This window comes from Uranotaenia lowii, chromosome 1, assembly GCF_029784155.1.
Source record: "Uranotaenia lowii strain MFRU-FL chromosome 1, ASM2978415v1, whole genome shotgun sequence".
In the NCBI taxonomy this organism is placed as follows: domain Eukaryota; kingdom Metazoa; phylum Arthropoda; class Insecta; order Diptera; family Culicidae; genus Uranotaenia; species Uranotaenia lowii.
Genome location: NC_073691.1, coordinates 5,737,278 through 5,843,276, shown reverse-complemented (window position 1 = coordinate 5,843,276; position 105,999 = coordinate 5,737,278). Strand labels below are relative to the sequence as shown.

At 36.2% G+C, this 105,999-nt stretch overlaps 5 protein-coding genes across 10 annotated transcripts; 2 read left to right on the top strand and 3 right to left on the bottom strand.

The window, feature by feature from the left end:
- Window positions 1-12,527: 12,527 nt before the first annotated feature.
- LOC129741389 (uncharacterized) lies at window positions 12,528-88,621 on the bottom strand. 5 transcript variants are annotated; one of them, XM_055733269.1, is made up of 7 exons: window positions 88,425-88,621; window positions 85,284-85,699; window positions 34,784-34,929; window positions 14,948-15,493; window positions 14,747-14,876; window positions 14,499-14,642; window positions 12,528-13,319 (listed from the first exon to the last, which is right to left on the bottom strand). In XM_055733269.1, exons 2-7 carry the CDS (start codon window positions 85,339-85,341, stop codon window positions 12,952-12,954), a joined length of 1,392 nt encoding a protein of 463 aa, XP_055589244.1. In that variant the 5' UTR covers window positions 85,342-85,699; window positions 88,425-88,621; the 3' UTR covers window positions 12,528-12,951. The 5 variants fall into 5 exon arrangements, with proteins under 5 accessions (XP_055589244.1, XP_055589180.1, XP_055589300.1 ...); XM_055733205.1 differs by lacking the exon at window positions 88,425-88,621 and adding an exon at window positions 85,891-86,566; XM_055733325.1 differs by lacking the exon at window positions 88,425-88,621 and adding an exon at window positions 86,354-86,566.
- Window positions 88,622-91,737: 3,116 nt separating this feature from the next.
- Window positions 91,738-92,852, top strand: LOC129738741 (uncharacterized). The gene is made up of 2 exons (XM_055730001.1): window positions 91,738-92,390; window positions 92,459-92,852. Exons 1-2 carry the CDS (start codon window positions 91,863-91,865, stop codon window positions 92,687-92,689), a joined length of 759 nt encoding a protein of 252 aa, XP_055585976.1. The 5' UTR covers window positions 91,738-91,862; the 3' UTR covers window positions 92,690-92,852.
- Window positions 92,853-93,015: 163 nt separating this feature from the next.
- LOC129738739 (protein LST8 homolog) lies at window positions 93,016-94,430 on the bottom strand. Its single transcript, XM_055729998.1, has 4 exons — window positions 94,262-94,430; window positions 94,035-94,205; window positions 93,267-93,975; window positions 93,016-93,207 (listed from the first exon to the last, which is right to left on the bottom strand). Exons 1-4 carry the CDS (start codon window positions 94,268-94,270, stop codon window positions 93,086-93,088), a joined length of 1,011 nt encoding a protein of 336 aa, XP_055585973.1. The 5' UTR covers window positions 94,271-94,430; the 3' UTR covers window positions 93,016-93,085.
- A 1,301-nt stretch (window positions 94,431-95,731) lies between these two features.
- On the top strand, window positions 95,732-97,106 carry LOC129738742 (type-1 angiotensin II receptor-associated protein-like). 2 transcript variants are annotated; one of them, XM_055730003.1, is made up of 4 exons: window positions 95,732-96,053; window positions 96,163-96,222; window positions 96,291-96,437; window positions 96,651-97,106. In XM_055730003.1, exons 2-4 carry the CDS (start codon window positions 96,178-96,180, stop codon window positions 96,915-96,917), a joined length of 459 nt encoding a protein of 152 aa, XP_055585978.1. In that variant the 5' UTR covers window positions 95,732-96,053; window positions 96,163-96,177; the 3' UTR covers window positions 96,918-97,106. The 2 variants fall into 2 exon arrangements, with proteins under 2 accessions (XP_055585978.1, XP_055585977.1); XM_055730002.1 differs by having other exon boundaries at window positions 95,733-96,053; window positions 96,110-96,222.
- A 2,468-nt stretch (window positions 97,107-99,574) lies between these two features.
- On the bottom strand, window positions 99,575-105,150 carry LOC129738733 (gametogenetin-binding protein 2-like). The gene is made up of 4 exons (XM_055729979.1): window positions 104,751-105,150; window positions 103,915-104,666; window positions 100,147-101,116; window positions 99,575-100,084 (listed from the first exon to the last, which is right to left on the bottom strand). The coding sequence occupies exons 1-4, from the start codon at window positions 104,844-104,846 to the stop codon at window positions 99,830-99,832; spliced, it is 2,073 nt and encodes a 690-aa protein (XP_055585954.1). The 5' UTR covers window positions 104,847-105,150; the 3' UTR covers window positions 99,575-99,829.
- Between the last annotated feature and the right edge of the window lie 849 nt (window positions 105,151-105,999).

Here is a 105,999-nt window from a genome sequence, read left to right as displayed (position 1 = left end):
TTTTTAATTTAGTCACAATTTAGTGAAGTTATTAGTTGATTTTTTTTCGTTTTTGCTACTGATAATTCCCATTGTAGAGATACACGCATGTTGTCATATCTATGGTTTTTTTTTCAACAACACGCTGCATTTCATAATTCATTTTTATCTTCGACTAGCTGATCCCGTACGAACTTCGTTTCGCTTTAAATCATTGGTACGTCAAAATGAGTTTAGAAAATGAATTCAAAACATTCTTTCGACAATTTTGGGGAAAAAATTCAACAGTGTTTAAAGTCGCTACTATTACTATTACTTGAAATTCAAATATAACTGTTGATTGGCTGTTTATTAAAATTCATGTGAGAGTGTTTTCTTCTCGATCGGTTGCAAAATCTAGACATTATGGCAGAAACATGTACTATTTGTTTGTGTGCACGACTCTTTTGCTTGACCTTCACACTTAAATTGGTATCAATTAACTGCCTCCAACAAAATTATTGCACAAAACACTGAACTTTTAATGAAACCCTCTTTTTCTGTCCCATGGCCCGAAATTCGATAATTGAAACCAATTTTACGTTCCTCAAAACTCCCTTGTGCCATTTTTTCTTTTCAAATTATATGTAAAATTACGTCAGGAACTTGAAAACAGTGATCAGTGAATATAGACGCCCCTTTCGCCGACCCTTGACACGGAACATGCTACCTGGAGTCAATTGCTCATAGTTTATAACCCTCTTCTGAACATTTTCATCTCAATCCGATGCATGATCACGACAATATCGCGAAAATAGTGAGCAACTAACATGGACGGCCTTTTTTTTGACCACGATTCAAAACTTGACACCTGAAATCGATTATCTTTTCTGTTAAACTCCCACATGCCAATTTTCATTACAATTCTATGCTCAATCAAGAGAATATAGTAAAAACATTGAACAGATAATAACCCCTTTTGCCGACCCCTGAGTCAAGATTTGAAACCTGAAAGCAAAAGAGCGTCCCTCAAAACCCCTATGCGGAAATTTTAATCTCAATCCAATGTAGAATAACGTTAAAATCGCAAAAACATTAAAGTTGGGTATGGACGACTCCTTCAGCCGACTTCTGATCTGCAATTCGAAACTTGAAATCGGTTGCTCGTCTTTCAAAACACGTATGTCCAATTTTCATCACAATCCAGTGTATAATAACACCAATATCGCAAAACATTAATCAGTGAATATGGACGACCCCTTTGGCCGACGCCTGACCCGAAATTTGATAACTGTAATCGATTGCTCGTCTCTCAAAACACTCATGTGCAAATTTTCATCACAATCCAATGTAAAATAAAGCCAATATCGCAAAAACATTAATCAGTGGATATGGACGACCCCTTTTGCCGACCTCAAACCCTAAATTTGATAACTGTAATCGATTGCTCGTCTCTCAAAACACTCATGTGCAAATTTTCATCACAATCCGATGTATAATAACGCCAATATCGCAAAAACATTAATCAGTGAATATGGACGACCCCTTTGGCCGACCTCAAACCCTTAATTTGATAACTGTAATCGATTGCTCGTCTCTCAAAACACTCATGTGCAAATTTTCATCACAATCCAATGTAAAATAACGCCAATATCGCAAAACCATTAATCAGTGAATATGGACGACCCCTTTTGCCGACCTCAAACCCTAAATTTGATAACTGTAATCGATTGCTCGTCTCTCAAAACACTCATGTGCAAATTTTCATCACAATCCAATGTAAAATAAAGCCAATATCGCAAAAACATTAATCAGTGAATATGGACGACCCCTTTTGCCGACCTCAAACCCTAAATTTGGTAACTGTAATCGATTGCTCGTCTCTCAAAACACTCATGTGCAAATTTTCATCACAATCCGATGTATAATAACGCCAATATCGCAAAAACATTAATCAGAGAATATGGACGACCCCTTTGGCCGACGCCTGACCCTAAATTTGATAACTCTAATCGATTGTTTGTCTCTCAAAACACTCATGTGCCAATTTTCATCACAATCCGATGTATAATAACGCCAATATCGCAAAAACATTAATCAGTGAATATGGACGACCCCTTTTGCCGACCCCTATCCCTAAATTTGACAACTGTAATCGATTGCTCGTCTCTCAAAACACTCATGTGCAAATTTTCATCACAATCCAATGTAAAATAAAGCCAATATCGCAAAAACATTAATCAGCTGATATGGACGACCCCTTTGGCCGACCCCTGACCCTAAATTTGATAACTGTAATCGATTGCTCGTCTCTCAAAACACTCATGTGCAAATTTTCATCACAATTCGACGGAAAATAACGTCAATAACGTGAAAACAATATTTGTCTTGTATGGACGACCCCCTTCAGAAGGGGTCGTCCAAAAATCTAAAAACATTTTTCATCATTCCTGGTCCTAATGAGCATCCATGCCAAATTTCAGATCTCTAGCTCTTAAGACGGCTGAGTCTATAGAGGACAAACAAACAAACAAACAAACAAACAAACATACAGATAATTGCTTTTTATATATATAGATAAATTTATCTACTTATACAATCATAGGCGGCTGATTTTTTTTACTATTTTTAGTTTATTAGATTTCATTTCCTATGTAGCAGTCGAAAGTAGATTTTTTTTCCTTCTAGTATTTCCAGTAAGTTTTCCCACTTTTCCAAACACCTAGCACACTTTGCTTACTTTTATTTATTTATTTATTTTTTTTTTTTTCATAAAGTAGCAACAGAAACTGAATTGATTTGTTTCGATCTTTTTCCTAATCCGATCACGTTTTCTCTTTTTTTTTTTCTTAATCTCAACTTTTGATTTTTTTTTTAGATACCGATCATTTTCCATCGAAGCAACCAGATTCCTCTTTTCCTACGCCCCCAGCGAGTAACTGGATGATAGTACTAGTTTTTGTTTAGTTATACAACGTCCTCTAAATCCTTTTTCTTTCTTTCTAAATGCATTTTCTGAGCTGGAAATTTACCACAATACGAGTAATATGAATATTCAATTCTCTTTCTTTCTTCCTATCCTTCTGCCTTACAAAACAGTCCTACGACAGTCGTCATTTTACCTCAAAATTTGTGTACGATTTTTAGTTTTTTACTTTTTTTCAGTATGATTCATTGTAAGGTTGAGGCTTTGCTTCATTATTGAACCTTTTCTATTTTGATATGATTGGGAAAATACTGATTTATCTGTGTTGTTTTTATTTTGTATGTTTGATTTTTCTTCTTCTTGGATTATTGCAACAATATACTTGATTCGCCCTCCCTCGTGCTTCTTCTATTCAATTACAATAAATCGGTGAGTTTTGTTCGGTTCTGGTGATGGTTTGTTTGTTTTTCACATTTTTTCATGGCCTCCTTGGTTTTGATGATGTGTTTTAGGTTACTGTTTATAGGGATTAGGTTTTTGGCTCAAGTTAAAAGTTCCGTTTGAATAAGCGTGTTTGAATCGATTTTTTTTTCTGTCTTCAGATGGGCTCGGATTTTGAGAAAGATGGGGACAATTTTGATGTTTTTTTTCTACATCACAAAAATACTCTACACTAAGCTTTTTTTCAATGACTTCGAATGGGATAGCTTCCATTCCGAAACTGTAGTGTTCAACTACTCTAACGCTAACTGCATTTGAATACCGTCCGACTAGATTTATCTAGGGTCTCACTTTTTAATATAAAAAGTGAATCTACGCTTTCGATATTGTTTGTTTTTCCACTACGGAAATTGTTAGCTCACTCAGATGTGGTTTTCATTATTATGCATATTTTGTCGAAGGCTTCTGATTAAGTTTATTTTTTCATTTCAAATAACATACAATTATTACGTTATTACATATATTGTTATAAGCACCCAATAATATTTTGTTCGATAGTTGATAAGCTTAAAAAATAAAAACAATTTAAGATTGTATTTACATTTCGGATTGTAGCGCGGCGTTTGAACTGATTGTCAACTAAATGAACAGAACAAAACCAAAGTTATATTTCGATTATCGTTAATACTTGATTACTGTTCAACTAAGCTCAAAGTAGAAAGTCAAAGCTGTTTATTCTTATATCACCAGAGATGTGACTACCTAGTTTAATGCAAATAGTAGTAAAGTTACAGTTACAGTTTCACAACATTTTTGAAGCCGCCTTTTTAAACGATTTCAGTCCGAGATTACACATGATTACTAATTTACTAACTTTTAACGCACCAGCATTGGAGTTTGCTTATAGTTAAAGTAAAGTAAAAACATAATTCAAAAAACGAATCTAATACTTTCCTTTGATCAGTGACATAAGAAACATCCCCGAAACTATTTAGCATAAAAAAAAGAATATTGTAAACAATGAAATTTTCCTCAAAGTGTACAATGCAGTAGGCTTTTATCTATTCTACCCGTGAATCGCTTCGAAACTTAGACCAGGAAACAAACCTAATTCGGACCAATTCAGTGCCCTGGTGACAACGAGTCAGTTTTACGACCAAAATCGGCCTGGTTTTGGACAAAAATTTGATTTTATTTAGAACTGAAATGGGACAGTTGATGAATTTCAAATTTAGATTTGCTGCCATAAAATGATAAAAGAAAACTTGAAACGGAACACCATTCATAACAGTTGGAAAACCAGCATGGAAAGTCGACCAAATTACTATAACACACGTGATAAAATCCTCGGATTCTTCAAAAAATCCTCCCGTTCCAGCATCCTACAGGTTAGAGCAGATGACCTGAAATGATCGATTGATTCTTTTAAATACAGTTAAAATACTTCCTTTGAAAGAAGATTGACCTAAAAAGGTTTTCAAATGAAAGCCGCTTTCCGAATGTGGGGTCCAGCTTGAAAAAAAAAAGAAGTGACATAACAAACCCAGGTTGCTATGATTCAAACCCTTATTGAAAAATCAGACAAAATCGCGCAGAAGTTGGTTCGTTCAATCGGGTGCAACGGTTCGTGTGTTTGTGTCGTCGTATGGCTTCCAAACAGTGCTTTCCGACGAGGCGGACCAGACCACAGAAAATCGAGGTAGTACAAGCTGTCAACGATTTTTCCGTAGCAAAAACCTCCCCAGAATACTCGAACCGAAATTGGTTTCCCAGAAAAAAACACCTTTTTCCTGTTCGGTGCTGAACTTCTAGTAGGGAATTCGGTTTCGCGCAATCGGTAGAACGGTCAAAGCCGTGATTTTCACATGATTGTAGTCGTTGGAAATCGCAGAGATTAGCACGTGCACCTTTTCATCCGCCGGAATGTTCGCACCCATGCGCTCCTATTCCCGAAATAATTGAGTCAACGATCTGATGTTACTCCGGTGTTTAAGGTCATGGAGCCTGTCACGCATCGTTATCCAGTAATATTTTCCGATGCGCTGGTATGTCCTGACCAAGATTTTCATGGCCTTCTTCGTATATCGTACTCCAAGAATGCGGTCAGGACGATGTTATTAATGGCCATCACGATTTTGTCCAGTGCTTCGGAGTCCTCGTTCTTACGATTCAGGAAGGCTACCAGGCACCGTTCTTACTCTGCAGGTTCCTTCATTGGAATAGCGCAATCATTCACACCATGGTGAGGATGAGGTTTTTAGCCACTAATCGGCGCTCAATTCTCCACTTCCATGCTGCGAAGGCCTCCTTCTGGCCTGGCATGCTACCCGCAGCGTGACTAGTGACGGCATCGAGAGTAGCCCTCTCGGAGGATGGCCCTTCCAGGGCTGGGCAACTGGAGAAGTCGAGAGTAACCCTTTCGGACACCGACCATTCCCGGGCTCGTCCCTTGGGTGCTGAGTCCTTCAGATTCCTGGAAGACCTCGCTTCCTTCTTGAGGACCTGTACTTGGGACATTTTGGCTGGCCACCTCGGACCTCGGCTGATTCCTGGATGACCTCTTCGGACCTTGGCTGACCTTCTCGGACCTCTGGCTGAACGGAATGCTCTTGGAACCGGAAACCGGAACCGGAACGCTAACTGCAAGTGATTCGAACAATTTCTTGAGAGTACCCCTCTCACGCTATCTCTTAATCATCACCAGACGTGTCTGGGCCCATAACCTGTTGATTCAATGGTTTAGCAACGAGGTATTTTGGTTTGGAAATAAGATACCGTTTATTCATTTCAGTTTGTCAAGTTCTTGTTTGCTAACTTAGAGCTCTAGCGATTCCAATCTCGTCGCTTATTCTAAGTGAATCTCAACTCTGAATCATCCCTTGAATACTTTCGGTATCGGGATTAGTCACCCAGAATAAACTGTGAACACTGCGCAGGGAAACTCATAACCACAAGCTGTGTTGGCTGAGTTGAGCGTGTATGATGGCATCATTTGTATTGTTGTAAACGATCATCATCAACTGTCAACCCCTATTGTTCTCGATTAGAGAATTGACGAATAGAAAACGGAAGCAAAACAATCTGTGTTGATATTGCAGAACGTGGCCGCGAAAGATTGGGTTGTCCAACGTCCGGCAATTACCGTGAGTATCAACAAAACCAAACAACGATAATTTTTTAGACCGGCCAGGAAAAACTAACCGTACATTCTAACCAAATTTTAGATTTGAACTGACAGATTTAAATTTGACCACAAATCGGTCCAATTGACAGAAGCTCTCCGATCCGGGTTGTTTATCGAAACCACAACGATATCATGTTACAAAGTGTAGAGTCGTCCCTGAGTTCGGATCAAGACGGCTTCTAAACGATCGACGGTGTCCACCAAGAGTCGAACGTCCAGCTGAAGGGAAAATCCGTGGTGGAACTCCGATCTTACACGACATCGCCTATCAACTATGGAATGCTCCAAAAAGTTTCAACACAAATCGTTCTGAAGATCGAAAGTGCCGTTTGAGATGCTTAGAGAACGAAATTGAAAATCTAAACGATCTACTTTATAGTGAACATGTTTCACAACTCCAACAAAATTTTAAACACGATCTTTCTGAAAATATTTAGAAAATAGAAAACAAGACGCATCAATTCCCGTTGATTTGACTTTTAATGGTACCATTGCTTCTAACCCGACGGAATCGTAAAATATGTTTGCAGACTCCTTCCAGGGCGTTTATTGTTCAGCTGTCACATACAGCATCAAGTTTCCCTTATGGGTCGTCGACCCTCAATGACCGACGACAGTGCCTTCACGAAAGTCATTAGCGTTTGCCATCCCGTCAGGTGTACCTCAAGGAAGCCATCTAGGACCTCTTCTCTTCATAATCTTCTTGAACCACCTTTGTGCAGCTCTTCAATCCTATACGCTAAAGATTTGCTGCAATCGGGTTTTTGCACCGGAACAATGAATGTTTCGACGGCGTTTACGCACTGAAAGCCATTTATTGTTTGTCAGTTTGTAGCATCCTGAAGTATGTCGTCCAGGTGTGGGCTCCTACTCAGAGCACACAATAGCACCTTCTAGAACGAGTCCAATGTAGCATCGTAAGATACGTTCTACGGCATGTCCCGTGGAATACTTCTAACGAATACTTCGAAGCATTGCCGTTCTTGACGTCACCTAACCTCAGCCGCATCTCACCAATTATGAAATCTTGGCAGCTTTTACAACGTGGTTGCACTCTTACTTGACGGAACGCCAAGCATTTGTGAACTTGAGAGGAGTAAGATCCCAGCCGTATGACGTTTCAGCCGGATTCCCCCACGGAAGTCACTTAGGCCCGACCATCTTTATACTGTTCGTAAATGACAAAGCATGGATTCTGAACTCTTCAAAGACATTCTCAAAATTTACCGTATCGTTGGATCGTTAGTGGACTGGTTTAGTCCCCATGGAATGATAGCTAACACGAGCAAGTGCAAATGCAAACGCTTACATCATGAAAACAGAAGAAATGGAAAGAGTTGTTACAATAATAGATTTGGGCATAGTATTTGATCTGAAATTGGCTTTTACGGAACACATTGCCGCCACCACTTCAAAAGCTTCTGCCATTTTTGGTTTTATCTGGAGCAACACCGTTGATTTTGAGGATATTCATTGCCTTAAAGGATTTTTTTTGTGCCTTGGTTCGTAGTGTACAAGAGTATGCCGAGATAGTCTGGACGCCTGGTCAGGATGTACAAATCAAAAGATGAAAGGGAAGTTTTTACGCTTCGCACTCCGTCAACTACTGTGGAATGACCCTGTTCGGTTGCCGCCATATGCGGAACGATGCACTCTATTATCCCTGGAAACCCTGCGCTGCAGACGGACGTACATTCAAAGAATGTTCGTTTCGCCGCACCGTGTCAGGGCGAAATAACCTCCTGAATAACTGCTGCCGAGTATTCGTATATGTCCTAACCCGCACCACTATTGTTTAACAGCAATGTCCGTGTAAGTGCCAAGCATTTCAGAGCTTTACGAAAACCACCAACTCAGGGCTCTTTTATTTAAAGTTGCATCGCGTTTTCTCATGATTTTATTTCGAGCCTTATCTCAGGGATCCCATTTTCAAAAGTGTAAATTCACAGAAAATCTCTCACAGAACATGCCACATGGGTTTAAATGTTTTTACCAATGCACGTTTTTTTTACGAATTTTAAAATATGTTTCTATGCCACTGAATTTCCAGGAAAAAAATGGATGGTAAGAAATTTAACTTAAAAAAGAAGTATCAAATTAAAAGCCAACTCAAAATACAATCCCCTTTTCGGAAATTTGTTATCCAGATAGCTCGCTTCGGTTTGTTTATTAAAACATAAACCCGGACTGCTACGATCAATTTTTTTTTCTCAAATATCTGCTTCCCACTTTCTTCCGAACCAAATGAAAGCTCAGCGATGGACTACTTATAAGCTCGCAAAAGCCTGCCACGATCTGGATTGTGAGTTTACTAGCAGCTATAAACTTGCCAAAATAATCGCACGCCATGTTGTGCGCGAATATTAAACGTACCTTCTTCTTCATTCCTGTAGCTGGTATCTAAACTGGCTTTCTGATATATTCGCGTATCGTTTTCGATTTTCGCAAAGTTTCTTACTCGCGCCTTTTTTCATTTTTTTTTTTAATTGAATTTTTCCACGCAAAACATCCATCTTGCAGTCTTGTTTTCTTCCCTTTATTTGCACATCCACCTCCTACTAAGTAACACAGCTTCTTTTACTGCTGCCCTACCACCTGTCTTACCACCACCATCTGATTCCATTCTGTGCTATTTTTAGGTTATGTTTCTTCCTTTTTCACAACACAAATTGTTTAGCGTGGCTCAGAAGCCGAAACTATACAAAAAAGGGAAAGATTTCTTTCAATCATATTGTTCTTATGTGTCAGTTACTACAGTCTTCCAAATTGATGATTAACAATTGATGCCGCCATTTTAGATGTGTTCTAAGTGTAAACAAGTGCATGGTTTTTTTTTTTTTTTTTTTTTTTTTTTTGATATCATAACTACAATCAACAACTGTGTTTAAGATTTTGTGTTTTAATTTTTTGGCTTGCTCGATTTTCTGCTGATTTTTTTTTCTCGGTATGGTGACATTTGTTTGTTTTCCTTTTTTTCTTTTTTTGTTTACAAAAGCTACATTTTTAACAGTGCAATTTATTCTTCAGGTTGTTGGCTGCTCCTAAGGTTTTGACAAATTGTAACCACTACTTCTTTTCCGCTATTATTGTACCAATCGATTTTAAACTGTGTGTTTGTGTGTTGCTTACTTTCTTCTAATACCCTAATCCGATTTATCACATTTCATTTCACGTATTCATTTTTTTTTTATCTTCTTTAATACAACGGTTAGACGAAAGCATTAATCAATACGTTTCTTGATTATTTATTTTGTTTACGTTTAGCGACTGGGAAAAAGCTTGTTTTTCATATTAGACTGACGGTAGGAGCTGAATAAATCAATCACAGCGTTTTTTTTTGTCGTGAAGTAATACAAAAAGTAGCTATAGTTTAGTTGGAAGATGTTCCACGTGGTGGCGCTCCAGCACGGATGCCAACACTACTGATGGGGGAACATTCTGATTATAATAATGCAATAGCAAAATACGGGGATTCACAACATCGATAATACGTCAAGCTTCTTTTTTTTCCAACGACGATTTCCCGAAGGATTGATATTGTTTTTGCTCAAGGAAAAATGCTCAAGGTGACCAAAAATCTAACTTAGGTTGACAAATGAAAAAAAAAATCTAAGAAAAAAGTAAGTTTAATTTTTTACCAATTAAAACAACCATAAAATTGGACCTTTTTGACAATTTTGAAAATTTTGACATTTTTGGCAATTTAACAGTTTTGACAATTTTTTTCAAAATTTTCAAAATTGTTCAAATTATCGAAATTGACAAAATTGTCAAAATTGTCAAAATTGTCAAAATTATCAAAATTATCAACAGTATCAAAATTGTCAAAATTGTCAAAATTGTCAAAATTGTCAAAATTGTCAAAATTGTCAAAATTGTCAAAATTGTCAAAATTGTCAAAATTGTCAAAATTGTCAAAATTGTCAAAATTGTCAAAATTGTCAAAATTGTCAAAATTGTCAAAATTGTCAAAATTGTCAAAATTGTCAAAATTGTCAAAATTGTCAAAATTGTCAAAATTGTCGAAATTGTCAAAATTGTCAAAATTGTCAAAATTGTCAAAATTGTCAAAATTGTCAAAATTGTCAAAATTGTCAAAATTGTAAAAATTGTCAAAATTGTCAAAATTGTCAAAATTGTCAAAATTGTCAAAATTCTCAAAATTGTCAAAATTGTCAAAATTGTCAAAATTGTCAAAATTGTCAAAATTGTCAAAATTGTCAAAATTGTCAAAATTGTCAAAATTGTCAAAATTGTCAAAATTGTCAAAATTGTCAAAATTGTCAAAATTGTCAAAATTGTCAAAATTGTCAAAACTGTCAAAATTTTCAAAATTTTCAAAATTGTCTAAATTGTCGAAATAGTCAAAATTGTCGAAATTGTCAAAATTGTCAAAATTGTCAAAATTGTCAAAATTGTCAAAATTGTCAAAATTGTCAAAATTGTCAAAATTGTCAAAATTGTCAAAATTGTCAAATTTGTCAAAATTGTCAAAATTTTCAAAATTTTCAAAATTGTCAAAATTGTCACAATTGTCAAAATTGTCAAAATTGTCAAAATTGTCAAAATTGTCAAAATTGTCAAAATTGTCAAAATTGTAAAAATTGTAAAAATTGTAAAAATTGTAAAAATTGTCAAAATTGACAAAATTGTCAAAATTGTCAAAATTGTCAAAATTGTCAAAATTGTCAAAATTGTCAAAATTGTCAAAATTGTCAAAATTGTCAAAATTGTCAAAATTGTCAAAATTGTCAAAATTGTCAAAATTGTCAAAATTGTCAAAATTGTCAAAATTGTCAAAATTGTCAAAATTGTCAAAATTGTCAAAATTGTCAAAATTGTCAAAATTGTCAAAATTGTCAAAATTGTCAAAATTGTCAAAATTGTCAAAATTGTCAAAATTGTCAAAATTGTCAAAATTGCCAAAATTGTCAAAATTGTCAAAATTGTCAAAATTGTCAAAATTGTCAAAATTGTCAAAATTGTCAAAATTGTCAAAATTGTCAAAATTGTCAAAATTGTCAAAATTGTCAAAATTGTCAAAATTGTCAAAATTGTCAAAATTGACAAAATTGTCAAAATTGTCAAAATTGTCAAAATTGTCACAATTGTCACAATTGTCAAAATTGTCGAAATTGTCAAAATTGTCAAATTTGTCAAAATTGTCAAAATGGTCAAAATGGTCAAAATTGTCAAAATTGTCAAAATTGTCAAAATTGTCAAAATTGTCAAAATTGTCAAAATTGTCAAAATTGTCAAAATTGTCAAAATTGTCAAAATTGTCAAAATTGTCAAAATTGTCAAAATTGTCAAAATTGTCAAAATTGTCAAAATTGTCAAAATTGTCAAAATTGTCAAAATTGTCAAAATTGTCAAAATTATCAAAATTGTCAAAAGTGTCAAAATTGTCAAAATTTTTAAAATTGTCAAAATTGGCAAAATTGTCAAAATTGTCAAAATCGACAAAATTGTCAAATTGTCAAAACTGCTAAAATTGTCAGAATTATCAAAATTGTCAAAATTGTCAAACTTATCAAAATTTTCAAAATTGTCAATATTGTAAAAGTTTTCAAATTATCATAATAATTAAATTTTAAAAATTGTGAATATTGGCAAAATAATCAAATTGGACGGAATTGAAAACATTTAAAAATGACTATATTGACACAATTTTTTAAATTGTCTTTAATAACAAGTATGCAAAATTGAAAAATTGTAAAACTTGTCAATATCGGCAAAATTAAAAAAAAAACATGAATTTGAGAAATTTGCCAAATTTACAAAACTCCAAATTTACGAAAATTCTGAAACATGAAAAAAAAAATTTAATTCGATACACAAATTCAAAATGTCAACGATTATGAAATTTCAGAAGTGTCTTAAATGTCAGTAACGCCAAAATTTTTAAAATTTTAAAATGTATTTTTTTTAATATTTTCAAAGCTCTCACGATTTCTCATAATTTTTCAATTAGTTGTAATGATTAAATTGTAAAAATTGTCAAACAATCAAAACTTTCGAAAGAAATTTTTTTGTAGTGAACCGAACTATTTTCTTCTTAACGTTTCGTATATTTAAGAATCTTCTCAAGAGCATTAAAATTATTTTTATCGGTTATTTTAGTCAAAAAAAAGGTAAAAATTAAACAATAATCAGTCACCTTAAGCGAGCTAAACCGAACTCCGTGTGCCTGTGTTTTGTTCTTATTCCGAAGTACTGTGTAGCACAGCCCAAAATTTGACACTTCCAAGAATGAGAAAGTGAAAACAAGTGGAAAAGCAAGGCTATTAAGTAGTAGGCTGTGTCATCACATCGAACGACGCACATTCTCATCAAAGCGAGAGAGAGAAAGAAAAAGAGAAAATCGCGCACACACTCACACAGGGAGAACGGTTTCCCCGCTCTAGTAGAATCTGACGGAATCCTCCGGGAAAATTTTTACTCAAATTCGCTTGATCGTGTTGCCGGTGAAGAAGATCGACATCCGCCGGCTGAAGGTCATCGGTTCCTCGTCGTAGTCGTCGTCATCGTCATCGTCGTCGTCGGCGCCGCCGCCATTCGGTGGTCCTCTTCCGTTTCCGTAGTGGTACCGGCCCGAGTTCGAGGACCGACTGTTGTAGGCATAGGATGGGTAGGCGCTGTTGCTGCGATTCCGCTGCGCTCCCGGTGGGCCTACCGGGAGGAAGGCGAGTGTTCGAGGAACCGGTGGAGAAAGGTGTTCTTGTCCACCCTGGTCATCGGAATCGCAGAAGCCTGGATTCAGGATGATGTTGGGCACCAGTTCCAGGCTGTCCAGTTCCTCCTCTTTTTCTGCGTTGATTTGAGTTGTTTTTTTTTCAGTGCAGATCCCACAGTTTCGAATCCGAATGATTTTTCAAGTCAAAGCATCAGGCGATTTTTTTTCAGTGTGTAGTGAGATAGAAATGTTGTTTTTTGCGAATTGAGCAGGCAGTCAAAACAGTGTTCGTATTTTCGTTTTGTCGTATTTTTTTTTGTTTGTTTTGATATCCGCAAGCGAGAGGCAGTAGAAAGAGAGCGCAACGATGCGGGTGTGTTTGTGTGAAGGAGGAATTTTAGGAAAAAATCAGTTAGAATTGGCAAAATTATTGTTTCAACACGTTTTAATGGCTGACAGATAAGAAAAGCTTCATATTTTTATACAACATCACTACGGTCGGTAAAGTTACACAAGTCAAAGCTAGACGATAATATACTCTCGCGGAAGGAGGTTTATAAATATGTGGAACAAATTTATTTTTGATAGTATCCAAAAGCTGGCATAAAATCCGGGTCGAAGGACCACTTCGTTGCTATAAACCTCCTCGCTACCAAACACAGTCACGGCAAACGGTTTACCGCTTTTATTGTCTTTCAGTATCAAACAACTTCAACTCACTAGCCATCATAACTCTACCATTTATACATTAACAATTACATTTAATTCTACATCGGAATGAACCGATTCGACCGATTTGGCACTTGTCAACCATGTGTAAAATAAGCCACTCGTGAGCGTGTTCTACTTTTGTGTCTGGTTCAGTTTGACTGTTTTTTTTTTTCTTTGGTACGTATGTTTGTGTGAGAGTTTGTGAAATTATTATTTTGACAAGCCACGGAAGCACCATTGGTAAGAAACTTTTGTACGAGTTGGTCAATGATGTGTGTAGTGTAACTATACGATAACTTAAGCGAAAATGCTTCCTAAGGTAATTTTTTCGTAAAAAAAGTGAACTATACTACTAAGAATCATTTCCAAATTATTTTCTACTTCTAGCAAAATTATTTCTAGATTAAGAACTACTCAAAAACTAAACCAAACTAGTCAAGTCGTATAGCAATATCATCTATTGTTTGAAGAAGGGCGCAGCTTCAAACTGCCAAATCTAGAACGGAAAAAGGATGCACTAAACTAATTAAAAACAAAACAAAACGAAACACACACTCATCAGAGCTCTATTTAGCAAGAAGAGTAAAATTGAAATCTAGTACCGATTGGTTCCCGGCACTCCTTGTACAGCACGATGCAGGTGCCGAGCGACAGAATGACCAGTGTTCCCATCACGACGCCGACGGCCGCGATCCACACTCGGGTGTCAAAGTTCTGCGCATCGATCATGATTCGACGGATCAGATCTAAGGTGGTAGTAGTAGGCCGAGTATTTTTTCGGAAACACACAATCAAAACAATAACAAATATGAATGAAGTTTACAGTGAAAAACGTGGTAAATTAGGGTACCTTTTTCCTCCATATCTGGAAGCGTTGTGGCCGTGATCGTCATGATGTCCCCGGCCCCCAGGGCATTGTTTGCCCAGATCCGAAACTCGTACGTAGTGTTCGGCACCAGGTGATAGATTTCCAGCTGTCGCTGCATTCGTTAAAACAATCACAATAAACAAACCTACACTCGCAAAAAAAATAAACGAGCTTTGAACTCACCGCATTGGGGCTGATGTGACGCGGATCGATCGTTTCCCAACGCTCTTCCGGTTCCTCTTCGGTCATCCGAAGGCGACGCATCTCTGCGGTGAAGTCCCGGATGGCGTAGCCCCCGGTCCGATTTGGCATCACTTCCCAGACGAGCACCGCTATGATGGTGGAGGCACGTACGAAGAAGTTAGAAACGGCTTGTGGTGCCGTTCGGATCTTAACGCGCACTCGCCGGATTTCAACGTACCGTTCGTTGACGTCGTCCTCTTCTTCGACGTCGTCCTGATCACCGGGAAATAGTAGCAGCGGCGTCGACGAAAGTATCACATCTGTCCCGGTGTCGTCGTCACTCGATCTACTACTACTGCTGCTACTGTCACTAGAAGTTGTGACATTTTGGGACGAGTCGTTGTGATGATGGTCCACCGAAGAACTGTCTGTTACGTTTTCGGACACTTCGAACTGGATTGTGGTTAGCGGAGGAATCAGCTCGGAGCAGGTGTACAGCCCGCCATCTTTCGCTGTGAGATTGGTGAGCTGCAGCGATCCGTCACTCTGAAATGAAACGATATTGAAAACTTAATACTGCGGTGAAACCGTGCACCTATAGTGAATAATCACTTTCATACATTCATCCCACAACTTTTTAAAATAAAAATTCATCTTCCAAAGAGGTTCTTTGGAAAAAAGTCGTTAACACTCAAAGGAAGCTATTTCCTGGTAAAGCCCAACTACGCAAAAATGAGGTGAATCCTGCACCCATGTTGTTATTATTTAAATATCGTAAACGACCTTGAATATTAAAACCGCAAACCGCAGTCAAACATTCATAAAAATAAATAATTTTCATTTTGCTCTTCTACCAGTCGCATTGACTAGTCGTAGATGCGTGAAGTTATTCTAACGTGAGATGGAAAAACTTGGCAATCGCTGATGCAAACGCTTCACCCATAAAGGCAAGGCTTGCTGTGAATGCAGAACAGACCAAGTTGTCGAAATTGTTAAAACTGATTGAGGCAAGTTTTGACAATTTTGACAATTTTGGAACCAATCACTGAAAACATTCAAAACAAGCAGTAAAATATATATTCAATGGCATGATTTTAACATTTTGACATATTAGATATTTTTTTCAATTTTGAATAATTTGAAAATTTTGACAATTGCCAATTTCGTCAAGGTTGATAAATTTTTCAAAACTGTAAAAATTTGAAAAAAAATGTGAAAATCAACGCAATTTACAATATCGAAAAATTAAATTTTCAACATCGTCAGAATTGCAAAATTTTCAAAATTGTCCAATTTCCAAATCATTTTTTAAATTGTCAATATTTTAACAATCTTGACATTTGCGGTTTGTTTACCTTTTCTATCTTTTCATTGATTGATTGTCAAAACAAATTCGACAAATTTGTCTGTTGCAAAAAAAAATCAAAATCGTAGAAGTTTTTAATTTTTTTTGAAATCAGTTTCAGGATATCAGTTTCGTTCTAAGTACCTTAATCTACCGCCGGAAATAAGCTCAACCACAACCGCTAGTGTGTAGCAGACACGAAAAATAGCATCAGAAAGTTCATTACCAGATTCTAGTGCCAGCAGTATGGAAATATCCGTAATCCACTTACAAGTGCCGCGTCAAACGCTACCTCTTGTACCTACCGTGTCAGTCATTTATCAACATCCAAAAGAGCAAAGCTCTTTCTCAGTTTTCCTCATCGAATCAGAATCGTAGTGTACCATGCCTGGATGGTTCTGTTTAGCTCTGGGCTAAAAGCCGCAAAACGTGTTTCCGTTTACGACGATTTCTGTGAACATAAACATAAGCAGGCTGGTTCCTGCATGTACATTTGTTCATATCCATAAATAGTAGGTACTGTGCCTACTTTGATGTCGCGGCCCCCGTCTTATGCCGGCAGCACATACCTACATATTGACACATGGTAGAGAAATGTTTGTTTTTCTGTTTTCCCGTTCGGCGTTTTATTCCGGCTGAAGAAAAAAAAAACTTTTTCGAAAGCACGGCTTCGAAGTTTACACAAGCGATTTCTGATAGAGTTTGAATATTTTATCATCAAAGCACTCCCAAAAAAAGCCTTCCCTACTACGTGTACGACTGGGGGGTCACACGGCTGCCTACCTTCCAGGCGCAGTCGAATCTCAACTGACGTTGGAATGGAATCAAGATGAAAATAAACAGAAACGAAAACGCTCAACAGCTTTCCCGCGTAGCATGGTGAAAATTGGGAACGTACATACATATGTGAGTATGTAGGTATGTTTACAGACATACTTGCATGTACCCCGAAATGAAACTCCGAGCTCATGAAAACTGAATTACGACCTGGGAAAATCGGCTCGGCATGAGGTTCCGGTCTTGTTATGCATCCACCCCCGTATGGAAATTGAATAATCTCTTGAGCAACCGATGGAACAAATGAAAAGTGTAGTTAAAAATGTGAATAATATGATAGAATTATATTTCGTTATTGTGGGTTGAGCTTATTGAATTCAATTAACTAAACGGAGTCAAACGTTGTTTGTGACTTTATTAGAGTAAGAGAAAAAACGGTTAAAATGAGTTGATAGAATTTTTCCGTGAATAACATGTAGTGTTTCGGCGATAATTCCTGATTTACTTTCTTATCCTTCGTTACATTCCTCTACATTGCGATTCATCTCTAATTTCTACTTATATCAGCCTTATACGATTTTTTCCTTATCAAATGTTTTTAAAAGATTAAAATTTTCAATTTATTTCAATTGAATTTAAACCAATTTTTCAAAATAAATTTTTTTACCGGGGCCGGAACTATCTCGAAAAAATAGAAGCAACAGTCCCACAGTGGTCCAAAATGCGAAAAACGTGATCGTTGCTTATAACTTTTTTAGGTCACATTTTAGCATATCGGTGTCTTCGGAGAAGTTTGTCAGTAAAATCAGTTCTATAATAAAAAACTATTATTTTTATGATTAATCCCCCTACAAGTGAGATAAAATTTCTAACTTCTCTGTTATAGGTTTTAGCTCTTTGATGTCTTCGACAAACTTGTTAAAAATCAAATTTACTACAATTTTGTCTCAGATGCCAAGTTTCTAAAATAATTATTATCCGAGATATCGGCCAAATAAGAAACTTAACCTCTAAAAATCAGTTTTTTAATAATAACTTTTTTCAGTAAATTTTAAGTTTAATAAAATGTTCCACAAAGTTGTTTGTTTTACTAAAATACACCACTTTGTTGAACATTTCAAGTTTTTAAAATGTGATACTGCAGAGCTATGTTAAAAAGATTACCGAAAATAGGGCTTTTTCACGCCTTATTTTACAAACACCGGGCAACATCGGGCAGCCCGCTTTAGATGCAAAATGAAGTCGAAGATTTCGTCTACAAGATGCAGGTAAAGTCGTCAGTATCCACTTGTATCCAAGCGAGATACATCAATTTTAATTTTCCATGTTTGCATTAAAAACAACGATTTCTATGAAAGCACATACTGCGTATTCTACTACGTGTGTTTTCTTCTAGTTTTTCCCTGCGCGATGTCAGAAGCAAAGGTTTGGAAGCACATTTGTATTATTAGCATCTCCAGCTTGTAGAGGATATCTATTTCAATTGAACACACAATAACCTGTACTAATAATACAAATGCGCTTCCAAACCTTTGCTTCTGACATCGCGCAGGGAAAAACTAGAAGAAAACACACGTAGTAGAATGCGCTGTATGTGCTTTCATAGAAATCGTTGTTTTTAATGCAAACATGGAAAAGTAAAATTGATGTATCTCGCTTGGATACAAGTGGATACTGACGACTTTACCTGCATCTTGTAGACGAAATCTTCGACTTCATTTTGCATCTAAAGCGGGCTGCCCGATGTTGCCCGGTGTTTGTAAAATAAGGCGTGAAAAAGCCCTATTTTCGGTAATCTTTTTAACATAGCTCTGCAGTATCACATTTTAAAAACTTGAAATGTTCAACAAAGTGGTGTATTTTAGTAAAACAAACAACTTTGTGGAACATTTTATTAAACTTAAAATTTACTGAAAAAAGTTATTATTAAAAAACTGATTTTTAGAGGTTAAGTTTCTTATTTGGCCGATATCTCGGATAATAATTATTTTAGAAACTTGGCATCTGAGACAAAGTTGTAGTAAATTTGATTTTTAACAAGTTTGTCGAAGACATCAAAGAGCTAAAACCTATAACAGAGAAGTTAGAAATTTTATCTCACTTGTAGGGGGATTAATCATAAAAATAATAGTTTTTTATTATAGAACTGATTTTAATGACAAACTTCTCCGAAGACACCGATATGCTAAAATGTGACCTAAAAAAGTTATAAGCAACGATCACGTTTTTCGCATTTTGGACCACTGTGAGTCCTTCGTATCTGTACTTAATCAGTCATTTCGTCTCATTCGCTGAAGTCGAAACAATTTAAAAACACTCTGTCTAGTTCCATCTATTTGATTCTAAATACCTTCAATTTTTCCATGCCCCAAAATTTAAAAGTAAACTTCTTTAGCTCTGTATTCAATTATCGATTGTGGCGGATTTTACCGACCAGTGCAAAAACTACCCCAGAGTTAACCCAAAAAAGGGTAGATATAATCAGCAGTAACAGCAGTGTTGTGGGTTTTCCCCACTCAGATTTGGATTCCCTATTGATTAAATCGGACAGCTAAACGAAAACCTTCCCTCCGGCTACTTGGATCCAATCCTTTTTTGCGATTGATGATTGCCGGCCGGGTTTCCTCGAAGATAACCTCCCCAATATGGAAACCCTTCCTTCCGTTAGACTGTCCGAATGTTGACGTTGTTGTTGTTGATGTTTGTTTTCGTAAACCTTTCTTCCTCGGCCTACTGAGGCGGTCAAGTTTATTGAGAAAACAGGTTGACAAATCCGGAAGATATTTTTAAACTAACCTGGTTTCCCACTATGTTCCTTCCTTTCATTGGAAAGAAGGACTCTTATCAATGGAGAAGGACGTTAGACCACGACGACTGGTTCAAGAGAGAGACACTTGAAAAAAAATTTGCGGTGACTGTTGATGATGGCATTTGTGGTCGATGGGAATTGACTCAGCCTTCTTCTAGCGTTGAGCTTATTTAGCTCAGTCTATCAACAAGCTATCGAAGGAAGAAAGGCAAAATTAGATAAAGTCCTCCTTTATACGTACAATGTATGGGAATTCCATATGGTGGTTAGGTGGTTACGAACTAATTGCTCTTTGATCAAATTAAAAGCCAAGGAAAGGATACATTTTGAGATCAATGATGTGGTCACTCCTTTGTTGCTGGATGATGAAAACTTAAAATCATTTTGATTTAAATTATGTTCCATGGTGGCTCCATAGAGTAATAAAGACACATTGAAAATGCTGATGTAGGGGTACAATGGAATAAACTCGTTGAAAAAAAATGTTTTCTACAAATTCCTATAATTTTTCATTACTCAAATTCATCTAGCAGCTTTATAAGCTTCATTTTTAACAACCTTATTTAGAGACGAACCAGCCAAAGGCTGAAAGTCGCTCTAATGAAGACACACAAAAAAATCTTTATCAAAGGCCAGAGAACTAAACTGTGTTGAAAATTCGCGCCAGTGTTTTTTCCATAACTGCCATAAATCCAAAAACAACAACAGACCGAAAACAAACCAAAAGTAAAAGACGTTTTAACTGAAAGGAAATGTCGAACTAGACTATTGAAAATTAAAAAAATATTTTTGGCAGTATTGACGCTCAAAAATGGGTTTTACACGTTTTATTCACTTTCAATTAAAATTGGCCGTTTTGAAAATTTAATAAATTTTGCTTTAAATTGGCGCGTTTTATCGAGCGCATGAAGCGTTTGAAGCGATTGTTTTGTGATGGTTCATTGATTCCGGAAAGTGCTTTTTGGGTTTTTCCACTGAGACGCAAGGAACTTGGCGCTCAACGAGAGGCCTCAAATCTCTCAACACAGTCGCACTGTTGCCAGTCAGTGTCAGTGTGGCTATTTCTTGGGTTTCACCACCAGGACGCACCTATCTGTGTTTACGGAGATCTCGGAGCCCTTCGACTCAGTCGCGTTGTTTCCTACCTACGTTTTCAGTCGCCCTGGCCCTGAGGCGAGAGGATTCTTCAGACGGCTCTCACAGGTAAGTACCCCTTTATGATGAGAACATCGCTCCGCGCATCCAGTTTCCGTCCTTTTTTTTAACTACAGATCAAACCCGTAAAATCATCCGGACTTCACAAAATCTATTGGGCCTCCAGTACTGGGACATAACGTATCAGATCTCGAGCCCCTTGACTCAGTCGCGCAGCTTCCTGCCAGCCTCTGCAGTCGTCCGGCCCTGAGTTCGATCGTGGCGACGAGGTTCTCCAGCCAGCATGGTCAGGCAAGTACTTCATCTTCATCTTCATCTAGAACATTATTTTTGTGTGACAAATTTCTGCCCAACAGAACATCATTCGATTGTAATCATCAAGCTGCGCTCACTAGTACTTCAGCTTGTTCTTCGTCGCACCCCAGAACATCACGACTTCAACCGTGGCCTCAAAATCATGTTGCAACACTTTGGGCCTTACTGAGACCCCTGTGCCTTTTGACTTTGTCGTGCTGATTCCTGCCAACATCACCAGTCGTTCCGGCCTTGAGTTCGTCTGTGGGGGTTCTCCAGCCTGTTGTACCAGGCAAGTATCCATCTTTCTTGGCTTTCTTCTTCGTGATGGATCTTCCCGTTCTAGTGTACAACGACCCACATCATCCTCTACTACCAGAACGTGGGCTTGCCACCTCTAGTTCCTGTTTCTGTACCTGGCATCGTTGTCTTTACCGAAACTTGGCTTAATGACAGGACCCATACCAGCCAATTTTTCAGCTCGGACTACACAGTGTGATTGAAATCGCTACAGCAGCACAAAATTTACTGTCTATCAGCCGTGTCCATCGACGACGTGACTTGGAAATGGTCTGGATTCGTATCGACCTAGACCAACAGAATCTTTACATTGGAGTTGTGTATTCTACCTCCCGATCGTGCTAAAAATGCGACTTTTACGGAATCTTTTATCCGAAGCCTTTCCAAACTATGTTCGATCACTAATCCTGGGGACGACCTTGTGTGGGTCAAGCTCAACATGATGAACCGGGTGCGAATATAAGATGACTTCTATATGCAACGGCGCGGTCATATGGATGCTGTATATCGCAGTAGCTTACCATAGTTGTTAGGCATCGCTGCTATAACAGGGCTCGCCTAAACCTAGCCATCGATGAGATGATAAGAATTCACTCTCGGGATGAATGATGCTTAAAATCCCTTGAGAAAAAAAAAATAAGAATTCACTCTGGCATTATGTGGTTTCCACAGACCTCATCATCATCGGAGACTTCAATCTGCCTGGTTAAAACTGGTGCTCCTGCCAACGCAGCTTTCTGTGTGCCGACCCAGAAAGATCCTCGTTTACGTTGCCCTTCAATATGATCGTCGACGCTCTAAGCGGCTCACAGCACTCACAGTCATTCACAACTCTGGCAAATCAATAACATTGTTAACGGTCGCACGTTCGATTTTTGTTTTGTAAACAATCGAACAATGCCATCAATCGAAAATTTTTCCGCTCTTTCGTTCGATATTTGCTGAGTAGTCGCCGTCATCGAAAAACCCACATCCTTCTTCCACGACTTTAAGAACGCAGATTTTTCTGCGATTATTCAAACTCTGGACGCCATCGACTGGAAATCTAAACCGGATCCTTTCGATCTAAACGCTGCTGCTGTTAAGTTCTCCGACAATGTCAACTACATTATCGATTGCCATGAGCCAAAACGCTCTGCAGCCTTAAATCTACGAGCACTTTGGGTCACAAAAGAGTTGCGGCAAATGAAAACGCTGAAGAATGAAGCTTTCCGCTATTACGTCAGGCACAAGTCTCTTCACTTGTTGCTCCCAGAGCTACCTGATCCAGATTCAGCGTGGTTTTAAAACCAAACCTAAATCGTTTTTGGGTGATAAGTCGGTGACATCGGGTCGTGAAATCTTTTTGCTGAGAAATTCCATAGTATTTTGACACTGGCTCAAAATCCTTAGAGAAGTTAAATGGTGCAAAAAGTAACGTCCCTCATCTGTGTACTTTATTTGATCATGTTCTAGTCGATGATGATAGCATCTTGTAGGCATCCGCGAAGCCGAAACATGATCATTTTGCAGGTTCGGGTGGTATACCAGCCACTTTCTTGAACCGCCTACATGTTTCCGGTGTACAATAAATACCACAGGAGGAATATCAACAACTATCGCGGCATTTCTGCGCGATTGGCAAATTCTTTGAGCTAGTTGTATTAATTAGACCCTATCTTCTCGTACTGCGAACCATATTTTTCCAAGGATCAACATGGCTTTAGGTCTAACAGCTCCTCTTCCACAAACCTGCTGGCGTTTACGTCTAATGTGCAAAACAGCTTTGCTGCAGGATTTCAAACCGACGCTTGTAACCATTCATTTAATGGTTACAATAAAAATTGTGATTTTTGGGCCAGTTTGGATGAAAACGTTGTAAATATTGTAAATTAAAAAAATATTGTTCGTAAATGTCTAAAATAAGGATAAGATATCTCATATGTTTGTGTGGTGTCTTGTTCTAATTTTAATAGCAATCGGCTGGTGTCACTTAGGGCTTTAGTTTTTGTTTATTTATTTATTCATTCGTTTATTTATTATTCTTTTTTGTTTATTTATTTAATTATTTATTTTCCCGTTTATTATTTAGTCATTTAGTTAGTTATTTGTTAGGAATTAGTTTTGTTAGTCTAGTATAATTTGTTCTGAAATGCACGCTATAAAAAGAGATGTTAGAAAATAAGACACCAGCCCTCTATATGTCAGTTCCTGTATTGTTCCTGTCATGTTGCTGTCATCGAAGGGGACGAGAACATCACCGACGGGAAATGGGAACAGGGCTAAAATGAGAGGCAGAAAGTGTATAAATAGGAGGAGCTCGCAAGACGCGAGGCTTTTTTATGCAAGTTCCGGTCCGAGGTAGAGCAGCAACTGCGCGGTCACTTACAAAACGTGACAATCGTTCGAATCCGCAATTGGGTGGCTCTGACCCCCTTCCCCCGTTATATTAGATCCAGTGGTGATCTGAATAGTTTTATTCAACGGCCAGTTGGAAGACTTCACGCCGTTTTTCCCCAGCTGGTCGGTCGAGGTGGCTTAGTGAAGGGAGCCCCAGAACAATAGTTTTCCCCCAGTGTCGCTAATCACCATCAGCCCTTTGGTAAAGTCCACCGGTGACCCGTGAGTGCATTAGGTCGTGCAAGTGACAGTGCCCCGACTACGTTACAACCCCCAAGGGGCACTTTAGGCTGTGGTGAGACCTGGTGGGAATTCCCTCTGGGAGTTCCAGTGCCGACCAACAGTTACAAGCCCCTCGATAGCCGTTAGACACTCGCGTGGTTTCTTAGTGCACGAACTATCTAGCTCCCCGGACCGCGTAGTGAACGACAGGCCTACGCCCAACAGGCCGAGTAGTTGCGCGGATTGCCCGAAGTGCAATTCGACCTGTTCCTGAAACTGCCCTGTTCCTGTTTTCATCCGGATCCCGTTACGTCGTTCCTGCATTAGTCCCCCAACGAGTCGACCACCGAGAAACGGCCGCAACGAGTTCATCGAGTTGAAAAATAAATGCGCAAGTACAAAATTAAAACCCAAAAATCTTACCATATTTGCTCTTCATTCATTAACCCCTAAAATTGAAGAACACGAAACACAAAAGAAACGTGAAAAGTTTTTTAAATAAAAGTTATGTATGGTCTTTCTTCATCCAAATTGTTGCGTCTTAATTTAAAGTGCATTCCCTAAAATTCAAAATTATTCTTTCTTGTTGTTTGTTTCTGTTAAGTTCAAATAGGTTTTAAAAGTCCGCCCAAGAATCATAGATTTACTAGTTGTTGTTGAATATTTCTCCGGTGATCACTTTAATTTCCCCTGTTGAGCTAGCGCAGGGAAGTAGGGTCAAAACGATTCTAACACGCTATCTACACCAACCTGTCAGCGACTTTTGAAAAAGGGCCACATCTGGAGTGCCTTAAGGGACCAATATTCCTGTTATTCCTGATTCATTTCAACGACGTGTTGTTGCTCCCCGATGGGCCAAAATAAGCTAATGCCGACTGCGTGAAATTATTTTATCCCATCACCGGCCCCGATGACGTTGATTTCCTGCAGGATCAGTTCAACCTCTTCGCCTCTTGGTGTGATGTCAATGAGCGATGGAATCGAAAACTTAATATTTCTCTCTTCAAGAAAAACCCGTAAGATCTGTCAAAAGTTGGGTGAAATTTTACTTGCATCCCACTTGCACTAGTGGAAAACCATCACCCAAATTCGACAGCGATTCCATCGCCTATTAGCAGCAGTTTATTTCCTTGGCGATGAGGCTATCGCTCGAGTTGAGCATGCAAAAGAATTTACTGTGATTCTTGATAAACGGCTAGATTTCAAGATTCTCACAGTTACATCGTTGATAAAGCTTCTAGAAGCCTGGATCTTCTATTCCGCATGACGAAAGACTTCAAAGATATCTACTGTTTGGAGAGTCTTTATTGTAGTTTGATTCTTTCTTTCCTTGAATACGCCTCTGCTGGCTGGTGCTTTTATGCTTATGCTGATGCTCATGATATATACACAGCCAGATCTGGCCAGCATCTTGGTGAGTATTAAAAGGCTGGGCCCATTGTTCAAAAAAAAATGCTGAGTCAGATAATGCTGGAACGTACAATATTTCTTTCAGCTAACTATTCTTGAAAATCTGAGAAAATCAAATGTATTGAAAATATGAAGATTTCCATGAGAAATTTTCAGAAAACATTCATTCTTTTAAATTTACGTATAATAATTATTATGGAACGAACTCACCAGATAATCTTTGGGCCCTATCGTTGTTCGATTCAACTTTCCAGTCAACTCTTGACAGATTCCCGCTCTACACAGCACCTAAGGAAAACGATGCTCAAAGACTTTGCTTTGCCAAGGGAGTCTTTTACTTTCCTGACGATCACTTTTAACGATTGACACATTTGGAAGTACAATATTTCAATATTTTTACAAGAATCTATTTAACCACTTAAATAGGAAAAATAATATTTTCCCCGACGGAGTGAAAATAAAGCGCGTCCGTTGCCAACAAATCATGGCCTCCTCCACATAGTAATATTGAAATTCAAACCAGTAAAAACAAAAACTTAAAGTTACACCTAATTCTGCAGAGGCAACAACAGCCTAAACAAAACGCCATAGCCAAATGGACTAAAACGATCGCCTCTGCTATCTGATGCCCTTATTACCAAAACGGCTCCGAGGGTATCGAGGCTATCCAACGGCGTTATTTGCGATAGATACGCCCTTCGACACTTTGATTGGCAAGACCCGTTCCGACTTCCCAGCTGCGAGAGCCGCTGTCGCTTAATCGACATCAAGACACTGCAAGCCCGCAGGACCGCAACAAGAGCCTCTATCGTCGCCGATTTGCTTTAATCGAGAACTGATTGTCCCGCACTGTTGGAAGCTCTTCAACTCAACGTATGACTTCGAGGTTTGAAAAATCGTAATTTTCAGCTTTTCGTCCCTCTCCGGCTTAATAATTACAGGGACAACACAGCACTTATTTGTGCTATCAAAACATTCAACCACTTCTCCGAACATTTTAATTTTGAAGTTTCGATGGATGTATTCCGAAAAAAAATCGTACTTGCCATAGCAATTCACAGCATTTTAAACAAATTGGTAGTATTATACAGACTTAAAATGTTATAGTGTCTTGAAAACACGAGTAGCGCGTTATATGAAAACACGAGTAGTATCATGGGGCGTTATATGAATTTTCCCCCATTATATGAACTTTTCATCTATGGAAAACCGAAAAAAATCGAATAAATGTACACTGACTAAAATGATTTTATCGTGTGGATCAACTTTCACCCTTTTGAACCAACCTCAGCAAGCCATGCCGTATTTTCCAAGCCTAACAATAAAAATTTTCCAAGCCTAACAATTTAGTTTTGCGTTTTTATCGTTTCCATTAGTTTTTAATATTTTTTAGAGCTTTCTCATCATAGTTTGTGAATGCATCTTCACAAAATTTTCTACTCTGTTCGACTTCCTTCATCGGCCGTTATGATTTCTCGCTTCCCATCGTTAAGTCCAATCTTGGAAGCGGTAAATAAACCTTTTCGATGCGGGTTTCCATTTTTATTGAAAGATATGTACCTTCCTAAATCCCGCCTGCCGGTGGCATTTCGGTCTCTGGGGTCCACTTTCGAAGAAGGAAAACAATAAAATGAGAATGCAAATCCTTCGGCAGGCGCCTCGAGGATTACGTCATGTTTTCCTACCGGTTGGTCGAGCAAATTTGCACTATCCTGCTTTCCTGGTACTAATCCAGATGATGTCAATCGATGGATGCATCTAACCGTAGTATCTAGTTGGAAAGGTGGAATCGTTAAATGAGTTTTTTTTTTTTCAAGAATCGTTTACATTTCAGCACAGAAAATCTTTGACAGTTAGTCCATCAAAAAAGTTGCTCAGAGGTAAATCGTTCCCGGATTTTTTTTTTCAAATAAATCAACCTCACCACTTGATGAATTTCGGTTCAATGAGCGATCCTGGCAAAAGAAGGGTCAACATTTGCGGGTGCACACATATTAGAAAATAGACGTGTCCTACATATACGTACTCGTGAAGCTTTGCGAGAGTAGATTGCATCAGCTAAAAACCGAGGGACCAGATCAACCAACTTTGGATTGGACCGAGTGAGCTTCCTCCTTTCGATTCTTTCCCGGTGATATCCTAGTTGATGTGACTTTTCGATGGACCGAAGCCAGCAGCGCCAAGGGGAAATTGATTTTTGCGGGTAAAACGCGCTCCGGTGGTAAAATAAATATTGGTACACTCGACTTGTTATTTGGGTCGGATCTTCATCATGTGACGTTTTTGATCCCTTAATGGAAAGTTGCTGATTTTTTTTTCGTTGCTTACATTTGTGTGTCTGAGTTGATAAAGATACTTTGCGAATGCGTTCATTTTCTAAAACTGCTGATTCAATTCTAAGCTGAGATTTTCCACGCCTCCTTCGGCCAATCAAATAATCCATAGATATTCTTCGGGAACTGTGCTTTTTTAATGATGGATTTGAAATTAGGCATATTGTTCAGTCACCGATCCTTTCTCAGTCAAGAATTATTGGTAAAAAAGACTAATTGTTCATCACTCTCTGGAGCCACCATTTTCTTTTTTTTTTAAACAAATCATCGTCTTTCCCAAGGAGCTGCATCATATTGCTGACCAAAATCATTATCGAGGCTGTTGTTGATGATCGGTCAATAAAAACAAGCCAAAATTGCTTGTTTGCAACGATAAAATTGCTGCTGCAGTGCTGATATGGTCAGACAAAAATAGCACACAACTCTCTGAAGTGGAAGGGGGTTAGATTTGGTGAGTTATGATACCGTACTTCCCACCTTAAGCATTTACCCGTTTTTTTTTTGGATTCTAAAAATATAAACATCTAGGTAACTAGCAGCCGCGAAGCGCCACTTTGAAGCTTTTCTGGCCCCCTTCCCGTGGATTTTCGTGAAGCTCTGGCCGTTCGTTCAGTCGGTGGTCCAACAAACCGGTAAACTTCTGATCCGATTTAATCATTAATCGTTGATTGATGATGCTGGTTGTGTTCGTAGTGGGGGAGGAAGTTGTAGATTCGTTAGAAAGATAAATTTGGACCAATTGATGAGATCTATAACTCTTTTCGGCTCAAAAACAGATCGGCTAATTTTAGAACGCTGAAGAAACATTTGATGCCAGAATCGAAAAAACGATGCCCGTTTTGATATGTTTCTTGAATTTGGAGGAACGAGTACACCTGACAGAATGTTTTTAGCTGGCACTTGAAAATTTTCGACAGAAGCTTCAAATTTTTGGAGATGATCTCGATTTTGTTTTTCCTAAATATAGAATTACTTTTCACTAAATATAGAAGAATGACCCGAATGACTAAATAGTTGAAAGTGGTTAAAGTGTATCTAGTAATAATAATCATAATGATAGAATGATTTGACAGCTACTCAAGTGAAAATTTTTACAATTATGCTTTGGCTGTGCATTCAAATTATATGTATGTCAAAACGGTCTACATCTGAAATAAGAGCGAGTTTACTCGTGTTGGGGGAAAGTGGTAGAAATTTTGACACTTGTAGCACATTTTGAAAATTTTACCATGCAAAATGTTTTCTAGATCTTTGGGCGTTGTATTTTTTTTATAGCACTGTTTCTACTCTATAATGCTATTTTCGCATCACAGCAGGCGAGAATACAACATGTGTTGTAAAAACTCTTGAAGGCCACAGATCTTGAAATGGTTTCGCATGGTTAAGTTTTCAAAATGTGCCATAAAAGTGTCAAAATTTCTACCACTTTCTCCCAACACCTGTGAACTTGCTCTAAATAAATTGCTTTTTAGGAGATTTGATCCGTCTTTTAAGAAGCATTTAAGTTCTAGGGACTTGTCGCTCGAAAACAGTTCTAAGTTGGCCTTGCTTAGATGCGGTCGCACTTTTTTTAGCGGTCACGTTTCTTTGTCACGTCTGCTTGGGCGACTTCTAGCTAGTGTTAAAATCTAACCTGACTGAATCGAAGAATTTAAAAAATCAGTTTGTGAAACAGGAAGATGATAACGAGGGAAAAGTGATGAAAGTGGCGTTACTTTTAGATTTCGGTGGTCATAAGAATCAAAGCGAAGCGTAGAACCACAGCAGTTTGTTTTGCCGTAGTGCTGAGTTTGCAGTTTTGAACTAAACTTTTAAATTTGTTTATTACCGCAAGCGAAGCTGTTTTTGGAAATAAGTGGTTCTTAGGAAAAAATGGGATATTTCTTCAAATACGAACTACAAGTGATTATTTTTCAAAAACAATAAAAAGAAAATGAAAACTGGGACACGGGAAAATTCGAATCGTCCGAACTTTTAGATCTGTGTGCAGTCCAGTGAGTTGCAAGGGTGGGTGGTTTTATTTTCATGGACTGCTGTGATTAAAAGTATAATCGTAGCCAGATTTAGATCACGGGTTAGAAACTTTACAATGGTGTTATGCACCAACTGGCGTTGCTGCTTTGCAGGCGAAAGAAGAGTTTTACAGTCAACTGAACAGCGTGGTTGAGAAAATTCTGAAGGGTGACATTCAAATCTATTTGGGTGACTTCAACCCAAAGATTGGCTCCGACAATCAGGACCTTGAGTGCATCATGAAGCGCCATGGCAACAAAGGAAGCGCAGACATTGCATCTCACCATCACCTCGTCCTTGGCGAAATACGACTGCGAGTTGCGCGTGTCCAACGGCGCGAGGAGAAAGTCGGGAGTCGATACGACGTCCGCCGGTTGGAGAATCCAGAGGTGAAAAGGGCATACGTTGAACAGCTTGAATCCCGAGCCTCGGAACTGCCGGACAGACAGAACAGTCGAAGAAGTAAAGCTCGTGGTAGAAGAAGTGAATGGATGTCGGATGAAACTTGGATGGCCGATGATCGGAGAAAGACGAAAGTCGGAATTTAGCAGGCATGTACCGGGTCAGCCAAAACAGCCGCCCGCTTACGATATACAGATTTGGAAATAGCAGTTAAACGAGCTTGTAGACGAGACAAGAGAGCCTGAACAAACTCCCTAGCCGAAGAGGGAGAAAGAGCCGCCGCTAATGAAGATATCCGATTACTTCATAACATTTCTCGCCGCCTTAGAGGTGCAAGGACTGTAACTATGAAAAGTCTACTGCCCAGCACTTTTAGGACTCCTCCAATTCTTGCCTCAGGGTCGGCTTTTCGAGTGAAAATACTACAAAGGAATGCGGGCTGGCTTAATTTCGAGCTATGCTCGCCTTACTTTATTCCCCTCAAAGGATCAGAAATGGATAGGCACTTGTCAACTAAATAACTGCCCTCGAAATATCAAATGTCTCCTACCTCACACAACTGCTTTTCGGGTCACTCGTCCTCGGTACAATCCGCCCTCTGGCGGCCCCGGGCATCCAACAGCTCACCGTACCTTGTAGATGTACTTGCACTGCGTGGGTGGGTTCAGTTGCGCGGTTTGTAATACGGTACGGTTCCCCTGTGGATGTGTGGATCTGCGGAGCTCACTTTGAGCTGTTGGCACGGTATGCTGAACTCGGGCCCTCGGCGTACCTGCTGACCTCGTTAGTGCTGGATGCACGATGTAGACACGTGGCTGCTGCGGATCGGCGAAATGCCTACTCCAGTATGCTGGGCAAATCAGGATATTCAGGGGATGGGAAATATGGAAATTCGGGCATACATGAATCTTTCGTCTTCAGAAATTCTCACCGGAAGTTCACAATAAAATCTCGGGGACCTGGTAGTTCTCTACACACACAATCGATTATTTGAGGCGCAATTCACCGTACTATTAGGGGTCTCTACGTACGGAATAATACTCAGGATTAAAGAATACGGATGTTAGTCCAATTGCGCGGTGACTTTTTGGCTACGTATAGTACTAGCTTGACGACTGAACATCCAACGACCGTTTTTTTACAATTTACCAATTCTCGTACCCGACCATTGACCTTTCCTACCCCTATATCCCTTTCGTCTTCTTTCCCTTCAGCAACCCAGTTTTCCCTGGCATTCGCTGTGTACAACCCTGACTTCAAGGATCATGTCAGGTGCTGTCATCTGTTGTTTTTTGCCAACATTCATCCTAACTTATGTTGACTGGCTGCGTCCGGGTTGTTTCCTTTATTTTGGGGTTTAAAAGTCGGTCCGTTTCACTCTCCGCTAAACCAACAGCACTCCTTCGACATTTAATCTGACGCGACGAATCCTAATAATGTTGACTAGTAAACTTCACATGGTTACAGGACTAATGCTAGAATGCCGCTAAAAAACTTAGCAGGTCAGTTATTGACGGATCGAACAGATCAGCTCAAACGATGGACTGAGCACTTCGAACAACTTTTCCGAGTCACGAATAGCGACGGCCAACAGAACCCGTAGCCCGAAGCGCCAACAGTAAGTTGCATAAATGTAAGACATGACAAGCAACATAACACCTGGGATCGATTGCATCACTGCTGAAATACTGTAAGCCGTTCCTGCCTTGTCAGCACAAAAGTTGCACCGTCTTTTCGCTGACATCTGGGATATTGCAACATTCCCGGCCGACTGTATGCAGGGTATCCTCGTAAAGGTCCCGAAGAAAGGAGACCTGACCGAGTGCGGTAACCGGCGAGGTATAACTTTGATCTGTACAACCCTCAAAGTACTCTGCAAAATGATCCTGAACTAGGGTTAATGAGAAATTCGACGCTATATTCCAACGGCATCAAACTAGATTCCAATCCGGACGATCATGTGTAGACCACATCACAACGCTACGAATCGTACTGCAACAAATCAACGAATTTCAGGACTCTGCTGGTGTTCGTTGATCTCGGAAAAGCATTCGACCGACTGACCCATGAAAACATCCAATTCAATCCCGGAAACTGCTGGAGTGAGACAGGGATGTATGTTATCACCGCTACTTTTTCTCATCGTAATGGATGAGATTCTAGCTGGATCAATCGACTGTGCATCGAACCGCGGATTGCCGTGGAATCCTTCAACAATGGAGCAACTAAACGACCATGACCTGGCAGACGATATTGTTTTGCTTACCCAAACACAATCGGGTATGCAGAGCAAACTCGACGACCTCACCGAAAGCTCCAAGGCAGCAGGTCTTAAAGTCAATGTCGGAAAGATCAAATAGATGGAGATCAACACAATTTCATGGTAGCTGGGCAACAAGTTGAGAAAGTGAAGTGCTTCACTTGAGCCAGATAACACCTGATGGTGGTACCAAGAAAAACATGGAAATCCGGATCAGAAAAGCCCGATTTGCATTTGCGAGCCTCCACAACATCTGGCGCTCACTTCAGATATCTCTACGAACGAAAATCCGAAACTTTAACTCAAACTATTGCTGTACGGGTGCGAACTTGGTGCAGATATGCGGTGACGACGGGCAAACTGTAAGCCTTTCTAAATCGCTGCCAGCGGAGTATCATCCGCGTTTGGTGGCATGGCAACTGGATCTCAAACGAGGAACTACATCCCCGGTGTCATCAAAGGGCGCTAGAAATCGAGATTCGGGAACTTAAGTGGAGATGAATTGGGCACACGCTGCGAAGAGATGAGAACGAGATTTGCAGAGAGGCGCTTAAATTGAAATCAGAGGGACATCGAAGGAGAGGGAGACTCTGAAACTCGTGGCGCCGAAATCCGAACTGTCGACGAGAATCTTGACTGGAACCAAGTGAAGACGCTGGCTCCGGATCGTTCACAGTGAAGTCTTTTACCACGGCCCTATGCACCGGAGGATTTCCGCGGGAATATTAAGTAAGTAAGTTGGTAAGTATAGAAACACAAATTCGGCAAAACCCTGCAAAATTCATGTTCCTTGAGTATGTATAAACCACTGCCCACTGTTATTAAACATCGGAAAGATGCGGAAAATTGGGATGCAGCTTTTGGCCACGTTGTGCGTTCAAGCAACTACCGTTTGGAGTGTTTTTAGAACCACATATATTTCAACGTATGATGATGGCCATTTTACTTGGTACTTTTTATCAATTGCTTGAGCATTTCTAATGTTGAAAGCTGTTTTACGGTCAGGGTAATTTTGCATTATTGAAAATTGTACAGAATTGTTACTGTTAATACAAAAACAATATTTTTCTGTTCATTTACTAATGGAAGTCGTATAAACATTTTTCCGTCTCAGATTGAAATGTTACAATGTGAAATTATTGCAAACATCTCACGATAATCTGGAATGCTATTTGTGCTGAGCACACACAATGATGTTCCGGCACGGAACCCAGCTTAAGTATTGTTGGCCAATGTCTCAAACTAAACCCGAGATTGTCTTCAGATCTGTCTGTTAAGCCATAAGCCTTTCAAAGCTTTCTCGAATTGTGTATAATTCCGGATTACGCAATCACGTGTACGGGGCATAAAATATCATCGCTACTAGTAGTAGTAACGAACACAATCCATTCCACCCTCCATATTGTATTCATTACCTCAGCCAGACGAGGAGGTCCCAGACCAGGCAGTGTGTTTCGTGCATATCATCGTTTGTTCGCTCCCATCCATGACTGGATGATAGGAGGCACATTTGTATTCCGGACGGCAGTTTTCCCTTCTTGTTGTTGCGAAAAGTTGCGGGCCAATGCTGAACAGTGCCAAATGCCTATCATTTATCATGATGGGCCAACCCAGAACCAGCTTCTTCTCGCCGCCCTAGGCTTCACTTCACATCTTCCTTCTCTGAAATATTGTAGTAGGCCATATTTTTATGTCTCCTACGACTACGGCGTGGTTGTGCTATAAAACTAATGTCTCATGCTCGAGGCGAATTTGCCGGGATAGGTACCTAAAATTGCCAAGGCCTGCTGTGTGACGATAGCACTTTTCCGGTACTGAGTGGTTTTGAGTACGTTTTTGCTTACGTCATCTTTTTAAATGGCATTTGTAACCCTGCTAGCCAACCTTTCACTAGTTAAAAATTGCTTAGCTTTGTGAAAATTGTTGGTCCTGCCCCGCTAGTTAGAACACACCAAATGACCAAATACCCAACGATAAGCAATCAAGATGGGACAGTTGATCCCGTTAAACTGCTAACATGGATCCCGTCTAAGTAAAAGGAAAAATTCGCACTAAAGACAAAAACAGCAGTCCGCGCACATCTCCCCCTCACCAACCATATTGACAGCATAAGTCTAGTAAAAGCGGGGTAGCTTACCTGAAACTGCTGGAAATCGTTGTCCCGGCGGCCTTCGTGAACCCACATCACCGGATGGGGCGACTTGCATAGTAGCGTCAGATTTTTGCCCTGGTCCACGACGTACTCGTCGTAAATCACACCGAACGAACGCGTCACGTAGAGCACTGTACGAAAGAGAAAAGAAAGAAAAAAAGGCAAATGATTACGTGATTTGAAGGGGAGAAAAAAAAAGTTGTAAACATTTCACTACCGACAGGTAGATTTTATATTTGGGTCAGGTGGAGTCGTTCTGCTTTTTTTTATTCTATGCTCTTGCCATTTCCTTCTTTCCTGTAGAATCTCAGTAGGCGAAAAAAACGTTGAATTTTTCGCTGAATGAAGTCGGCAGCCCTTCTATTTTCGTGCGGTCTCAGAAGGCGACGGGTTATGTCATCCCTGTGGCACGAAATTACTGTAAAACAGTAATTGTGACACATAAAAACAGACGGTTTGTTATCTTCGTCACCGTCAAACTTTGAGGCCCCAATATTCAACATTATAAATTATGCTAAATTTGTAGAGCCTTTAAGAAAAATAACATCAACAAACTTTTGCACGAAAAAACCACCTCTTTTTTGTTCTGATTCTCAGTCGGAGAGTTTTGATTTGAGCACGATGATTGATACTCAAATTAGAAAACTTTTTGGAGAAGAAGAACAGAAATTTTCAATGTCATTCCGGTGCCCGAATTTAACGGTCAGAAATTTCTTCTGGCTTTGGTTATACTGAAGTTTGTCGTTTGTGATTTCGATGCTGGTAGGCAGTGGTGTGCTATAAAAATGGAAAGAAGAAAGCTTAAAAAAAAACCACAAAATAAAAAAAAGGCGAAATGACAAAAAAAAATTAACATCAGAAGAAAAATCCCAGTGAAAAAAATTCACAGCAAATTCAAACGCAAATACAAATTCAAAATGCCGAAAATGACACACATGTAAAAATTTTCAAAAACCATAAAACAAGCAAAATTGACCAAATTGAAAAAAGTCAAACCTGTCAAAATTGTTAAAATCATCAAAATAGTCTAAATTGGCAAAATTGTCAAAACTGTCAAAATCGAAAGAATTGTCAAAATTGTCAAAACTGTCAAAATTGTCAAAATTATCAAAATTATCAAAATTGTCAAAATTGTCAAAATTGTCAAAATTGTCAAAATTGTCAAAATTGTCAAAATTGTCAAAATTGTCAAAATTGTCAAAATTGTCAAAATTGTCAAAATTTGTCAAAATAGTCTAAATTGGCTAAATTGTCAAAATTGTCAAAATCGAAAGAATTGTCAAAATTGTCAAAATTATCAAAACTGTCAAAATTGTCAAAATTGTCAAAATTGTCAAAATTGTCAAAATTGTCAAAATTGTCAAAATTGTCAAAATTGTCAAAATTGTCAAAATTGTCAAATTTGTCAAAATTGTCAAAATTGTCAAAATTGTCAAAATTGTCAAAATTGTCAAAATTGTCAAAATTGTCAAAATTGTCAAAATTGTCAAAATTGTCAAAATTGTCAAAATTGTCAAAATTGTCAAAATTGTCAAAATTGTCAAAATTGTCAAAATTGTCAAAATTGTCAAAATTGTCAAAATTGTCAAAATTGTCAAAATTGTCAAAATTGTCAAAATTGTCAAAATTGTCAAAATTGTCAAAATTGTCAAAATTGTCAAAATTGTCAAAATTGTCAAAATTGTCAAAATTGTCAAAATTGTCAAAATTGTCAAAATTGTCAAAATTGTCAAAATTGTCAAAATTGTCAAAATTGTCAAAATTGTCAAAATTGTCAAAATTGTCAAAATTGTCAAAATTGTCAAAATTGTCAAAATTGTCAAAATTGTCAAAATTGTCAAAATTGTCAAAATTGTCAAAATTGTCAAAATTGTCAAAATTGTCAAAATTGTCAAAATTGTTAAAATTGTCAAAATTGTCAAATTTGTCAAATTTGTCAAAGTTGCCAAAGTTGTCAAAGTTGTCAAAATTGTCGAAATTTTCAAAAAATTTGTTGAAAATTTCGTTGAAAATTTTCTCAATTTGACAGTCCAGACAGTTTTTTATTTTTCTAAAAATTCTACTGTTTGAGAATTTTATCAATTTGACAATTTCAGCAATGTAGACAATTTTGTGAATTTTGACAACATTGACAGTTTCGATAATCTTGCCATTTTCTTTATCTGCTACGAACACCTCTGTCAAATTTTGCTGGAAAAAAAAGCGTGAACGAAACAGCACTTTCCCACAATCGAAGGAAAAATTATCCGGCGAAAAGTTTTGCGTCGCCAACGATGAGGGAACGCCTTCCCGAAATCGTCGACTTCCGGAATAGTTTTTCCGAACCCTTGGAGGCTTATTTTCGGTTCGCTAGAATCGGACTTGAAAGTTTCTTTTCCTTTTTCCAGAATGATTGAACGTTTCGGTGGCACGCCGCCACCAAATTCGGTCTGAAGACGATTTGTCAACTGTCAGTTGACATGGGTTTTTCGTCATCACACCACACGAAACTGAAGTAAACAGATATACCTATACCTATACTCAAAGTAGGCTGGAAATAGCAGAAAACCGCCTTCACATCTATCTATTCACCGGAATTAGCGAAAGTAGATTTGCCGATGTGAGCTTACGGGTGAGTGATGAATGATGACTGTCACAGCTTACTTGAATGACAGCTTCGTGAATGCCATGATAGCGTATACGAGCTAAAGCTGCGGCGATTGTCTTTCTTCGTCATGACATGCTCTGATTGGAATTGGTTTCTGGATGTGGATATCTTAGCCGGTGATTTCCGCGCAATTATATTTTCATGACGTGTTGTACACTCTTAAAGTCAAATAGAAAATTTGAGGAAAAATTTAAAAAAAAATTACATAAATCAAGATTGAAGAAACCAACAACTCTTAGATACAGCTGAGCAATCCCTTCTTTCTTATGGAATTATCCATTGATGTAGGCCAAAGTACCAAGTCGGCTGGCATTAATCTTGGCTGTTAGACCTTCTGACTTTCCGAGCAAGCGAGAGTGAGTGGGCGGAGATAAATTGATTTATTAACCGATAATATCGTACACATTCCTGTACCAAGGCTAAGCTCTGGAATCGATTCCTTCTCTTGGAGTTTGGGGTAGAAGTTGGTGGTTGAGCTAAATTCCCTACTACTCGGGATGTTTGCCGTTTATGTGGGAGTACTACATACTTAAGGATGGAAGAGCTCGAGTATGAACGAACATTCTTCGGCAACGTACCCTGAACAAAAGATTCACTTATGAGGGTAGATAATGATATTGTTTGGGTCGATGCGAACGCATCGATGTGAATAAGCTATGTGGTTAGAGATAAGTACATAATAAAGATCGATGAAAACCTTTTTTTATTTCAACGGACGAAAAAAATGCAGAAACTTTCCTTTTCAAAATCTTGAAAAAACAAGACTCAACCAAGTTTTGAGTTCTTGTCCTGAAAAAATACCTTTTCTAAATAATTTTTTTTACCAGATTCCAAAAGATATCCGCTTTCTCAAAATGCGGCTTTTAGGCCATTCCACACTTTTTTAGCTGTCTGCGCGTGCTGCACCAAGCTGTAATTAAACATATGCTTGTCAGAGCTTTTTCCGATAATTCCTGGGATGGTTCTTACTCCGTAATCGCTTCCTCACAAATTACCAAGAGCTGGCCGTTTGACCCGCCTTGTCCAGTCATCCTCTTGCCGAAAACCGAATACTTTCAAAACAATGGCGACTTTTCCTTTTGCAAGCCATCTTTTATTAAATTTCATTCAAAATAATGGGGAATCGTCCTCTTGAAAGCCATCTTTGAATTAATTCTTACACAATAGAAACTTGTCCTATAGCAAGCCATCTTTATTTAATATCATTTAAAAAAATGGGGACGTGTCCTCTTGCAATTCATCTTTAATTTAATGTCATTCAAAAAACAATGAAGACTAGTCTTCTTGCAAGCCATGTTTTATTTCACTTCGTTCAAAACAATGGGTACTAGTCCCCTTGCAAGCCTTTTTGTATTTATTTTCACTCAAAAGCAATGGGGAATTATCCTCTTGCAAGCCATATTTATTTAATATCAGTCAAAAACAATGGGAACTTGTCTTCTTGTAAGCCATCTTTTATTTAACTCTAATACAGTAGGGACTTGTCCTCAAGCAAGCCATCTTCATTCTACGTCATTGTCCTCTTGCAAGACATCTTTTATTAAATTTCATTCAAAAAGAACGTGGACTTGTCCTTGCAAGCCATCTTTTATTTAATGTCATTCAGAAAACAAGAGGGACTTGTCCTCTTGCAAGCCATCTTTTATTTAATTTCACTCAAAAACAATGGTGACTTGTCCTCTTGCAAGCCATCTTTTATTTTATTCTAATAACATAGAGACTTGTCCTCTAGCAAGCCACCTTTATTAAATGTCATTCAAAACCAATGGAGATTTGTCCTCTTGAAAGCCATCTTTATAAAATTTCATTCAAAAACAACGATGATTTGTCCTCTAGAAACTCATCTTTTACATAATATCATTCAAAAAACAATGGGGACTTGTCCTATTGCAAGCTATCTTTTATATAATTGAACTCAAAAACAATGGGGACTTGTCCTCTTGCAAGACATCTTATATTTGATCCTAATACATAGAGACTTGTTCTCTAGCAAGTCATTTTTATTTAATGTCATTCAAAAACAATGAGGACTAGTCCTCTTGCAAGCCTTCTTTTATATTATTTTACTCAAAAACAACGGGGACTTGTCCTCTTGCAAGCCGTCTTTCATTTATTTCTAATACAATAGGGACTTGTCCTTTGGCAAGCCATTTTTTATTAAATGTTATACAAAAATAATGGGAACTTGTCCTCTTGCTATCCATGTTTTATTTGATTTCATTCAAAACAATGGGGACTAGTCCTCTTGCAAGCCATCTTTTATTTAATGTTATTCAAAACATTGGGGCTTGTCCTTAGCAAGCCATCTTTTAAATGAAACATGCATTTAAAATCAGGGAATAGTCCTCAGATAGCCGTCTTTAAATTAATATGATTCCATATCAATAGGGACTAATCCGGGGCAAGCCATCTACTAATACTAATACTAATTATTGTAGGGGACTTGTACTTAGCAAGTCATTTTTTAACTAAAATACTCATCATTCTAGGGGAACTTGTGCTTAGCAAGCCATCTTTTGATTTAATATATTCAATTAATCTATTTCAGATTCTCATAATTCAACAGGACTTGTCTTCAGCAAGTAAAATTTCACTATACGGTACACATGAATTTCACTCCAGTTGTCCCTGAATTTTAAAAGAATTCTCTTTTAGAGTGTAGGAAATGATCTTCAACAGAGTTACAAGAAATTTGGTTCGTTTTTATCCTTGAAACCTTTCACTTTAACCAAACAAATCTTAGGGAGTCGCTTTACATTTATTTGGGTAAAATACAATTTTACAGTTACAGTAAATTTAGCGATTGATGCATAATTGTGAGCTATGTTTCGAAAAATTTTAACCTGTAATAACAGCCTTTGTTAGCTGGAAGATTTCGTGTTTCTTAACTTGAATTCCTAATCTGAAAATCTACCGCTACCAATCTCTTGAACGGTGTCACATATGTTTATATGCTTATGCTCATATTCAGATAAGCCAACATATGGTAATTTGCGGAAATTGCAACGGGAAGCGCCGCTGCTTGATTTTTTTTTTTCCTGTTTCCTTCGCTTATCCCATCGAGGACGCGACGATACAGAGAAAAAAGCTCCGATTCTTTTTTTTCCAATTCCGGGAGCACCTTTCTTTTGTTGTTTTTTGCACACTTTTTCTTCGCTACATCTTGAAAGCTCTCTTTTTTTCGCTGCTTTTCACTCAAACAAACGAATCAAGCTCCCGACCTGGTCTTTGCGACATCCACCCCAACGACACGATCAGATAAAGTGTCCTCCTGACATATATGGATGTTTTAACATACATAGCCCACAAAAGCGTTCCTAGTGTATCGTCCCACCGGGTCACAAAGAATGTTGGTTGAGGTTGTGAACCACCACATCTCATTATGCCACTATGACATCGACACCGATTGTTCGCATCAATGGCGACCAAGCGGCCACGTGGCTCGGGGCACCAGGTTGTTGGCTGTCGGTCGTTCCGGTGAATGATGGTTATTTATACACTCACTTGGAACAAACGAAGTGTGTCCTCGGGCTAGAATCAGGGAGGAGGGTGTGAAAAAAAAGAAAAACCACCACAGAAAACACGCAAATTCTCAACCGAAACGACGTCGACGACGACGACGACTCAAACAAAATTGTCAAGAGTTGTTGCTGCTGGAAGAAGTGGAGAAAACGGGATCAATGTTTACCTTGTTGTAAAAAAAATGAAAACTCGAGGGAAAGGATGTGCTCCGTCTTATCTTGGTTGGGTGAGAAACGAAAACAAAAACAGAAGCAGCGGAGAAAAATTAAATCCTTCCAGTTGAAGGAAAGTTGTGTGGTTGGGCAATGATTGAACATAATCGTGATTGTAATAAAAGTGAAATGTTCACTTGCTTGATGTTATGAGGAGGGAAGAGACACTTTTTCAAGAAGAACGCGACGAGTGGCGTTATTGCCAATTTTGTTGTTCCTTTTTTCCTTCTTTCAACAACTTTTCTATTAGGTAACATCGGTGTTCTGATAATAGTTATGTTTGTTACTGGTAGGTTTATATCTTTTTGTGGGTGTGGGAGGTTTTTGTTCATTCATTCAAGGGGTGATAAAAAATAATGGTTTTCGTGTCGTTAGTGTCAAGTGGTTCACTCCAGCCAGCAATAGCGGGCTACAACACGGCGAGACTGCTTCGAGTGGCTTCCCATTGAGCACTCTCTTAGTTTTGTATCAATTTGAGTGGGGCTCTTGAAACAGCTGGCGGGATACAAAAACATGAAATGATTTATCAATTACTTTCTGGACCAGTCCATTTTTTTTTTTTTGGTTCAGGAATCAGAACCTGTAATTTCAAACTGAAAAATGAATTGGCAAAAAGATGGCCTTAACATAAACAAGAATAAAATGACAAATATCATAACCAGTTTCGGAGTAAAATTGAAAGCTTTTTTTTCCTTTATTATAGAGACTTTCAGCTGAGAAAACTGAACTCTCTCAGATTTTTTAATTATCTTTCAAAATTATTGAAGTGCTTAATTACTGATTAAGGATAATTACACATATCATATCATTTTGATATTGGAAAGCTCATTGAGAAAGTCATACATCAAAGCAATGTCCATTATTGGTTGAAAACTATTCGGCGCAAATATCAGGCCAAACTGTAATCGAGTGAACTCATAGTGATAATATCATATTAAGTCACAATGAGTTCAGTCGATTATGGTCGACTGAACTCATTGTGACTTAATATGATATTATCACTATGAGTTCACTCGATTACAGTTTGGCATGATATTTACGCCGAATAGTTATCATCCAATAATGGACATTGCTATGATGTATGACCTTCTCAATGAGCTTTCTTATACCAAGATGATATGTGATGGGCCGTTTTTTTTCTAAATCGTTTTATGAAAAGGAAGTCCGCGCAAAGTAGTCATACAATACCTTGCTAAGTACTAAGAGCAGCTGATTTTTGATACCTTCCGTAGATCTCCATACATGTTTTCAGTAAGTACTAAAACTGAGCCATTTTTTTTTTTTTCATAGTAAATATCATAAAATGATCACTCCAAAAATGTGTCCATTTGGCTTGCTAGCAATATCCAGCATTCATTAACCAAGATGATCAAAACTATGACGTCATATTTTTCATGGCGTCATAGGTACGAAAGGCGATGAGCTCGCTTTATTGGTGTACAATTTACCGTGGATAAACGAGGGGGGAGCCTCTGACAAAATGGCAATCATGACAATTATTCACAAAATATGTCATATCCTATGTTATTGTAGCGATTGTATGTCCCACCCTTGGCCCAACGCTATAATTGTAAGCATAGATTGCTCTGAGAAGAGGAAAACGATACGGGGAAGCGGGCGGTGCACATAATCTCATCTTCTCACATGCCGTTTGTGATTCTTTTTCCTGAGGAGGAGAGAATTTCGATCGTGGAAGCAAATTGAAACAAACTAGACAAATATAAATAATTTGACAAAATTTTAAATACTAACAAAATTGAAAAAATAAACAAAAATTGACAAAATTAGTGATTTTGACGAAAATTGCGACATAAATAAAAAAAATTGTCAAAAATTTAAAAAAAAACTGAAAAAAAAACCAACAAAATAGACATAAATGACAAAAATGACAAATATGACAAAAATGACAAAAATGACAAAAATGACAAAAATGACAAAAATGACAAAAATGACAAAAATGACAAAAATGACAAAAATGACAAAAATGACAAAAATGACAAAAATGACAAAAATGACAAAAATGACAAAAATGACAAAAATGACAAAAATGACAAAAATGACAAAAATGACAAAAATGACAAAAATGGCAAAAATGACAAAAATGACAAAAAAGACAAAAATGACAAAAATGACAAAAATTACAAAAATTACAAAAATGACAAAAATGACAAACATGACAAAAATGACAAAAATGACAAAAATTACAAACATGACAAAAATGACAAAAATGACAAAAATGACAAAAATGACAAAAATGACAAAAATGACGAAAATGACAAAAATGACAAAAATGACAAAAATGACAAAAATGACAAAAATGACAAAAATGACAAAAATGACAAAAATGACAAAAATGACAAAAATGACAAAAATGACAAAAATTACAAAAATTACAAAAATGACAAAAATTACAAAAATGACAAAAATGACAAAAATGACAAAAATGACAAAAATGACAAAAATGACAAAAATGACAAAAATGACAAAAATTACAAAAATGACAAAAATGACAAAAATGACAAAAATGACAAAAATGACAAAAATGACAAAAATGACAAAAATGACAAAAATGACAAAAATGACCAAAATGACCAAAATGACAAAAATGACAAAAATGACGAAAATGACGAAAATGACAAAAATGTCAAAAATAACAAAAATGCAACAAATTACAAAAATGACGAAAATGAAAAAAAAATGACAAAAATGACAAAAATGACAAAAATGACAAAAATGACAAAAATGACAAAAATGACAAAAATGACAAAAATGACAAAAATGACAAAAATGACAAAAATGACAAAAATGACAAAAATGACAAAAATGACAAAAATGACAAAAATGACAAAAATGACAAAAATGACAAAAATGACAAAAATGACAAAAATGACAAAAATGACAAAAATGACAAAAATGACAAAAATGACAAAAATGACAAAAATGACAAAAATGACAAAAATGACAAAAATGACAAAAATGACAAAAATGACAAAAATGACAAAAATGACAAAAATGACAAAAATGACAAAAATGACAAAAATGACAAAAATGACAAAAATGACAAAAATGACAAAAATGACAAAAATGACAAAAATGACAAAAATGACAAAAACGACAAAAATGACAAAAATGACAAAAATGACAAAAATGACAAAAATGACAAAAATGACAAAAATGACAAAAATGACAAAAATGACAAAAATGACAAAAATGACCAAAATGACAAAAATGACAAAAATGACAAAAATGACAAAAATGACAAAAATGACAAAAATGACCAAAATGACAAAAATGACAAAAAATGACAAAAATGACAAAACTGAAAAAATGAAAAATGACAAAAATGACAAAAATGACAAAAATGACAAAAATGACAAAAATGACAAAAATGACAAAAATGACAAAAATGACAAAAATGACAAAAATGACAAAAATGACAAAAATGACAAAAATGACAAAAATGACAAAAATGACAAAAATGACAAAAATGACAAAAATGACAAAAATGACAAAAATGACAAAAATGACAAAAATGACAAAAATGACAAAAATGACAAAAATGACAAAAATGACAAAAATGACAAAAATGACAAAAATGACAAAAATGACAAAAATGACAAAAATGACAAAAATGACAAAAATGACAAAAATGACAAAAATGACAAAAATGACAAAAATGACAAAAATGACAAAAATGACAAAAATGACAAAAATGACAAAAATGAAAAAAATGACAAAAATGACAAAAATGACAAAAATGACAAAAATGACAAAAATGACAAAAATGACAAAAATGACAAAAATGACAAAAATGACAAAAATGACAAAAATGACAAAAATGACAAAAATGACAAAAATGACAAAAATGACAAAAATGACAAAAATGACAAAAATGACAAAAATGACAAAAATGACAAAAATGACAAAAATGACAAAAATGACAAAAATGACAAAAATGACAAAAATGACAAAAATGACAAAAATGACAAAAATGACAAAAATGACAAAAATGACAAAAATGACAAAAATGACAAAAATGACAAAAATGACAAAAATGACAAAAATGACAAAAATGACAAAAATGACAAAAATGACAAAAATGACAAAAATGACAAAAATGACAAAAATGACAAAAATGACAAAAATGACAAAAATGACAAAAATGACAAAAATGACAAAAATGACAAAAATGACAAAAATGACAAAAATGACAAAAATGACAAAAATGACAAAAATGACAAAAATGATAAAAATGACAAAAATGACAAAAATGACAAAAATGACAAAAATGACAAAAATGACAAAAATGACAAAAATGACAAAAATGACAAAAATGACAAAAATGACAAAAATGACAAAAATGACAAAAATGACAAAAATGACAAAAATGACAAAAATGACAAAAATGACAAAAATGACAAAAATGACAAAAATGACAAAAATGACAAAATGACAAAAATGACAAAAATGACAAAAATGACAAAAATGACAAAAATGACAAAAATGACAAAAATGACAAAAATGACAAAAATGACAAAAATGACAAAAATGACAAAAATGACAAAAATGACAAAAATGACAAAAATGACAAAAATGACAAAAATGACAAAAATGACAAAAATTACAAAAATGACAAAAATTACAAAAATGACAGAAATGAAAAAAATTACAAAAATGACAAAAATTACAAAAATGACAAAAATGAAAAAAATGACAAAAATGACAAAAATGCAACAAATTACAAAAATGACAAAAATGACAAAAATGACAAAAATGACAAAAATGACAAAAATGACAAAAATGACAAAAATGACAAAAATGACAAAAATGACAAAAATGACAAAAATGACAAAAATGACAAAAATGACAAAAATGACAAAAATGACAAAAATGACAAAAATGACAAAAATGACAAAAATGACAAAAATGACAAAAATGACAAAAATGACAAAAATGACAAAAATGACAAAAATGACAAAAATGACAAAAATGACAAAAATGACAAAAATGGCAAAAATGACAAAAATGACAAAAATGACAAAAATGACAAAAATGACAAAAATGACAAAAATGACAAAAATGACAAAAATGACAAAAATGACAAAAATGACAAAAATGACAAAAATGACAAAAATGACAAAAATGACAAAAATGACAAAAATGACAAAAATGACAAAAATGACAAAAATTACAAAAATGACAAAAATGACAAAAATGACAAAAATGACAAAAATGACAAAAATGACAAAAATGACAAAAATGACAAAAATGACAAAAATGACAAAAATGACAAAAATGACAAAAATGACAAAAATGACAAAAATGACAAAAATGACAAAAATGACAAAAATGACAAAAATGACAAAAATGACAAAAATGACAAAAATGACAAAAATGACAAAAATGACAAAAATGACAAAAATGACAAAAATGACAAAAATGACAGAAATGACAAAAATGACAAAAATGACAAAAATGACAAAAATGACAAAAATGACAAAAATGACAAAAATGACAAAAATGACAAAAATGACAAAAATGACAAAAATGACAAAAATGACAAAAATGACAAAAATGACAAAAATGACAATAATGACAATAATGACAAAAACGACAAAAATGACAAAAATGACAAAAATGACAAAAATGACAAAAATGACAAAAATGACAAAAATGACAAAAATGACAAAAATGACAAAAATCACAAAAATTATAAAATTGGAAAAAACAACAAACTGGCAATCATGACAAAAATAACAAAAAACAACAAAAATGACAATAAAGACAAAAATGACAAAAATGACAACAATGACAACAATGACAAAAATGACCAAAATGACAAAAATGACAAAAAATGACAAAAATGACAAAACTGAAAAAATGAAAAATGACAAAAATGACAAAAATGACAAAAATGACAAAAATGACAAAAATGACAAAAATGACAAAAATGACAAAAATGACAAAAATGACAAAAATGACAAAAATGACAAAAATGACAAAAATGACAAAAATGACAAAAATGACAAAAATGACAAAAATGACAAAAATGACAAAAATGACAAAAATGACAAAAATGACAAAAATGACAAAAATGACAAAAATGACAAAAATGACAAAAATGACAAAAATGACAAAAATGACAAAAATGACAAAAATGACAAAAATGACAAAAATGACAAAAATGACAAAAATGACAAAAATGACAAAAATGACAAAAATGACAAAAATGACAAAAATGACAAAAATGACAAAAATGACAAAAATGACAAAAATGACAAAAATGACAAAAATGACAAAAATGACAAAAATGACAAAAATGACAAAAATGACAAAAATGACAAAAATGACAAAAATGACAAAAATGACAAAAATGACAAAAATGACAAAAATGACAAAAATGACAAAAATGACAAAAATGACAAAAATGACAAAAATGACAAAAATGACAAAAATGACAAAAATGACAAAAATGACAAAAATGACAAAAATGACAAAAATGACAAAAATGACAAAAATGACAAAAATGACAAAAATGACAAAAATGACAAAAATGACAAAAATGACAAAAATGACAAAAATGACAAAAATGACAAAAATGACAAAAATGACAAAAATGACAAAAATGACAAAAATGACAAAAATGACAAAAATGACAAAAATGACAAAAATGACAAAAATGACAAAAATGACAAAAATGACAAAAATGACAAAAATGACAAAAATGACAAAAATGACAAAAATGACAAAAATGACAAAAATGACAAAAATGACAAAAATGACAAAAATGACAAAAATGACAAAAATGACAAAAATGACAAAAATGACAAAAATGACAAAAATGACAAAAATGACAAAAATGATAAAAATGACAAAAATGACAAAAATGACAAAAATGACAAAAATGACAAAAATGACAAAAATGACAAAAATGACAAAAATGACAAAAATGACAAAAATGACAAAAATGACAAAAATGACAAAAATGACAAAAATGACAAAAATGACAAAAATGACAAAAATGACAAAAATGACAAAAATGACAAAATGACAAAAATGACAAAAATGACAAAAATGACAAAAATGACAAAAATGACAAAAATGACAAAAATGACAAAAATGACAAAAATGACAGAAATGACAAAAATGACAAAAATGACAAAAATGACAAAAATGACAAAAATGACAAAAATGACAAAAATGACAAAAATGACAAAAATGACAAAAATGACAAAAATGACAAAAATGACAAAAATGACAAAAATGACAAAAATGACAAAAATTACAAAAATGACAAAAATGAAAAAAATTACAAAAATGACAAAAATTACAAAAATGACAAAAATGAAAAAAATGACAAAAATGCAACAAATTACAAAAATGACAAAAATGACAAAAATGACAAAAATGACAAAAATGACAAAAATGACAAAAATGACAAAAATGACAAAAATGACAAAAATGACAAAAATGACAAAAATGACAAAAATGACAAAAATGACAAAAATGACAAAAATGACAAAAATGACAAAAATGACAAAAATGACAAAAATGACAAAAATGACAAAAATGACAAAAATGACAAAAATGACAAAAATGACAAAAATGACAAAAATGACAAAAATGACAAAAATGACAAAAATGACAAAAATGACAAAAATGACAAAAATGACAAAAATGACAAAAATGACAAAAATGACAAAAATGACAAAAATGACAAAAATGACAAAAATGACAAAAATGACAAAAATGACAAAAATGACAAAAATGACAAAAATGACAAAAATGACAAAAATGACAAAAATGACAAAAATGACAAAAATGACAAAAATGACAAAAATTACAAAAATGACAAAAATGACAAAAATGACAAAAATGACAAAAATGACAAAAATGACAAAAATGACAAAAATGACAAAAATGACAAAAATGACAAAAATGACAAAAATGACAAAAATGACAAAAATGACAAAAATGACAAAAATGACAAAAATGACAAAAATGACAAAAATGACAAAAATGACAAAAATGACAAAAATGACAAAAATGACAAAAATGACAAAAATGACAAAAATGACAAAAATGACAAAAATGACAAAAATGACAAAAATGACAAAAATGACAAAAATGACAAAAATGACAAAAATGACAAAAATGACAAAAATGACAAAAATGACAAAAATGACAAAAATGACAAAAATGACAAAAATGACAAAAATGACAAAAATGACAAAAATGACAAAAATGACAAAAATGACAAAAATGACAAAAATGACAAAAATGACAAAAATGACAAAAATGACAAAAATGACAAAAATGACAAAAATGACAAAAATGACAAAAATGACAGAAATGACAAAAATGACAAAAATGACAAAAATGACAAAAATGACAAAAATGACAAAAATGACAAAAATGACAAAAATGACAAAAATGACAAAAATGACAAAAATGACAAAAATGACAAAAATGACAAAAATGACAAAAATGACAAAAATGACAAAAATGACAAAAATGACAAAAATGACAAAAATGACAAAAATGACAAAAATGACAATAATGACAATAATGACAAAAACGACAAAAATGACAAAAATGACAAAAATGACAAAAATGACAAAAATGACAAAAATGACAAAAATGACAAAAATGACAAAAATGACAAAAATCACAAAAATTATAAAATTGGAAAAAATAACAAACTGGCAATCATGACAAAAATAACAAAAAACAACAAAAATGACAATAAAGACAAAAATTACAAAAATGACAAAAATGACAACAATGACAAAAATGACAAAAATTACAAAAATACAAAAATGACAAAAAAGATCAATATGACAAAAATTACAAAAATTACAAAAATTACAAAAATTACCAAAATTAGAAAAAATGACAAAAATGAGAAAATGACAAAAATACAAGAATGACAAAAATAACAAATGACAAAAATGACAAAAATGTAAAAAATGTCAAAAATGACAAAATGACAAAAATGACAAAAATGACAAAAATGATGTAATTGACAAAAATAACAAAGGGAAAAATGAACAAGAATGAAAATAAGAAAAATTACTTAAATTACAATAATTAATTTCAATTGAAATTCAATTGAAGCACACAATTTTGCAATAACTCTTCAGATAATATATATCTCTTAACCAGAACTGAATTCACTTGATTGTAAACTTAAAAATCACGACGATCAGAAATATCATTTCCTAACATTTTTCTATCAAAAACAAAAACAGATTTCAAATGTATCGATTGCAACAGAAGTCCCGAAATAGTTCAAATTATCCTTTTTTTTTAATTCGAGAGAAAACAAACGAAAAAACGCGATGGCGAAAAAAAAAACAAGTCCTTTCTCGAGCAAGGCTTGCTGCGATCTTCTTGCTGTTTCGCTGGTTCAATTTTATTGATTATTAGTAGAGTTACGATAATGGAGCGTTTTTTTTTTCAAAAGTACGGGAACTTGATTTCGCCCTGTAGCTTCAAATCAGAACATCTTGTCTGTTCGTTCGGTAATTTTTTAAATGAGAGCAATCGCAGCGGATATTTGTAAGTATGTACTTAAAATTTTAAATATAAAAATAAACACAAATCAGACGAAAAGATTATTTTTGTTCACGAGACGTAACTTAACCTTCCCATGCCGTTCGCAAAATATCCGTTTCGGGGAAATTTTAGTTGTAGTTTGATTTCGTTGTCCTGGCTGTAAATGTTAACCGATTTTGATGATATTATATTCATTGTGTAGGTAATTTGTTCTTATTACTCAAAATTTTAAAATAAAGTCGATATGTATTACCAAGTTATCAGAAACTGGTTCAGAAAGCAAAAAGTCCGAAAAATCAATATTATTTTTAAAATCTCATAACTTTTGACAGCTTTTCTGTATTTAAGTGTTTCATTGATGTTTGAAATCGTCAAGAATCCATCTATCCGACAGTGTATAGATATGTTGGGGTCCAATGAATGTTTTGACCGCTATCTCAGATCTTCCGGTAGAAAAAAATCTAACTTTAAAAAAACGATATCCAATTTTTGCTTTGCTTAGCTGTATTTCATTTCCCAATGAACCGATTTTCAAAACTCAAATTTCAATTTTTTGACGTTAATTTGATCATTATTTTCATAGAACATACTTGGTCTGTCAAAATTCCAAGTTCTTCAGTATATTGGAATGATGATGAAGAGATTTTAAATGTGCGTTTCGGGTCATATTGACCCGAACGGCATGGGAAGGTTAACCGGTTATTAGTTTTCTTTCTGCCAACGAAACGAAAATTGTAATAAGTATGCTCCAGCGGGAACATCCATTCGGGTATCCTTTTCTTCGCTATGCCACCATAGATAGCAGAAACAAGTCACCCGTGCTGCTCCTCTCGAAAAGAAAGCATGTTTCTGCCATGAGTAGTAGGTAGATTTAACGTCATATTTCGCGCTGTCTTTTCGTTACCCAACAACAACATACCTAAACCCTCGGGTAGCCTTCATCATTCCTTTTAGGAGAATACAAATTCCATGGCATGCTTGCTAGGATGCTAGAATATTGTTGAACAGTGAGGTTGCTGTTTGTTTTTGTTGCTGCTGTCAACGACGCTGCTGCAGCACCTCGAGGCATGCATGACTTTGCATAAAACCAATCAGTGGTGCCAGATGTTTGATTTTGTTTTAACGGTACAAAAACATCCGGTACCTATTTTATGCTTTTCTTGAAAAGTGTAAATGGAACGGCACTGCATTCTAGTTTGGAAGAAAGGATGCTGTTCGGCATCTTTGCAAAAAAAAAACAGGAAGACCGACGGAATCAAACCACCACGCCGTGGTCCCAGATGCTTGACATAATGAGCAAAAAAAGCTCGGTTCATAATACATGTCATAAGGGTGAAATACCATAGCTAGCTGCTATAGAATTTCGCGCCCTAACCTAGAGCTTGAATACGGCAGGGGCACAACACAAGAGGAAAAAAGAAAACAAATCCTGTGGCAGCGTCTTTATGTTTTTCTTTTGAGGTTAAGTCAGAGGGCTTCCCCCAGGACAGGTCGGGAGCTGTCGCGGGCTAGAGTACATATAAGAAGATGTGTAGGTATGGTGTTCTTTCTTCGAGTGTTCTTCTAACTAAGTAGGCGCCTCTCGGTTGATATGGTAACTGATGGGAGCGACCATATGCAGAGCATCTACCGAGAGCAGGTAATTGTGTTGTGTTGCTTTGCCTTCGGATGTTGGATAATCTCAAGTAGGCAATGACTTTCCGGTACGATGGAAACTGAGCGTGTAAGTGGCTGAATTAACACGTTTATCAAGGCGGCACTCCATTGCATTGTATGCTTTTTTAACCTTCCGAGAAAAGGTATTTCGTTCCTGAATGTTCTGGTAAACATCCAAGCCGGTTGAAATTCTAACGAAACAACTCCAACCTCTATTTTATTTAAAAAAAAAAAACATCTTAAATGAAACCAACTTATGAAACACTGAAAAAATATACAGCTGGTATTTAAGTGTTTAATCATATAGATGCAATACACTGTTCTTAACCTTTATTTAGAGAACCGTAGTTTTCCTGCTTCCAAAAAGTATCACAAACAGGACACTAGTTTTGCCGTTTTCTTCAAACTCGAAGACACAAGTACAGAACAGGAGCAACAACAGCCAGAGGTAGAAGTTGAAACTGTTGCATCCGTTTCAGAACGGGACGATGAATTATGGAGCACATCTTGACCACCACACCGAAACTTGTGCCATGATTCTCAGCCGCCGCCGCAAAGTGGAAGTAATTCAGTTTATGCCAGTTTCTGCCAATTGTTAAGCTCCCGGAAACTTCTTGTTGCTGCTTGATGCATATGTATAGAGCCAACCATTTTCAGGTGGCAGATTTACCTCCGAACGGAGAAGAACCCGGAAAAAAAGGAAAAGTGCAGAAAAACACTTTGCCGAAAATCAGGTTTCAAGGTGAAAAATTGCCGGCCTCTCAACGAGAAAGTCAATGTTTTATTATTAAACAACTTTTGTACAACATTCTTCTCCTGAACCTGGTTTTGTGATAGTGTGTTGTGGTAGCCCCGTAAAAGTTTGCTCATTTGTTGAAAGCATCTCTTCTGAAGTTCCTCTGAAGAGGAAATGCAAATTGTTTCGCCCATTTCCTGCAATCCTCCGTTCTCTACCGGAAACTGAACCCGCAAAGTGGGAATATTTAATCATCGGAACAGAACCAATGTATTCAGCTGGTTTCAATCATCTGCCATTTGCTCTTCACTGTCTCTCCTCTTGGTTCCAGTCAATTGATGTCGGCTTGCCAAGAAGAAAGCCATTTAGCTTAATCACTTTCAATTGAAAACTCCTGGCTCGTGGGTTTTCTAAAGCGCAATTAAATAGGATTGATTCTAAATGGCAGTTCCTAGAACCACGTTGATCGTTTGAGCTTCGTTGATGGAATTGTTAATTCGTAATCGGTTAAGCGTCAGCAGCAGAGATTGAAAATTAACTGCATGGAGAGTCTATTAGATTGGTCTTAGTAGTCTGTGATATTTCGCCTACTGTTGTTGACGAATTAAATTTTTTATTATTATTGAGCTGAGTATGGATAAAATTTCGAAACGTTGTAAACATAACGATTTGCTGTCCTGGTTTAGTGGTTCAAAAATCCCTTAGCTTCAATCTCATTTGGTTTAACAAATCCCAATTGTGTTGTTGATTCACCACAAGTGGTCCTTCAAACCAAAAACATTGCTTTCAATTAGCAAGTGTCGTATCGTAGTTGGCTTTGAATTTTCCACGTTACTGGTAGGCAGTCGAAAAAAAGTAACCAAATGACAGCAAGCGAAGAGTAAATGAGAAAATTGTTTTCGGCCCAATTTCACGTGCTGTGGTGTGACAAAATGGCGGGAGCGGATTGAGCAAAGTTGTCCCACCCAAACCCCAATCCGAGGACGACGAAGATGACGCCGGAACAAACAACCCGGTATGGCGGCGTGGAAAAACCCGGCTTAGATTTTTCGGGACAATTAACTCAATTTATCACGATTTTCTCTCTGCAGAAGCAGCATCAGCAACATGCCGATGTGGAATGCAATTTTGGTGTGCGGGAGTGAGGAAGGTGTAATCTTCTCAGCGATGCGACAATGTTTTTTTTAGCCTGACTTAAACGAGGGTTTCTACAGGGTACTAAAGGGTGGGGAAATTTGAACAAAAAGGTTGTTTGTTTTGCTTTTCGTTACGATGTCGGCAGATCTTCAACAACTTAAAATTCTTTGGGAAAAAAGGTTAAACATCAAGTGTTGCTTCCGAAAGAAAAATGCAACAGGTGAGATTCTTTGATCTGTTGCTTTTGAACAGGACCCATTCTAATTTCTCCTTTCTTATTTTTTTAGGAGATGAAAACATTTTTTGAAACTTTGTTAAGAAATTTTCCCAGGAATTTAATATTTCACAATTTTTTTCACTGTTCTTCAAAAAAATAATTTCTACCGACAAAAAAACGCCTTATCTTACCAAATACACTAATTGGATCAATTTGTCAGACTCTTTGTAATAGCGTGATCTAAAATAGGTCAAATTCATGCAATGTAAACAAATATTTCAGACATAGTCGTGACGGTCAAGTGTCCACAGTGTAAGTGTTCACAGAATTTAGAGTTGAGACTCCAGCGTTTGGAATCGAGAGTCGAAAACCTAAAGTTCAAAGTCAAGAGTCTCAAGTCAACAGTCAAGATTCCAGAGTTTCGGAATAGATAGCTTGCATTCCAGAGTCCAGAGCTAAGTATCCAGTGTTCAAAATAAATATTCAAGATTCCACAACTCAGAATATATAGTCCTCAGATAAGAGTTCAAAACGTTTCGATAGTTCAAAAAACAGAGACTAGAGTCCATAGACTAGAGTCCGGAGTCAAGAGTACAAATTTCAGTCAGAGATCAGAATCCAAAGTCGAGGGTCCCAAATCCATGGTTTAGAGTTGGGAGTTCGATATTCGGATTGAATCCAGAGTCCAGAGTCCGAAATTCAGAGATTTCGAGTTCAGTGTCTAAATACTAGAATCCAGAGTCGATAGTTTAAATCCGAATTGAAGTTACAATTTCATAGTCCAAAGTTCATAGTTCAGAGTCCAAAGTCTAGATTCTCGATTCTAGAATCTAAAGTCTTGAGTTCAGAGTCCAGAGTTGAGAGACCAGAGTCCAAATTTCAGAGTTTGGAGTCAAGAGTTCTAAAGTCAGACTCTGAACTCTGGACTTTAGACTGTGGACTTTGGACTCTGAACTCCAGAGTTCAGACTCCAGATTCCAGAGTCCAGAGTCCGGAGGCGAGAGTTCAAAAGCGAGTGCCAGATTAAGAATTGAGAATTCGAAGTTCACAATTCAGATTTCAGAGTGCAGAGTCAAGAGTCCAGAGCCCAATCTGAATCTTGTACACTGAACTCTGGATTCACTCTGAACGCTTTGCAGTACTCTGGACTTTGAACTTTAGACTCTGACCTTTGAAATCTTCACTCTGGACCCTTAACTGTGGACTTTAATCTCTAGACCATGTATTCGAAACCCTCAACCTTGGACATTGTATCTGGCTCTGAACTCTCGACTCTGAAATCTGGACTCCAGACTCTGTACTTGAACACTGAACTCTGATCTCTAAACTCTGGACTGTGAACTTCGAGCTCTAAACTCTTGATTTGAACCTTAGAATGTGATCTCTGACTTCTGGCTTCTTGACTCTGGACTCTTAAATCTGGACTCTGGACATTAAACTCTAGACTCTGGACTCTAGTCGTTGGACTCTGGACTCTGAACTCTGGACTCTGGACTCTAGACTCTGGATTCTGGACTCTGGACTCTAAACTCTGGACTCTGAAGTCTAAAATTTAGACTCTGAAATTTGATTTGAAATGTCCGAAGTCTTGAGTCCAGAGTCCAGAGCCTAAAGCCCAGAGTCCAAAGTCAGAAGTCCAGAGTCCAGAGTCCAAATTTCAGAGTTCACATTCAAGATTCCAGACTCCAAAGTCCCGAGTCCAGAGTCCAAAGTCTAGAGTCCAAAGTCGAGAGACCAGAGTCCAATGTCTAGAGTCCAAATTTTAGAGTCAAGAGTTAACAATCTAAATTTCTAAAGAGTCCATAGTCGGGAGGTCAGAGTTCAAATACCAGAGTTTCAAATCAAGATCTTAGAGTTCAAAGTTCACAATCCAGAGTTAAGAGTTCAGAGCCCAGAGTCTAAGTCCAGAGTCAAGAGTCCAGAGTCTAAAGTCCGAAGTCTCAAGTCCACAGTCCAAATTTCAACGTTCAGCGTCCGACGTCCAGAGTTTAGAGTCCAGAGCTTAAAGTCCAGAGTCCAGAGTTCACAATCTAAAGCTCTAAAGAGTCCATAGTCAGGAGGTCAGAGCTTAAAGGCCAGAGTTTTAAATCAAGATCTTAGAGTTCGAAGTTCACAGTCCAGAGTTTAGAGTTCAGAGTCCAGAGTTCAGAGTCGAGAGTCCAGTGTCCAGATACCAAAGTCGAAGGTCAAGGGCTCCATAATCCAGCAAAACGAGTTCAAAAGAGTTTAAAGTCCACAGTTAAGAGTCCAGAATGAAGAATTCAAAGTTCAGAGTCCAGAGTACAGCAAAGCGTTTAGAATAAATTCAGAGTTCAGTGTATAAGATTCAGAGTCCAGAGTCCAAAGACAAGCGTCTAGAGCCGATAGTTCAAAATCCAGAGTCGAAAGTTCGAAGTCTTTGATCCAGAGTTCAAAGTTCAGAGTTCAGAATCCAGAGTCTAGATTCTAATGAGGCTAGAGGCAAAAGTTTAGAATCAAGAGTTGAAAGTTCAAACTTCGCAGTCTAGAGTCCAGAGTTGAAATTAAGATTCTAGAGTCCAAAGTCCAGAGTCCAAAGATCATACTCCAGCATCGGAATTCAAAATCCATGGCCTAGCTAGAGTTCGGAGTCCAGGATTCAGAGTGAGTCCAGATTTCAGAAATTAAATTAGGATTTATAGTCTAGAGACCAGAAATCAGAGTGCACTTAGTCATAAGTTTTTTTCGTAATTTTTTTCGGAAACAAACTACACCAAGTTTTTTTTACATGTTTTTTTACACGGTTTCGCGAATAACACGTTTTTTGACAGAAAATAATCCTTTTGAATGGGAAACACTTAGAAATTTTTGAAGTTGGGAAAATCTGAGAGTAAGAACGTGAGACATGAGACCTGAGACCTGGGACCAGAGACCTGAGACCTGAGACCTTAGACTGAGACCTGAGACCTAAGACCTGAGACCTGAGATCTGAGACCTGAGATCTGAGACCGGAGACCTGAGACCTAAGACATGTCTCATGTTTCATGTCTCAGGTCTCAATTCTCGTGCCTCAGGTCTCACGTCTCATATCTCATAACTCATGTCTCAGGCCTCAGGTTTCGTGTCTCAATTTTCAGGTCTCAAGTCTCAGGTACGAGTTCGCAGGTCTCAGATCCCAGGTCTCAAGTCTCAAGTCTCATGTCTTAGGTCTCAGGTCTCAAGTCTCAAGTATCAGGTCTCAGGTCTTAAGTGTCAAGTTCCATGTTTCAAGTTTTAGAGCTGCAGAATTTGAATGGTCTTTTTTATACGGTTTTAGGGAATTAACACGGTTGTCTTTAACACGGTTTTTTAGTGTAAAAAAAACCTGAGTGTTCAAAATTCCCTTTTATTCAACTTTCCAAAGGAAAATCTTTCTAATTTTTGAGGCATTCCTGCTTAAGTCAGACGGAAATGCGATATTTTTCTTCCTAGTAGCTACCCATTCAAACGACTAATGGAGCCGCGAGCCGCGGCTTCACAAACTCTCCCGCTTCGGTGAACAATTCCCGGATGTTGTTAATGCTGCTGCTGCTGCTGCTACTGCAGTGAAAAGAAAACTTTTAACCCAACAGACGGAAATACATCCTCCCGGATTGAATGGAACCCTGAAGAGGAAAATGGCTTCATCCGTTCCCAGCCAATGAATGGATGATGGTCGGTCACATCTGGTGGGTGTTTGTGTGTAGGAAAAAAAATCAACATTTAAAAAAACTTTGCATCGTTGTACTCCATGAATGTTTCAATTCCAGGAACAACATTTGAAAACGACGTAATTGGAATACTCCAACAATCAAACTTGAACCAGTAGAGAAAACATCGGCTTATTTTAATTTTAATTAAAAGTGAAATAAAGTTAAGTTGTTTACATATTCATACGAAAAGTTACTCTAGACCAGTTATTCCTACAACAGCGATGGAGTTGTTGTTTAGGGAACAATAAAAATAACCGCCCACCTGCTATTGCGAGTTTCAGTTTCAGCGCTTGCTTCTCGTTCGGAAAAAAGGCGGCACAAACAATAACTCCATTAACAGAGCCATGTGACCTACATAACTGCCGCCAGTATCCGATTTCGTGCAAACAAAGGCCGACTGCGATTGATATCCGCTTGCCAAACGAAAGGCTGCAGTGCCGGGAGCTACGCGATAATAAAAAAACCGACAAACAAAAACAGCAGTAGAAAAAGTTATCAAAACGGATATGGCGTCAGTTAGCGGCGGCCATGTTGTAATTGTTCGACACCCTCTTTTACAACAGGGACCGATGAAGACCGGTCGTCACTTTTGTGCCATTATATGCGGACCCGCTGTCAAGTGTCCGTCAAAAGCCGACGGTCGACAACCGACAAAGGGGGGAAGAAAATCGGGACAGGTTTGAAAGCTCCATCCCAGGTGTATGGAGAGAATGGATGGATATCCTTTCGTTTGCAATCTCCGGCTTTTACCGTCCATGGAGAAAAATGTATTTTTATTCCACGCTCAAAAGCTAAGGAGCATCCAAGTAGGAAGAAGAAGAAGGTAGACGTGCGAATCATTGTTGGCTGGAAATTGATTTTCATCCCTAACAAACTAGAGCCTGGGATCACTGAGTGGGTACCCGAGCATACCGTCACGGGATCCATCCTACTGTCGATTGCGAAGGTTTAGCGAAGGTTTTCTATGAACGCAGTTGAATGGTCACGTTCCGACAGTTCCATTCTTTACCTACGTCCCGGATGAAGTTAAGTCGAATTCCTATAGGGCAACATTTAATTCCTGAACCTTTTTTTTTGACAATTTTTTTTAAAGAAGGTGCAGTAGTGTCGACTTACAGTTTTTTTTAAGTTGTCCTCTCGATTCGGTTCCTTTCAAATTTACAGCTGTCCTTCTAATCCATTTGAAATAATCACACAGCTGTCCTCTCGATTTGTTGTTTTTCTCTTTTTTCAAGAGCTGTCCTTCCAACTACATTTGCAATTTCAGACTGTCTTTTTAATTCACTTGAAATGCTTCCGAAATGTCTCGTTTGTTTGTTCTGTGTGTTGAGATTTATCTTCATTTTACAAATACAGACCTCTTGGAATCCAGGGATTTACTAGGATCTCGCACGCAGCTTCCTGATTCGATGCTTCAACCTCTTTCGACATGTCCTTGTAGTTTTCTTTTTCCTGAGCTGTTCTCTCGATTCACTGTCCTACTCTGTCATTTGAAATACTTGCCAACATTTATAGCTTCCCTTTTGATTCGCTGTTAAGCTGTTCTCTAATTTCGAAGTTATTGTTTTTTTTGGTAAGCTGTCGTCTCAACTCACTATTCTTGCAATTTTCAAGCTGTCTCTTAACCTACAAGAAATGTTTTTCAGTTGTTGTTCCAAAGACGTTGTAGTTATGAATTTCAGTTGCCTCCAGCCTGTTGTACTCTTGAAATGCCAACACTCATATTTCGACTCTTCTTTCGATTCGCTGTTTTTTTTTTTGTATAATCTCTTCTTCAGCCTCAATTTGATTCCTTGTAAAAAATCACACAAGGGAGCAATTGTGTGATTTTTTACAAGGAATCAAATTGAGGCTGTTTGAGCCACCTCACGCTTCGGAAAATGGAGTTATGACTGTTTTACCCTCAATTACCTTACATTTTTCAAATAGTTAAGAAAGCGCATGTTCGGACTTGAAAATATCGAACCAAATGGGACTATTTTCAAAGAACCAAATGAAGGCCACCGCAAGGATTGGAAAATGGAGGTATGGCTGTTTTTACCCTCGATTCCCCTACATTTTTCAATTATTTCAGCAAAAAAAGCATGTTCTGACTTGAACATTTTGAACACAATATGACGAATCTTGAGTGAGTTTTTTGTGAGCCACCACACGGATTAGAAACTTTAGTTATGGATGTTTTACCCTCAATTTACCATAAAAATTTTCAAATATTTCAGAATGAGCATGTTCGGACTTGAAAATTTCAAACCGAATGGGACGTATCTTGTGTGATATTTTTTCCGAGGAATAAAACGAGTCATTTGAGGCATTATAAAAAGGAGTTAGGGCTGTTTTACCCTCAATTCCCTTACATTTTTTAAACAGTTCTGAAAAAGCATGTTCGGGCTTGAAATTTTTGAACCAAACGAGACTTATCTTATGCGATTTTCTCCGAGGAATCAAATGGAGGCTGTTTGAGCCACCGCACGCTTTAGAAAATGGATTATGGCTGTTTTACCCTCAATTCCCTAACATTTTTCAATTGTTTCAGAAAAAAAGCATGTTCAAACTTGAAAATTTTGAACCATATGGGTCGTATCTTGTGTGATTTTTTTTCGAGGAACCCAACGAAGTCTATTTGAGCCACCGCATGTATCTATTGGAAGCAGGAGTTATGGCTGTTTTACCCTTTATTCCCCTAAATTTTTCAATTATTCAAGAAAAAAGTATGGACGGACTAGAAAATTTTAAACCAAATAGGACGTATCTTATGTGATTTTTTTTTTCGAGGAACCCAATGAAGCTGATTTGAACCACCGCACGGATTGGAAACTGGAGTTATGGCTGTTTTTCCCTAAATTCATGGTCATTATAATTCGCTTCCGGGAAAAAAATTGAAATAAATTGTGGAAAACAATTTCGACGATAGCCAATCATTCATCTTTTAACAGCAACAAATTAAAGTGGTGATTATTTAGATTCATTCACTATACAGACGCAAGCAAATAAAAAAATAAAAAGAGATAAAATAAAAAATGACAAAACAAGAAAAAAATATTTTGTATTTTTTTCTTGTTTTGTCTTTTTTTATTTTATCTCTTTTTATTTTTTTTATTTATTTATTTAATATTATTATTTATTATTTTATATTTATTAAAAATTATAAAAAAAGATAAAAATGACCAAAACGATGAAAACAGCTGACATAAAAAATCATAAACCTATAAATTAAAATCAATTGAAAAATGAGGATTCTTCAAAATATTCTTAAAAATTGTGTTCATTTTGGAATCAGAGATCCAGATTGATAATTTAATTTCAGCTGCATTGCTTTAGTTTTGATTTATTCAAATGAAACCGAGCATCAAAGACCGATTACATCAAAATTTTTTATTTAAACAGTTCCCCAACATCGCAATTTAGTGCACGCGAAAAATAACATGTCATGCGGATTAATGTAACAGCAGAGCATCCCAGCATCCGGGCACATTGTTTGGATAATAAAGACAAATATGACCGAGCATAAATAGCCACTGGTTCATACATTAATTAGTGTGGCTCGGTTTTCAGAAAGTTTTGTTCTCCATGAAAACAAATTGACGTGTTTTTTTTCTTGCTTTCAAATTCAGCTCAAGTGTGGGTGGAACTGATAAAATTTTTACCTCAACTGACCAAGCTGATCTTCCCACGCCCCACCTTAAATGAATTTGTCAAACCTGGCAATTATATGTACATTGAAGGTACCTCCTACACATATTTATTCTGTAGAGGTACACAACAAAGCATGCTGGTGCTCACTCGTTGTCGCACTGGGAATTTCGGTGCGTGTGTGCTCAATAATTAATGAGAATTTATGGCTTATCTAGTTAGCCGCGTGGCATGGCTCGCGTTTGAAATTATTAAGACAACTTATTCTGTCGGGTTGCTTTGTTAATATTTGCAAATAGGAACATTCTCCGATGCTTTTTTGGTTGGCGGAATTTGGATGGGGCCAATTTAAATGTTTTATGATTCGTGATTTATGATTTATGGTGGTAATTGTTGCTGAAAGCTAGACTATAAAAACCATTTCAGCGACAATTTTATTAACTTTAAAACTTTTAATAATGCAAGCAACGGGTAACAGTCCAATTAAATTTTCAGTAACGAACTCAAAAAAATGGGCCCAAAGTCTTGGTGTTTTATTGGGAGTCCAAAGTATAAAAATTCATAACGAAATGTAGGTATATCACCAGACCGCATAGTTCAGTCGGGGAGTAAAAATACATTAATTTTAATGTAGGGTCAGTGTGATGCGTATGACCATTAGCAGTCAGCACAGGAGAAAATGTAATCATCGGATTCTGTGATGGCAACCGAAAAATGTGCTAAATGGGCAAGGGCATGGACACGTGTATTTTCGGTTCAAAACCGAACCAATTTAATTTCGTTTGTACGTGCTTTGCATTTCAGGACTTGAGCGAATTTACTGCTCAACTATTCTTCTTTTTCTTAATAGAAATCCTAATGTACCCAAAGTTATTTTTGTCTGAACTAAGTAAATTGATGAACCTTACGTGAAAATGAACTTTGGACAGATATAGGGTTAAAATTTCGCCAAAATCTGGGTCAAAAGTCAACTTTGACTATGGTTGATTCAAATGAATCTGAAAACGTACAATAAATTTTTTGGATTCGGAGCACTTTCAGAGAAGCGATAAATTGTATAAATGTGAAAACACATAAGCAGGTCAGCTGTCTTTATTTTACGATTCTTACGAATCTAAATTCAGAGTTTTTCTCAAAAACGTCTGTCGCTCACAGGAATGGATCAATGACTGACTTTGTTTTTTTTTTATTTGTCTAGTGTTGCCAAATCATTTCTTTTCTGCATATTCTTCACCTTATCCCTCCATTCCTTTTCACCTCTAAAGAAAAACTTTGTATTTATCGATTTTTAGTTTTCTCTTTCCAAATTTTAAACTTTCAAATTTAAAACAACAACTTTAAAATGCAATTTATGGCCTTTAGAAGCGTTTTTTGACCATTCTGAGTTTAATTTGGGATCACAACTTTGAAATGCGATTTCTGGCCTTTAGAAACGTTTTTTGGCCAATCTGAGCCTAATTTGGGATCACAACTTTAAAATGCGATTTTTGGCCTTTAGAAGCGTTTTTTGGCCAATCTGAGCCTAATTTGGGATCACAACTTTAAAACGCGATTTCTGGTCTTTAGAAGCGTTTTTTGGCCATTCTGAGCTTTATTTATGATCACAACTTTAACATGCGATTTCTGGTCTTTAGAAGCGTTTTTTTTTTGGCTATTCTGAGCTTAATTTGGGCTCATCACTTTGAAATGCTATTTCTGGTCTTTAGAAGCGTTTTTTGGTCATTCAGAGCTTAATTTGGGAACAAAACTTTGAAATGCGATTTCTGGCCTTTAGAAGCGTTTTTTGGCCATTCAGAGCTAATTTTGGGTTCACAACTTTAAAATGCAATTTCTGGCCTTTAGAAGCGTTTTTTGGCCATTCAGAGTTCAAAGTTAAATTTGGGATCACAACTTTAAATTGCAATTTCTGGCCTTTAGAAACGTTTTTTGGCCATTCTGAGGCCTAATTTGGGATCACAACTTTTAATTCTTATGTTTCTATTTCAGAGGCCTTATTTGTCCGCCTATTTGTCTCAGATCTCACGGCTAGCTTCTAACGTTTCGCGTCCCACATCTTATGTCTCACGTCTTACGTTTTACGTCTCAAGTTATCTCATGTCTAACGTCCCTTTTCTCTCAACTTAGCTCTTATTATCTGAAATAACACCGGTGGCCAAATAGTAAACAAACAATCGTTGCAACAGCCTTGAAAATCTGCGCTCCTTGTGCTTATATTACCAACTACGCCATTGTGCTTTTACGATTCTTACGAATCTAAATTCAGAAAATCACTCAAACACGTCTGTTGCTCACATGAATAGATCAATGACTGACTTTCCCAAATTCTGAAGTCAACTCAATGTTTGCCATACAAATAAAAAAATATATCCAAAAACAATCCTGAAAAAAAATTTGTTCATGGAATAAAAATTGACAGCGATCCGATCCCCTTTTTCACACACACTTGAGACCAAATCGACCGGTCAAAAACTATAATCCTTTGGTCCCTCAAAGTAAAAGACCCAAATAGTATGCAGTAGGCCGCTCAGGTCACAGGTAACAGGTAACCTCAACAAAAATAAAAATTTCTATCCTCGGACCAGTAGGCCGTGCGATGTCTGACAGGAAAAGCCTATCGCTACCAACTGCTTCTACTGAAGCTTGCAGAGTGCGCATAAATTTATTATTCAAAAGAAATTGAACATTCCGGAGCGTTTTTGCCCGACCGCCATCAACCGAAATCCGAGGCATTGGGCTTCCTACCGGAGGCGTGGGTTGCTCATTTTTTCTGTGCCTTCTTGTTGTTGTTTTTGTGGCACACCGAGGAGCAACGGCGAAAAAGTTTATTGAATTTTGCAGCTTTGTCAACAGAAGAGTTTGTTGTTGTAACCTTCCTATATCCTACAGCTGCTGATCGAGAAGAATGTAGACCGCTTGCATATCTCGGTTCTTGTGCGTGGGTGCGTTTGTTAGCAAAACCGTTTATTTGAATTATAATTTCTGTACAGTAGACGGCGGCTACCGTTTAGGAATTCAGAACCATGAATTTTGATAAACATTGTATCGATTCGCTTGGCAGACTGCGGCGGCGAATTCAAATCCGGTTAATATTCTCTATTCTGAATCATGAATAGTAAAGCCTGTTTGGGATCCTTGGGGAAAAAAGGGTTTCGAAATAATCTCAACCCATGATCAGGCGGATGATAAGAAAGACCACAAGGGTACGCCCCACCGAAACCCTTTTCAAAACACTCGTAGCTCATCACTTGAGAAGGCAAACCAGTTTTGAATAATCAGCAAATTGCTTAAATGTTAAAATGTCTAAACCAGTGAGTCCTCTTCAAATGGAAATAGTAGCAAAAACTAATGAAAAAAGCTTGTAAAATTCATTGATCCAGCTTGAAGGACCAATCGGAAAACTTGTCACAGTTCGTTTGTTCTAAGCCGATTGGTATCAACATCAATCCTAGAAGATGGGACAGAAGGACGACACTTTCCCTTTCTCCAGTGATTTTAGACAGTTTTTGTTGGTCTCATGACGAGATTTGGTAGCAGGTTTTTGTCGCATCAAAATTCATGAACGTCTGAGGACTAATGCTTCTGAGAAAACTCAACCGGTGTTTTTGGAAGCACTAGTTTTTTCTTTGATTGACTTTGTTTTATGGTTGTCTAGACTTCTAAGGGAAGGAAGTTCCTAGGAATAGTTTGATTTGAGAAACAAGGTTGTTAATCCGTTAATAACTGTGCTTGAAGCACAAATTCGTTAAAAAGGAAACTTTACAAAGAAATGCTTCCAACATCGAATTTGGTCGTTTACATAATCTTCCAAATTTGATAAGCTATGTGACTATATGGTGACTATATAGTTAGGTTGAAGGTTCAAAATTGAATCAAATATTAACAATAAGTTAATTCGAATTTGTTCAGAAAAACTGAACTCAAATGGAAATTAAAGTTCACAAGAAAAAAACCGTAATTCTAACGATTTGTTCCAAGTTTCACCGTAAGTTTCACGCTCTTGAAGAGCTTCTTTCCATCAGAATGAAAAAAAGAGAGTTTAGCCGACTGAATTTCTGAACCCAAACCCAACACTGTACCCACAGCAAGAGGAACAAAACAAAACATTGCAAATGACGCAATAAGCTCGAACTGTACACCTTCCAATTGGCAGTTTTCTTGGGCCCAGTAGAATTTAAAAAAAAAGAAGGAAAAACTTTTTCCAGGTGTCGTCTTCGGCAAAGGAAACGAAAACTGGCTACTAATTAATATGTCCCGGATGAATTCTCGGCACCATTTCAACACCAACACCAACTACATAGCAAATGAAGAACAAAACTGGTATAATGGGAAACGTGCTTCGGATAAATTCGCGTTGAAGAACCCGGAAAGTTAAATATAAACTTTCGAATAATTGGCGAAAGTTGATCGAATCATCCGTCCTACGGCTATGGTTTTCGAAAGCGGCATAATAAGAACAAAAGTCGGTGTGTTGACCGACACCACAAAATGCGAAACCGTACATTGTGTTTCGGACTTTTGAGGGGTCAAAGTGGGCGAGTTTTTTTTTGTATTCTTCTAAAAAACAGGCCTCCTTGGATAGGTCGTCAACAAGTGGGACTCGAGGACACCAACGAGAGAAAATCTTTAGACAACTTCCAGACAGGAAAACCCGGCGAAAAATTCATCCGGAAAATTGAATCTACTTGTTGTCAAAAACCCGTTTCATTATTCATGAATGTCTTCGGCCTGCGTCTTCAGCCTTCCCTAAGGCTCGGGGAATTCCGAAATGATTTTGGGGAAATCATGATTGAACCATTCGAAAAAGGGAATGTGGAACAAGGGGAATAACTTATACATACATTTACCTGCCATTTTTGGTTTGACACTGAGTGTGGGGTGGATGATGATGATGATAATTCCCCGGCAGAATCCAGCAGTACCCATCCTACTGTACTTATTTATGTACGGCTGGAGCCACCGTTCCGGATAATTTGGTTCTCTTAATTTGTTTGGAGATTATTCCATCATACCGGAGCATAAAGGATGATGGCTGAAGTAAGGCTGTCAGCTGAGAGCAGGAGAAATATGCCTCCGGTGTGCCGTGGAAAGGCGAAGATACCACTTTTCAGCAAAACTCGAACACAGGGAGTTGCTGGAGCCACAAATTCGGTTAATTCCGCTTCGCTGAGATTCTACACCGCTGTCTGGGTACATTTAACGGTGGTGGCGCTTTCTAAAAGCGCGCTCAGCCAAGTTAAAGCTCAGTTTGAAACTTTGAAATCAGTTTGAAATTCCACGAATTGTTTAGCAGTTTGTTGATTAAAAATAAAAGAAAAGTTAGAAATTTTAGATTGACTACCACTGAATCCAGTTTGATATTTTTTGAAGCTGAAAAATGCTTATTTTATACGAATTTTAGGGTGGTAAATAATGTAGGTTATTGACTATTTTGTGTTAGCTTTACTGAGTCACTTGAAATAGAAACTCAACATCTAATACTGCTCCAATCATACATAGTGCCTCCAGAGATTAAGGCCTTTGCTTTTTGCAACACATGTAAGTTTCTGGCTGGGAAAAGTTTCATAATCAAATTCCAAAATCTGACCATATACAACATGTTCATTGGTCCAAAAACCATCCCTGTGCAAAATTTCAGCTCAAAGGGAAGTGTGCCAATTTTGTATTATTTTTAATGTAATTTTTTGTGTCACTTTTGTATCATTTTTTATGGTTTTTGTGTCAGTTTTGAATCATTTTTGTTCCATTTTTGTGCCATCTTTGTATTATTTATGCCTCATTTTTGTGTTATTTTTGTGTCATTTTTTTGTCATTTTTATGTAAATGTTGTGTAAATTTTGTTCCACTCTTGTGACATTTTTATGACATTTTTATGGCATTTTTGTGTCATTTTTGTCATTTTTGTCATTTTTGTTACTTTTGTCATTTTTGTCATTTTTGTCATTTTTGTCAGTTTTGTCATTTTTGTCATTTTTGTCCTTTTTGTCCTTTTTGTCATTTTTGTCATTTTTGTCATTTTTGTCATTTTTATCATTTTTGTCATTTTTGTCATTTTTGTCATTATTGTCATTTTTGTCATTTTTGTCATTTTTGTCATTTTTGTCATGTTTGTCATTTTTGTCATTTTTGTCATTTTGGTCATTTTGGTCATTTTGGTCATTTTGGTCATTTTGGTCATTTTGGTCATTTTGGTCATTTTGGTCATTTTGGTCATTTTGGTCATTTTGGTCATTTTGGTCATTTTGGTCATTTTGGTCATTTTGGTCATTTTGGTCATTTTGGTCATTTTGGTCATTTTGGTCATTTTGGTCATTTTGGTCATTTTGGTCATTTTGGTCATTTTGGTCATTTTGGTCATTTTGGTCATTTTGGTCATTTTGGTCATTTTGGTCATTTTGGTCATTTTGGTCATTTTGGTCATTTTGGTCATTTTGGTCATTTTGGTCATTTTGGTCATTTTGGTCATTTTGGTCATTTTTGTCATTTTGGTCATTTTGGTCATTTTGGTCATTTTGGTCATTTTGGTCATTTTGGTCATTTTGGTCATTTTGGTCATTTTGGTCATTTTGGTCATTTTGGTCATTTTGGTCATTTTTGTCATTTTTGTCATTTTTGTCATTTTTGTCATTTTTGTCATTTTTGTCATTTTTGTCATTTTTGTCATTTTTGTCATTTTTGTCATTTTTGTCATTTTTGTCATTTTTGTCATTTTTGTCATTTTTGTCATTTTTGTCATTTTTGTCATTTTGGTCATTTTGGTCATTTTGGTCATTTTTGTCATTTTGGTCATTTTGGTCATTTTGGTCATTTTGGTCATTTTGGTCATTTTTGTCATTTTTGTCATTTTTGTCATTTTTGTCATTTTTGTCATTTTTGTCATTTTTGTCATTTTTGTCATTTTTGTCATTTTTGTCATTTTTGTCATTTTTGTCATTTTTGTCATTTTTGTCATTTTTGTCATTTTCGTCATTTTCGTCGTTTTTGTCGTTTTTGTCATTTTTGTCATTTTTGTCATTTTTGTCATTTTTGTCATTTTTGTCATTTTTGTCATTTTTGTCATTTTTGTCATTTTTGTCATTTTTGTCATTTTTGTCATTTTTGTCATTTTTGTCATTTTTGTCATTTTTGTCATTTTTGTCATTTTTGTCATTTTTGTCATTTTTGTCATTTTTGTCATTTTTGTCATTTTGGTCATTTTTGTCATTTTTGTCATTTTTGTCATTTTTGTCATTTTTGTCATTTTTGTCATTTTTGACATTTTTGTCATTTTTGTCATTTTTGTCATTTTTGTCATTTTTGTCATTTTTGTCATTTTTTTCATTTTTTTCATTTTTGTCATTTTTTTCATTTTTGTCATTTTCGTCATTTTTGTCATTTTTGTCATTTTTGTCATTTTTGTCATTTTGGTCATTTTTGTCATTTTGGTCATTTTGGTCATTTTGGTCATTTTGGTCATTTTGGTCATTTTGGTCATTTTGGTCATTTTGGTCATTTTGGTCATTTTGGTCATTTTGGTCATTTTGGTCATTTTGGTCATTTTGGTCATTTTAGTCATTTTGGTCATTTTGGTCATTTTGGTCATTTTGGTCATTTTGGTCATTTTGGTCATTTTAGTCATTTTGGTCATTTTGGTCATTTTGGTCATTTTGGTCATTTTGGTCATTTTGGTCATTTTGGTCATTTTGGTCATTTTGGTCATTTTGGTCATTTTGGTCATTTTGGTCATTTTGGTCATTTTGGTCATTTTGGTCATTTTAGTCATTTTGGTCATTTTGGTCATTTTGGTCATTTTGGTCATTTTGGTCATTTTGGTCATTTTGGTCATTTTGGTCATTTTGGTCATTTTGGTCATTTTGGTCATTTTGGTCATTTTGGTCATTTTGTCATTTTGGTCATTTGGTCATTTTGGTCATTTTGGTCATTTTGGTCATTTTGGTCATTTTGGTCATTTTGGTCATTTTGGTCATTTTGGTCATTTTGGTCATTTTGGTCATTTTGGTCATTTTGGTCATTTTTGTCATTTTTGTCATTTTTGTCATTTTTGTCATTTTTGTCATTTTTGTCATTTTTGTCATTTTTGTCATTTTTGTCATTTTTGTCATTTTTGTCATTTTTGTCATTTTTGTCATTTTTGTCATTTTTGTCATTTTTGTCATTTTTGTCATTTTTGTCATTTTTGTCATTTTTGTCATTTTTGTCATTTTTGTCATTTTTGTCATTTTTGTCATTTTTGTCATTTTTGTCATTTTTGTCATTTTTGTCATTTTTGTCATTTTTGTCATTTTTGTCATTTTTGTCATTTTTGTCATTTTTGTCATTTTTGTCATTTTTGTCATTTTTGTCATTTTTGTCATTTTTGTCATTTTTGTCATTTTTGTCATTTTTGTCATTTTTGTCATTTTTGTCATTTTTGTCATTTTTGTCATTTTTGTCTTTTTTTTCATTTTTGTCATTTTTGTCATTTTTGTCATTTTTGTCATTTTTATCATTTTTATCATTTTTGTCATTTTTGTCATTTTTGTCATTTTTGTTATTTTTGTCATTTTTGTCATTTTTGTCATTTTTATCATTTTTATCATTTTTGTCATTTTTGTCATTTTTGTCATTTTTGTCATTTTTGTCATTTTTGTCATTTTTGTCATTTTTGTCATTTTTGTCATTTTTGTCATTTTTGTCATTTTTGTCATTTTTGTCATTTTTGTCATTTTTGTCATTTTTGTCATTTTTGTCATTTTTGTCATTTTTGTCATTTTTGTCATTTTTGTCATTTTTGTCATTTTTGTCATTTTTGTCATTTTTGTCATTTTTGTCATTTTTGTCATTTTTGTCATTTTTGTCATTTTTGTCATTTTTGTCATTTTTGTCATTTTTGTCATTTTTGTCATTTTTGTCATTTTTGTCATTTTTGTCATTTTTGTCATTTTTGTCATTTTTGTCATTTTTGTCATTTTTGTCATTTTTGTCATTTTTGTCATTTTTGTCATTTTGTCATTTTTGTCATTTTTGTCATTTTTGTCATTTTTGTCATTTTTGTCATTTTTGTCATTTTTGTCATTTTTGTCATTTTTGTCATTTTTGTCATTTTTGTCATTTTTGTCATTTTTGTCATTTTTGTCATTTTTGTCATTTTTGTCATTTTTGTCATTTTTGTCATTTTTGTCATTTTTGTCATTTTTGTCATTTTTGTCATTTTTGTCATTTTTGTCATTTTTGTCATTTTTGTCATTTTTGTCATTTTTGTCATTTTTGTCATTTTTGTCATTTTTGTCATTTTTGTCATTTTTGTCATTTTTGTCATTTTTGTCATTTTTGTCATTTTTGTCATTTTTGTCATTTTTGTCATTTTTGTCATTTTTGTCATTTTTGTCATTTTTGTCATTTTTGTCATTTTTGTCATTTTTGTCATTTTTGTCATTTTTGTCATTTTTGTCATTTTTGTCATTTTTGTCATTTTTGTCATTTTTGTCATTTTTGTCATTTTTGTCATTTTTGTCATTTTTGTCATTTTTGTCATTTTTGTCATTTTTGTCATTTTTGTCATTTTTGTCATTTTTGTCATTTTTGTCATTTTTGTCATTTTTGTCATTTTTGTCATTTTTGTCATTTTTGTCATTTTTGTCATTTTTGTCATTTTTGTCATTTTTGTCATTTTTGTCATTTTTGTCATTTTTGTCATTTTTGTCATTTTTGTCATTTTTGTCATTTTTGTCATTTTTGTCATTTTTGTCATTTTTGTCATTTTGTCATTTTTGTCATTTTTGTCATTTTTGTCATTTTTGTCATTTTTGTCATTTTTGTCATTTTTGTCATTTTTGTCATTTTTGTCATTTTTGTCATTTTTGTCATTTTTGTCATTTTTGTCATTTTTGTCATTTTTGTCATTTTTGTCATTTTTGTCATTTTTGTCATTTTTGTCATTTTTGTCATTTTTGTCATTTTTGTCATTTTTGTCATTTTTGTCATTTTTGTCATTTTTGTCATTTTTGTCATTTTTGTCATTTTTGTCATTTTTGTCATTTTTGTCATTTTTGTCATTTTTGTCATTTTTGTCATTTTTGTCATTTTTGTCATTTTTGTCATTTTTGTCATTTTTGTCATTTTTGTCATTTTTGTCATTTTTGTCATTTTTGTCATTTTTGTCATTTTTGTCATTTTTGTCATTTTTGTCATTTTTGTCATTTTTGTCATTTTTGTCATTTTTGTCATTTTTGTCATTTTTGTCATTTTTGTCATTTTTGTCATTTTTGTCATTTTTGTCATTTTTGTCATTTTTGTCATTTTTGTCATTTTTGTCATTTTTGTCATTTTTGTCATTTTTGTCATTTTTGTCATTTTTGTCATTTTTGTCATTTTTGTCATTTTTGTCATTTTTGTCATTTTTGTCATTTTTGTCATTTTTGTCATTTTTGTCATTTTTGTCATTTTGTCATTTTTGTCATTTTTGTCATTTTTGTCATTTTTGTCATTTTTGTCATTTTTGTCATTTTTGTCATTTTTGTCATTTTTGTCATTTTTGTCATTTTTGTCATTTTTGTCATTTTTGTCATTTTTGTCATTTTTGTCATTTTTGTCATTTTTGTCATTTTTGTCATTTTTGTCATTTTTGTCATTTTTGTCATTTTTGTCATTTTTGTCATTTTTGTCATTTTTGTCATTTTTGTCATTTTTGTCATTTTTGTCATTTTTGTCATTTTTGTCATTTTGTCATTTTTGTCATTTTTGTCATTTTTGTCATTTTTGTCATTTTTGTCATTTTTGTCATTTTTGTCATTTTTGTCATTTTTGTCATTTTTGTCATTTTTGTCATTTTTGTCATTTTGTCATTTTTGTCATTTTTGTCATTTTTGTCATTTTTGTCATTTTTGTCATTTTTGTCATTTTTGTCATTTTTGTCATTTTTGTCATTTTTGTCATTTTTGTCATTTTTGTCATTTTTGTCATTTTGTCATTTTTGTCATTTTTGTCATTTTTGTCATTTTTGTCATTTTTGTCATTTTTGTCATTTTTGTCATTTTTGTCATTTTTGTCATTTTTGTCATTTTTGTCATTTTTGTCATTTTTGTCATTTTTGTCATTTTTGTCATTTTTGTCATTTTTGTCATTTTTGTCATTTTTGTCATTTTTGTCATTTTTGTCATTTTTGTCATTTTTGTCATTTTTGTCATTTTTGTCATTTTTGTCATTTTTGTCATTTTTGTCATTTTTGTCATTTTTGTCATTTTTGTCATTTTTGTCATTTTTGTCATTTTTGTCATTTTTGTCATTTTTGTCATTTTTGTCATTTTTGTCATTTTTGTCATTTTTGTCATTTTTGTCATTTTTGTCATTTTTGTCATTTTTGTCATTTTTGTCATTTTTGTCATTTTGTCATTTTTGTCATTTTTGTCATTTTTGTCATTTTTGTCATTTTTGTCATTTTTGTCATTTTTGTCATTTTTGTCATTTTTGTCATTTTTGTCATTTTTGTCATTTTTGTCATTTTTGTCATTTTTGTCATTTTTGTCATTTTTTGTCATTTTTGTCATTTTTGTCATTTTTGTCATTTTTGTCATTTTTGTCATTTTTGTCATTTTTGTCATTTTTGTCATTTTTGTCATTTTTGTCATTTTTGTCATTTTTGTCATTTTTGTCATTTTTGTCATTTTTGTCATTTTTGTCATTTTTGTCATTTTTGTCATTTTTGTCATTCATTTCTTTCTGTGAAAAATATTTTTAGTGTAAATGGTTCTTTCACTACCTACACTGAAAAAAAATGAAAAGGCATTTTCACTTGAAACTACACGTTAAATTAGAAAACATTCATGTTATTTTGAGCAAGAATGACAGGCTTTCAACAATCCGTATTACTCCTTAAAATGTGCTTACACCCATTCCAGTTGGTCACCGAAAAATGGAAGCAAAAAGGGCTAATAAAACATCAGACGACGATGCCTTTCATTAGTCTCATCAGCAGAGTTTCATTTCTAATGCCTATTTTGTTGTTCCTCTTCCTCCATCAAAGCTCGTCGTCCGTCCTTTCTAGTCTAGCCAAGCCATATTCTGACCCTAGCCACATCCGGCCGTTTCATTAGAACCATTTGGGGACGCACTTCGGACGAAATCGAACCTGGACTCGGATCGAAAGAGTATTTTTTTGTTTTTTGCTACTCTGCTAAAAGTGTGTTTATGTATACATGGGTTTAGCTAAAGGAGGGCTTAATCGACATTCCTAATTACTCCGGGTGGAGACTTTCCATTTACATTTCGTCCGTCTGTTTGTGTCCTTTGAACTTCATCAGAATGAAAACAAAAGACCTGATTAGTTCGGTCCAGTAGAAGGAAAAAACTTCTACTTAGTAAGGTAATATACCTTGTGGGACCTTTTTGATGGAAATTGACAGACAGATTTATGTAAGTCTTTGTGCTGTTTTTTTATTCAACCCTATTAAACATATTTTTTGAAAAACATAGGATGAAAAATTAATTATCTTTTTAAATCACTCAAAGTCCTCATTTTGAAACATGTATCTAACGAATCGAAATTGAAAGGGGTTTCGTAAAAACTCACTTATTTCCCATTTCTTAGAAAAAGAAATTAATCGAATAGGTATGGGTCCGAAGATAAAAAAAACCCGAAACAAACTGAAAGAAAACGGAAAAATAAAATTACTTCATAAATAACATCAATTAACCCGAGCGAAATTGCGAGGTTTCCTTGCTACCGTCAGCGAAAGGGAAATGGGAATGACCCCTCCTTCTTCCCTTTTTCGCCAAAAGTCGATAAAAACGAAAGCAAGCAAATCTTTTTACTTGTACATATACCCACCGCCTACTGCTTTCATGCGCCTACTACTAAAGAGTACTTGATTAGCAAGAGTCGAGGGAAGTCGAAATCGACTTCGTATTCAGTAAATAAATTCTGAGCTACACGTGATTGGTTTCCTTATGCTGAATTCCAGTTACCCCAGCTTTTTTCAATGTTGTTGTTGTTCATGTTGATGATGATCCATTCATGTAGTGCATTGCGCTATGTATGTCGGTAATCGATTGCTTGCCTTGTGTTCCGCAAAGCAAAGCTGCTGGCAAAAAACAATTCGTTCTTTTCCTGTTTTTTCGGTATGGGATTTTACCCGTTTCACTTTCGATTTTTTTAATTCAAGAGGGGTTGTTGTTTGTCTTGTCTCTTGTCTCTTGTCTCTTGTCTCTTGTCTCTTGTCTTTTGTCTCTTGTCTCTTGTCTCTTGTCTCTTGTCTCTTGTCTCTTGTCTCTTGTCTCTTGTCTCTTGTCTCTTGTCTCTTGTCTCTTGTCTCTTGTCTCTTGTCTCTTGTCTCTTGTCTCTTGTCTCTTGTCTCTTGTCTCTTGTCTCTTGTCTCTTGTCTCTTGTCTCTTGTCTCTTGTCTCTTGTCTCTTGTCTCTTGTCTCTTGTCTCTTGTCTCTTGTCTCTTGTCTCTTGTCTCTTGTCTCTTGTCTCTTGTCTCTTGTCTCTTGTCTCTTGTCTCTTGTCTCTTGTCTCTTGTCTCTTGTCTCTTGTCTCTTGTCTCTTGTCTCTTGTCTCTTGTCTCTTGTCTCTTGTCTCTTGTCTCTTGTATCTTGTATCTTGTATCTTGTCTCTTGTCTGTTATTTCTTGTCGCTTGACTTAATGTACTCAATACATATTTGAGCAAAATTAATGCCAAAATTGAAAACAAATATTTCATCGCTTTTAATTATCACACGCTGATCCAAACGTCAAAGAGTAATAAGAAAGTGCATCCAAAATCTATATTTACCCTCATTTTCAAAAATCCACAATTGCAATTGACTAGCCCCACAGCTAAACCTTTTCCGGGATACCAACTTCGGCGTAAACAGAGTCGAACGATCGTCCATCGTCGAATGTGTTTTCACATAAACAGTTCATCATCATCCATCATGCCTTGGTATCCTACTATCTAGTTGTTTTTGCTCGCTGTTTCGGTTATGTTTTGGCAAAATTCTCGCTGATGAACTCATCACAATCATCAGTTTCGCGGTTAATATTGACCAATTTGAAGATAAACAAACTCCGATCAGGAACATCTGTCTATCAACAGTTCTCTAGAAGAAATTATACATTAGCAGATATCTTTTTTGGAGTTTCTCACCTTAGTATTTATTATGAAAAAACCTTACAAATTGCAATATACAGCGTTAATTTATTTTGTACATTTCGCTCAATGTCAATACAGCTTAGTTCATGTTTATGCCCTAGTAGGCGTGGTCATTTAGCGAAACAAACCGCTACCTAGCTGGTGGTTGGCAGAATGTCTGAAGGCATCAAAGTAAGCTGGAATTATCCGAATCAAGGGAGCATAAACGAACATCTATTGCCACATGGAACATCTGCGGTCAAAATTCAGCTCAGTAGACTCGCTGATGAATTTAATTTAAAAAAAAACGAAATTGGAGCACCAACATTTTTCAAATTTATTTAAGTCTACTCAAGAAAAGTGTTTCCAGTTTCAACATTGACATTGCCCCTAGGCTGTATCAACAAATCGGTTCGCATTTTCATTCTTTTTCTTCAAACAGAGCAGCACGCACCCATCATTTCTGGCAAACCACCACACCGTGCGAAAGATGAATAAATAATGGCCATGGCGCTTGCCTCCTGCTTTCGGTTTTTCGTCGGTGAAAAATCACTTTCCATCATGTTGTAACAACAAACAAGAAAAAGGAAAAATCCACCTATCGTGAAGAATCCGGAAACTCCCACCTTTCCCTCTTTTTTCGATCATAAATACCGACAGCCAGACAGACAGACATTGGGAAAACAACAAGTCTTCTTGTTACATTACAACAGCCTGTCCGACCGCATTTGCGATTTTGTTTTTTGGATAGACAAGCGAATCCTACCTAGGTACTACACGTATACTTTTGGCGGGTGGATAACACGCTCGTTGCGGCTTATGTTTAGTGATGTTTTTTTTTGGTTTTGTTCTGATGTTGAGCATGGTGGTTTGCTTGGAAAATGTCGAGCAACTCTCTAAAAAAATGTCGAGCAACTCTCTTAAAATATTTTGATTTAATAAATTTCTTTTGAGCTTCTGTTAAACGGTGCTAGGATTAGAAACTCTAACTGTAACTGTACTTATTGAAAATGGATGTTATTGAACATAAGCTATTTTTTAAATCAAAATCCCATGATTCTCATTAAGTTATAGTTATAAAATCATAGTTGAAATTATGCTAGAAGAAAATCGGTATAGTTTTTTTGAAGATGCAGCAAAAATTGTTATCCGGAGGTAACTTTTTAGGACGTAGAAAAAACTGATTACCTAAACGTGTGTTCTGAATTAATTCCATGTTCAGCAAATCTCTGTCTTTTGAGAATATGGTTCAAAGTATACATTTTGAATAATTTATCATGCGCTTGATAAAAATATTTATTAAGAGTTCCTAGTAAATGTATTGGTAGAATAGGGATATGATCTAAGCAAGCCTTGGTGGAGTGCGGTCGTGTTTTTTTTCGCTCGTGTCGATTTTGTTTGCGTTTAAGGAAATTTTATACGAAAAATAAATTATAAATGGACAGTTTAGGATTACCGTGAGGCATTCCTGAGTTTTCTATCTCAACAAAGTTCAATTTACCGGAAAAGGCATACAAAACTAAGTATTTACAGTGCAGTTGAAGTGCTCAAGAGGCCTCTCTGACTACGTCTTTCGGAATAACACGTCGTGCAGAGAGAGCACCAGATGAAAAAGATAAGCAGTTTTAAGTTTATCCTAGAAAACAATTAAACAAACTTGTTGAATTTTGAAGTCAACAGTTTTTTAACCATGTGAACTAGTCAAGTCAGTCAAATCAGTCAAGTCAGTCAAGTCAGTCAAGTCAGTCAAGTCAGTCAAGTCAGTCAAGTCAGTCAAGTCAGTCAAGTCAGTCAAGTCAGTCAAGTCAGTCAAGTCAGTCAAGTCAGTCAAGTCAGTCAAGTCAGTCAAGTCAGTCAAGTCAGTCAAGTCAGTCAAGTCAGTCAAGTCAGTCAAGTCAGTCAAGTCAGTCAAGTCAGTCAAGTCAGTCAAGTCAGTCAAGTCAGTCAAGTCAGTCAAGTCAGTCAAGTCAGTCAAGTCAGTCAAGTCAGTCAAGTCAGTCAAGTCAGTCAAGTCAGTCAAGTCAGTCAAGTCAGTCAAGTCAGTCAAGTCAGTCAAGTCAGTCAAGTCAGTCAAGTCAGTCAAGTCAGTCAAGTCAGTCAAGTCAGTCAAGTCAGTCAAGTCAGTCAAGTCAGTCAAGTCAGTCAAGTCAGTCAAGTCAGTCAAGTCAGTCAAGTCAGTCAAGTCAGTCAAGTCAGTCAAGTCAGTCAAGTCAGTCAAGTCAGTCAAGTCAGTCAAGTCAGTCAAGTCAGTCAAGTCAGTCAAGTCAGTCAAGTCAGTCAAGTCAGTCAAGTCAGTCAAGTCAGTCAAGTCAGTCAAGTCAGTCAAGTCAGTCAAGTCAGTCAAGTCAGTCAAGTCAGTCAAGTCAGTCAAGTCAGTCAAGTCAGTCAAGTCAGTCAAGTCAGTCTCTTGTCTCTTGTCTCTTGTCTCTTGTCTCTTGTCTCTTGTCTCTTGTCTCTTGTCTCTTGTCTCTTGTCTCTTGTCTCTTGTCTCTTGTCTCTTGTCTCTTGTCTCTTGTCTCTTGTCTCTTGTCTCTTGTCTCTTGTCTCTTGTCTCTTGTCTCTTGTCTCTTGTCTCTTGTCTCTTGTCTCTTGTCTCTTGTCTCTTGTATCTTGTATCTTGTATCTTGTCTCTTGTCTGTTATTTCTTGTCGCTTGACTTAATGTACTCAATACATATTTGAGCAAAATTAATGCCAAAATTGAAAACAAATATTTCATCGCTTTTAATTATCACACGCTGATCCAAACGTCAAAGAGTAATAAGAAAGTGCATCCAAAATCTATATTTACCCTCATTTTCAAAAATCCACAATTGCAATTGACTAGCCCCACAGCTAAACCTTTTCCGGGATACCAACTTCGGCGTAAACAGAGTCGAACGATCGTCCATCGTCGAATGTGTTTTCACATAAACAGTTCATCATCATCCATCATGCCTTGGTATCCTACTATCTAGTTGTTTTTGCTCGCTGTTTCGGTTATGTTTTGGCAAAATTCTCGCTGATGAACTCATCACAATCATCAGTTTCGCGGTTAATATTGACCAATTTGAAGATAAACAAACTCCGATCAGGAACATCTGTCTATCAACAGTTCTCTAGAAGAAATTATACATTAGCAGATATCTTTTTTGGAGTTTCTCACCTTAGTATTTATTATGAAAAAACCTTACAAATTGCAATATACAGCGTTAATTTATTTTGTACATTTCGCTCAATGTCAATACAGCTTAGTTCATGTTTATGCCCTAGTAGGCGTGGTCATTTAGCGAAACAAACCGCTACCTAGCTGGTGGTTGGCAGAATGTCTGAAGGCATCAAAGTAAGCTGGAATTATCCGAATCAAGGGAGCATAAACGAACATCTATTGCCACATGGAACATCTGCGGTCAAAATTCAGCTCAGTAGACTCGCTGATGAATTTAATTTAAAAAAAAACGAAATTGGAGCACCAACATTTTTCAAATTTATTTAAGTCTACTCAAGAAAAGTGTTTCCAGTTTCAACATTGACATTGCCCCTAGGCTGTATCAACAAATCGGTTCGCATTTTCATTCTTTTTCTTCAAACAGAGCAGCACGCACCCATCATTTCTGGCAAACCACCACACCGTGCGAAAGATGAATAAATAATGGCCATGGCGCTTGCCTCCTGCTTTCGGTTTTTCGTCGGTGAAAAATCACTTTCCATCATGTTGTAACAACAAACAAGAAAAAGGAAAAATCCACCTATCGTGAAGAATCCGGAAACTCCCACCTTTCCCTCTTTTTTCGATCATAAATACCGACAGCCAGACAGACAGACATTGGGAAAACAACAAGTCTTCTTGTTACATTACAACAGCCTGTCCGACCGCATTTGCGATTTTGTTTTTTGGATAGACAAGCGAATCCTACCTAGGTACTACACGTATACTTTTGGCGGGTGGATAACACGCTCGTTGCGGCTTATGTTTAGTGATGTTTTTTTTTGGTTTTGTTCTGATGTTGAGCATGGTGGTTTGCTTGGAAAATGTCGAGCAACTCTCTAAAAAAATGTCGAGCAACTCTCTTAAAATATTTTGATTTAATAAATTTCTTTTGAGCTTCTGTTAAACGGTGCTAGGATTAGAAACTCTAACTGTAACTGTACTTATTGAAAATGGATGTTATTGAACATAAGCTATTTTTTAAATCAAAATCCCATGATTCTCATTAAGTTATAGTTATAAAATCATAGTTGAAATTATGCTAGAAGAAAATCGGTATAGTTTTTTTGAAGATGCAGCAAAAATTGTTATCCGGAGGTAACTTTTTAGGACGTAGAAAAAACTGATTACCTAAACGTGTGTTCTGAATTAATTCCATGTTCAGCAAATCTCTGTCTTTTGAGAATATGGTTCAAAGTATACATTTTGAATAATTTATCATGCGCTTGATAAAAATATTTATTAAGAGTTCCTAGTAAATGTATTGGTAGAATAGGGATATGATCTAAGCAAGCCTTGGTGGAGTGCGGTCGTGTTTTTTTTCGCTCGTGTCGATTTTGTTTGCGTTTAAGGAAATTTTATACGAAAAATAAATTATAAATGGACAGTTTAGGATTACCGTGAGGCATTCCTGAGTTTTCTATCTCAACAAAGTTCAATTTACCGGAAAAGGCATACAAAACTAAGTATTTACAGTGCAGTTGAAGTGCTCAAGAGGCCTCTCTGACTACGTCTTTCGGAATAACACGTCGTGCAGAGAGAGCACCAGATGAAAAAGATAAGCAGTTTTAAGTTTATCCTAGAAAACAATTAAACAAACTTGTTGAATTTTGAAGTCAACAGTTTTTTAACCATGTGAACTAGTCAAGTCAGTCAAATCAGTCAAGTCAGTCAAGTCAGTCAAGTCAGTCAAGTCAGTCAAGTCAGTCAAGTCAGTCAAGTCAGTCAAGTCAGTCAAGTCAGTCAAGTCAGTCAAGTCAGTCAAGTCAGTCAAGTCAGTCAAGTCAGTCAAGTCAGTCAAGTCAGTCAAGTCAGTCAAGTCAGTCAAGTCAGTCAAGTCAGTCAAGTCAGTCAAGTCAGTCAAGTCAGTCAAGTCAGTCAAGTCAGTCAAGTCAGTCAAGTCAGTCAAGTCAGTCAAGTCAGTCAAGTCAGTCAAGTCAGTCAAGTCAGTCAAGTCAGTCAAGTCAGTCAAGTCAGTCAAGTCAGTCAAGTCAGTCAAGTCAGTCAAGTCAGTCAAGTCAGTCAAGTCAGTCAAGTCAGTCAAGTCAGTCAAGTCAGTCAAGTCAGTCAAGTCAGTCAAGTCAGTCAAGTCAGTCAAGTCAGTCAAGTCAGTCAAGTCAGTCAAGTCAGTCAAGTCAGTCAAGTCAGTCAAGTCAGTCAAGTCAGTCAAGTCAGTCAAGTCAGTCAAGTCAGTCAAGTCAGTCAAGTCAGTCAAGTCAGTCAAGTCAGTCAAGTCAGTCAAGTCAGTCAAGTCAGTCAAGTCAGTCAAGTCAGTCAAGTCAGTCAAGTCAGTCAAGTCAGTCAAGTCAGTCAAGTCAGTCAAGTCAGTCAAGTCAGTCAAGTCAGTCAAGTCAGTCAAGTCAGTCAAGTCAGTCAAGTCAGTCAAGTCAGTCAAGTCAGTCAAGTCAGTCAAGTCAGTCAAGTCAGTCAAGTCAGTCAAGTCAGTCAAGTCAGTCAAGTCAGTCAAGTCAGTCAAGTCAGTCAAGTCAGTCAAGTCAGTCAAGTCAGTCAAGTCAGTCAAGTCAGTCAAGTCAGTCAAGTCAGTCAAGTCAGTCAAGTCAGTCAAGTCAGTCAAGTCAGTCAAGTCAGTCAAGTCAGTCAAGTCAATCAAGTCAGTCAAGTCAATCAAGTCAGTCAAGTCAGTCAAGTCAGACGTCAAGTCAGTCATGTCAGTCAAGTCAATTTAGTCAGACGTCAAGTCAGTCAAGTCAGACGTCAAGTTAAACGTCAAGTCAGACGTCAAGTCAGACGTCAAGCCAAACGTCTAGTCAGACGTCAAGTCAAGTCGGAATTATGGTCTTGAAAACGTCAAGACTTGGAAAAAGGATTTGTAAAATTTTTTTTCTGGAGGATTACTGATATTCCAAGCAAAATTGTCCCATGTCAAACGAGAAAAAACGCGAATAAAATTACAGCTATATTACTAATTATTCCTTCAAACTATATATTGGTCGGGATTCGACCAGAACAAACTGAACGCCATAAACTTGATTTCGAGATAATTGAGTTCAAAGTTCACAGCCCTACCTATTGATACCATTTCTTAAGATACCTAAGGTTGGTCATTTCATCGTCAAATTTAGGCTCTTATCAAGGTATGAAGGTTCGAAAAATTGCATTGTTGAGCCAGAGTGAACCGAGACATTCAAATTTCCCACTTTCTGAATGTGAAATATTTTATATTCAAACTTACCGGTTGTATTCTTAAAGAAAATTATTCTTGTTTTATCACTTAAAGTGAAAAACCCCATCAATCCATTAGGAAAAATGAAAAATAAAATTCAAGGGACTCAGTTCAGTCTGGCTGAACGAAAATGTATACAAATGCTGACGACCCGCATCATGAAGTTTTCGGTCACGAGAGCGTATTTCATTATTAAAATAATCAGATTTCAGTTCTTAACGACCCTGTTCCCATGGTCGAATCAGAAAACCAAATAACCTGAAGATTATTTTGTTAAAAACCAATGTGCTTGACCAAAACGTGCTTTCTATCATTTCCTTCAAGGTGGCTCTCGGTTCGCTTTGGCGCAACGCATTTTTGCTATTTCTAAAGCCTATTACATAGATTTTTTTCTATAAAATCTAAAAAAATAAGAAAAATGTTCTGATATTTATAGGGAAGGTAGTTTATCATGTCTTGAATCCGCTGCAATAGATAACTCAATTTTTTTTTCAATTTGGCTTTCAGTTCGGTCTTGTCGAATCTCGATCAAATCACCTACAGTTTTTTTCGTAGTGAACAGTTCAAGTTAATGACTTAAGAATATTTTCTGCCAAGAAAAAAATTACATTTCCTACAACAAACGGAAAATTAGAGCAAAAAATGCTCCGTGTGACACTTTTGCTTAGAATCAGAACGCATACCGAATGCTAGTTTTACGAAAAGCTGTCAAACGGCTACACTTTTTGTATCATTTCAAAAGCTCGTATAGATTCTATTTGTCCCAAAAAATCAAATTGCACTTTAATTTGAGAAATACGTTCGTCTTTGTTTAAAAAAAACGTAGGGGAGAATGGAATCTTTTTGGAATAATTTTGCAGATCGTCGTCTTTTGCGTTTTCTAACAGCGTGTGATTTCAAGTTGTGTATGCTGCAAAGGTTGAATCGATACATGAACACGTGAATGAACTAGAAGCGTTTTCGTGGGCTAAAAAATGATGATATTTTAAAAGTTAAAGGAGATTTGATCCTTTTTTAAAGTAAACATGATCCTTTAATCAGGGTGCCCTAAGCTTTGGCAAAAATTATGCAAAATCATAAGATAAAAGTTTTATTGACTTTTTTGACCATATGCGATTTCATTTCACAGTCCTATAAATAAGTGTCCTACAAAAAGAAATTCTAAAAGTTTGTCTACTACCCAATATGCATTGTATACTTAAAGGCGCAATTTTCAAATTTTCAAACAAAAGCACTTTATTGAGTCCTTTTGTCAGAAAATGATTGGGTGGATTTAGGTTATTGTATAAGTGCTTAGTGTAGATCATATCCATTCAGAAGAAAAATATATCTCAAGGGACCAAGTGAACCCATCATAACATACATTTTGAAAAACTTTTTCTTTGAAAGTTGAAAGCTTACTATTGCTTTGAAAATATGCCATTATACTCTAACGATAGGCATATTGGAAAAAATCTTTTTTTAATTATTTTTTTTTTGTGGTAAAAAAAATTTTAAGGTCTTATTTTGTTAGATTTTTCAAACAAAGTGCATTTTTTTTAAATTTTCTGAGATAAAAAGTTTGTTGTTTTGTTCTATTTGGTAAATTTTTCTAGAACATTTAATCTATGTAAGACATTCCTGTTTCGAGATACATATAGCTAAGGAATCAAGTATCTCCAGGGATCAAGTAACCTCATTCTCCCCTATATTCGAGTATCGAACTTGTAAGTAGTCGTGAAAATGTCACTAAGTAAATCACTCAAGGCTTCTCGCCCCTCCCCCACAATCTATTTTAGTATTTTTTTTTTCGATGAATAACATTATATTCAACAGTTTAAACACATCTTAAGAGAACTTTTTAATAAAATTTGCATTTTTCATAGAACTTTCTCTATTGTGACATTCTTGCGTAGAAAGATAAACATAGAGACAACCACTTTGATGAAAGTTTGTGTATTTTTAAATAATAACATAAAATTAATCCATGAAAGTTATATTTAGCCGACTGGTTGCTTTTTACTAAAATATCCAAATAACAATGTTTTTATAAAATGGCCGATAAAAATGGACATTTCATACAAAAGAACTCTTCAAACGCACCATGAGTGGTCAATGTAAACTGAATACAAAGTAGACATCTTCTATATTTGATGTGGAGTAACTCTATCCTTCACCAGTTTTTTTGAGTTTTTTGATAAAATTCAGTGGGAAGTAACTATTTTTGAAAATTTCTTCAGATTTCAATTTCGCCGAACCACGAAGACTGGAATGTAGTTATAAACAAAAAAAATGTTTTTAAACCCAGCTTATTATAATCAAGTTATTTCGAAAACTCTTGGTTGTTTTTGTTTTTGAAAACCGCTGGTTTTTTGCGACAGATTTAAAGATGAAAATTTTTAATTACTAATTTGTCAAATTTAACATTAAAAAGTGTTAATTGTGCTATCAGTGTAGTGTTTACGGTAACATGAAAAAGAAGAGTCCAAGTAAGCATTTGATTTAGTCTTTATAATTTAAATTTGATTTTTATGAAGCTCATATTTTAATTTCAGAATCTAAATTAAGAGTTCAAATCCACTAAACTCGACTCTTGTTTTCAACCTTCAGAAGAAAATTTACAAAACATGATTTTTTCCTGTGAATTTACCACTAAACCTGAAAGTCCTCACTGGAATTCGAATCATTTCTGTTTTCAAAAAGGATTAGCCAACTAGTAGCATTGTTGGCTTTGAAGTCATCGAAAGGTGTCAAAACAAACCTTGAGAAGGGGAGAGTTCCTTCAAGGCCAGCTTGGATTGAATCATTCATGGCACTGACTGGTAAGTAACTAGCATCACAGGAATGCTATCGCATTCGCACTTTTAGACCAAACAAACATTCGTTATTTTTGGAAAGTTCAATTAAGCTGCTTCCTGGGGTGTTGTTGTCGGTATCCCACCCGGCGGAAGCTCATCCAATATGCATGCGTAGGCAAAAGAAACATGTGGTGTAGGAACCAAAACTGTATTGTGAGTGAGCAAAAATAAAAAGAAAGAACTACTTACGCTGCATGAAAACCAAGGTATTATATAAACAGCTCGGGAAACTTCGTTCGGCACACATAATTCCACATACTATTGTGCGCCTGGATAGCTGCTACCTGCTACACTACACACTTTTCGGTCGGTCGACGAGGACGTTTTGGGCCTTCTTCCGTTTTGGGCCTACCGGATTTGGCAACAAATGTGCTCCGTCTGTTTTCGTCGTACCACACCACACCACACTTCTTGCACCGTCGGAACTCTATCGGCCCCCGAATGGCGGCAATATGCCGAACAAATTTTGCACCGCCACAAAACCAAACTACACCTTCACGAATCCAGCCACTACGAGCTGACTACGGCAGCTCATTTCCATATTTTCGAGTAAATTTTCTCTATTTGATTACACGAGTTGAGTGGAAAATTCTAGCGCCGGATATCTATCATAAAGAGAAAAATTTCAATGCAAAAATTTTCATCAAAAACCTTCCTTCCGAATGCTACGGAATGATTATACAATCAGCACACGGGCCAGCAAGCCAGCACTTTGTTTTACTTCTTCTGAACCTTCCACCAGGCGAGTGACGCAAGGATATTCCTCCACTAGCAAAAAAAAATACAGACAACGTACACCGAAGAAAAAGCTCCTCCGAAAGCCAAAATTTGACTTGCTCACTATAGGCGAATCTGTTTTCACAGTGCACTTTTTCCGAATGATTCCTTTCTCCCGCCGATTTTCCACTTTCCGAAAAGCTCCCTGCGAAATACTTGCTCCTCTATAACTCGACTAGCACCAACCGAAGCAAACACACGTCACTTCCCGAGGAAGGACGAACATTCACTGAACTGCCTGATATTCAGACTGCTGGTACTGGAAATCATCCCTCCAAGTTTTGTTTTGAATTTTCCCGATTTTCCTCCAGCCAACGGGCGCCGGAATCACAAATACCGATGCAGATTTGGCTCCGTGTGGGTGCGCGTCAAAATAAACGCAACCCAGCAACCACACTTCACTTCACCCACTTGCACCGGAAGTCAACAAACACAGTCAGTCAGTAGGCGCCACCGAATAGTAGCAATCCCCACGCTGCCACCTGATCCAAGCAACCCGTAAAAGTAGGGTAGTTTTATTGTTGACGCGACCGTTGCCGTTATTGTTGGCTGCTTAGCTTTAGAGAGAAATTTCGCGTCCATTCGCCATGGCACACTGAGACGGACTAATGTTTGTGCCCATTCCGTTCGGGGTTGGAGCTTGGGCTTGGGTCGGAGCCGTTGGCCACTTGCGTTTTAAACCTCGACACGTAAACACTGATATGTATATCGAGGAGTTTCCCGGAGAATGGAGCGAGCTTATGATGTGGGGACGTTTTAGTGTGGCTGTATTGGATTTCGTTGGAGCTGATAGAGAGAATCATTTTTGGAGTTGGAAGTTTTCAAACTTTCTTAGATTTTTTAAAATTCTATTCTAAACCTTTAAAATTATATATACACAGTACAGATTATTGCGAAGATGATCAACTAGCAGAAGTCTAAATCGACTGAAATTATTTTCACAAACAGAAGTTACATTTACATTATCTTCAACTAGTGGAAGACTCAATCGACTGAAAAGTATTTTTAAACAGAAGTCTAAATCTGCTTTCATTACCTTCAATAGGCGATGGAAGCGCTGCCGAATTTGGGTGATGGTTTTGCATTAGTGCAAGCGGGATGCAGCTAAAATTTCACCCAACTTTTGACAGATCTAACGGGTTTTTCTTAAGGAGAGAAAAAATAACTTTTCGATTCCATCGCCCATAAGAAAGGTCTCAATCGACAGAATAGTTTTTCACAAACAGAAGTCTCAACCGACTTACATTATTTTCAACTAGCAGAAGTCTCAATCCGTTTCCATCTGAAATCTGAATCTGAAATCTGAATCTGAAATCTGAATCTGAAATCTGAACCTGAAATCTGAATCTGAAATCTGAATCTGAAATCTGAATCTGAAATCTGAATCTGAAATCTGAATCTGAAATCTGAAATCTGAATCTGAATCTGAAATCTGAATCTGAAATCTGAATCTGAATCTGAAATCTGAATCTGAAATCTGAATCTGAATTCTGAATCTGAAATCTGAATCTGAAATCTGAAATCTGAATCTGAAATCTGAATCTGAAATCTGAATCTGAAATCTGAATCTGAAATCTGAATCTGAAATCTGAATCTGAAATCTGAATCTGAAATCTGAATCTGAAATCTGAATCTGAAATCTGAATCTGAAATCTGAATCTGAAATCTGAATCTGAAATCTGAATCTGAAATCTGAATCTGAAATCTGAATCTGAAATCTGAATCTGAAATCTGAATCTGAAATCTGAATCTGAAATCTGAATCTGAAATCTGAATCTGAAATCTGAATCTTAAATCTGAATCTGAAATCTGAATCTGAATCTGAAATCTGAAATCTGAATCTGAAATCTGAATCTAAAATCTGAATCAGAAATCTGTATCTGAAATCTGAATCTGAAATCTGAATCTGAAATCTGGATCTGAAATCTGAATCTAAACTCTGAATCTGAAATCTGAATCTGAAATCTGAAGCGGAAATTCTGAAATCTGAAAAAAGTCTTGTAAATTTCTAATGTTGGTAAATATTGGATAGGCCTAAACAAGCTGATGAAGCGTTCATCCCCCCTTACTTGTGACTCACAAATGTTTGTCTGCTCTCCGAAATATCGAGAGAAAATTCTCACGCACACAGTTTTATTTTGTTGGCAAAAAACAACCGTGTTTTCTTTGCGGCTTTTATTATCCCAATGAACACAGAATGATGATGAAAACAAAGAAAGTTGCCACCCACAAATGGGAAGCGCCTGCAATAACTGTCGCACGGATCGTGAAACGGGAAGAACAAATTTACGATAGAAAAACCCCTGGATGTATGCAACGATTCCTCCCCCATCCAAAGTTGAATGGGGAGAAAAACTCATCCACTCTCTTTGAATCCAATCCAATCAAACTCTGCCAAAAACAACCGAAAAACAACATCAGCAGCAGGTGGGGGTTTGAAATGGAATATCACTCCAATCGCAAAAAGCACCACACAATAGACTCACTAGACACTTTTATGAACAGCTATAGCTATATGCAGAGCCATCGAGAAGTGAAATATTCAGCACTTACTTTCGACACTTTTCGAACGGATTGATTCCCGACAAAAACAATGACATTAATTGTGATGTAAGTAGTATAAGCACAGGAGCAAAAGAGCAGATAGTTTTGTGGAAATTACACTTGATTTCGGGATAGGTTATATGGGAGGAATGAAAACTTTAGAGAATCAGTGAAAGCGCCCGAAACTCTGCAACCGTTTGCAAGGAATACTCCACCTAGACTGAAGGTTAGAAAAGCGAAACTAGAACGGAGAGACTGGGGTAGAATAAAGTTCCTTACAAAGAAATTAAAAAAATCCTTCAAACAAAAATGTCAAAAATTACCAACATTTATGAAAATGACAAAAATTATAGGAAAGCCAATAATTATAAAAATGACAAACAAACCAAAAAATAAGAAAACTTTAAGCATGAAAGAAAATGCTAGATTACTCTCAACTTTTGAAAATTTATAAAAGTTGTTAAATTATTTAAAAAAATCGTATATTAAAGCTTGTTGGTTTGTGCAAATTGAAAAAATTGACAAAATTACAAACTGGTCTAAATTATCAAAATTGTCAAAATAATAAAAATTATCAAAATTTTCAAAATTGACAAAATTCTCAAAATTCTCAAAATGCTCAAAATGGTCGAAATTGTCGAAATTGTCAAAATTGTAAAAATTGTCAAAATTGTCAAAATTGCCAAATTGTCAAATATGTCAAAATTGTCGAAATTGACAAAGTTCTCAAAGTTGTCAAAATTGTGAAACTTGTCAAAATTGTCAAAATTGTCAAAATTGTCAAAATTGTCAAAATTGTCAAAATTGTCAAAATTGTCAAAATTGTCAAAGTTGTCAAAATTGTCAAAATTATGAAAATTGCCATAATTTTATAATTGTTGAAATTGTAAAAATTGTGATAATAGTCAAAATTTTCAAAATTGTCAAAATTGTCAAAATTGACAAATTGTCAAAATTGACAAAATTGTCAAAATTGTTAAAATTGTCAAAATTGTCAAAATTGTCAATGTTGTCAAAATTCTCAAAATTTTGAAAATTGTCAAAATTTTCATAATTGCCGAAATTGTAAAAATTGTCAAAATTGTCAAAATTGTAAAAATTGACAAATTGTCAAAATTGTCAAAATTGTCAAAATTGTCAAAATTGTCAAAATTGACAAAATTGTCAAAATTGTCAAAATTGTCAAAATTGTCAAAATTGTCAAAATTGTCAAAATTGTCAAAATTGTCAAAATTGTCAAAATTGTCAAAATTGTCAAAATTGTCAAAATTGTCAAAATTGTCAAAATTGTCAAAATTGTCAAAATTGTCAAAATTGTCAAAATTGTCAAAATTGTCAAAATTGTCAAAATTGTCAAAATTGTCAAAATTGTCAAAATTGTAAAAATTGTCAAAATTGTCAAAATTGTCAAAATTGTCAAAATTGCAAAATTGCAAAATTGCAAAATTGTCAAAATTGTCAAAATTGTCAAAATTGTCAAAACTGTCAAAATTGTAAAAATTGTCAAAATTGTCAAAATTGTCAAAATTGTCAAAATTGCAAAATTGCCAAATTGCAAAATTGTCAAAATTGTCAAAATTGTCAAAATTTTCATAATAGTCGAAATTGTAAAAATTGTGAAAATTGTCAAAATTGTCAAAATTGTCAAAATTGTCAAACTTGTCAAAATTGTCAAAATTGTCAAAATTGTCAAAATTGTCAAAATTGTCAAAATTGTCAAAATTGTCAAAATTGTCGAAATTGTCAAAATTGTCAAAATTGTCAAAATTGTCAAAATTGTCAAAATTGTCAAAATCGTCAAAATTGTCAAAATTGTCAAAATTGTCTAAATTGTCAAATTTGTCAAAATTGTCGAAATTGTCAAAATTGACACACTGAACCCGAATGATAAAAAAGGTCCCTAATAAAAAAAAAAATTGTCACAGTTGTCAAAATTGTCGAAATTGTCAAAATTGTGAAAATTGTCAAAATTTTCAAAATTGCTAAAATTATCAAAATTGCCAAATTGTCAAAATTGAAAGTTGTCAAAATTGTCAAAATTGTCAAAACTGTCAAAATTGTCAAAATTGTCAAAATTTTGAAAATTGTCAAAATTGTCAAAATTGTCAAAATTGTCAAAATTGTCAAAATTGTCAAAATTGTCAAAATTGTCAAAATTGTCGAAATTGTCAAAATTGTCAAAATTGTCAAGATTATCAAAATTGTCAAAATTGTCGAAATTGTCAAAATTGTCAAAATTGTCAAAATTCTCAAAATTGTCAAAATTGTCAAAATTGTCAAAATTGTCAAAATTGTCAAAATTGTCAAAATTGTCAAAATTGTCAAAATTGTCAAAATTGTCAAAATTGTCAAAATTGTCAAAATTGTCAAAATTGTCAAAATTGTCAAAATTGTCAAAATTATCAAAATTGTCAAAATTGTCAAAATTGGCAAAATTGTCAAAATTGTCAAAATTGTCAAAATTGTCAAAATTGTCAAAATTGTCAAAATTGTCAAAATTGTCAAAATTGTCAAAATTGTCAAAATTGTCAAAATTGTCAAAATTGTCAAAATTGTCAAAATTGTCAAAATTGTCAAAATTGTCAAAATTGTCAAAATTGTCAAAATTGTCAAAATTGTCAAAATTGTCAAAATTGTCAAAATTCTTAAAATTGTCAAAATTGTCAAAATTGTCAAAATTGTCAAAATTGTCAAAATTGTCAAAATTGTCAAAATTGTCAAAATTTTCAAAATTGTCAAAATTGTCAAAATTGTGAAAATTGTCAAAATTGTCAAAATTGTCAAAATTGTCAAAATTGTCAAAATTGTCAAAATTGTCAAAATTGTCAAAATTGTCAAAATTGTCAAAATTGTCAAATTGTCAAAATTGTCAAAATTGTCAAAATTGTCAAAATTGTCAAAATTGTCAAAATTGTCAAAATTGTCAAAATTGTCAAAATTGTCTAAATTGCCAAAATTGTCAAAATTGTCAAAATTGACAAAATTGTCAAAATTGTCAAAGTTGTCAAAATTGTCAAATTTGTCAAAATTGTCAAGATTTTTCAAATTTTTGGGAAAGGCGATGACGAGTAAAAAATTTTATGTTTCTTCTTTTCTAATTATTTATAATGTTTTCATTTTTATGTACATTTTGAAGTTGAGCTCTGTTAACGTTTCTTAGCCATTTTAGCGCTTTTCACTGATTTATATCTGATAATATCTCCGATTGTTGCCGCACCTTTTTGATGGAAAATATATTTTTCCGATTATTTCTTTCAGTGTCCAAAAATATCGATGAAAAATTCGCATGGGCATACATCGATATAAACTGTCAGTCAAAAAAATCAGTCGCAAAACACCTCCAAACGGCCACAACAAATAAAACGTGCTCGGCGTTCGGAATCGATTTGAAAATTTTGTAGTTTTTCGTAAATTTTGGTCACATCCGGCGGTGAAAACATCTCGAAAATGGAGAAATACGCCGTCCCGAACAAGCTCCCGTCGGAGGAGATCAGCATCATGGCACAGAGGAAGGCGCGCATCAAGCGGGACTCAAACAAGATCGTCAGGAAGCCGCTGCCCGAGAATCGGAAAACGAAGTTCTGCAAACCAGAATTCTTCATTGCCGATTACCGGAAAGCCGAGCGGGACCAGATGCGCATCAAGCGGAACTTCATGAAAACGGGCGTGTCGCTGAAGGATAAGAAAGTGGAACATGGTCGGCTGATTCTGGTGTTCCGGCACCGCGGCAAGTATATCGCCAATAAGGAGGTGATGCACATGTTGGCCAAGCTAGGACTGCCCTATAAGCGTAGAGCGGTTTTGCTAGAGTTGACTGAGGGTGTGGACGCGATGCTTAAAATGGTGGAACCGTGGATCATCTGGGGCTACCCGAACATTGCCACGGTCCGGGAGCTGATCTACAAGTACGGTCTGTTCAAGTCGGAAGATGGGGCCAAGGGACCGAAAAAGATTCCGATTACTTCCAACAAACAGGTAGGTAGACCTACTTTAAATAAATCTTGTTCCAGTTTATTGAATTTTCTGTTCTCTGGTTTTCCTAGGTTGAGGATAAATTCGGTCATCTGGGAATCATTTGCGTAGAGGATCTTCTTCACGAGCTGCTGACAGTGGGCCCGAACTTCAAAAAAGTTACCGCTATCCTACATACGTTCGAGCTACGTTCTCCGGCCGATGGTTGGAAGACGGCCCGAAAGGGCAAGCTACGATCCCTAGGAGGAGAGGCCGGATTCCGGGGCGAGGAAATCAACGAGTTCTTCAGACGGCTCATGTAAAGGGTCGCCCTCAGGTTCTTGACGAGCGTGCGTGAGTGCGGATGTGTGGAATAGATGGTTGGCCGAGCGATTTAGATCTGTAAGTTTTTCTTTTTTTTCCGATTTATATTCAAATGAATATTTCATTAAGCAAATATTGATTTTATTGATCCTTACAATACAAGACATTTCTTAAGCTTTCTGTGTAGATCTAAAAAGAAACGTCCATATATTTGGTTTTAGGTTTCGAAATTCAAATAATTCTAAATTTGAAATAAGCATTTCAGTTTATTACATTTCAAGAAATCAAGAAATTAATGGATTTCAGATAAAAATTTCTAGAAAACTAGTTTTAATGAGGATTTTATTCCTAATTCTTACAGTTTAACAGCTAGATATACTTTTATTGCGATCAATTTAAGTTTTCGTTGATCCATCTCGAAAAGCTAGCGCAGTGATGGCCTTCAAATGTCCGTGGTACTCGCGTTCGATTGATTTCGTTTCAATCTTCCACAACCGTGCGTGGCCATCCGAAGACGCTAGAAAAAAAAGTTCAAGTTTTATTACATTTTGTATTCGAACAAAATAAGTTTTTTACCTGTAAAAAGATACTTCGAATCGTTACTGAAAACTGCGTCCCACATCCAATACTTTTCGATCTTCAGCTCCGCATGTAGCTGAAACGTATCCGTCCGATAGATCTTGGCCGTGCCATCTCCGGCACAGGTTACCAGCAAACTAGAATCCGGACTAAACTTGCACCGCAGCGCGTACTTCTTGTGAGCCTCAATCTTCAGCTTCGGATCGGTTTGCGTCAACTGTGTCTCACTATTCGCAGCATTCCGCAAACTCCAAATGTAACAGTTACCCTTATTATTTACCGAAGCCATGAACGCTCCGTTCGGGCTGATGGCAATGTCCTGAATCGACGCTTCCACCTCCGGAATCAACTGTTCGTGAATGTCCGACTTGACGTCCCACAGATAAACACTTCCCCCCTGACTTCCAATTGCGAGCTCCACCTGGTTCGGGTGCAGACAAACGGCATTCACTGGAGTCAAACAGTCGAACATTCGCTTGCAAGCCGGGTCCTGCGAGCTCATGTCCCAAATGCGCACCCGACAATCCTCTCCTCCGGTGTACATCCACTTGCCGTCCTCCTGGAAACCTACCCGCGTAACGTTCTTGGTGACTGATTCAAAGTTAACCACCGGATAGCTGAAGTTCATGTCGTACAGTCGGATGTGTTGGTAACCCCCGGCCGCCAGAATCGTCCCATTTGGAATTATATCCAAGGCATTGACTTGCTAAAATGTTCCCAAAAAATCAATTTTAAACGAGTCTTGAAAAAGAGATCAATTCTTACCGAATCGGTATGCTGCAGGGTCCGGTAGCACAGGCCCGAGTATGGTTGCCATAATTTGATGGTGTGATCGTAACCGCCGGTGGCCAGCAGCGGTTCGTTGAACGGATCGAACGGGATGTTGTTATTGTTATTCGCGTTGTTTGCTGGTTGCTGCACCTGGGCTTTGGTTTGCTGAAAAGTAGAATTCTGTACCATTGCCATTTATATTTATTCAAACATTATCTTACTAGCGTCATAGTTAGGTTAAATTCTTCTGAAAAGTGTTGATTTATACAACAAAAAACCCGAAACAAATATCCGCACCGGAGTACTGAAAGAAATTTAATAAATTTTTTTTTTTTTTTTTTTAATTTGCTTGTCCCGCTAGGGGACGGCTGAGACCATTATGGTCCATCTTGCCTAATAAATTTTCGCTTCAACACTGATTTGTTTACAAACATTTCTAAAATGTCAAAAATATCGATTCCAATTCCTACACGCTTACGTTTGTTTACTGCATTTTCAATTAAAAGATAACCCAACGATTCAAGGCAGTTTAAATTCTTTTGAACACAAAACTGAACAAGGTTAAAATGCAAAATTTTATCAACAAGGAGGTAGATTTCCTTTTTATTCAACCAATATGACAATTAGCAGGATTCTGTACTGCTAGTGTTCGTCGAAAAAAAACTTTCGACCGTCTGGCCGAGGCTGAACTTTATACGAAGAGAAGTCCCTGGCAGTTTACGATGTTTTCTCATAGTAATGCATGCAAAATGCGATTAAATCGAACTGTAGACCATACCGAGGATTGCCGTTGAGCCCTTACGGTTGAGCAACGATCTTGACTTAGCTGAAGCTTGAAGAAAACCGGCAATGTAGAGCCAACTTGGTGACCTCACCAAGTGATCCACGGTGCTGCCAAGGTCTCGAACGTCAATGTCGAAATGAACAGATAAAGCCAATTTCACGCTGAACTACATCGCCGGTTAAAAAAAAAACAAATCGCTACGAAACACTCAGTTCTTATATCTCTGAACTATGCTCGATTATCAGAAAGCAGACTTGGCAAATCTCGATGTTGTGAAATACCTTTAATTTTTTGTTGAATTTGTCTTGGGAATAATGACAGTTTGCTTTAAAAAAAAAAGGAATGAATTTCTATTATAAATTTAAATATATATTGATATTGCTATAATAGCAAGCAGACGATTGCAACTAGAAATTTACGACTTCTTAGGAAACGCGCGGATAAATAATGTGACATTGGCAGATAAAACGCTTCTAAGTTGCTGAACTATTTGTACAAAATTATTTACTTAACTACTTTCGTAAACACCTTACTCAGCCTGTTGAATTCAAACGAGGCTTTTGGTAAGCGTGAAAATATATGCGAAATGGTTTCCAGTTGAATTTAAAGCTAATTTAGTGCTTGTTAACTGCTCATAGATAGCCAGTTATAATTTATGATATGATATTTCAATAATTCTTGGTTCCGAAACGTATTATTTTTATTAGTTACGAAAAGAGTTTTTAAATCCGATTTGTCGAAACGATTGACCGTGCATGGATAAGGGGTCCCTTCAAAGGAATTCCATCCATCCACACACCAGACGTGAGAATTGTTTTGGGGAGCATCAAATTTCGTCATCCGTCCCCCTTTCAATGCAACTATACTTGGGACTAAGTAGTAAGTAAGAACATCAGCAATCCCAAAGCAGAGAGGAATAGTTATCAGTATCGTATAGTCCCTATACGTATGTTTGTAAAGCTCGTTACAAGCTAGCCTAGCCATTCTAACGACAGGCAATACGGCAACCGGTTAATCCCCGAAGCCGTACAAGAATCTATAGTTAGCTCGTAGACACAGCTGAGCGCAACGAGTTCTTTCTCTCGTTCGCTCTTCAATGAGGTTGTTCTACACACCACACACAATACAGATTGTACAGAGCGCGATGACGACGAGTGTTTTATTATCATCATTACAGTAGAAGAAAGATTCTCAGCTCAGTAGCGGTTTACGGAAACGAAACCTGCTAGGTAATAAAGTGAAAAACACAGCGAGAAAGAAAGTTCATATTTGGTTCCTTCTATAGCCTTAACCCGTACAAGATTTGTGAGGATAGGTTTTGATTAGAACGATTTCCAGGTTCGTTTAGCAACGATGGACGTCCAGAATGGGATCAACACACCACATGTTCGAGTTAAGGTGATTTTCGATTGGTGTTACGGTCTCTTGTAGCTTTCGATTCTAATCATACGCTTCTTTTTTTGCAGCTGGTGACATTCGTGCACTTTGTGCTGATAGTGTTTGCCCTTCTGGGTAACTGGCTTCCGTCGGCCTATCTGTTCTATAACATTATCTACATGGCCGCCCTGTTCTGGTCGATTCACTGTCGCGAGTCCATAGATGCAGTCCACATAGTAAGCATTGATTTTTTTACACTTGTCTGTTGACTCAAGTCTACCATCATCATCGACGTCCATCAACCCACCATAGAGAGATGCCCACACAAAAAAGTTTGCAAACCTCAAGGCCTGCTAGTTACCTTCTTCCAGCGTCTACAACGACACAACAACAACGACAACATTTGTGATTTATGTTTATTTGATTTGTTTTGCTTTTTTCATTTTTAGGCCGCCTTGGTGAACGCCACAAGCTTTATGTTCGATCTGCTGTCGATCATCAGCTGGTTCCCGGATCGGCACATCTTGTCGGCAGTGATGGCCATCTTCAATATGGCGCTACGTCCGTTCACCCTGCTGGTGCTCTACCGGGAGCTGATGGACCGGGGAGGTTCGTTTGCATTCGGGATCGCCGTTGGTCAAACGGAACGGCGGCCCACCAGCTACGAGGACATCGATCGCCCTGTGCAGCATCAGAGCTTTTCGCCCGGGGTCTAGAGCCGATCGACGAAATTGTTGTTGTTAACGACATAAAGTTAAAATGTTGCAGCCGCTCGAATTATGATCTGAAAGTGACTAATATCTCGAGACTAATCTGTTCATGGTTGTACCCATAACCATGGCGGAGTAACGATTACCACTGATATTTTGTATCGAGAAAAATAATTTGTAATTTATTTGTTGAAATGAAGTCGCTTTTCATTGTGGAAAGAAATGAGAATAGTTTTTGTATGTTTTACTGAAGACCTGCAGTTCTGTCGTTGGGAACCTACCTTCGATTGAAAGTGTACTAAGTGACCAAAAGTCATCAAGCAATTTCAACAGAAGAATTCGAAGTTATCTGTTGGTTGAGAAAACGCACGGTTCTCCATGGAATGTTGACTGTGTAAAAGTGTATCAAGCACCTCTGTCACATTAATAGTCGACGTGCTTTTCATCAACTTTCATTCTTATAAGCAGCATAATATGAAAGCTGTGAGCCCTAAACATTGTCTACAGATAACCAAAAAGACAAAATATTTACAAAAAGATTGAACAGGTTAAAAAAAAACTTAAAAAAGGTAAACATGACAATAAATAAAAGACCAAAAAAGACTAAAAAACAAAAAAGATTAGACAGAGAAGTGAAATAACCAAATACCCAAAAAGATAACACAAAAAAGCAAAAAAGGTAAAAAAAAAAAACAAAACAGCCAAAAAGAGACAAAATGATTAATAAGTTACAAAACGAAAAAAGAACTTTAAAGGACAAAAAAAAATACTAATACAAAAAAAACTAAATAGACTTAAAAAGACTGTCAAAAAACGATACAAAGGATAAAAAGCGAGGAAGGTTGACCTTAATGGGTTAAATTCCTATAAAAAAATGAAAAAATAAAAATTATTAAAAAAAACAAACACGACTAAAATGGAAAAAATAATTTTGAAAGATGTGGAAAAGAGAGGAAAATAAATTTTTATGAGTCAAAAAAACCAAAAAAGAAAAGAATTTAAAAAATGGAAAACTGGACTGAAAACAATTAACAAAAAGATCAAACAGACAAAAAAGGCGAAAATGAAAAAAAAAACCCAAAAACAAAAAAACAACATCGAGAAGACTCTTGCTATACAAAAAAAAATTAAATAGCTAAAACAAGACAAACTTATAATAAAAAAAAGCAAAAATTAAAGAAAAAACGAGAACGCATAACATCAAAAGATAATGCAAAAGACTACATAAACCAAAAATGACAGGAATGAAAAAGAGTGAACTTAACAGACAAAAAAAACACGTCAAATAGGGCACAAAACGATAAATAAGGCAAAAAGGCAAAGGATAATAAGACCAAAGTGACAAAAAATGCGAAAAAGACAAATAACACAAGAAAAAACAGATATTACGATAAAGAACAACAAACGAGAAAAGCTACAAAAAAAATTAAAAAAAAACAATGAAAATGCTTAAAACCAAAAATGACAAATTAGACTAAAAAAGATAAAGGATAAAAAAACAAATAAGTTAAACACTTTAAAAAAATAGTAAACTAAAAAAGACAAAAGATAAAAAGACAAAAATTCAAAAATCGAAAAAGGTAAGTAAGGATTAAAAATACCAAAAAAACGAAATGACTCAAAATAGCGATAAAGAAAAAAATAAAAAAGGAGGCAAAAAGACTACATAGACCAAAAGAGACAAAATTGTCAAGTTACGTTTAAAAAGGACAGAAAAATGAAAAAGACAAAAAACACAAAAGTCATGAAGGAAAATACGAAAATAAAAATAAATAGAAGAAAATTGTTAAAAAATGATTAAAAACAAAATAAAATACAAGAAGATAGAAAAAAACGGAAAACAGACAAAAAAAGATAAAAATGATATAAAAAAATCAGAAACGAAAACAAAAATATGAATACAAAATGACAACAAATGCATTAAGGACCAAAAAAACGAAAAGGATTAAAATAAACTAGATAAACAGAAAATTCTGAAAAGAAAAAATTAAAAACAAAAAGTTTGAAAGGTTTAAAAAGACTATAGTGAATTAAAAAAAAAAACAAATAATATCGTAGATTGTTTATCTTTTTGTCATTTTTGCTTATTGGTTTCCTTTTGTGTTTTTCTTCTTTTTTCAAAATGTTTCTCGCCTTTTTTAAATTTTATTTTGTTTTTTTTTTAGGTTGTCTTATTAATCTTTTTAACACAAAAACTACAACAAAAATCAGAAAAAACAGCACAAAAGCGGTCCTGAATGTGTTAACAAGCTGAACTAATGTTAACCTTTTGAAGGGATGGATAGCGAGAGATATTTCCCTTTCTTAGTATTCTTGAATGTGCATTCAGACTAGCCTGCAATGTGTAGATTAGATTTATAAGAAAGTTCTTAAAATTGCCCTTATCCTACCGCGCGTGAGGTGACGATAGCCGAGTCACCCGAGTCACTCGATTCCAGGAGTCGCTTTAGGTGAGGAATGTCACTCCGGATAAATTTTGGGATTGACCCTCTGTCACTTACTTATACCGACTACTTATACTAAAGTCCCGTGACTCAATTTTGCCATTGCTGTTTGAACCATTTTCGAATTTCTTCATACGACATTTTACCATCAAAAAACAGACGAGGATCGTTCTTTTTCAGGAACCATTTTTTCCGTTTTATTCAGGAAAACAAGCCGCCTTCAATATTACCATATATTATATTTAAAATAGCATTCCAATAATCAATTAGACATGATATACTAATAATCATGAACGAACGAACGAATCGAAACCTGCTCTCGGAGGGCGGGAAGGGAAGGGTGAAGTACACCCACGTCCCCCTGCCACTCCACAACTGAGCCGTTTCTTTTATTTATGTATATTCTTTTACTAAACATGAGCAAAGCGCTGCCGCTCATAGGCTTATTTTTGGCTTGTCTTCGCCGGCGCCGGCTCACTTCCCGTGATGTGGAGACGAGCCGTTGGCAGCGACGAGCCCGGCAGTTGCAGATGCCACCTGCTTCTTACTGTCCTGGCTCCCACCACCCACACAACCATTGATGCATAGCCTTTTGAAGTTGTTGAGCAGCTGCTGCCGCAGCGCTTCCCGCTGCTGCTTGATTGCACCGCTGCGTGATTTAAACTCCAGGATGCACTCCCGCGGGATCAAGTCCACCTCACCGTCGTCATCCTCGGTCGAAGATTTTTCCTGTTAATGTGGGCAAGATTTGTTAGATATGCTTTTTGATGGAAACTTTTAAATAAACTTACTAGCATTTCCTGCAGCGTCATCGTCATTCCGCCTCCACCGGTCGTCGTCATCAGCGTAGGCCTAAAGCTATAGGAGGACGGCAGTTTGCTACAGGACGTGGTGTCACCGTCACCGCTACCTGCCAAAGCTACCGGGGATGAAGTCATCTTTTCCGTCGCGGGATGGTCGTGATTGCAGAACCCATCGGAGCAGGCCACTTCCGAACCCTCCGGGGTGCTGACCAAACTTGACGACGGCGAATCGATATTGGACGACGACAGATGAGACGATTCCGTATTTTGCGGTTCCGATGAGTAGCCTCCGTCGATGGAAGTGTGAATGCACGTACTGTTTCTGGGCGAGTGTTTCGGGTTGGATGCTTCCTCGCAGGAGTTACACGACGACGACGAGACATCCGTCGTGACGACCTTGACGGGCGATGGCAATGTAACTGTTGACGTTGATCGCGTTGATACCGTTTCCTTGGCCTTCCGGAGCATCATCAGGGAGCGTGGTGGCGCATCTATGATGGTTCCGTCGCACAGCACGATATGATCGTCCGGGTCGTCTTCTTCGTCCTCGTCCTCGTTGTGATCGTGATCTTCCGCTGAACAGAGACACTTGTCCGGCATCGGTTCCGGTTCGCAGCTGCTCGGTGCTCGTTCGGAGTGTTTCTTTTCGTTACGCTTCTTTCGTTTCTTGAGCTTCTTCTGTTCCTTCTTCTGCTCCTTGGAGCGTTCCTCGCGGCTGATCTCTTCGTACAACAATTCCAGATTGCTGATACCCTGTTTATTTTCGACCGCCATATCGAAACTGCGGCGAAGAGTATGCACAGCCACGGCCGCAAGCACCTGGCAGGCGTTCTCCTCCTCGCGCAGACACACGTTGATACGCCGCAGCCGCTCGTACAGACACATGCCGATACAGGTGAGCACCTCTTCCTGGGCGATCTCGAGGGTTTTGGCGTGCCGCTCCCGGTGCCGTGAGTTTCTGCAAATCAAAAAAAACGTGATAAGTTATTACTTTCTTAATTTAAGTTTCGTTGTTCCGATCGTGACATATTACTATAATTTTATTTAGTTGAATCTACCAAAAAAATCAACATTGTGTTGTGTGAGTTGTGGAATGGGCCAATTCGCCAAATGTTAACAAATCGGCTGCGTAAAAAAGTAAGTTTGAAAACCTACATTTTCATTAGTCATTACACGTAAAACATTTAAAATTGTTCTTCGGAAGGTTTCCCGCGAAACGTCGTACTCGAAGTGCTTGGAGTAGCAGAAAAAGTATATTTTTTGTATCGATGTTGACTTTGACGTTAGTCCTTCTGAAGAGCCCATTTGTAAACTCGATTTTGATTTCATAAACTGTAATTTCGAGCTTGTTACAGCTGGTCTCGACTAAACCTTGACTCTCGACTCAATTGGGAATGTCTTGATGTAGGAAAAAAAGAAAACGTTAAGTGTCGATATCTTTCTTGGTATCACCATAAGGCTTCATCAGACAGTTCTCAGGCTACCAAGGTACTGGAAGTACTGTACTTTTCCAACTGGTTACCCAGCTACCATAAAGCTAGAATCGTTTTCGGTGTTGATTTCCATCGACTTGATCTTTCCGACATTGACTTTGAGACTTGCTGCCTCGAAGTTTTCGGTGAGGTCATCGCTCTATATATCCTGTTGTATCCGGCGAGCACAACAATATCATCAATCAGTAGATTTTTAGTTGTTTAGTTGCTCCATTGTCGAAGGATTTCACGGCGATCCTCTGATTGGATTGATTCAGTCAATATCACATCCATTACGATCACATAAAGTAGCGGAAATTAAATACATCCTTGTGTCACTTCAACAGTTACCGGGATTGGATCGGACAAGTTACCATCATACAGAACCTAGCACCTGAGAAGAATAAATTTCTTTGAAACTGCTCGTCGTCAAGATTTAGCTGAGATGCTTTCTCTGTTGAGACAGTCGAATGCTTTTTTGAAATCAACGAATACCACCAGGAGAACGTCCTCTGGATGGTTCGTTGGTGTATCATTTGGAACGGTATGATTCACTCATGATCGCTCGCCACGGGATCCAGCTTATTGCCTTCAGAGAGGTGCATCACTTTTCTCTTAGGTGTTGTTTGGGATCACTTAAAAAGGTACTTTAAGCGTGGTGCATATCAATTTTATGCCATGCCAACCACCCTACATCCAGTTTGCGGAGAATGTCGCAGTATCATAGATTTCATTCGAAAGACCTAAAAAGTTGGCCTATTGCTGTTCGTGACTCGGGAAAGTTGTTCGAAATAAATAAGTTTGAACTGATATAGCCGAGCTGCTCGGCCTTTCAACGGCAATCTCGCATTCGTCTTGTATCTCAAAGGTTTCGAGGAATGCCAAAGAGTAATTGGATATCTTCATAGGCTCTTTCTTCTTGATCAGCTAGACTGTACTTTTCTTTAATCGACAGGCTCTGCCGTTTCCAATTCCGCATATCGTAATTAACTGACCAGATACGTGCCTTCTCAATTTAGACTTCCGTTTTTCTGGTCATTCACTTTCCTCCAGGTTTCGTCCGGCAAACCTCATCTTCTACACATTTTACCGATAGTCTGACCACTGTTCCGGGGTTCGAGTTTAAATCTGTTCAACGTATGCCCTTTTCACCTCTGGATTTTCCACTAGCGAACGTCTCTTACCGAAATCTAAATTTCTCGTCATAACTTTGGACACGTGCTCAGCTTTAGGAATCGATCAGACACAAGCTTTTCCAGTGAAGATTCGTATAGATAAGTCGATTAAATGCTTTCCCGTGTAAAGCTTACATAAGACATCAAACCAGTGACCTGTGACAACAATTCGAGTCTTGTAGATAAGATCAACTTCTCAGAGCTTTCCAGCATTTTAGGGTCATCATACGAAACAACTGGGTCACTGGAAGGAAGAGAAAGCAAAACAAAACAATCGTCAGTCAGGATGTTTCAATATTTTTCTGACGAATAAAGATTTTTGAAAAATTAAAACTTTTAGAAAAAAAAGTTTAAAGCAACAGTTCTACAGTCTACTATTGTTGCAAGACTGCCAATTTCCAAAACATGTTTTTACATACGAGAAAGCATTTAACCGACTTAAACTGCACGGACCTGAAAGATAAGATTTTTAAATCTACGGGACTTCAGCAAGTGACTAATTCTGCAACGCAGTTTTCAGCAGTTTATCAAGTTCATCCTATTTCAAAACTGATTTTCATAAATTGTTCTCCACCAATGTGCTACAACGTTACTTTTCCAGGTCAATAAACGATCTATGTCGACTCCCTCAAACCATTAGCTAAGTTTTCTTATGAAAAAACAATGCGGAGAAAGGGGCTCTGTAGCTTTTTATAGTTATCTGCAAGGTGGGTGTATTTCTTTGACTTTGGTGACCCTTGATTGAAAAATCAGATATTGTAAAACCATTCTATTGAAAAAAAAAAATTCATGGAATCTTATGAACTACTTAAGGCACTACTGAAATATCGCATCGAGAAGTTACTTTTCGAATCATATAGATCCTAACTCAAAAAGGAAGGTTAAAATTTTGTTGTTTCATTCGAAATAAGATCGTTATTCTTACGCCTTTTTTTTACAATTGAATCAGTTTGACTTCGTTTGAAATCTGGGTTTCCGAAACTTTCGTTTGAAAATCGGTCTATGTTTTTCCTAATAACAACAAATATCAATGCTCCGATCATCATGATCCAGACCAATAAAGTTAAATAAAACCACCAAAGTCATACAAAACTAATTTGATTCCATACCTTCCGCTGAGTTCCGGTTCCGCCCGAGTGATCAGCTCGTCGATGTACTCCAGCTTCGTCTGCAGATGGATATGTTTGTCCGTGAGACATCGCTTGATGCCCGAGTACAGATGCGCCACGTAGCCCTTCTCCTTGGCCGGGTTGCTCTCGTCCACCAACAGCGAGTACGCCTTCTCGACCTTCGTTCGGCACTCCTGACAGAACTTGTGCTTCTTCAGGTACTCGTCCAGGGTGGCGTGCAGTTCCGAGGCCTCGATGACGGCCAGTTCGTCCTTGCACTGTTGCCTCATGCAGTTCCAGACGTCCCGCCAGGTCTCGGAGAAGGGCCGCGAGCGAAACGAATCCAGCGAGTGTAGATTGCAGCGGCTGCTCTTCCTGCTTCGGACCTGATTGTCCAGCAATCCGTCCAGCAGGGCCTTATGTTTGTGAAGCAGCGTACAAACCGCCTGTGGCGATCGCATTTTGTCATCGCTTATGGTGAGAACGCCTTTACTCGTGATCAGGATCGGATCCAGGGTCGGGTGACCGGACAGCATCAGCTGGTAGAAGAGCCGTTCTACGCTCCGCCTACAGCCGACGCAAGGCACATTTTGGCTCAACACCGAAGTAAAATCCGTCGTCGGGACGTACAGCGATAGGCGTAGTTCCTCCATCGATAGTAGCTGATATTTTCTGGTAAATTCCTCTAGCTCTACGCCCTTGACGGGTGGATGATCGAACACGAGACCTTTCGAGTTCAGATCCATCAACATCTGCGAAAATAAAGGAAACAGAACGAATAAGCCACTGGGTTATCTTCCGGACTTTGCCCATGCAATTTGGAAAACGCATTTTACCATTAAATTATCGCCCCCAATCAGGGGTAGCTGTCGTTTCGATACTTTGACACAATTCATCTCGTCCGAGCGATACACATACGTAAGTTTAGCCATTTTTGTTTAGCAGAGCGCTGGATGCCTTTCTCCTCTCTGGCAACTCCGATATTTTCCAGCCCTTTTCCGTGCGATTTTCGGTCCCGTTCGCGTCCCCAACACGGTACAGTCGATGCGGGAACCAAAGAAATGCTTGCCAAAAGTGGATTGATCCCGCTTCAAAACCGTTTCCGACGATTCCGAGCAGGTAAAAGAATGGTTTTTTTGCTGCGGGGATATTTTTCCTACATAAAAACACACACGTCGCTCCTACTGCTGCTGCTTTTACTAGTACTGTTGCTGCTGCTGCTGCTAATATGATTGGCTCGCTCGCAGACAGACGGGCCTGAACGAATTTGACGGCTGCAGCTGTCAGAAGCGAAAGTGAGGGTGCTGCCATCTGACAACAAACGTGAGGAAGCTCGATTGCTGCATCGAGCTGAGCTGCCAGATGGCAAGATCTTTCTGATTGTGAACAATTTCTACTCGTATTTCAAATATTTAAAGGGCGCTGCAGCCACTCTGAAAGTCACAGATTCAATAAAGATTAATCGCTGAATAACTTATTTAGGTCCAAAAGGTTTTTAACTCGTTTGTGAACAGATATACGAAGATTTTTTTTTCAGCCAAGTTAAGATTTCTAATTTTCATTATCTGGCATCCTTGGAACTCGTTCGTGTATAGTCGATTTCACAACTACACGCAATTAGGGCGTAGAGTGGCCCTATTGTTTTTAGAAATTTCAATTTTGCATACATACGATCGTATACGTAATTTCAGGTTAGCCTTTTAGGGATGAATGACAGCATGCTGTTAAATTCCCGGAAAAAAAGTAATTTCAGTTTCAATATTGGCTGAACGAAGGGTTTTAATTATGTCGAAATATTTTTAAAACACTCCATTCGATTCTGAAATTGAAAGGTATCGAAGAGAACTTAAATTTTTACTTGAATAGAATGGAATTTTGTTCTTTGAATTATACAAATTTTCAAAAATCTCAAAATTATCCAAATGGTCCAAAATATCAACTTGTTTAGATTATCAAAATGTTCAGAGGTCAAAATTGACAAGTCGCTATGTTTTTCAACACCTTTAACAAAATTTTCTAAATTGTCCAAACCTTCAAATAATGAAATAATATTTAAAAAATCATGTTGTTAAAACTGTCATTTTT

Excerpts from the sequence above, each read along its gene's own strand:
- LOC129741389 (XM_055733269.1), bottom strand. The coding sequence starts at position 85,341 with ATGTGTGCCGAACGAAGTTTCCCGAGCTGTTTATATAATACCTTGGTT. Across the intron at positions 34,930-85,283 it reads TACCTTGGTTTTCATGCAGC|TGCTCTACGTGACGCGTTCG; the intron begins GTAAGTAGTTCT and ends TCTTTCGTACAG. Across the intron at positions 14,877-14,947 it reads GTCACATCAGCCCCAATGCG|CGACAGCTGGAAATCTATCA; the intron begins GTGAGTTCAAAG and ends TAACGAATGCAG.
- LOC129738739 (XM_055729998.1), bottom strand. Across the intron at positions 93,976-94,034 it reads CCCTGCAGCATACCGATTCG|CAAGTCAATGCCTTGGATAT; the intron begins GTAAGAATTGAT and ends GGAACATTTTAG. Across the intron at positions 93,208-93,266 it reads TTCGAAGTATCTTTTTACAG|CGTCTTCGGATGGCCACGCA; the intron begins GTAAAAAACTTA and ends TTTTTTTTCTAG.
- LOC129738741 (XM_055730001.1), top strand. The coding sequence starts at position 91,863 with ATGGAGAAATACGCCGTCCCGAACAAGCTCCCGTCGGAGGAGATCAGC. Across the intron at positions 92,391-92,458 it reads CGATTACTTCCAACAAACAG|GTTGAGGATAAATTCGGTCA; the intron begins GTAGGTAGACCT and ends TGGTTTTCCTAG.
- LOC129738742 (XM_055730003.1), top strand. The coding sequence starts at position 96,178 with ATGGACGTCCAGAATGGGATCAACACACCACATGTTCGAGTTAAG. Across the intron at positions 96,223-96,290 it reads CACCACATGTTCGAGTTAAG|CTGGTGACATTCGTGCACTT; the intron begins GTGATTTTCGAT and ends CTTTTTTTGCAG. Across the intron at positions 96,438-96,650 it reads CCATAGATGCAGTCCACATA|GCCGCCTTGGTGAACGCCAC; the intron begins GTAAGCATTGAT and ends TTTCATTTTTAG.
- LOC129738733 (XM_055729979.1), bottom strand. The coding sequence starts at position 104,846 with ATGGCTAAACTTACGTATGTGTATCGCTCGGACGAGATGAATTGTGTC. Across the intron at positions 101,117-103,914 it reads GAACCGGAACTCAGCGGAAG|AAACTCACGGCACCGGGAGC; the intron begins GTATGGAATCAA and ends TTTGATTTGCAG. Across the intron at positions 100,085-100,146 it reads TGACGCTGCAGGAAATGCTA|GAAAAATCTTCGACCGAGGA; the intron begins GTAAGTTTATTT and ends CCACATTAACAG.